The sequence below is a fragment of the Parasteatoda tepidariorum genome, chromosome 4 (assembly GCF_982258835.1).
Source record: "Parasteatoda tepidariorum strain Cologne lab strain chromosome 4, Ptep-v5.0, whole genome shotgun sequence".
NCBI classification, from domain to species: domain Eukaryota; kingdom Metazoa; phylum Arthropoda; class Arachnida; order Araneae; family Theridiidae; genus Parasteatoda; species Parasteatoda tepidariorum.
This window is the reverse complement of record NC_141758.1, coordinates 121,192,807-121,336,985: the sequence shown is the minus strand read 5'-3', so window position 1 is coordinate 121,336,985 and position 144,179 is coordinate 121,192,807. Positions and strand designations below refer to the sequence as shown.

The window sequence follows — 144,179 nt, the reverse complement described above, 5'->3', positions numbered from 1 at the left end:
GGCGAATTTTAGTACTCATGCATGAAGCGGGCTTATTTACTTCAAATTTAAGAAAAGTAACTGAAACATACTATATTATTTCTTACGGACTTGAAATACATGAGTTGAGTACTCATAAAAAAAAGTACCTTTTAAATGGTTTAAAAAGGTAAATGGCTCGCGCAGAAGACTTGAACACGATTTTGCAGTGTTGTTGCAGTACTCATGAATGGATGTCTTTTTTTCTTCTCACCCCGTACCAAAAACGGGTACTCAGCTAGGTACAAATAAATGAGTAAAAAATAAATGGCTATTTTATAACACATGCATTTGTTCATACATTTTTGAAAACTATTATGAGTTAGATGGCAATGTTTTATAAAGATTTATAATGTATGTGTATAGCAAGGCAAGCGAGCGAACATTTCGTTCACTATATCCGGGAGTTCACTATAAACCCTGTTCACTATGGCGGGGTTTGACTGTAGATAATAAGCATGTATATTTTAAAAGGTTGCGCAATAATATCACACGTTTACTTTTTACATTCATAAAGGAACACCACTTTTAATTTTCATTCTTTAATTCTAAATAATAACTAAAATTTGCTGGGAATAAAGTATCGAAGGGAAGATAAGTAAATATTAAATGCCGATATACCTATATTTCTTTGATCTATATGTTCTTCAACTAGAGTTCCACTAAGTGTCCTGTTTTTGTTTTAAGCTTACAAGTCAGCATATGTATAGAAGTAAATAAACAAAAATGAAATGGAATGAATAAATATTTCACACATTTACAACTATTATTCATTTTATGATGATTACAACTAAAAATACCAGCAGATTCTGTGTTTAATATTATTATCCTATCAATGATTTTTCCGTTCAATGGGAATACACAAAACGATAGAACAACAATTACACCTCTTAACGTTTCAACAACTTTCAAATCTAGATTAAGAACAAGATTTTTCATTGAAAGATTTGCACTCATAGAAAAAATATAAATTAAATCATTTAAGAATTGCCGAGCAATATACCGGTTGTTCAAGAGAAAACAATGACTTTAATGCTTTCAATAATTATTTTTCTGATTCAATCGAAATTTAATTCTAATACGATGAAATTTTGCGCGATTCGAATTTCGAGTGTTCTAATAAAATTGTCAGAAAATTACAGGAATTTTCAAAACCAAGTGAAAATACAATGGTTAGCAATACATAACTGCGAGGAAAAAAAATGAAAAATATCTTGGATTTAAGATAAAGTAGGTAGAAATAAAGCAAACTAATAAGTGTCTATTTAAATACGCGATTCGAAACCTGCGAATCGTAACAATATCGTACTTAAAATATCGGGAATTTAAAAAAATCGTGTGGAAATGAGTAACAATGACTGCCGAAAAGTCGCTTGGATGAGATTTACAATGAAATCGGTTTAAATAAATCGTGTTAGAAAGTGATTATTCAAAATTTCACGGATCATAATAAAAAAAAATTGGAATTTTTAAAAAAACAGCCGTAAGAGCTTTTAAAAACCACAGAAATTATGATTGGAACTGCACAAATTGATCAATCAAAAAATTATTTCCTATTTTTGTTCAGTTTTTGCTAATAAATAAACAATAATGATTTAAAAAAGGAAAGAAATGTGTCTTCCATATTTTCTCCTTTTTCGTATAAGATTGTTCACATAAACGACAGAGAAAAAAGTTTTTCGCGAACGTGGGCTAACTTACACAAATATACAATTACAATTTTTGTATCTTTCATTCGAATATTTTGACGGAAACTAGTGGATTATTGGAATAGTCGTAATAATGAATTTATCGTTATATGCTGTTTTTGTTACATCGAGTTTTTACTGTATTAAAAAAAATTATGTCCCGAACACTTATTCCTATCAAATTGTGACTTTTTTAAAAGTGTCATCCCATTTCATTGGAACGGATCATCTGCACACCAATCTTGTGATTAAGAATAAAACAATTCTAACCTGCAGTTCATTTTAACAATAAGCTTATTCATTGTTTAAATTTGTTATTGAAGTGCAGCTTTCTTATTTCTATATCAACAAAAATCTAATTTAATTGTTACAAGATTAATAAAGAAACATTGCTTTGTTTCAGTCATTTCCATTTTGATAGTGGTGCGATTAACTTGTTCTTATTAAGCTCTTTTAAAAAAAAAAAGCGTTTTAAATACCCACTGGCATTATGAAGTGGTTTAGAAGGTTCTGCAAGTTCTTTTCCAAACTCAACTGCTGTCCAATGCACAACGTTGGACAGGATGAACCTTGTTCAGTTGAAATTGGATTTTCTGAGCCAGACAGAATAATTATTCTGTATGGCCCAGAGAGATTGATTTAATCTCTCTGGATGTCCGTGATAAGTAGCATCAGCATGTTCTGAGGGTTACGCTGTGTCCGGACCTTTTCTTGCAGTTGCTTTTTCTGTGATTTTTGGCTTTAAGACAATTAAAAATCAAAATATTGCTTGCATTTTACACGATTTTTGGCCGAAGGACAATTAAAAATCGAATCACTATCTGCTTTTTATACGGTTTTTGGCAGGACAATTAAAAACCGACCCTATCCGATGTGGCACCACCTTGTCGCGGTGGATAGGCTTTAAACAAAGAGTGCCACAACAGCTTCAGTAACTTGAAAATAAGAAGAGAATACTTATATATCACAGTATATTAGACGAAATTGATAAGTTTATATTCTAACTTAATAATACTTTTAATTATAATTTTATATATTAACCACTGTTAAAGCTCATAGATATTGAATGATTTTAAATGGCTTCACTTTAAAAAAAATCTTTTTGTCAATCTTTTATTCATAATTAATATCTTTGATTAAAATGTCTTAGTTCATGAAACTAAATAATTTTAAAAAATTAAATGAAATATAAGGATATAATTTAAAACGAGAAATTTTTGAAAAGCCATGACGTGAAAAATCAAACTATTGTAGTTTCCTATGATGCTTAACTAATCTTCTTAATAAGTACTAAATGAAATGAAAAAAGGAAACTTTTTCCTATGAAGCAAAATTGATACAAGAATGGTTCTAAATCGCTTAGGAAAAACGTTAAAAATCATCCTATTGTACAACTGATGCAATTGATGTTTAATTCATTTTCATGATAATTAATAACTGAAATTAAAATTAAGCTATGCTAAAATAAAATTCAAGGAATAAATGGTACCGTTTAAGATAAGCTCAATTCATTGTAAAACTATTATTGACGCCCATAACGCTTAGCACTTTTGGCAATAAGTTCTAACTAAAATTTAAAAAAAAAAAAGTTATATATTCCAAGAACCCTAAAGGAAAATTGATAAAGAAGTAGCATCCAGGAAAAGTGCAAAAAAAAAAATCCTCGTTTTAACGCTAAAATAACTTTGGTAATGTCTCTATTGTTTGGTGCAGTTTTAATAGATGCCAAGCATTGGTATATTGTATTATATTTTTTTCGATTAAACTTCATCCATACTGAGAAAGCTTTTATGTAGAAAGAGGTTTTTACGCCGCCAAATAAGCATTCCTTATTCGTTAATTTTATATAATTTTTTTTCTACAAAAATAAATAGCTTAAAATCAACTGTATTTCAAATTTAAAAAAAAAAAAAAAAAATAAGTTCCGTTCTTGAAAAGTAAAATGAATGCAGATAAATCGTTTTGGAGAAAAGTAAAAAATTGTCATACAATTGTTGACGAGATGCTTGATTCCTTTTAGTAAAAGATACTAATAAGAATTTTTTTAAAAATAATTAGTTCTACACTAAAGAAGAAAAAAAATGAATGGAGAAATGATATCAATTCATTTAATAGAAGTAAATCGCCCTATGGATGCCTGACTATGATGGGTAAAAGGCACTTATTAGGTTAAAACAATGAGCTAAATATGTACAAAATTTAATAGGAATGAATGGGTTGGGGAGCCACACTATTAGCGAAGGTACTTCATTCATTTTGAAAATAGGCAGTTATGGTATGCAATTTGAAATATAAAAAGGAAGATAAGAAAAAACTATTAAAATTGCATTAATACTGTTTGATATATAGATGGGGGGAAAAGAAGTGTTTTATCGAAAGAGATCGATTGATTGTGTTGGATCATTATGAGTTGGCACGTATCAGGTGATACTATACAGCTTTATTGCTCTTACGAAACCGGTTTGTACTTGTTTACGTTCGTGTATCCATTGGGGGAAATGAGACGATATAGAATATAAATTCGACATGAGACGATATATTATATAAATATGGAATATGTATTATAATAATTAGAACCGATGAGGAGACGAACAATATGAGGACATGTTTTGCACTCAAATACTCTTATTAATTACCCATTCATGCACTAACCTGAACCAGCCGCCTCAAAACAGTAAAGCTGTATAGAGTATCATTGAAGATTTTACGTAGAATCTTAAGAGTGGGTCTCCTCATTTGGCCAGAGACTGTACGCAATACAGTTCCTTATTTTGAAGGGATAACTATTAAAAAGGTGTTTTGCTTCATTTAATAACGTAAAGCCACCGGCAAGAATAAAAAACAATGATAAATAAACATAATTTCTTTAGTGTGTCTCCAAGTTTTGGCACGGTTTAGTAATGTTGTTTTTATTATTATTTATGGATAGTTTTTGTTCACCCCGTTCGAAAAATGGATATTCAGCTATGAAATTTCTTCTGTTATTTATTAAATGCTCCTGTATGGGATCGGATTAATTGTTTCTTCATTTAAATGTGACATGAGGGCGATCTTATCTCGTGGATGATGTCGTATGTTTAAAAAGTCCATTTATTTCAAGAGAGGAGAAAAATAACCGGGGGATGGGGGGGAGAGAGATAATATAAAAGTTTCACACGCCACCGGATTCAGCCATGACGCCGTTCTCTCTTCATGCCATCTGTTGTTCACTCCTTCAAATGTGTTACAACAAAGTCAATATGGAACTTCATAAAAGAATTTTTCAATGGTTACCATTTTGAGGAATGCTTTAAATGTTCTTTTTTTATTATTATTATTATTCTAATAAACAATGGATTTTTCCAATCACTTATAAGACTTGCTTCCGAAAAAAAAAAATCACCCAAAAGTAATATTAATTTTATATTTCATGATCAAAAATCCAAAAATAAATTAAGCTCATGAAACATCGATAAATAAAATGTTAAGTCCCTGGCCAAATGATTAAAGCACTCTAAGATTCTACGTAAAAAGAGAATTTAAGATGAATTTCTTTGACCTTATTGTTAACTTGAAGAAAAGTATTCTATGCAAACATATGCAACGTATTAAGATCACATTTCGTCCTAAGAACATTTGATTTCGTAAAGCGACTGATTTCTTGAAAGGGTCACTTAAAGATGGAATGATTCAAAGCTAAAGGTTACACATATAACTAAAAGTTAGATAGATTATTACATTAAAATTTTTTTCTTCCTTCGAAATTAAATTTAACATTAATCAAACACGAGTTGCAATTTTTAATTTAAGGAAGATTTTTGAAATAATAGCATATTCGCTTGATTGGCAAAATTTGAAGTCAAAGATTCGATAGGGTTTTAAAGTTTGTAAATTCAATTTCCTTAAAGGATCTTTGTTCGTAGTAAGGGGCAGGAGGTTATTGACATGACATCAAAACTTGAGAAAATAGACAAGAACAGACTTTTTAAACGCTCAAGATGGATTGTAATTTATAGAACGTTTATGAAAGGACTGTTTTAGCATATTTTGATACGATAATACAGTTAACTAGACGCACTCTAAGATTTTATGTAAAATCTTAATGATCTGGTGATACTCTATACAGTTGTATTGTTTTTACGCGATTGATTGCACTTGTTCGTGTATCCATGGGTTAACATTGTCATGCAATAGTTAAAAAATAAATACAAATAGGAAGTCTATAAGAAATCTCCCGAATAAAAACCCATTACATGTATGTTTAAATAGAAAAGTATTGCCTATAAACGCGTGCAATACACGTCATTATTAAAAAAAAAAAACTACAGTGCTTCTCATCATTTGATCTAATTATTACACTATCTATATATATATTTCTCTTACACGGCGATAAAAAAAAGCCTCATTACAACTCCCCGAATGGCAACGCTAGAAAATCGACCAATCATTGCGGCTAAGAATGTCACATGGTGAGGTGGCTCAACATATAGCGCTTTTAAAAACGGAAACTGAAATAACCAGAGTGTAAAATATTATGTGCTTATGCGCAACGTATTTTTTGTTAAATAATTTATTTATTATATATCAGTTTATAGATGGTAACGAGAAGAGTTCTGTGGTTGCTATGGTGACTAATTAGAAGGTAAATTGTTTTTTTGAGTGAGTGTGAGATTTGTTTTTTGGAACTGCGATGCTGTAATTTTATTGTTTAGTTAATAAACCTTCCTTTTATATTAAACGTGATAGTAGTTTCCTTAATTATTTGATTCGAATTCCTTGGAGTTTTATTTGAGGTCAGTTTATTTTGTATTTTTTGACAAGAGAGAGCATTCTCACCAAAAGAGATTTCTTCCGAAATTCAATGTTTTGTTTATGCAGGGTTTTTCCATTGCAATTTCTCTTATTTAAATTTATTTAACTTAATTTTACTTAATTATAGCCAAAATTTTAACCTTTTTAAAGAGATATCAGTTTTAGAAATTTTATCTTAAGATTTTATACTATAGCACGTTTCTAATATGTTTAACGAATTGCATGTCATTTATTTGAATTCAAATTTATTTTAATGACTTAGTATTTACTAAAAAGATGTAATTTTTTTTAAAAAAAAAAGTTGTTATATGGATTTGAATGGTTGTTTTGAATTCTTAGAATTTTGTGCATTTGCAATGTACCTATGTTAGTAGCGAGCGAAGCGAGCTTGGTTTGAGAAGCAAACCATATAAGATTGCGTAGCAATTTTCGGGGGTTGGCGAGCGTTACCGAGCAGGGGGCACAGCCCACTAGTACTAATATAATACTTGATATAACAAATATTCTACATTTATATTATACATCGTCTCATTTCACCAAATGATACATCATGTACAGAACAGTCTTGTAAATACAATAAAGTTGTATCACCTGATGATAATTAAGATTTCACATAGAATCTTAAGAGTGGGGCCAGAGATTGTAATTAGAGATTTGATTTTAAAAAAGCGGCTCATTTTAGTATCTAGTCACACTAAAATGGATGGGTGAAAAAAGGTGGCTGATTTGAAATCGCTTCCAAACTAGATATTTATTTATGAGAGGGGAATGAGAATAAAGGAGAGAACTGAAGCTTCCTCTGCTAAAGAGAGTAAATGATCCACCATCAGCTGAATCTTTCATCGTCTCTGAATCGCCTCATCCGAAGAGAGGGGAGAGAAAAATCTCTCTCACAATTTCGTTTTCTAGAGGTAAAAAAGAGAGAAAAAATAAATAAATAAAAAGGGATGAATTCCGAAGAACCTTTTGTTTTTGGGGTCCACTCCATCAATGCCCCGTTTCCAGATTCCCCGGGGTTTCCTTCTCCGTTTATTTGGAAACTACCGGGGGCAATAACTTAATCCCGCACCTGCTACCGGGACAGCCGCCCCCATATGATCAATTACTGTTCGCGCCCTCTAATTGTACCCGGGGCCTCATGAAGAGAGGAGGCAATAAAGTGGATGATTGATGCATTGAGAGGTCTCTCGAGGAATCAAGAGGTATCATCAGACCAATGGAATCCTTAAATGGACATTATTTCATTTTACCTCAATTTTTAACACTCACCTTGGCTTATTCTAATAAACATGGATGAAGGCTCTCCGCCTACAAAAAATAAATGAATTGATCAATGGACGATATACAGTCAAACCCCGCTATAGTGAACTCCCGGATAGAGCGAACGAAATGTTCGCTCCCGTACCTTATACTGAACACCTATAATGTTATTTAGTGCGGATAGAGTGAATCAAAAGAAAAGAGAGGAAGTTGGATAGTACGAACTTTTTTTCTGTCTTCTGCTGATTTATTTTCTTCATTTTTTCGCAATAATTTAGAAATGTCTACTTCAAAATAAATACATACACCGATTTTCAAAATACCATCTACATGTCATGGAATGTAGCCATAAGCATTTTTTCTTGTTTGCGTCATTATTGAATAGCACTATTATATTGGTTCAGCATTCACAGAGGCAGCCATCTGGACAAGTCGATGGATTTTGCTAAGAGATTGGGTGAGACTACTTCTGTGTGCTCCAATGTCTGGTTAGACAGATTTAAAAAGCGGAATAATATAAATTCAGGAAAAAAGTATTTGAGAGTCGGGAAGTACTTCCATATCTGATGATTGTTCATCAACTAAAGATAACCTTTTTTGTACGCAGGACGAAGAACCATAAAAAATAAAAGTGAACACATTTTTTTGCTACTACGTATTATTTGTCAGTCATTTCATGGGTGATTTACTTCAATAATGTATAATAAAAGAGGGGAACTATTAACTAAAAATTGTTTGAGGAATGGTTATAAGAGAAGGTTATAATGAACCGACATTTCGGTCCTTCACTCTAGCAGGGTTTGACTTCTAAACAGCCTAAGGTTTGCAGACTCATTGCAATAAGTCTTGCGGTTGATTAGAAAACTTATCAAGCGAACTTAACTCACAGAGTCTATTCAATAAGTTTCAACATGTCACCCAATTATGATTCTAACGAGAATCGATGAGGTTTATCAAAGTCTTTTTACCAATGACTTTTCCTCTACCATTTTTATAAACTTGGATCAGTTTCGTGAATTCAGTTACTTTCTTCCTTCAGTTAAATTGTGCTGATTTCTCATGATACGTTTTTATACAGTATGACGTGCTTTATTTTTGCTTAATAATCGTATTTTTCTACTGTCAGAATGAAGGACTGTTATCCGCTTGCTTTAATACTAATAGTATTAGTCTCCGACTATCTGAAGGGATAAATAGGAGAGAAATAAACAAAGACTTTTCAAGATAAAACAAAGATTCGTTCTAATGTAGATCGCATCATGCTCGATGGAACCTTCGTTTGTGAAGGCAGTTTGAAATAAGCAATCCAGGCAGAAAGTGATTCATCCGATTATGAAAAAATTTCAAAATAACGATTTTTTTAAAATTTTTACTTTAAAGCAATTCGCGATCGCAACGCTCGAGTACGCCATCTAGCGGGAGACTGAAAATATCGGACATTAGTTCCCACAAAGCCATTGGCAATGACGGACGCCATTTCATTAGCAGAAAATAAGAAGCAAAATTTCCCTAAGGAAAAGGTAGAACTTCTTGAAAAAACTAACCAGAACATGCCAAACATTGAAGCAGAACACGCCAAGCATTTGAAGAACAATTTCTCAATAATTTTTACCTTTCTATTAAACAACATAACTTCCAATTTCATGATCACTTGATGTTACAGATTGTGCGTATTACGGTAAAATAATTTTTTCTGTCTTCAATTCATTGCAAATTAAAGTGAAATCAGCATTGCTTTCGTCATTCCAATGAATAAATAAGAATTCAGAATATGCACTGAACTGCATAATATATAGTTATAGTTCTTCTTTATAGAATAGTATATATTTCTGTATCTATATTATTCGTAAAACAACAATAAAGAATCATCCGAACTACTTGAAATTTTTATAATTGCTCGAAATTTAATCATTTCAGTGTTATTTTGTTCGAAATAAGTTCATATAAAGTGGCAATAATAAATATTCACTCATTGTGAATGGAATAAATTCTCCGACTCTTATGTATTTTGTAACTAAAGATTAATGTTTTCTTCAGCTGATAATAGCAGAGGGTTTGAAGCACTTGGAGGTGTCATTTCCGGGGCTCCTCTCTTATACTTAAGATTAGAATATCCTTAAAGAGACGCGTCATGAAAGTACCGTTATCGTTATCTTTTACAAACTTTTCCATCAGGAAGAGCTTTGCAACTGAGTGTGTCAAAATATTGCCGAAGTGGATTAGAAGATTCCCAGATGTCCTCTAGAAAGCAGCAACCTGTTTTGCCACCAAATGTTCCTCCTTTCTCCCCTTCAAGATGGACAGGGGGATTTTTTTCCTGAAGAATGTTCGGTTAAAAACAGCCCAAGACTCCACATTAAAGACTTGCGTGATAAGATAAACATATGCTGCTCCATACATTTATTAAATAGGAATGTCTCTTGAAGAATTTGCTGGTAATTCGATGATTGAAAAATTTCCACAAATCAAAGAGTGTTGATTGGTAAGCTTATCCGATTTGATTTGTTTTTTGTTGATTCGGCCAGATGGAACTAAATTTTTTTGTACATGCAATTATTCTATCTGTGATTCGATTAAAAAGATTGAAATGTGTTGATTTAATTCAGTTTTTGAGATAAATTAATATATATATATATATATATATATATATATATATATATATATATATATATATATTTATTCAAGAGCACAAATAACGTTAGTATTAACTTTGTACTGTGTAATACGTAGTATGGAAATGTTAAGTTAAGTAATAAACACAATAAAGAGACCAATAAAATTAAAGAATTGTAAGAATAAGAATAAGTTTTGTTGAATACTCGTAAGTCACAGGTACATAGAACCTATCAAATGAGATAAAATGCAAAGAAAACAAGAGAAAAATAGTTTTAAAGAAAAGAAAAAAATTATTAAATAAATTTTTTTTTATAAATTTAAAAAAAAAATTGTCTTAGAAAATTTCATTATTTTCGAAATTATACAATTTTGTTAATTAATATTTACCCCGAGGAATTAGTCTTGTTCCGTAATCGCGACGATAATATTAATTTTAATGTTTTTTTTTTATTCAAGTATTAAAAAAAGAAGAAATTATCGGCATTGTTGACTTATATGATAAAAAGAATGATTTTAAATTAAATAGAAATGAACTAATTACGTGGAATTCTAATGTTTTTAAAAACATTTATTTAAATACTATTTTGAATCAAATAAGCAAATTTAAAAGAATTTGTAGTAGTGTTTATTTATCCAAAAAAAAAAAGGAAATAAGCAGACTCTTCCAAAATTTTATAAATAAAAAACAATGGCTGGCCTATAACCGGGCTATGACGTACGTGTGGCTGAAATCGTATTTTTGGCCATAGGCTGCGCCGTTGAAAAACAAAAAACGCACACAACTTGGTTTCACAAAGTAGGTTTGCTGGTATTGGCAGGTTGCATTAGATGTTTCAAATGATGCATTCTTCTAATAGAGGGGAGGGGGGGTTCCTCAGCAGCAGAAAATTTAATATCAGACCGCTCAAAAGAATATGAAAAGATCCTTTTCCAAAAGAAAAGGGAAATTTTGCGACAGAATTCATTATATTTGCGTTTAAATGAAGAACATTAATTGAACATATTGTAGAAAAGAATGCATAACATAAATTGAAACTTTCGTGATAGAGGGCGTAAATAACAGATAAAAAATAATTGGAAAAAAAATTTAAAATAAATGAATAAGACAATGAAAATATGAAAAAAATTTGATAAATATGACAACCAAAGCTGACTTCTTCAGGAGGTACCGGAAGTCATAAAAGCAAAACCCTTTCTATCCAGAGAGCAAGACAAAAATTGCGCTCTCTCTCTCTGTATTGCCAAAGTCCAGGAAGAGAATATAATACATAATATACAATATAAAATACATGAAGCAAATACAGAAGAATAAAAGCAAGATAAATACATAGGAATAGTACGAACAAAAGCTTACTTGAAATAAAAGTCCAATAACTAGATAACACAACTGATTGCGAGACACGATTAAAATAAAATAAACATAAAAACAACACCCCTAACCTGCGCAGTTAAAAGAAAAAGAGGACAAAAGTTAAGAAAGTAGTGACAGCACTAATAGAAAAGCTTGACCGGGGGAACTTGCTCAAGACTTGGATTTTGCTTGACTAAATGAAAAAACTAATAATTCTCAGTCATTGCAGCATTGTATTGTGACGATGAGCAGTTTATAATTAAAAATAGTTTACAATTAAAGCTCCGAAATAAATAAAAAAATATTTAGCAGTTTTATTCGTAATAGTATAAAGAATCCAATAATATTATTCTTGTATTGGATAGCCAATGGTAACGACAAAAGTGTAAGAGATACGCACTCAAACTGGTTTAGTAGTTGAAGCCTAACGACGTTTTAAACAACAGAATACATTGCTTAACAGGCTGTATTCAATAATCTACTGTTCGCAACCGATTAAAAACACGTGGAAAAAAACTTCGCTTCTAGTCATGCTTCCTACTTTTACGAAGAACAACATGATTATCCTACAAAAATGTCTTTAAAAGCAGTTCATTCAGACTATTATTTCACAAGTGAGCATCTTTTTTGCGTAAGAAAAACTTTTTATTTCTCAGAATAAATGGATGGAAGAAAATTGTGTTTTGTTTGGAATGATCGAGAGAATTCAAATTTTTATCTTTTAATTCAATGAAACAAGTCTTACTAAAACATCCACTTCAAAAATCAAATCAACCGTAACACTTGATAAAGCATCCCTCCTCCTTTTATTGAAAAAAATAATATTTTTTTATTCTAAAATGAAATTTTTTTTTAAAAGGGAAAAATCACTGATCTGATCTTTCAATTTTGCATAATTATCACAACAAATGCAAGATTTATGATTCGCGAAATCGAGTCGTTGGGCTCTCTCTTCTCAATATAAAGGGTATCATTTTCACTGATAAGCTACTGCCGTTCTGTCCGCCCAATCAAATGCCTTCCTTTTCTGAATTCGCCTTCGTTCATCGGTCATAAAATTTCGGAATTGGAACGCGGAACCAGAGTAATCTCTTTATTTCATCTTCTTGCAGCTCTCTTTCGCCATTGTTATTCATGATGTTTACATTCATCGTCCTTTAACTGCGACCGGGGTTCAGAACAAAATGGAAATTTAATGTCTGGAAGAGAAATCGTTTGCGCAGAGGAGACCAGATAAATTCTCTCGTTTGGAACGATGAATAATTTTCGATTACTGATTATGAGAAGTTCATTTCATTGATGATTTAAATAAAGATGCCAAGGACTCTATTCATTGGAAGTTAAATAATATTGAAAATTTTTGTTTAATGACTAAAATTTAAAGAAAGGATCAACTCATTAGGAAGACAATAAACTCTTTAAAAAAAAAAAAATTTTATTGTAAAATTTCTTTTGATTCCGCCCCCCCCCCTCTAACACTTCAGAAAGTCTTTTGATTCCCACATTTCAAACGGGAGTTTATGAACAACGATTTCTAAAAATAGTTCTTCCTTTCTTTCATCCAATATAAAATTACTTTCGCCATCACAATTAATCTTGCTGCCTTCTAAGCATAGCTTATAAGAAAGCTCTTTATAAGCCTATAAGAAACTTATAAAGGATCGAAGCAATAGTGCTCAGTAAAATACGGGCGTTAGAAGTATTTCACGAATTGCCAAATGAAAAATCGATGAATAATTTTTGCAAATTTTTATGATAATGCAGCCAATTAAATGCAATCACATTTCGTCATAGAATTTACAGCAGTTTTGCAACATATCTTGATGATGTATCACAACCTCGTTCATGAGCGACACTTCAAAAATCAGTGAAGAAAAAAACTATTTTCTTTTTATAAAAATTTAAAATTAGTCAATAAATTTCCTATGTTAAAAGAAAGTATTTTGTAAAGTGATTCTATCTATTTTCAAAGAGTTGTTATGACATTTATTTCTGTTCGAATCGCATTTTAGCACATTTCAATTGTAACATAACATGTCGAATGCTTAAATTTCAAAATTCGTTATGACTAGCAGAATACCCGTTTTTCATACGGGGTGGAAAAAAATTTAAACTATCTATAAATCAGTACTAAACAACATTAAGAAATCATGCACAAAACTTATACATTGACACAATGAATATAGCTAAAATAATTTTAAAAAAAATTTCATTATTATTTTCCTCTTGCCGGTGGCTTTACGTTATTAGATTAATAAAAACACGTTTCCCCGCAGTCAAGCTATTTTCTTTCTAGTATCGGGGTAAAATACTTCCACATTATCAATACTGCTCAGTATTAACGCAGTTTTAATAGGTACCTAATATACTAATTTAATTTATATTACTATATTCGGTATTGATTAAAATGGCACCCACTACCATGATACCAAAAGTGCCTATAACCAAAATTAGTTTAGCACCATTCGCGTCAATAATAGCTTGGCGAATTTTTATATTCTCCCTGAACGAATTAATATTATTTCTCCATTCATTTTGTACATATAGCTTATTTTTTTATTTCAGTTACTATCAAAATGAATGACTATCAATTTTTCACGTTTTACCTGTACGAATTAGAACTCAATTATTTTGCTTTTTAGTACGTGGCTTATGGATTTATTCAAATTAGTACCGATTTCCAAAGTTAATTAAACACCATTAGTTTGAAAAATAGTATGACGATTGTTTAGTTTTCTCCTAAACGATTTAGTGCTATTTCTCCCTCAATTTTGTTTTTAGTACAAAAGTTATTTCATTTTTTTCTTTAAAATTTCAAATACCATTGATTTTAAACTATTTAGTTTCATAGAAATACGTTTTAAAGGCATAATCATACATAACAAAAAATAAACACTGTTTACATATTACTTAAAAAATGCTAATTTGGTAATGTAGTCCATCTATGCTATCATGCTCATGCTGATCATTTTATAACCGTCGTTGAACAGCTGACCCAAATATTGAGTTTACGGCAACGAATGTTCATCTTCGTAACCTTGTCATTTTGAACCGATTTAGAAGACAAGGAAACTCCTGGATCAGAACTCCCAGAGTTATTGGTTTGTTACGGTAACTTGGAGGTCTTTGTGACCCGACAGATTTAACGTGCACCAGTCACCGTTTAACACACGGGGATTCTACGGACAGTTGGATTCGAATTCCCGTTCTCTTGAGCACAAGTCCAACACCCTACCAACTAAGTTATCCCGGTCTATGATGATCATTGAATTTATCGGATATAGTGAATTAAAAACAGTTGAATATCTAAGAACGAGCAATAAACTCCTTTTTTGAATAATAAGAGCTATAGGGTCGCGATGGCTCAGGGGATAGAGCGTTCACCTTCCAATGAGGTGAACCAGGTTTGAATCCCATTAATGGCTGGTCGATACGAATCCGACTTGCACAGACCACAATGCTGACGTGAAATATCATCAGCGGTAGAAGGATCATGAGTTCCTTTGCAGTCAGGCTGACCGTGGGAGGTTCTCATGGTTTTCCTCTCCATGTAACGCAAATGCAGGTTAGTTCCATAAAAAAAGTCCTCCACTAAGGCAAATTTCTCCCAATACTTGATTCAGGAGTTCCCTTGTCTTCTGGATTGGGTTCAAAATTACAAGGCTACGGAGTTGAACATTAGCAGTCGTAAATCCAAAAATTGATGACCAAAAGATCTGAGAAATGCAGAATTTGTAGGAATAGAAAGATTATTAAATGACTTAACAAATTTATGTTCATGGAGACAAAAAATATAATATTGTAAACTAGAAAAATAAAAAGAAACTATAATATTGTAAACTATATTGTTTTTACTAACACCGTTAGCAATAAACTTGATTTTAGTTGGAATTTATTGAATTTCAGACTTGAAAAAAGAAAATTAAAATTATTAATATTTTTTAATTTAATTTTAAGTCTTTTATAAATATCTATAATTTAATCAATAATAATATCGCTATATATATATATATATATATATATATATATATATATATATATATATATATATATATATATATATATATATATATATATATATATATATATATATATATATATATATATATATATATATATATATATATATATATATATATATATATATGAAAGTCTTTGTTGTATTGTGTTTACAGAATAGCTTACCTTCAGATTTCTTAATTCGTGGGGGTGTTTGGAGAGGAAACAGACTTTAAGAGAGGATTGAGAGTGAAAGTCAACGTAAATAATCACCTTTCTAAACTATCAACAGAAAAAGCTATTGAAATGTCTCAATTTCACTAGCTGCCCATTGAGGACTGTCCAGCTGTCCGGACGGACATCTGCAATTATCCGCCCTGCGCAACAACACAATTGAGTGGTCACGTAACAGTTCACACCCTGAATTGCTGGACAATACCTCTTTTTATGGTTGCGGATAAGGAAAGTGAAATCAAGGTAGGCGCGTGGGGGTCATGATTTGACCATTCAATGCTTTGTTTGCTTAAAGGGGGCTCTTTTCCCCCCTTTACCTTCAGCCCTGAAAATCAAAATAAAGTGAGATTTTTGTAGAAAATTCAGAATTCCCCCGTGTCACACCTCCAAAATAACAATTTAATTATAAACTGTAATATAATAATCTAAGTAATATATTAAATATAAGCAAAATTCTCCGTGTCAAAGGAGTGTGGCCGTTTAATTTCGATTCAATCTAGATGAGTAAATTCTAAAAGAGATTTTTATTTCATTTATTTGATCCGACTTCAAAAAATATGTTTTTTTACTATTTTTTTCGTATTCAAAAAATACTTATTTTTACTTGAGTCTTCTATGAATAACTGAACATCATTGGAAATGAAGCATTTATGCATTTAACAGCTGACATTATTTAATATTCTGTGCCGATTTGCGAAAGTCTTTTTCACGACGATTCAATTAAATACTTATTTTAAATGAAATACTTTGTGAATGAAACATATGAATTAACAACGAATGTAATTACCGAAATTTTATTCATTGCTAACTGAATACTTTTTTAAAGTGTGAATAAAAAAAAACATAAAATAATCAACAGATAGGTACTGAACAACTCCCACAAAATTGAAAGGAAGATGATCAAACTTAAATTATTTTCAACCCTCCATGCAGTGACTTAACGAAGCAAAATAAGTTTTCAGTAGTTCATCCCATCGGAATGAAGATTTACTGTATTCAATATCACGTGACAGGATGCTATTGATCGAGGCAAATGTAAAATGTATCAGGTATTATTCTCCTCTACTTATTCCATAGAGGAGCTTACTCACACGCTATCTCTATATTAAAACTGCTCTCAATAATGAGTGCAGTTTTAATAATTATCACATATATCTACATAATGCCTATATTAGTATACTTAACTACTTCCCTTACCAGATATTTTGAAGAAAAAAAAGAGCAGAAAATCAGCATATTTTTTTTATTTTATTAATAAATACAGGGAACTAAAACAAAACATAGGGGAGTGTCGGGTACCCCTGCCCACTGTCAATTTCATATGTATAGAATATTTTTTCAAGTCAATGGGCCATCTGACATTAATTGTTATATTAAAAAAAGATTATTTTCAAAGTTTCAATTATTTACGCAGCTGGTAACATGGTAAACAATAGTATTGAAAATATGTTGAATACAGTAGTCATGAAATTAAGAAAAATTGGTTGAATGTTTCGATTAAACTTCATTTTAATACTGAAAAAAACAATTTCTATACATACAGCATTAAAGTATGTAGTCTTAAGTTTAATTTGCACAAAAAAAGAAGTTTATATGTGAAAAATTGTTCGAGTCATTTCAAATTTACAAAAAAATTGGATTTCGACTCACAGGAATGTCGGGTATCACCGCCCAATTTTATTTCGTCGATAAATGTACGGTTGCAAAGATTATTATTTTATTGCTTCAAATTTGAATGTTATATGCATTTTTAACAACAAACTATTAATATACATTAATAATAATAAAAAGCATGACATTTGTTGTTATTAAATGATAGAATTCACTAAAAGTATATAAATATGTAATAAATAAAATAATTTTGTGATAAAAATGATGAATGAGTTTTATCTATTGTCAATACATGGATCATTTTCATTTACACCTGAAAAAACAGTCAAAAAACATAATTTTTGCAACTGGTAACCGACACATTTTGAAAAGAGCTGAAAAACATGTTTTTTAAAATTTCTATTTTTTTAAGTTAAACTATTCTTTTTTTTTGGTTTATTCTTTTTGGATTATTTAACTAGATGATAAAACAATGGAAACGTACAAAAATATTGATTATCACTCAATATTATACAGAAATATAAGCTATAATCCTTAAGTGGGCGGGGCTACCCGGCTCTCCCCTAATGCGTAAGTTTTAAGATGAAATTTGAATTTTTATTTTTTATGTGTAAGAAACATTTAATTCACCATCAGGTTTACTATCCTGTGTTACCTCGGGCAAATGAAAAAAGTTAAATATGAGTCTTTGTTAGACAGTTGTTAAAACAACACAAAATGATACTTTTCAAACGTCAGTGAAGAAATACGCCATTTTTTATTTTTAAGCTCTTATTGCTATATCAATTCATCAACCATTGAATATACAATCAGACAGTGTGCAGTCCATCAGCAAAACTTGCAAATAAAATTTAACAAACTTCCAATTGCAGCAGTTTTTTGTTTCAGACCGAGGGATTATAAATATTTGCAATGTATGCGGTTAACTCGGTATAATCAGGGATTATACCGAGGATTATACTGCAGGGATTATACTGCAATGCAAATTGGAAAGAAAATTGAATATTTTGTATTCTAGGTAAAGATGCGTCGACAAGTCTGAGGTTTTCCTTCAGGCTTTCAAAAGATTTCTCAAACTGACCTTCAATAGGTTGTTTCAAATATTTATAAGCAGCTGTGGAAATTATTATTATTCTTTTTTTTTACATTCTTGTTCTTTAAAATATTAATATTTGCCAGCACTGGAAAAACATATTTGCAAAAACTGCGGAGAATCCGCAGTAGAATTCCTTAATAAAATTATAATAAGTTTGACACAAATCAAATTAGCGTCAATATTATGTAGGGGATAATATTTCTCCTGAACAGCCCATGTTCCATTAGTTTTGCCTTTTCAATACATAACAATTTCTTTTCTTTTAAATTCGTTTCATTTTACAGAAACACGTTTCAAGAAAATAACTACACTATAAAAACTGCTGTCTTTCCGAACATGATGCTGAACAACCCAAAAATATGATATTTAAGGAACACTATGGTTATCACCCAAACAAACATAGACACTATTAAAATTTTCATTGTAAAATTATGGTAAAATAACTGGCAACCGTCTGTCCATCTGATTAACCGTAAAGTTTACGGTAAGGAACTTTTTTTTTTTCCTTTATGGTTTTGAAACCATTTACAAAGAGTATGGTTATTAAACCATGAATGCAAAACTATACGGTTTTTTAACAAATTTACAACTAGCATTTTTCAAAGACGTAGAAAGAAATTAATTATTTAATTAGACATAGGAGCTCGGCTTTTCGTGAGGTAATGGGCATTGGAGAGTACCGGACACTGCAAATTCTTCATCTTCTGAAGGAAACGGAGGAAATAAGTGTGGTGTCAACACCAGTTGTGCCTGTCATGAGATTGACAAAGAAGAACGCTCGGCTATGATATGTTGCAAAGAACTAAGTAGCTTCATTAGGTGGTGCGATAAAATTCTGGTTGTTTAACCGTATTAGGTGAAAGCAGTTAATAAACAGTTTTTCTCAAACTTAACAGTTTGATTACCATTTCTTTTATAGTTATTTGACTGTTTTGATTGATTTTGGTAAAATAACCATTCAATAAATTATAACTTAACCATTTTTTCCGTAAAATTTCCAACAGTGTATGATTTAAAGGATTGAAGTAATAAAGGACAAAATTATTACCAAAAAATGAAGAAAATAAATCAGCAGAAGACAGAAAAAAGTTCATACTATCCAACTTTTCCTCACTCTTTTTTGATTCACTCTATCTACACTAAATAGCATTATACGCGTGTAGTAACGCACGTTAGCGAACATTTCGTTCACTTTAATCAGGGAGTTCACTATAAACCGTGTTCACTATAGCGGGGTTTAACTGTCTATTAAATTAAAATATAAAGCGCGTACAATAATTATTTAGTTATATTTATTTATTTATTTTGTGCCATTAATTTTAATAATTTTTTTAGCAATAAACCAGCAAACATCACTGATGTTATTTTTAAAAAATTTGAAAAAAAAAAAAAAAAGAACCGTCTATATTATAATTTAAAACAATGGCTAAAATATGAGAATATTCCATTTTTCCAACAGCTCTCCCGAATAATCTAATTTCAGGATCGAGGGCTATCATCAGGATCGATCAGGATATTCCTGGACAATAGCGCTTACAAGAGTCTCTTCATTTTATGATTATAGATTACTTTTAGTAATTCTGGATAGTTAAAAATAAATAATAAAATTTTCAAATTTATATTATAACCGCCTTCACAACTTTCGTTTATATCTGTCACCACAGCAATTATCCCATAATTACTCCAATCTCTATTTTTAACATTACTACTGCAATATGACAAAAAAAAATTTAAAAAACTTTTTATAGTGGATCTTCCATTTATAGTGGATTTATTACTGAGTTTGCAGATGGTCCACTGATTCACCGTAAAAGCAGACTCTGAGTGGAACAGAAAGAACTCATGTGTTTCTTTTAGAAATGTCCTCATTTTGTATCTCCGGTATTATGTAGAGCCATCCATCCCCATCTACCGGTTTAACAAAGGGATGCGGAGGTTGCCATGACGACACACTGTGGGCGTGGCCAGTGATAGACCACGCCCTCCTTCCAAGCCTTCTATGGCTATCATTGTTGAAATGATGGGGAGATGCCAACAATGGAAAATTCAAGGTGATGTGGAACTATTTATTTGCTTCAAACACATATTTTTATGACATTTTTCTTTGCTTTTTCGTTAAAAAAACCTGCAATTTTTTAATCTTTAAAAAAACCTTTATTTATTTAATTTTTCCGCACAAATTCTTCCTTCTTATTACAAAAAAAGGACTGAAAATTAGAGGAGAAAAAAAATTCTTGTAAGATTATAATGTTTCTAATGGTGTAATGTCTTATATTTTCGGCTGTAATGCTTAATCATCAGAATCGGTAAAACTTTAATGAATTTTTTAGTGCGAAATTCGGAAAATAGAAAAAAGAAATTATATTTTCCGTGTTTTCTTTTGTTCCGCATCCAACACCCTCATTTTATAGATAAGTTTTTTTAACTCACTTTCTGTTTACAATATAATTTTCTTGTGGTTGGTAAAAAAAATGTCTCACATTTAGTAAAAACGATTTTCAAAATGTGTACGTTTGTTAGTTCTGCTTAAAATTTATAATATAATGCAGGATGCTGACAACTCATCGAATTTAATTTTTTTTGTAAAATTCGTACACGAAAATAATAATTGAAATGAATACTTTAGATACGCTGAAAGTTTTGGAATTTGTTTCAATTAATTGTCAACGATTATAGGAATAAAATTTTATATCAATAGCTGAGCCGTGATAGTTCAGGGCGTTCGCCTTCTAATAAAGTGAACCGGATTTGAATACCAGCGATGGCTGGTTGATACGATTTCCGGCTTGCACCAAACACAGTCGAGCTGCTTTAAAATATTCTCTGTGGCAGACGGATCATGAATTAGACCGTCAGTCTAACCGTGGGGGATTTTTTCGCGGTTTTCCTCTCCATGTAACGTAACATTTCTCCCAATACTTGTTCCAGGATTTCTCTTGTCTTCTGTATTGGGGTAAAAGAAGACAAGGCTACGGAGTTGAACATGAGTTTTCGTAAACCCAAAAAATTGGGTCGTCTGTTTAACGACGGTTATAAAACAAAATATATCAATAACTATAGAAGAAAAAAAAAAGTTGGTGAAGCAAAAATAATGGCAAGGCGTTACTAATTCGTTTGGGAGAAACGTATAAAAATCCCCATACTATTATTGGTATATTATTATACGTAATAAATGCATCGATGCTTCATTAATTTAGGCAACGCATTTTGAAATAAAAGAAGTAACTTCTGTACAAACAAGCAAAATTAATGAAGTAAAGGTTCGTCTGGAAAAATCGTCATGCTATTGACAACATTGGTCTTAAATAATATTGTTAATATGTATTTTATTTTATATTTTATATACATCGTTGAACAGCAGACCCAATTTTCAATTACGACAACTGAAGTTCAACTCTGTAGTCCTGTGATTTTGAACGCATCCAAAAGACGAGGAAAATCCTGGATCAGTACCCCCAGAGGTTTTGATTTGTTTTTGGAACATGGAAGACTTTGCGACTCGACAGATTTAACGTGCATCAGTCACCATTTACTACACGGGGAGTCTTCAGCCGGCGGTTATCGAACCCACGAATTCTTGAACATGGTTGCAGTTGTCAATATGTATTAATATGTATTGTTAATATGTATGGTGCAGTTTCATTAAGAATTTAGTGGTGGGTTTTCGGTAGTTTCAAAAAATACTTTTTTTCAGTGGCAGCAAAGATAGTGTTTTCATATTTTAATGAATTCGAATTCTTTTTACGGCCACTTCTTATAAATATTTTAAACGGTGAAGTAAGTAGAATAGAGAAATGGTCCAAAATCCTTATCAAAGTCAGATAAGAATTGTTTTTCAAATTTCAGTGAAAAATGAATGCCAGTGAAAAATGAATTTTTCAGGAAACTCAAATGCTGTGTGTACCAAATATACTGATATAAAGTGTTATAATAATATATTTGATGATTGTTAAAACTGCTCTACTACTAAGCAGTTTTAATACTGTGGGAATAAATGTCCCTGGATATGTACCGGAGAAATGATTCGATAGTTATGATTATCATGTGTTGGACGAGAGAAATAGCAGTAAATTTTTATTCTGATTAGATGAGCTTGAAAAAAAAAAAAACGAGTTTTACTTCATTTAATAACGTAAAGTCTCCGGAAAAAGCAACAGATAATAATAAATTTTAAAAAAATTGAAATTATTTTAGCTTTATTAATTGAAGGACGTATTGGAAGAACCAGGTAAGTGACATTTTCAGAGAGACTATGTTCAGGATAAGAACTATTTTATTACCAATTTACCGAAAATTAGAGCTAATAATTACTTACCACTGTCTCAAAGCAAAAAGAATTCTGTGTTGCATTGTAACGCAGCTTCTTTACTTTTTTTCATTTATTTTTTTCATTTCGTGAGGGTATTCAGCTGATGGGGTGCTAGAAGACAATGGGAGCACAAAATGATGAGACTGAAAAGAAACAGACAAAACAGAACATTTTAATTCAACAAAGTTAAATGAAAGAAGACTCAAAATGACGACCGCCAACATGAGCGCACGGACGAAGGAGTGAGGAATCTACGGAAATCTATGGGATCATCGTCGGCTCTTCATTTGACCCTAAAAGTAGTGCGTTGTTTTCGGATCGTGGATTGTCCAGTCGCCGCACTTATATACAGTCAAACCCCGCTATAGTGAATTCCCGGATAGAGTGAACGAAATGTTAGCTCTCGTGCCTTGCTACACACATATAATAAAATTTTTTGTGGATATAGTGAAACAAAAGAAGAGAAGAAATTGGAACTTTTTTTCTGTCTTCGACTGATTTTTCATCTTCATTTTTTGGTCATTTTGAAATGTCTACATAAAATACATATTTTTAAAACCATCTGATTGAGTGGAATGTTTTTCTTGTTTGCTTCTTCTATCTCAGTTTCCCATCCCTGTACGCAATATAAAGAGTCATAAAAAATAACACATTTTTTTTGTAACTACATATTGTTTTTTAAATCATTTTTGTATTTCTTTTTATGAGTCATTTATTTAAATAATGTGTCATAAAACGGAGAAAAAGAGTTAAAATGGTTTGCAGTACAGATACAGTGAAAACCCGGTTATAGTGAACAGATATTTCGGTCCCTCGAAGGTTCACTATAGCGGGGTTCGACTGCATATAAAAGCACTATAGCTATTCGTCAGGTTGTCTTAAGTAATAATAGTATTTATTTATGTTTGTAGAATGCGAATTACGGGTATGCCTTTTTTATATACTCGAATTTTATACAATACAGGATGTGAAGGATCTTATCGGAGATGTCTGCCCGACAGATTATTACTAAAATTCAATCTTTTGAAAATATCTCTCTTGAAAATAGTTAAAATTAAAATCATAGTGGCGAGCGAAACAGTGAGAATATATGTCTTAAAACTAATAGAAGTATTAGAATATGTAAATACAGTTGTGTTGTACATTCCGCTTTCATTCCATTAAGGTTTACAGGCAGTCGTTTTGAATGGGGGGGGGGGGTCGTTTGATTTATAAAAATAATGTTTCATTATTCATCAAAAAAACATACTTTTTTTTAATGAATGTTTGAAGGTCTGTTACAAGCAAAATGCTATACGAGAAGTGGAAGTATGTGATGTGGTCGACAGATATCATTAGACAAGTGACCAACGTGTGGCTCAGGGGATTGAGCGTTCGCCTCACACTGAAATGAACCAGATTCGAATCCCAGCCCTGGCTGACCCGAAGCGAATTCTGACACCCGGCTGCTCGCACCCACCACAGTACTGACGTAAAATATCCTCAGAGGTAGACCAGCCTAACCGAGAAAGGTTTTCGTGGTTTTCCTCCCCAGGTAACGCAAATGTGAGTGAGTTCCAACAGAAATTTCCCCCAAGAAGGCAATTTTCTTCCAATACTTGATCTAGGAGTTCCCTTGCCTTCTGAATTAGGTTGAAAATGACGAGGCTACGGAGATGAACATTAGAAGCCGTAAACCCTAAATTGGCTCCACTGTTCAGTGACGGTAATAATAACGAATGACACTACATTCGAAGCAGTAAATGAAGTAAACTTTTTCAGGTAAGGGTTTATAATAGGTAAGAATTCTCATTGTTTAAAAAAAATGGAATTATGGATTTTAAGACTTTCTGAATTTTTTCGCATTAAATATAATATAATATGCATTATTTTATAAGTAATATATTTCAATAAAAAGGTATCGAAAAGCATATTTATTTCCATTTATCTAGTACAGTGTCTCTTTAATGATTCATAATCATTTCAACAATTTCTTTTTATTCATTATAAAAACACTTGTACGGTTTCTAACGCTTAAATTATTTTATTTTCCATGCATTTTTAACAAAAAAATGCCCCCCCCTTTCCCCCCCTTTTAAATCTGCAATTGCAAGTTACGCAGCAATTGAATTTTTGTAAGACATGTTCCTTCTCTCCATAAACTCATTCGTAACTAAAACACCAAATGCAAAAACATCGCCATCTAGATTTCAGATTAAATATTTTTGATTTCTGTTTTCTTGATATATTTTTGATGGTATTGTTTGAAAGCACAACACTTTTCGAAAAAAGAAGGAAAATAAAGAGGTTGCTTTGTGAGAAGAAGCGTGCTCGATCATTTTTAAAACTTCTGCTGATTTTTCCTCGATTTTTGGTTATGCAATAAACATATGCATTTAAAAGAACTAATTTGTTAGCTTTCTAAAATTAAAATGTATTACCGTTAAAACTGATGAAAACCAATTTGGAAGGTCCTAAAAATTATTATGACCTAAGCTGGACAGAGATATTTATATATAAAAAAATTTTTTTTTAAATTTAAAACAGACAAATGTATACTACCTGCTGATTGCTACAACTGCATTGGCCACAAAAAAAAAAAATTTCGCTTCCTATAGCATAATGTGACTAAATATTCACTAAAATTAAATAAAGAGAATGCTTTGACAGTCGTCATCAAAAAACAAGAGCGGAAAAAATAAAAATTGATTTCATGTCAATAATCGTCTGCAGTTTGTTTTTATTCTACTTAAAAGCCTTGCAAACTGGTTTACCCGAATAATAACTGCTCATCAATTAAAAGAGCCGTTGGCACTCTTATTGGTTATTATGGTTTCCCCTGGCTTTATTCGCTTCGCGGGAGGGGTCGATGGAGCCTAGGATTACTCCAGCAGACGCAAAATCTAATAAAATTAACGGATCGGCAACAACAGCTTTACCTGTTAACTCCTTTAAAATGAAAGACGCACACCTCAAAAGATCAATTTGATAAACAAATGCGGAGGAAAACATTTCGGCTGTCGAATATTCGCTGCTGCTGCTCAGATACATAAGCACTGTGATTAAGGAAAACATTTTTATTTCCCTCGAGATGGCATCAAAATGAAAGCAGACGATTAGAAGGCTGCAATCTTAGGATTTAAAGAGTCCAAAAGGAGCTCTATTGTTATGGTAATTGTCGAGTAGAGTTCGAAATCATCAAAAATTATTTGGAATTCCTTTCTATTCATTGGCTTATTCATTGCATGCATTTTTTTTTTTTAATTTTAATATTCATTCCATTAGATTACTCTTTGAACAACAAAGAAGGACTTCCTTTAAATCTTTCTACAAAACTTTTTTTTTTGCTGCATTAATTTTTGCCAGTCTAATTATTCTAAAACTTTAAAATAGCAACATTAATGATAATTCTTAATCGTAGATTATCTTTATATCAGTCTATTTTTCTCATATGACAAAAGAAAAAAAAAACTTATTTTAGAAGTCTCCGTTGTCATTTGCTGTTTTATGACTGACCCCATGAAACAATCTCTTTTAAAGGCGGACGTTGGCAGAAGTGGAAGAAATCGAAAAAGAGAATTAAGTTCTTGAGGCATTATTGCTCTTTGGTAATGCATAGCACATTTTAGATGCTATCCCATAAAAACTCATAAACTTATTCTACTAAAAATCCATCTTTATCCTTTTTTGAAAAGAAACATATTAAATTAAATTGAATCAAGTTGGGAAATTTCTTTCTCAAGGGAAAATTGTTCATTTGCACCGAAGAATTGCAACAGGCTTCATTGAAAGAATGGTTTCTATTAAAAATTATTAATAATACTTTGGCGAGATAGGCTGCTTGCATTAAATTCTGCATTTTTGATAAGTCAATAAGATACGTAATTTAAACATAATTTTAATAGCACTTTAACAACTTAAATAAAAAAAATCTGGGATTATAATCAAGCACATAGAACAAAAAAAATCGACTTAAAGCAAAAGAGAGAAGGAACAAAATTTTACGACATTACATTGAAACAAAATTCAGTCCAGTTGGTTATACTTCAGGAAGAAGATGTCGTTGCAGTTCATTCACGTCACACTAGAACTGCACACTGGGCTATTGGCGACGGTCTGGGAAACATCCTTGAGGATGATCCGAAGACATGCCATCACAATTTTAATCCTCTGCAGAGGGGATGGCACCCCCGCTTCGGTAGCCCGACCACCTGCCCGCGAAGTCCAGCACTTTACGGTAGAACAGTTTAACGAGGATCCATACCCTACGCAGACTGATCCAAGTGGTCAGCCACCAGCACACTGACCGCAGCCAGTGATGCTTGATTTCGGTGATCTGCTGGGAACCGTATCTTAACGAGGGACCGTTATACTTCAGAAAGAAAATTACAAAAATGCATTGATTGAACATCGTCAGGTCACTCATTTTGGTACTTGAACCTAGTACGTTGTTCACACAACAATACTGTTGATTTCATGCAACTAAAAGAGAGAGAGAGAGCGAGTGAATAATAAAAACTGCAATGAATGCGTATTTTAGTGTTTAAATAAAATAAGGACTAAAAAAGAAGAAGCAAACTGTCGCTCATACAGGTTAAAACATGAATGCGGTGCTGAAACGAACATCCTGAATAACTTTTGTTCTATGGATCGAATCTTCAAGTATTTCAATCTTAATCGTTTAAAGGGCTGACTTCAAATAGGCTAATTAATTTGTGCAGACGATATTTCAAGGTACGAAAAGGCAAAAAAAAAAATGTACTTTCTCCTAATAATGCACTTTCCGTTCTCGCGAACACCCGTTCGCGAGAACGGGTGTTCGAATCCAACCGGCCGAAGACTCTCCGCGTAATGGTGTCCGGTGCACCTAAAATCTGTCGGGTCACAGACTCCTCCATGCTCCCATAACAAACTTTACACCTCTGAGGGTACTGAATTGAAGGAGATGAATCATTCTCTGGTTCAGGTCAAAATGAAGATCTGTGGATGAATGAATGGGTCCACCCTATGAACGTATAGGTGTAACAGAATTCGAGTTCTTGACCCTAGATGGCACCACTGAGAACAAGAATAATCGCTCCCCTACGACAACAACAACAGTTTGATCATACGAGCAGTCTCAGACCGCTAAATATGATCATTTCACTTTACGTATCAAATAAATATTTCACTTTACAGATCTCGAGAACTTTTTAAACGAATAGTTATTATTATTAAATTAATAAATATAATTAAATTAATAAATATAATTATAATTAAATTTTATTTTTAAATTTCAATTGTTATTATTTACTTATGTCCTCGACTCATGACATTATTATAATGACATATACTTTCTCTGATGAAAAATATAAAAATAAATAACACAGCTGACTTTTAAGAAAAATGTCGCATGAACCTCTACTTCATGACACCATTTGTGAAAGGAAATATAATTCTTAATTATTATCTAACCTGAGTCAATTAATAAGTATAGTTAAAGCAAAAATATAAAACGGTTTATTTCTTTATACGAAATGTTCGCTTTTAAACTATTATTCATGACCAACTTATTGCTCACTTTGCTCGTTGCCAACACGAGGAAAGAAATTTCAACCGTTACGTGACACTGTTAGCATTAGTGTTTTCTTTATAAAGTCGACCGAATATTTTTAAAATTTCAAGAGGATAAATATATTTCGCAAAAATCGGTCGTCTCTACTAAGAACGACTTTTAAAAATAAATAAAATAAAATAAAAGATGTCGAATTTCTAATTGTTGCTAAAGTGAAGGTTCAACGAAAACGCCATTACTAAATGTAATTAATAATATATCAGTCAAAGTTCATCTCCAACATCGATTCAATATCAATTTAATGCTGAGGATTTTAATAGAAAATATATTTAGTGTTCTGAAATGTAATATTTTGAGATCCTGAAGATATCATTAAATAAGAGTCATTTAAATGTCGGCGAAATCGATAATGAAATAAACGAATCGAAAGATATCATCAAAAGGAATCTAGTTTAATTAGAATAAGATTGTATTGTATTAAAAGCTCATAAATAGTAAAGATTTCATTTAATTTGTCCTATCGGCATTAAATATGCATTATTCACAAAATTGAGGATCGCAAAAATGAAAGTTTGGAATAGTTTTTGGTGTAAAAAAACATTCTTTAGAAATGAATTCAAATGGAAGAATAATAATGAAGAAGAAATGATCCTCTTCGAATAATAAAAGAGAAGAAAATCTTCCCAAATAATGAAAGAGCTCCAATGAAGATAATTTGCTTTTATATTTCCTATTTCTCTTTTAATCCATAATTAAGAGACGTGACTAATTAATTAGTCTCTTAATTAACCATGTCGTTAATGAGCAATTAAGGCGACTTGTTCACCCGAGTTAAGGAATCGAAAACGTTGCCACAGATTTCTAATTTAAACAGTTCCCCCCATTTGAAGACGCAGAACAATGTCTTCAGAAAACTTCCTTTTTTTGTTGTTGCCATTTTTCTTCAGAAAAGAATGCATTAGGTGTGATCTTTTGTTCTAATTTCATTTGCATCCGGGAATTCTTTTTCAATCTAGAACGTAATTGGTTTTTGATTGCTGCCACTCACACATAACGTTTTCCTTTAACAAAAAGTTGTTCTTTAACTCTTCCGCATTAAAATGGATGAATATATATTGCACTCATTTTTCGAGCAAAAAAAAAAAAAAGATCGAATGACGATAAAAAATTTATTTCGTGTCATCTTATGCGACATTAATCTAAAGAAACGAAAATACCTTATTTTACGAATTTCAAGCAAAATGTAAGAACAAAGTATTTGACAGAACTTGCCTTCTGAATGAGATAAAAGCGATTATTTTTATCTTTTTGCGCTAACTTCGCGTATTGCAAATTGAATCGAAATATTAATTTGATTTTTTTTATCTTTAAGAATACTTCCTCTTTTCTCATTTATCTCTTAAAAATAAAGCGGGGAACTAAAAACTAAATTTCAATTCTTCGTGTACCTCTTAATGCCTTGTTTTGATTTATTTGAGCACATTGTATAATGAGAATTAGTTAATTTCAGTGATTCTATTCATTTCTTTTGATTAAACACTATTGACTCTAATATTGTTTTTCTTGTTTTTCCTCATTTCTTTTTTTTTTTTAACTCCTAAAAAATAATCAACATTTTTTTCTTAAACAGAGAAAAGTTTCACGCAGCAATTTTATAACACATTTATGTTCCCTTGTTTCTTAGTGGTTCGATAGTGTTCTTCCATTTTTTGAGACTCATGCCTATGAGTTTAAAAAGAGTTCAAGGGAGGTTCTAAAGCAGTTTATGAAACAAAAAAGAGGGTGTCATCATGTTGAACTATATGTTTTGGAACAGCACTCAGGGTTCTATTTTTAGTAGCCATAGTAGGAAAGCCGCATCATTTTCACCCTGGTCAGATGACGTGGACAGTGCCTGAGCTGGTACCCCTTTCTCCTACCTTTCACACCACAGTAACAAAAACTGCATCGTATGAACATTGTTGTCCGTGTTTAATGGAGTAGAAAAAGAATTATTATGCAACTGAAGTCATGAGAGATTTTACAACAACCGACTATTTCAGTTTCTCATAAGATCTCTTTCAGTTGTCGAAAACTATTGTGAAACATTTGAGACTACAAGAGGCAGTCTACTCATGATCTGAGATAATGCGATCAATATATATTTAAATAGCCACGTATTGATGGAAGAAAAAAGAAAAAATGTCGAATTATTTCTTGTCAGTCTTGTTCTAAGGGTTCCCCTGACTTGTATTCAGTATTCATCCTCATTAAATAGTAATTCACACCCTCCCTTCACTCGATTGATCCCCGGGATTATCCTGGATCTTTCCGGAATCACTTGAAACTCTATTGTTGGGGGGACAGGTTAAATGCCCTTTCATCCCCATTCTGCAATTAGTTTGCATTCTCTTCCCCCCCCCCCCCCGAGTGAGGGAGGAATATCCATCATTTATCACAATGCAGAGGATCAACTGACTTTTCTATTAAATGTCTTTTGGCAACAATGAGCGGGCGGCAACCCTCTCCCCGATATACTAGAGCAAGACGCATTTAAGGGAGGGGGGACACCTGTACAAGAGATTAGAACTCCCTCAAATGAACTCATCTTTAATAAATATCCTTTCATCCAGCGAATATCCTTCCTATATTTCACACCATTTTTGTAAGCAATAAGTTTCGGTGTAAAGTGTTTCTGCCCCCGCAGAGGGGTCACGGAGTTTCACAATTTCCTGACATGTTTAGGAATCGGTTTTACTTTCCCGGATGAACCACTAAGCAAACTGAGCACGCGCATAAGGTATAAGAAGTTAGAGGGGGAGGGGGTATGTAAAGCACCCATAAAAAAAATGCCTTTTTCTCTAGAAATATTTTTTGATTCATTTTAATTCGATTGTAAGTTCTTACACAAGATCTGCTGCTATTGCGTCTCGCGGAATCAGTCCCGTGGAAACGAAAAAGAAAGTCCCATCACAAAATGACCCATGCTCTTTCCCTAACGGACCCTATACATACAGTCCGTGGCCATATTATTGGAGACACTATGAGATTCTATTTAAAATCTTAATGATCAGGTGATACTCTATACAACTTTATTGTTTTTACGAAACCGGTTTGCACTTGCTTACGTTCCTGTATCAATGGGTTAAATGAGACGATGTATAACATAAATTTGACGATAGGATAAATGAGACGATAGATTATATAAATATAGAATATTTATTATATCAAGTATCTTATTAGTAAGGCCCGGATTTTGATGACATTTGCATTTTTGGACATTTTTTGTCCTTTAGAGCATTTTTTGAGATTTATAGGGCATTTTCTTTAATTTTTGGGGCGTATTTTGCATTTTAAAGCATTTTTTAAATTTTTTGTTAATTTTTTGTAATTTTTATAATTTTTTATTATTACACTGGCTTCCAAACAATGAAGAAAATCTCTGGGATATTAACAGGTGAAGCAACATCTTTTCAAATTGAAGAAGAATTATCAGTATGACCGTCCTTTTCAAGTACGCACCAATAACATCAGTAGACGTTGAAAGAAGCTTCTCCTGGTATAAAAATTTGTTTTCAGACAAGAGACGCTCGTTTACACTTCAAAATATTAAAAAAAAAAATTAATAATCCATTGTAATTCTGATATTTAGTAATATTATGAGATGGAAGTTGTTATATTCATTTAAGTTTCTATACAAAATGAAAATGTTTTGGAGTCAATACATTTTCCCTTTTTTTTTTGTTATTTTAGGATATAACATATTTTTCAAACTTTAATGAACGTAGAACAAGTATTGCATTGCTTTATATTTTTTGAAACGACTCATAATAATTTTAAAGAGTAAAACATTGTTTTAGTTCAATATTTTTCTTCTATTTAAGTCATGTCATAAGGCATTTTTAGCGCAATTTTCGCATTTTAAGGGCATTTTTTTGCACTTTTAAGGGCATTTTTTGCACTTTTAAGGGCATTTTTTGCACTTTTAAGGGCATTTTTTGCAGTTTGTAAGGGCATTTTTTGCATTTTTTAAGGGCATTAATTGAGATTTTTTAGGTCATCAAAATCCGGGCTCTACTTATTAGTATATTATAATCATCAGATCAAATGATGATGCAGTGTTTTAATAATGACATGTTTTGCATAGGCAATACTCTTATATTTAATGGGTTTTTAATCGGGAGATTTTTAACGTATTACATTGCAATGTTAACCCATGGATACACAAGTGCAAAACAATAAAGCTATTTAAGATCTTACATAGAATCTTTAGTACGTCTAATAGTTCGGCCTGTACATAGTCTGCGAACCTGAAATATAAAACTAGAGCAGGGAAGGGTTAAAAAAGAAATTGATTTTCTACACTGACTAGACGAAGCCTCTCTGAAACATCCCCACCTGCACTTTTGCCTTTTTTGGGCCAAAAATACTATTTCTCCATATTATGAAAGTGGAAAATTTTAAATTGTTACAGAAAAGGACTAAGGGAGCCATATTTTTTTTTTTTAAACCAATAACATGTTCCGAAGCGACAGCAATTACCAATTTTCAGGGCGAATTAAACATTTAAAACTTGATTCAGAGCTTCATGTTAGAGGATTATAAAAGTAGGCATTCCAAACCCCCGATACTGTAAAGGACATTTCTCAACTCCATGCAAAAGTCATATCAACGCAACAAATAAAATACTTTTTTTAAGCGTTCCAAAAGGATTGATGCAAACGTGATGGGGGAGGGAATAGCATTTTCAAACTGGACCGAATGAAGCGTACGCGGGGTCCTAGGCCATTCAAATTTTTGGGGACCTTAGATTAAATTTTTTTTCTCATATATTTTTTATTTATTCAAATATAAAAGTATTTATATATCTGTTCATTTAAGAAAGCATATTTCAAATAAATAATAATAAATTAAATTTTACTTTATTTTATTAAATTGGAACTAAAAAATAATCATAACATTTTGAAAAATCATTGTTTTTATTAATTTTTTAAAATTTATTTTCAAAAAATCCATTTTAAGGGGGCCCCAGGCCATGGCCTAATGCAATGGGTAATCCGGCCCTGGTTACAGGCACCCTTTTACAGTACTTTGTAATATTTTAATTTTATGATATTGCCTTTGATTAAGCTTCTCAATCATTTATAATCAGAGCCTAAATTGACTCTCATTTTTTATTCTCTAAAATCAAAAGATCTTGTTCTTAGAGAGTAATCGTGTTCTTTTTTTCCTCCATTAAACGATTTGTTCCGTTTTTCCTTCGAAAACACATGCACTTAAGGTTTTTGACTCCATTCAAATGGAAATTTTAGAGTTAAAAAATCATTTGTTTTAATTTTGTGGGAGAGAAGAAAATGTTAATAAAAAAATGAAAAGGGCGTAAAATGATGCGTATCTCTTCTAGTAAAAATTAAATAAAATATTTTAAAAGTGTGTCATAAAAAATACATTTTGTGAGAAAATTATTTCCCTAAAAACTTTTAGTTTTAAATCTTATATTTCCTCTGTTTAGGATCAAACCATTGTGAAAAAAGTTTTCAAATACTTTTATGTATATTATTAGTAAAAATAAACATATATTAATAAAAAAAAAAAAAGATTCATTTACTTCAAGAGTTATTGAAAAAAAGTACAAATTATAAAAATATTTTTTTTGAAAATTTATTTCTTTATATCGTCTAGAGAGCCTGCAGAAATTTTCCCAGGTTGATTCAACCGGAATAAAAAAAAAAAAAAAGGAAACTCCTCAAAATATTTCACAAATCATGCTTCAAATTTCTTTTATATAATTTTTAAAAACAATTTCAATAATTTATTCATAGTCTCTTAACAAGAAAGTTTCGAAATAAAATTTGCAATTTTAATATTATTTAAATTTCAAAAAAGGAAAATTTATTCTTCTGCGTGAATTGCGCATTCACTACACCGAAATCAGAGAGGGTACGATTATGACACTGTTTTTAGATGCTTAACAGAAATAATTATTATTTTTAATTATAATTCTACATTATTTTTTAAAATTTTAACTTCTATTTGCTTCGGTTTTGTTAAACCTACACTGCAGAGCTCAGGGGATAGAGCGTTCGCCTTCCAATGAAGCAAACCTGGTTCGAATCCCACTCAATGCGAATTCCGCATCCGGCTTGCACCGACCACAGTGCTGATGTGAAATATCCTCAGTGGTAGACGGTTGATTAGATTCCCAATGCGGTCAAGCTAACCGTGGGAGTTTCTCGTGGGCTTCCTCTCCATGTAACGCAAATACGGGTTAGTTCCATCAAATAGTCCTCCACCAAGGCAAATTCCCTCCTCCCCTAATACTCGATCCAGGAGTTCCTTTGTCTTCTGGATTGGGTTCAAAATGACAAGGCTACAGAGTTGAACATTAGTAGTCGTACAACCACAAATTGTGTCGGTTGTTCAACGACGGATATGAAAAAAAAACCCTACACTGTAAAAAAATATTTGTGCTGAGGTACACTAGAATTTTTTACAATGCATGCAGTCACATTTTTTCTTCAACTTTTTCCATGTTAATAGTTTTATTTATCAATTTATTCATTTTTTGTTTGTTAGTTAACTGACAACACATAATTTGATGCTCTTTAGAATCATGTTTCGGGCTTCATTGCAAAAACATCGTTTAAAAAACAAGCACATTTTTAATCCTATTTTTACACCCATTCTTTCAAACAATGGATGGTTGTAAAGCTGAGCACAGAGGGCGCTCGAGTCGTCATAAGACTTCCGAGTTCCATTGATTTTTACTCCCGAGCTTGAAAGAGCAAGCCGTCCAATTATACGCGTTCTTTCAAATTCAATGAAACAAATAAATTTGGAAACTCCACAAGCTTGCAAGCCAATAAATAACAAACAGCCAAATGAGGGATAACACTCCAAACAAGGCATACCTGACACTTTTTATATGTTTTGACATTCATTTTCTGAAATTTGTTGAACGCTTGCAACCTGTTACAATTTGTAAATTGCACAAAACTCTTCAGAATGGTAAAACTACGCGTGAACTTATTCACAAACTTCTTAGAATACTAAGCCTGTTCACACATCGCCTCATATAAGCGGAGGGATACATCCGAAGTTTTCTGAATGTCTCGTTATTGTTTACATTCAGTCAAGTATCCAATGCTATGTTGCGCGATAACTATAGACATCAACATCAAAAATGATAGCAACTATACGCATAATATCCGTGTCTTCCGTCATAAAAATAACTACATCAAACGGAATGGTTGCACCTCACATCGAGAACATTCTGGGTTCACCACTCTCGTGTTGCCATCGTTTTTGGTGTTGAGAAAAAAGGAGATTTTTTGTTTTACAGTGAGGTGACAGCTCGATAAAATACATTTCAAAACTAATCTAAAAATGAAATAAATGTCACGAAAATAACTAAATCGCAGTTTTTTATTGCTTTAAGAGTGATTTTTTTTCTTTTCAAAACTCTTCCAACGTATCTTTTCTAACTAGTTATTTACAGTCCCTGGCCAAATGATGAGACGCACTGTAAGATTCTATGTGAAATGTTAATTATCAGGCGATACTATACATGTTTATTGTTTTTACGCTACTGAAACCAGTTTGCACTTGTTTACGTTTGTGCAATGAGTTAAATGAGACGATATATTATATAAATATGGAATATTTATTACATTAGTATTTTATAATAATTAGATCAAATGATGAGACGCAGTGTAGTTTTTTGATAATGACATGTTTTGCTAGAGTTTATAGGCAATACTTTTATATTTAAACAGACATGTAATGGGTGTTTATATATTCGGATTATATACTTCCTATTTGCATTTATTTTTAACGTATTGCATGCCAATGTTAACCAATTAATACAGGAGCACAAACAAGTGCAAACCGCGTCAAAACAGTAAAGCTGTATCAACTGATCATTAAGATTTAACATAGAGTGCGTCTCATAATATGGCCAGGGACAATAAATTAATGTATGCATTTTCTAGAAACATTTCAAAACTTTACTTAAATTAGTTTCTTTTTTTAAATAACTGCGTGAGTTTTTTCTAAACATTAATCTCATTTTTATTGATATTTTTGAAATGTTTCATTTTAATGTTGTAAAAAAAAAAAAAATTATAATTATATTTTTTCGAAAAATTATTTTTTAATAGTATATTAAATATCTGTTTCACAAAGTTATTCAATGCTTTTTAAGAAAACACTTTGTTGAAGAAATGGTAGTCTTAAATAAAACAGTGGCCATTTCATGAAATAAAGAGTTATTTTTTCTTGATTAAATATGCTCAGTGAATATACAATATTTACAACAACGTGTTACAGGGATCATCAGTTCACATCTTATTACAAATGAATATGTATACATAAAATATATAAAATTAGCAACAATAAATGAGGATATTAAAAAACTTCTGAAAGTTGGGATAAAAGTGACTTCATCATTTTCTGAAGTTACCAACAAGAAAAAGAAAAAATATAACCGTGGTACAGAAAACGAAAAATAAATAAAGGTTAAAAAAAAAAAAAACTCGAAAGAACCGCTGTGGTCGAGAGAGGTAAATCAAGACAAAATACATTTCCATGCACTTTGGAAATGATCTCGCGACGTTACCAGGGGACCATTCATATGAATGCAGCAAGATTTCAGGGCATCGAGATGTGACAGAATTTTGGCACTTTTATTACATTTTATATCAATTATTTTTTGACTTCTTGGGACTCAATGTTGGAGATGAAACTGTGTTTGCATGCATCTAACAATACCTGTAACTGCCTTGATTGTGACTAGGTTGGTGTTTAGATAAAAAGCATGTCTTCTAGCGCTCTTAAGCATAACGAGTGTTAAAAATTAAGTATAATAACCCATTTTAACTTTTTCACAGATGGCATGAAAACATTTTGCCTCCTCTTTAATAGGATAAGAATTTATGTGGATCAATACTGTGCTTCATGATGACTCAGTACAAAGCAAAAAAAAAAAAAAAAAAAAAAAAAAAAAAACTGGGACAGTTAGGTTATTAACCTCTTCAGGAACTCTTCAGACACGAGCAGCCACGGACCGAATTTCAAAAGGCATTTCGAGTGCTTCTTTTATTGGATGTATTTTAACATTTGTTAAGACTTTTTGACGCATAATCTCAGTTTTCCTTTTGTTTAAATTGTGATGCGGGAGTAGACTTTTGTAGCATAGGATACAGCTACTATTTTATATAAATCGTCACATGAAATTAGGCTTAACGGCAAAAATCATCCAGTCCCGTTCCGAAACTGTGAATGTATAATGAGTTGCCACCCATTTTGATGTGGAGGTAAATTAAAACTTTTTACCGTGCAATAAGTTACGTTTTCTATTTACCGCTTTTTTTATTTCCATCTATTCTTTTGCTTACTGAGAACTCCTATTTTCGTACGCATTAGAACCCAAAATTACAAAAACACTTCGTTTAAATAACAATTACAGTTTTACTATTTTTTATTTTAAACGATTGTTATTTTGTCAATTTTATATCATTTTCCGCACGATAACTACCATTCTGTACTTAAAAATGTATTTCGTTTACCTCAACATCAAAAAGGGTGTCTAAAGGGCGTGCGTGCACTTCCTTCTACTTTCGTCCTGAACAGGTTAAATAACAAAAATTTGGTTTCATGATGAGTGAAAAAGTTAAAATCTTCTCGTACACTCCAACACTATAAAGTGTGTTTTCGTGTGTGTATGTATATATATATATATACACATACAGGGGTAGATAAAATAATGGAAACACTTCGATACTAATAAATTTTTCATATTCTCAAGAAATACTTAAAGAATCATTTTAGAACTTCTGAAGGCGATTTCTTATACTTCTCAGGGACCGACAATAAATTACATACGGAACAAAGTATTTTTGAACACTGAATGCCAAAAAAAAAAAAAAAGTAGGAATAAATTTGTAACTTGTAACAATTATTGTGGTTATTATATGCGACTATTGCTCGAAATTTTGTAAACCTAGCTTCGATATGTATGGAGATATGACCATTTTAATTAAAACTATTTTTCTTTGTCTTACGTTTTTTTCTTTTTTTGCTAAAAATTTAAAAATATTTAATTATGCTAGACACACTTTTTGATGCAATTTAAAATTAATTACAATATTATTGGTGCATGCGCAGAAAAAATTTTAATTTTTTTTTAATCATAATTTGTACTGAATCGTATTTGGCAACTAAAAAAAAATCTGATTTGATTGTCTTAAAATTTTAAAAAGTTTCAAGCAATTTTCAAAGTAGTTTTCGTACCTTTTAAAAGAAAACTTAAAATGATAAGGGGTTTTCTGAAAAACTATTATTTTGTATCATAAAAAAATAAATAAATAACGTACGATAATTCCTTACAATAAACGTTTATGCACCGAAATATGATTGTACAAGGAAAGAAAACATGCAAAAGAGAAAAGGCTTTTATGGGGGATGCAGCAGTAGTCCTTTTTTAATAAATCTTTAACAGTACAAAATGATATTTGCGTACAAAAACCCTTATTATTTTGAGTTTTCTTTCAAAACGAAACTGCTTTGAAAATTGTTTGAAAATTCTTAAACTCGTAAGATAACAAATCGGACTTTTTTTTTTATAAGTTGCGAAATATTAGTTATTAGTTGCTCTACAAATTTTAGAAAGAAAAAAAAAAGAAATTCAAATTTTTCACGCGCCATCTAAAAGAACTATTTAATGACTCATATCTTGCGCAATTTTAAACAAATTTTTCTGAAATTTTAAAGCATTAATTTTGCAATTCATTTTAAATTGCTCTAAAAATGTTGTTTCATTTTATCGAATATTTTTAAAGTTTTAGCAAAAAAACATAAACAAACAAATTTGCTTTTTTTCTTCTTTTCTTTATGAAAATGTCCATATCTCCGTCAATATCTAAGTTAGGTATGCGAAATTTTGTGCAATTATCGCACATAATAACAAAAACAATTGTTACAAGTTAAAATTAGTTTGCTAATTTTTTTTTTAAACTTTTGGCATAGGGTGTTCAAAAACACTCTTTTCCGTTAGTAATTTACTGTCCCTCAAGCCTCTAAAAGCTTCATTTAGAAATGAGATAAATCGCATGGTTGTCAACAAGTTATAAAATTACTTTTTGAGAAACATGAAAAATACGTCGTTGTCCATTATGTTGTCCAATCCATCACACACACACTATCTTAAGGGTGCTTTCCAATAATCCTGGAATAGACGGTGATATTCCATCCCACACGGGATTCCAGCGAGAGAGTAAAGTGCAAAAGATGACATTTCAGTTTCTTTCGAGATCCGTTTTGTAAGGTTGGAAGAGTTGCGTCGTTCTTGTTGGCGGTGTCGGCAGAGATGTCGGAGTCGGTGAAGAGTCTTGAGGGGCCATGGGAGGAGTGGGAGGACTGCCAGGAACCCTCGTCTGAAATCCAACAAGTTGACACCTGCAGGGATCGACGCAAGGTCCGAATGTGGTGAAGTGTGCTTCCGGGCGAGAGTAGCTGCTCAGAGTTTGAGGGGGTGGTGGCCTCGGGGGAGGAGGTACGTGATAAGGGGTCGGGGGATAGCGTGTGGCAATGGAGGCGTAGTATCCGGCCAGTGGAGGTGGATATCCCGAGTAAGCAGCGTTGATGATGTAGGCAGCAAAATGTGGATCCGTGTAGGGCCAGGTAAGAGCCAGTCTCTGACGTTTGTCTTTCATCCTTCTATTTTGAAACCATACCTGTTAAAAAAAACAAACATTTCTTTTTAACATCACTTCATTTGAAAGATATGTATGACAGCAACCCATATAAAAATTGACACAACTTTATTAAAAATTTATTATTACCCATTGGCATATATATATATATATATATGTAACATAAAAAGCTTCAATTAATCTTTTTATGTTAGTTTCTCTGCTATAAAACTTCTTCCTAATTAATTATTCTATTCCAAATTCTTTCTCACACTTTTAAAAGCCACATCCTGTTCTTAAATCTATTTTTGGCTCAACTATGCATTTAATTAAGAGCAGGACATATCTCCCTATGCTCTGTGTGGGAAAAGCTAGATTTCTTTCATAAACCAATAGTAATCCTTATCACTTCCCTTTTCCCCTCAAATATAACAAAATAGAGGGAAATTCCTTTGCTACTTTCCCTAAGATAAAAACTTAAGCACACAGTTTTTGAGTGCGATTTTGAGCTCCGCCTTTGCTAGAAAATGTCTTAAATATACTATGTGAAGTTAATAAAATATGTTTTGCCTTCCAACTGCTATCTGCGTGGCCTAACATCACTCACCATGACTGCTACCCTTTCAAGCCTAGCAGGATAAATTTTGCAGTTGGTTTGGCACTTTTTTTTTTCACTGGCTCCATTAAAAAAAAAAAAAAATGCTCTTTTCAAATAAGTAAAAAATATATAAATATAAAAGGAAAGAAAATAATCGAATGAAGTTTTAGGAGATGCCGGCGTTGCTCGTGAAACAGATATCCTGACTAAAAGAATGAGAATTTCGGGACTTTCCTTCATAATGGGTCCAGACGTTGCCTCTATCGTCGTACCGGAATCGCCGTTAAAGAATTCATGTCTTCGCTGTTTTGGTTTCGTTTTCGCCTACCGTGTGTTACCATCAACAATTAGCTTCTTGCGGATTTATAACAAGTGCTTGCTGTGTTGCCCTACTTGCTTGCTGCTTGTCGGTCTCATTGAGGATTGATAAAGGTTCAGCATATGATCGAATTGATTTCGTTTTCTGGCGATTTTCTCGAGTGTTCTGTGTTTCCTTGAACGGAAGATGACCAAAAATGTGATCTCAAGTGGTAGCTATGATTCCGCTCGCGTGTGCGCGTGATTCATCAAATATTAGAAGTGATTTATTGGTGATTAATTACAGATGTAATTGGTATTTACTCTCAAAAGTTTAAGTTTTTAAACGTGAATACTTTTGAATCATTTACGCTCATATATTGAAATAGGAACATATAATTTTATGTTTATTGTTCCAAATATTTATTCCGGTAATATTATATTTATCTATTAATATTTATATTTTGATAATAGTTCCATTTATTGATGCTATTATTCAATGGTTTATAATATTATTTGTTTAAATTAAATAATGATATTAAAATTTAGTGCTACCCCTTTTTTTTTTACCACTTTTGATTCAGTATGATTATAATTTTAATTATTTAAGGAATCACTTTTTTTATTGCATTTTATATCACAGTGTATATTATATTAATTGTAGAAGAGAAATTCAAGTTTTTATTTTATTATGGTGTTTAAAAAAACAAAAAATGTGCTATTCATATATTTAAATTTATTTTTCTTCCTTCTAAATGTTGTATTTAATTATTGAAATTTGATTATTTGAATGCCATTTAAATTTTTTTCTCTTCGTAATGCAACTGCAATATATTTCGAAATTCAATTTTAATATATGAATTCAATTACGATGCGGCAAAAATTAAATCAAGAAATGTTAAAACTAATACAAATAGTTTGGAAAAATGAATAAAATACTTGTTAGAATTTAAATTGAAGTACAACCAGACATTAATGCTTTAGTCCAACGTTGATAATTAGTGCATAGCTCTGTTATAGCTCAGTAAATTCCATGAACAAATCGTTTCTTTATTTCTGAACTTTAATTCCAGCATACAGATAGGAAAATGATCAAACACAAATTGAAAAATTTAGTAACCAAATACACTTCAAAAACACGATTTTTTAAAATAGAAATGAAAATATTTGAATTCTCTTACAATTGTGACAAATTAAATTATCTATTAAGATTTCTGCACAAAAATTATTTTAAAAAAATATCCGAACTAAAATTTTTGAAAAAAAAAAGTAAATAAATAAATTATGTCCAAAAAGAAAGGAAAAAAGGTATAAATGAAAAAAATAAATAAATAAAAGGTAATTTGCAAATTAACCTAACTTGCACTTCAGATTAAAAATAAGGAAAATAGCTAGATCAGTCAAAAATTAAAAACTGATTTACCATAATACCATATTAAATTTGAAAGCTTTGTTTTGGATTTCAATTAGCGATAAATTGTGTTAAACAGGTTGTAATGCAAAATCTGAGAAGACTGATCACCTTTTCTGATTGTAAAAGCAATTTGTCTGTACACATATTTCCTGAAATCCGGGTTAATAATTGCAATAAAAATACCAAGAAAGAAAATAAAAGTACCAATAAATAAATATAAAGAAAGTAGAAAGAAAAGAAAAGGAAAAGAAAAAATTTTACAGAAGGCATATTTTGGACATAAAGAAAAAAAAAAAAAAGAAATTTTTTTCGGATAGTTAGCTATTAAAGTGATAAATATGTAAGGTAAATAATAGATAAAGTGAAATAAAGACAATCTTGGTCTTCAGAATAACAACCACTGTGTCATTTTTTTTATTTTGTTTTCAAACAAGGTAAACAATACTCAAATCTAATTTCAGATTGAAATTTTTCCTGTATAACTTTTTTTTGTATTTTGTGTTTTACATTTTAAATTACACATTTTTAACAAATTTTTATAAATTTTTGTCATCATGATTGAAGAGTTAACTTAAATAGTGTTTTTATGAAGAATACTTCTTATAGTGAAATAGCTGTGTTGTGATTTTTAAACAAAAGACTTTTGAAACTGAAAAAACTGTTAAGTCAAAAAAACTGTTGAAAATGAAAATTTTAAAATTGCTGATAATGCTACTACAGGTTTTTGATTGTGTTAAAATTTTTACCATGAAAACATATGAAAATGTTTTATAATTCAAACTACTATTATATATTGTTAAAATTACAAATTTGATTATCTTAAAAGTGCTTCAATCAGAGGGAAGATTTTGCAAATGGAAAATTTTTTAAAATTTTGGATTGTAATTAAACATTATTGGCGAGGGGGGATGTAACATAAAAAGCTTCAATTAATCTTTTTATGTTAGTTTCTCTGCTATAAAACTTCTTCCTAATTAATTATTCTATTCCAAATTCTTTCTCACACTTTTAAAAGCCACATCCTGTTCTTAAATCTATTTTTGGCTCAACTATGCATTTAATTAAGAGCAGGACATATCTCCCTATGCTCTGTGTGGGAAAAGCTAGATTTCTTTCATAAACCAATAGTAATCCTTATCACTTCCCTTTTCCCCTCAAATATAACAAAATAGAGGGAAATTCCTTTGCTACTTTCCCTAAGATAAAAACTTAAGCACACAGTTTTTGAGTGCGATTTTGAGCTCCGCCTTTGCTAGAAAATGTCTTAAATATACTATGTGAAGTTAATAAAATATGTTTTGCCTTCCAACTGCTATCTGCGTGGCCTAACATCACTCACCATGACTGCTACCCTTTCATATATATATATATATATATATATATATATATATATATATATATATATATATATATATATATATATGTGTGTGTGTGTATGTATGTACATTTAGGGAAGGGGTGAGAGAAACGGATATTGGCGAAATTATTTCCGTTTTCTAGCGGATAAACTTTGAATTACACTTCATCAGTCAAGAACAAGGAGCGACCCGATTGGTTCACGGAGATCATGTTGATAAGTATGTTCGATTGTTTTCTTGCTTTTAATCCTTAATTTACTGGTCATTATAGCTATAAAAATTATTAACAAAGAATAAGGACCGATAAGTAGTGTTCGATAACCTGTGCTCCTGAAAAACCGTAAAACCGCGTACCCTCCCCCCCCCTTTGATGTGCATGAAAGGAAGCGAAGGAAGAAGATGGCTCAATGAAGGGATCTCAAGACGAAATTTAGGGCGCGCTTCAAAGCTCAAAAAGACTTATTTCTTAAAGACCTATTGTTCTTTTTTTTAATTCAAATATAAAAATATGAGCCACGATGGCTCAGGGGATAGAGGGTTCGCCTTCCAATGAGGTGAATCGGGTTCGAATCCCAGTCGATACGAATTCCGCATCCGGCTTGCACCGACCACAGTGCCGACGTGAAGTATCCTCAGTGGTGGACGAATCATGAGTGTGAATCTCCTTGCCGTTAGGCTAACCGTGGGAGGTTCTCGTGGTCTTCCTCTCCATGCAACGCAAATGCGGGTTAGTTCCATCAAAAAGTACTCCACCAAGTCAAATTTCCCCAATAATTCATTCAGCAGTTCCCTTGTCTTCTCGATTGGATTCAAAAGGACAAGGTTACGTAGTTGAACATTAGTAGTTGTAAACCCAAAAATTTTGTCAGCTGTTCAACATAATAATAAAATATAAAATTAGAATATGAAAAACTCTTTTGAAGAAACATCCATAAACACAATATTTTTTGATTCAGTCATCCAGCTTAACAAAGACCCCAAAATACTATAGTGGTCTTGAAGTTTTTTTTATTTCGTTTCGACCTCAGACATAGTTTATAACACGCTTTGATTTGATTGAGTAAGGAATGTTTTTTAAATGGGGTGCTGCATAAGAGATTTAAATTTTTGCATCCAACCCAAGCTTGCACTTACGTTGCTACGCATCTTCTTCTTCTTTTTTTTTATTCCTCTTAATTTAATAGTTGCGTCATGCATTTTAGAGAATATCCTCTAAACAAAACAAAAAGCGAATGATTCATCAGTTTCATTATGTGTGCTTCATTTATAGGTTATTCCAATAATATACTGGATTCTCTATAGGTGATACACTTGAAGTATTTACTAAGAAAATCACTTTTAATGGTGTATTACTATTTCCAGGTGCTGCTTCTGTTTGTTAGACAGTAAAGTATTTACGTTACATAATTTTTTTAAAAGACTGTTAAAAAACTAAAACTATGGAATGTAACTCTCTTTTTTTTTCCCCCCGCTTGCATCTTGTATTTTTATAAAAAAATTGAAAAGCCTGATAAACATTTATCACGATATGCACCGAAGATAAAACTATGAATGATTCATTAAGAGTTCAAGAGACTGTTTTGAATGGATTGCGTCACAATGAACTAAAAATGAATTTTTCGAACGATATTTTTAATATGGATCATTTTATAGAACCCAATATTATTGAGATCAACTCTATGGTGCGAACACTAGAAAACAATGAATCGCCGCTTCCACATTTCTTGTATAATGCTGATGAATAATTTGCTTATTATTAACGAACTCACTATAGTAATGAAGATAACAAACAAAAAAATGTATGGGATGAAGAATTGTATTGAAATGAAATACCTTAATGGTGGACTCCGGCAGGTTGAGAGCGGAGGCTAGTTCACACCTCCGCGGCCTCGAGACGTAGTTTTCTCGGCAGAACTCTTTCTCAAGTCTCGCCAGCTGCTCTCGGGTGAAGGCTGTACGATATCTCCGAATGGAACTCAAATCATCTGCAATTACATTTCACATCCTTTTTACTCTCCAAGAAGTTATACACTCTCTATGTAAAATTTTAATTATCAAGTATTGTTTCGATGCATTTCTTTACGGTTCCTCTATCATTGTAATTAACATTGTCATGCTATACGTAAATGCAAATAAGAACTCCTGACCCATTACTCGTATATTTAAATATTGCGTACAAAACATGTCATTATCAAAAAACTACAGTCATCATTTGATCTAATTATTATACTATACTAATATAATGCGTGATGTAATAAATATTCTATATTTATATAATATATCGTCTAATGTCATCAAATTGACATTCCATAGCGTATCATTTAACCCATGGATACATGAACACAAACCGGTTTCTCTCGCATAAAAATAATAAAGCTGTATAGTATTACATGATCATTAAGATTTTACATAGAATCATAGAGTGCTTCTAATCAGAGACTGTTTCATCAAGAATAATGAAAAGAAAATAAAGTATTTTTAAAAACACTTAAATTTTTTTTTATTTATTTACTTAAAATAATAACTAATAAAAAGTCGGAAAACAAGGTAATGAAAAGATATAATCTCTTCATCAGCTCATTATATCGGCACAAAAAGGAAGGGCTCTCTAATAGTGTATCAAATAGAGCATCTAGACAATAGTGTGAGGAGCACATAAAAAAACTGAAGTAACATGAAGTAAAAAATATATACGAAATAAAACATATCGAGCAAAAAACAAAAAATAAAATGTAAAGAAAATACAGAACAAAACTTTCTTACGAAAAAGGTTGCTATAGCACTAATATTTTAAAAGTTTCAGTTCGAAAAGAAAAAAATATGATATGAGCCTCAGAGCATTAAAATTAGAAAACAAAACACAATTTTTTTCAAATAAAAAAAGGGACCATTGCCGTTCTAAAATTCGAAGGAATATTTGCTGAAATACTTATTTTGTAGATAATACTATCAGCTTTTATAATTGAAACTTTCTTTGCCAAAAGATAAAAGGTATTTTTGGCCTCTCGGAAGGAATTTATTTTTTAGGGAACGAGAAAATTGCGTACAGTCGAACAGTTAAAGTAAGAAATTATAAATAATATATATATTTTTAAACTAGATAGGACATAAAATTTCAAGTTGAAAAGGGAGATGACAAATTGAAGTGGCAAAATGACTGACCAAATTATTAGACTCACTCTATAAGATTCTCTGTAAAACCTTAATATTAAGGTGATACTATGCAGCTTTTTAATTGACTGAAACCGGTTTGTACTTGTTTACGTTCGTGTATCAGTGGGTTAAAGTTGACGATACATAATATAAATTTAACGATAGAATATATTACACGATATATTATATAAATATAGAATATTTATTAGTATATTATAATAATTAGATTAAATTATTAGACGCAATAATGACATGATTTGCACGAGTTAATATGCAATATTTTTATATTTAAACATGCATGTAATGGGTTTTTATCAGGGAGATTTTTTATAGACTTCTTATTTGTATTTATTTTTAACGTATTGAATGACAATGTTAACCCATTGATGCACGAAAGTAAGCAAGTGCAAACCGGTTTCAGTGACATAAAAGCAATACAGCTGTATAGTATCACCTAATGATTATAATTTGACAAAAAAAAACTCACAGGGCGTCTCATCATTTGGCCAGGGACTGTATTTCACAGAAAATTCAATCATGTTCACCATGTGGCAAATAGTTATGGAGGCATTCAAGATTTAGATTTAAATAATCATTTGAGAGTTTCACAAATGTTTTTACCTTTCGTTATTCATTTCTTCCACGCTCATTAAATCTTTGTCTCATTTTAAATGCACAGTTACGCACTGAAAATAGAATGTCTTCCACTTTAGCATAACATATGGGTCAAAGATATTTTGTTTTGAGCTTGAAAAAGGGGTTCAGGGACTTCCCCTTCACTGATTTTCCCGAGAAAAGTCGGGTGCAGCAGAATTTGTCAGTACGTTTTGTTTCATTACGTTTACACTGACGGAAAGCAAATAGTATTGCTGATATATCGGAGGCTGATATATTACTGATACATGAATAATATTGGAAGCAAATAATATTACTTAATTTGCATAGTAAAAAGAAAAAAGACACATCATTTCACTGGCGTTTGGAAAAAATCACTTTGTGTTGTCTCCTTTTTTAAAAACTATCCTACAAAGACTACCCAAAAAATGCTTTGCAAGGCCGGGATAGCCTCGTGGGTAGGGCACTGGGCCCATGTCCAAAAGTTCGTGGATTCGATCCCCGCAGGTCGAAGACTCCCCATATAGTTAATGGTGATTGATGCACGTTACTACTTCTGTCGAGTCGCAAAGTCCTCCATGCCCTCTGAGCCTCCATGCCCAAATGAATACCTCTGAGGGTCCAGGAGTTTCCTTGTCTTCTGCATGGGTTTAAAATGGCAAGGCTACAGAGTTGAACGTAGTTTTAGTCGTAAACAAAAAATTGGGTCGACTGTTTAACGACGGATACATAAAAAATAAATAAATAAATAAGGTTTTGCAAGAAATGCCGGAAAAAGAGAATACGATGATAAGTTTTCAATTTTACTGGATGCAAAATTTTGCCCAATTGCTCCCCCCCCCCTTCAGTCTTAAATTATAATTATAGCGGAAACAATCTAAACTTCATTTTTTTTTCTCTTTTTAAAAAAAATATGCATGGCTTATTTTTTATTTAATTTAAAATGAGACATTTTTTGTATAACACAAAGAATGAATCGATTATGAAAACAATTTTAGTATATATGTAAAGATGGGGTAATACCTCAGATGTTAGACCGTTTGACCCAAAGAATTTAATGTTAGATTTAACCAAGAAGTTCATTTGTATAATATACATCATTCTGGAAAAGTTATATAGTTCAGTCTTACTTTTCTTTTATATAAATGGCTTTCTTTTTCTAGATTAAAAAATCAAATGGATGGTAATAACGGGAACACATGTTTTTAACTCTTAGAGAATTTCAGTGACAGATATTTCTATCGACAATTTAAGATAATTATGCACGTCATTTACATGTGAGGTAGTTAAGGCAGTATTCAGGGGAGGGCCTTACAAAGTATGCAGTTTATAAATTATTGTTTCAAAAGAAAATGGAAGTTCTTTCCATCCCTATAAAAACTACAATTTTGTATAAAGGCTGTTCAAAAATTTTACAAAATATACTTTTTGTTGTTTGTGAATAGGTCCCGCCATACATTGTGTTCTAGGGCCCCGTATAACCTTTGCCCAGTGTTGAATGAATCCCTTCCGTTTCACTGCAACTTTCGATAGTCCATCATAGACACACATCATGGGTGGCGGTTATCGAAATGAAACAGAACTGTGAATACATATCGGACTAAATCCTTACACTTCATTAGAGTAAGAATCGCTAGCAAACGTATAATAAACTAGAATAATTTTTATAACTGTAATGTAAGGGGTGCTTTTCAAGAGCATAACGTTAAGCTTAGGTAAATGGAGCTTGAAAACCGTAAATGCACCTGTTTGTTATTCGTAGCCTGCGACCGGCATTCAAAACCGAGGCGTTGTTCTACTCATGGGATGCTGTAGGATACCGATCAGTTATTTTATAAAGTTTATATGTTATTTTCCCCTTAAAAGATGTCAAACCCCGCTATAGTGAACCTTCGAGGGACCGAAATATCGGTTCACTATAACCGGGAATTCACTCTATCCGTGCTGCAAACAATTTTAACTCATTTTTCCGCCCTTTTATGTGACACATCATTTAAATGAATGACCCATAAAAGGAAATACAAAACAGATTGAAAAAACAAATAGATGTAGCAACAAAAAACGTGTTCACTTTTATTTTTTACGACTCTTCATATTGCGTACAAAACATTTAAGGATGGGAAACTGAGATAGAAGAAGCAAACAAAAAAATGCTTATGGCTACATTCCATTCAATAGACGGTTTTAAAAATCGGTATAAGTATTTAATGTAGAAATTTCAAAATAACCAAAGAATGAAGATGAAAAATCAGTCGAGGACAGAAAAAAAGTTCATACTGTCCAATTTCCTCTCTTCTTTTGGTTCTTTGTATCCACAAAAAATAACATTATGCGTGTATAGCAAGACACGAGAGCGAACCTTTTGATCACTCTATCCGGGAGTTCACTATAACGGGGTTTGACTGTAGTATAAAACTGGAAAATTAAAATTCGTGATAAAAAAAAAAAGATGCGGTCTCATGACTATTATTAAAAATTATTACTGAAATGTTTTAGAATTAGAAATTTATAAAATGTGAAGTTGAAATGCCGTTTGGACGAATAAGGATAAGCCTATTTATGTTTGACATAAACCACTCACGACGCAGTGGCGTAGCGAGGGGTGGGCAAAGGGGGGCATCATGCCCCGGGCGCTGCTCACAAAAGGGCGCCAAATGGTCCGCAAAACAAAAAATTGCTGGATATTTTTTTTTTATTATAACTGATTTCTGGAAAATATATTTTAAATTAGTGCCAGTGTAATATAATAAATGCTAATTCATAAATATTATTCATAATATTTAATTCATATTAAATATTATATTAGATTCATATTCATATTAAATATATTTCAATATTTAATTCACGTCCTTGTCATTGCGCTCTGCTTAGAATAAAAATGAAATGTTATTAAATATTAAATGTTATATATAAGTTTAATGTCAGCATAAATTATATTGTATATTTCACTGTGTTACTACCTTTAAAGTTCAAGGCATTCTTAGTAAGTAATAAATCAAATAAGATTACTTACTACATCTACTAGACGATTCTACTATTATTAAGTGAATAAAGTATAAAAAAAACTTGTTGTTCTCATATTCGTCACCACAAATTAAAAATGAATTCATTCATCTTCTGGCATTTCCAGTTCGAAATCAACTAATAAACGATATCAAAAGAAGTAAATATTATGGACTTCTGTTTGATTCAGCTCCTGATATCTCTCATCGAGAACAAATGTCCCAAGTCGCTAGGTATGTAGGTGCTGATTTTATCAATAAAAAAGTTTCCATCAAAGAATCTTTTTTGAGTTTTATTGAAATACATGCTAAAGATGCAGCCTCGATCGAAAATACAATTTTAGAGAAATTAAATTACGATGAAATTTCATTAACAAACTGCAGATCACAATGTTACGATAATGCTGCCGTGATGGCAGGTCACACATCTGAAACGCGATGGAGCGCCAGAATGCAAGCGGTTATCGTTATCATCTATGGGCTAGAGAATATAAAAGAACTAATAGAAAAATTAGCAGAGCACACTACTATATTATTGATACATTTGCTTCATCAAAAGCACGGAAAATTTAGACATAGTCATTAGTTTTATTAATGTATTATAATCATATGATTGTTAAATATATGTATCTCCTTAGAGATAATAAATATTTACTTTTTTATTGTTTTAAAACTGCGTGTTTTTAAAATATTTCTTTATAAATATGTAAAATAAATAATAGGTATCTTTTGAACTAATTCTAGATGATCATATACATTTCAAAATCTAGTCTTGTTCTCTCAACTACATTTTTTGTCTCAAATTTAAAGCCTAGCTTGAGTCTATGACTTTATTTATTTTACTTTATTTATTTATTAATTTGCGAGTATATTTTACATACAATATTATACGGTTTTCGAATGGGGGGGGGCGCTAAAAGGGTATTGTGCCCCGGGAGCGAGTTAAGCTCGCTACGCCACTGTCACGACGAAATAGAATATTACTTCAAATTTCAATAAATTATGTTATCCTTCCTATTTGTTTCAAGCGCTCCTATTTGTTTTACGCTTAAACTATGAGTGTAGCGAACTTTAAAGGCATTTTAATTTTTCTAGTGGTTTCGTCTGCTACTATCGTTTAAAAAATTTTACGAATTGCTGTTTCCACGACAGAGCTCGTTTTTATCTATAACAATGGTTTTCATTCATGAAATTCCGTACTTTCGATGCTCTGTTCCTCACACAAACAACCATATATATATATATACTCAAACCCCGCTATAGTGAACCTTCAAGGGACCGAAATTTCGGTTCATTATAACCGGGATTCCACTATAACCATTCCTCAAACAATTTTAACTCATGGTTCCATACTCCCCCTTTTACGGCACATTATTTAAATAAATGACCTATAAAATAAAGTACAAAAATGACTGACAAATAATACGTAATAACAAAAGTGTATTCACTTTTATTTTTTATAACGCTTCGTACAAAAAAAAAATTAGTAGGGGAGAGTGGGGTCAATTGTAACAGGGTACGATTGTAACAGAGCAAAAATTTCGAGTATCGGGTTCTAGATTTGGTTCCTAGGTGGTGCACAAGGTGTATTTAATAAATCTACATGTACACCCCTGATGGCAACCATTTTTATGTACTTTTGAAAGAGTTACATCACAAAAGGTATTTTCACGTCACGCAAGTACTTTTTTTGGTATTAGAATATTTTATTGTAACAAAGTAATTTTGTTTAAACAAATAAAAATTAGTAACCGAATATGTAAGTGGACACCTTAATTAACATTTCAATAAAAAAAAGATTAGTTTTGCTAATTAACTAGTATTGTTTTTAACAAATGAAGCTGAAATGGCGTCTTGGGGACAATTGTAACAATAAGTAAAGGGACGATTGTAACAGCTGAAAATAAATAATCTTATGTTTACAAACCATTACTTAACTCTTTAAGAACCACCAATAGTTTCCTATATCATTTATATTATGTTGCACGTGCATTATTTTATCTGTCACCTTTCACAGCATAAATTAAAATTTTTAACCCCTTAAAGTTAAAAGTTTAACCCCTTAGGTCTCTGCTCATTATTATTTTTACTCCTAAAATATCACTACTATTTTGATCAATAAAAAAATATATCACAACTATGATAATATCTATAATTAAGTGTGTTTTAGTTGAATTTATGAACTGTTACAATTGACCCCGTAAGTGGGGACAATTGTAACAAGTGCACGACTGTCAAAAATTGTTAATAACTAATATAATAATATTTAAAATCAGGTATTTAATTTTTTTTCTAGTAGAGGATAGTCTACTTTACTCGTCTGTCAATTAATACTAATAATATATTAGATTTTTTGTTAGTTAAAAATAGTTAAGTAAAAAATGTTACAATTGACACCACTCTCCCCTAATCTTTAACTGATGAACAATCCCCAACATCAGGTATAGAAACACTTTCTCAGATAATTTTTCCTGAATTTATGTTATTCGGCTTTTTAATCCTGTTTAACTGAGCACATAAAAGTAGTCTCACCCAATCGCTTAGCAAATGCATCGACTTAGATTTGAAGCATTTGTTCAGATACAGGAAGATGCTTTGAATGCTGTACCCATTCAATGATGCTATTCAATAATGAATCAAGCGAGAAAATTGCTTTTGGCTGCATTCCATGCTATATAGATGGTATTTTAAAAATCGGTATATGTATTTATTTTGAAGTAGAATTTTCAAAATTATTACAAAAAAATGAAGAAAATAAATCAACAGAAGACAGAAAAAAAGTTCAACTTCTTCTCTTTTTTTAGTTCACTATATCCACACTAAATAACATTATGCGTGTGTAGCAAGGTACGAGGGGGAGCATTTCGTTCATTATAACCGGGAGCTCACTATAAAGCGTGTTCACTATATCTGGGCTTAACTGTATATACATAAGAGTGTTTTTGAACACCCTGTAACAAAAAAATGTAGGAATGAATTTGTAACTCGTAACAAATACTTTGGTTATTATATGAAATAATTGCACAAAACTTCGGAAGCCTAATTTGAATATTTATGGAAATATGGACATTTTTATAAAGAGCAAATTTTTTTGCTATTGCTTTAAAAATATTCAATAAAATAAAACTAAATTTCTAGAACAATTCAAAATATCATAAATAATAATAAAGGAATAAGTTATCACTTAAAGGAATAAAATATCACTTCACAATAAAGGAAAAAAAAAATATCACTTTATTCTCATAATTTTGTAGTGAATCGTCAGTGGTAAGTAATGAGAAAAGATGTTGGATTTGAATAGTTTAAAAATTTAAAACATTTCAAGCAATTTCTAAGTAGTCTTTGTGCTTTTTAAAAGAAACTCAAAATATCATAATTCTACAAATATTTTATTTTATAAGACAAAATCAAATAGCAAATGATAACCCCTTACAAAAAACGTTCATACACCGAAGTATGATTTTTTAAGGAAAGAAAAGATGATTTTATGGGGGAATGATTCCCAAAAAAGGTCGTAGTCATTTTTTAATAAATCTTCTTTAATATAGTACAGAATGATATTTGGGAAAAAACCCTTCATAATTTTGTAACTAATTTAAACAATTAAAATAGCAATAATTTAAATAGTTACTAATTTTTAATTGCTCTAAAAATCTTGTTTAATTTTTTTGAATTATTTTAAAGCCATAGCAAAAAAAAAAAAAATAATAATAATAATACAAAAAAATTAGCCTTTTTTTTTATCAAAATGTACATCTCAATAAATATCTAAGCTAGGTTTACGAAAACTTGAGCATTTATTACATATAATAACCAAAATAATTGTTACAAGTTATAAATGCAACGCTGCTTTTTTTCTGGCATAGGCCATTTTCCGTTTGTCATTCATTGTGGGTCTCTCAAAATTTAAAAAACTTTAAACTTAATTAATAAGTATGAGAAATCGTATTTATAAAACGATTCTGTAAGTATCTTTTGAGAGAGATCAATGAATAGAAGTGTTTCCATTCCAATCCCTGTACATAGAGAAAGATATAAATCACTGAATATTCAGAGAAATGTTGATGCCAGAGAATCAAATGGATCGTTAATTATAATGAATAAAATTCAAAGATAAATAGAATATTGCATTCAGTCAATGTTTTTCTAATTTGGGTTGCCAATCACAAACGAAACATAAGTATTTTCTTACAAATGTCACATTATTCATATAATATCATTAGAGAGTCATTACTTAGTCAATAAAAGATTTTTTTTAAAACTAATATTTGAAGAAAAAAAATGTTCTTTTTTTTTTTTTTTGAAGGAAGTTTTTATTAAAAGAAGCCTTTTTCAAAATTATTTAACCAATATCTCATTTCGAAATTTTTTAGTTTAAGTTGGTTTACGTTTATATTGAAAACAATGATGCGTCACCAGTTATTTATACTAAGTAAATCTTTCTAAATAAATTCAATTAGCCTTGATGTGGGAGTAACTTTATCTATTTGGGGGAGGGGGGGTGCTCAAAATTGCATGATTCGAAACCTCAGAGAGGAATCTTCTGTTTCGTATTGATTCTAAGATAAAAGTTTTTCACCGAGTAATGAGATTTAACAACGGTAAATATCATTGAGGTGTAAAATACGTTTTAGATAGTAAACTCAGATATTTAAACATTTTTCATTTATTCTATAATCATTTTGATGAAATATTTTTTAAAGCTACATTATGCTATCGAAAATTTAAGTTGATTCAGTGAAGAATTAGTTTATCTACTCTAATGTCCACTTCAGTTTTACGTTAATATTTCTACATCCGAAAAGTCATCCCAAAAGGAGTCACTTGCATGAGAGTAAACCTGGATTTTGTTTCCAACTCCAATGACTCTTTACTAATCAATACTGATAATTACTGTTGCAGTTACCGAAATAAAAGAACCTTTTATTTGAACTACTAAATAAATAAAAATATTGCGAAACAAAAAACAAATAAAATTTTATTGCTTAATTTAACGAAAAAAAACACACCTTGTGAGAAAAAACTTCAACTGAAGGAAGAAAAGAATGTTCTACTAATTCTTTCAAAAAAAAAATAATAAATAAATAAATAAACGTTAACCACCAATGCAATAGGTCCTTTTTTAATTTTATGCTTTTTGCCAACCTGGTTAAATATGACTCGCCAATCTTCAACAGCAATTTAAATTCTGTTCTTTGAAAATAATCGTCTGCTACTATGTCAATCTTCAACAATTACTCTTTTGTTTTGAATAGGACATTACAGTTAATACAAATTATTTTTAGTCCAGCTTTCACACCCTGTTACCTTTCTCTGCCTCGCGGGGCAAAACCGGTTATACTATCGGCGGCTCTCTCCACGTCTATGTCAACGGAGGAGGGCTGAACAAAGGACAAAATTTATGGTGGGTTTCAAGGCATTATTTTCATATATTCTAGAACACCCCTTAAACAAAATGGCAGTTGTTATATAGATATAAGGAATTACATTAATAAACACTATATTTTCGTAAAGAATTTTGAAACGTTTTAGGTTATATTTTTAATAGAGGGGGGGGGGGGTACAGATCACCACTCTTTTCCTCTTCCCTTCTCTCGCCTCATCCCCCCCCCTTTTAGTACAAACTTAAATACTTAAGAAATAGAAAAAGACACGTTTAAAAGCTAAAACGACAGGGAGCCATTAAGTAACCGCAAACAATCACTCAAGGATATGTTAGAAGACATAAAAAGTGTGAGAATTTGTCTGTAGGCTATCGGACCAGTCATAAAAACTTTGTCAGCAGAACTACCCCTCACTCCCCAAACACTCGAAAGAATCATTTTGGATGGAACTTCATCGATAAATACTGCCCAAAACTCGAAATCGAATTTTAAGTTTATAAAATGTCGCTCTCCAGTCTATTTTTGAACTTAGCTAACCATTCAATTCATTCATTTCGCCTTCTTATAATTTATCGGTGGCTGTTAAGAAATTCTTTTTTTTTATTTCACAAATAAGAATAGTTTTTTGGGTTAGCGAGCGCGAGAGAAATACTTTATTGAGTACGCCACTGGAAGTGAACCAAATGAATCAGTCCCTGTTTTAGTCGATTCATTTAATAGCTATTCAAATGTAATTAGGTATTTCTAAAAAGTTCATTCATATACAAAGTTTAATTTGAAGTTGAATGAAAGGAACATTTAATAATTTATATATTTTCAATACAAATACATAATATAAATCAATGAACTCTTAGCGTTTTCTTTAGACTCATCATGAGAATGAGCAAAAATGTTAAAGCATTTCAATTGAATGCAGCCTTTTAATATACGTTGAAAGAAGGATTATATCACACTGCAATAAGTGAAAACTGCTTAAGAGTTCGTTTTTCTGAAAAGGGGCAAAATTATTTGAAGTCAATTTTAAATGAATCCATTATTCATTTTCTTTAAAAAAAAAAAAAAACATTCGAATAAATACATGGTTCAACTCGAATGGAATCGGTTGTTAAATTCATTTAAAGACTCGTGAGGTGCTTTTTTTTTCGGGCTGTTTCTTTCGGTGCTTTTTTTTGGGGAGGGGGGGGGGAATCTACCCTGAAATTTGTTATCTAAGAATGGAAAACAAACCTGCAAGAAACCTTAAATGTTTTGTTTTTTTAATTTTCCGAATTAGTAAAATGCATATTCGATGAGGGGAAAAAATTACGCCTGCATTGAATAAAAACAAGATTTAAAAAAAAGTACTCTTAAATATATGTCATCCCCCCCCCCCACTTTCGTGATAGTGTAAAGAACCTTTCCTTAATCGTCTCTCTTAAAATCATCTTCTGACACTTTCCACGTTAATTGAATTGTCTGGAAGTGGTGCTCAACTGATAAAAAAAGAGATTATTTTATTCGCTTCGTCATTCACTTCTTTTGATGCGCATCCGAAGCGAATGAATGCCAGATTATACCACTTTCAATAATGTCACCCATCCTTGAAATGTCTGACGCCCGCACGAAACACTCATCATTAGGAAAAGAAAAAAAATATTTCTCCCGTAGTCCAGTGAAAATATTTGTTTTGGTCAGCATCGATCTATGGATCTTTTCTCAATTGAATGACACTCGAAATGACCAGATGAATGGATAGCGAATCTATTTTTATGAATCCTTTCCACGAATCTTTTAAGGTGTGAGTCAAATTTTCCTTCTTGAAAAAAAAAAAAAAAAGGCTAAAAAAAATATTTTTCCTTTGGAATCTAGCAAAAATTTAGATGACGATCATTTTTGCATCCTTTTAAGCGTCTTTTTATTTACTTATTTATTTCTTATGGAAACATTGTGTTTCGAAATTTCTGTGTCATTTTGGATATTTTATACGAAGAGAACATTACGACACTTTTACAAAACTGTCACCCCCTCCTGTTATCTTTTATATCAGGGGTTTCCAACTGACACGTGGCCGGGGACCGCAATCAAAAACACCAGTCAAATGACGGGCCCGCAACTTTATCAAAATTTTATATAGGACTCTTTAAAGTTTGAAGGAACATTAAATATGAATGTCAGATTTTTATCAAGTTGTACAAAACAAAAGTATTGAATTACAAATTAAAATAAGTAGATGTTTAAAAATATTTTATAGCATATTAAAAAATTCTGGCTACAATAACTTTAATGTGCACCTATGAATTAAACAATTCATGTGCAACAGATATCAAATTGTTAAGATATTGATTGGTATGTTAAATTTCACAGAAACGAAGAAATTAGGTTTCTCTAAACGAAAGAAAAGTATTTCAAACCCATATAGATTTTTTACGACAGTTGTCTGAAAAAAAAATGACAACTAATATATTTTAGTTCACAGGAAACAAAAAAGGCTTCGTCAACCGAAATAGAAATGAATCATTTCTGTGATTCATTGGTAATAATAAAAAAGTTGAATAAATGAATAGAAAAATGAATTCAAAATATGAATTTAGATTTTTTTATGTATCTTTTCAATGTGACAATTTATGTGTGTTATAAAGACATTCTGTTTTTAAGTTTCGACCCGTGGAGTGTCATGAAAAAAAAAATGGCCGTCATGGGTGACAAACAGTTCTTAAATTTATTTTGTAAAAGCACTAAAAATACATATTTAACAAATACGCGTTAAGAATTCTTTTTCAATCGACGCTATAAATTGAGACATGTTAAAAAATCATACATATTGACCAGAAATATTCTTCATCAGCAAAAAAGATATTTAAAAAAATAATAATGAAATTTGCTTTCAATCTGTCATGATGAAAGAGTTACATTCATCTAACTCATTTTTGTCATTTCAGCTATTTTTTATTCTAAAATTTTTAATAAAATAATCATAAAAACGCGAGTAGTGATCATCACGAAAAACAGGAATGGGAGTGAGGTACAATTTTGTAAGATTTTCATATATTTTTAAAGCATATTTTACGCAAATATGTATCTAGTCAGCGACTAAAGTGGTTATTACAGAATAAGTATTGAAAATAATAAGGGAATAAAAAATGAAACTTCGAAAGAATAATAATTTTATAACTCAAAATGTGCAAATAAAGGGCATCTGAAGAAAACGATTGAATGATCCAATGAAATAGGGTTTTATTTCATAACGAATCTATCGTTTCTCTTTCCTCACTGCTGCTTCACGTGAATTATTCAAATTATAAAACAAATGAATGGATCACGTGATGCGCCAAACAAGCACGTTTTTTTTAAAAACAAAAAGACACTAAAGGAACACATTCTTCTGTTTTAATACTTTCTTGGAATACATTATTAGGTTATAATTATCAGGTGTTATAATTATTAGGTTATAATTATCAGGTGCACCAAGATTATAATTATCAGGTGATACTATACAGCTGTATTGTTTTTACACGGATGAAACCGGTTTACATTTGTTTACGCTTCTGTATCAATGGGGTAACATTGTAATGCAATACGTCAAAAATAAATACAAATGGGAAGTGTATGAAAAATATCCTGTATAAAAACCCATTACATATGTGTTCAAATATTAAAGTATTGGCTATAAACTCGTGCTGCAAAACATGTCAATGTTACAAAACTATAGTGGGTCTAATAGTTTGATCTAATTATTATAGCATACTAATATAATACCTGATATAAAAAATATTCTATATTTATATAATATATCGTCTTATTTAACCCATCGATACACGAACGTAAACAAGTACAAACCGGTTTCATCCGAGTATAAAACAATAAATCTGATCATTACGATTTCACATAGAATCTTAGAGTGCGTTTCATCATTTGGCCAGGGAGTGTATACATATTTTTTAATATTTTTAATAATATACTTTTTATTGATTAGGAAATCATGATGAAGCTCTCTCATAAAGAAGAATATTAGAAAGACTGAAAAGATCTATAATAAAACTTGTAGAAGCAGTGGAGGGAAACATTGGGTCATTTAAAATGCAAAATGTATGCAGAGATGAATCATTTCCAACTGTGAGAAAACAAAGAAAGAACAAGCATTCCAACAGAGAATCTCTTTGCCGAACGATTTACTTGACAGAGAAAGGAAAGAACTCATCCGTACATTATTTAATATACATTGTATTCATTTTTTTTTTTTTAAAGATTCGTGTCACTTTGAATTAAAGGGAAAGAAAAATGATACATCCATGAAAGGAATGAAAAAAAAAAAGTAAATACCTTTTCTGTTTTTGTCCTCTTTTAGATCTTCCTTGATGGGTGACAATTTCCTCATCTCTTCTGCGGCTGGGTTGTTTCCACCTTGCCTCACTCTGTTCAACCTCAAGTCGAATTTGCTCTTCTCCAAATCATCCTCCAGTAAACACAAATCTGAAGTTCGAAGACCCTGCTGCATCATCAACACAAATAAAAATACTCCGAGAATTCAACTGACGGATTTTCCCTCAGCACTACTCACGAGATGATTATGAAAACTCCCCTCCCACACACGCACACACCAAACTCCGCCCACCTTCTTCATTTTGGCGCGGCATTTGGCGAAAAAATGGCAGATTGGGTGAGACTCCTATTTTTGCTATGAGGTAGCTATAATGAAATGAATCGGTCCTTGAAATGGAATTCTTTAATAAACGAATCTTGATTTTATGAATAGAAATTCCAACCAATGCATGTTAAGTAAAATTGACTTTATTCACTTTGGGAAGAAAAAATATTACATTCAGAAGGAAAAAAAATTGAGGAATGGATTAATTTTTTAATGAACATATTTTAAATGTCAATGTTTTTTAGCTATAAATTATTATTATTTTTTGAAAACTAATCATTAACTGAAATTGTTAAATAAAAATGTTTTTTAGCAGGTAGATTGTGAATCATGATAATCATGATGATAATCATGTGAATCATGATCTCTCTTTTAAATCGTACCATTTATATCGCAGTAGGGAGAAGGTAGGTGAAATTTTATCGGATTTAAATATTATTTTAAAACTTTTTTAATTTCACACTTGGGGAAGAATTTTTTTTCCTTCTTCTAAAGGATTTTTTTCTCAGGCTCTCACCAGAGAGAATCAATTAGAATTTTTAGAACAGTTTTACGATGAACTACTTGAAATCTATAAAAATGTTCTGCATAGTACACAATTTATATAATACATATACACACACCCGTACGGTCGCTGAAAAAGATAATTACAAAGTGGTAGTAAATGAACAAGTAAAGTTGGAAAGATTTTTTATCGATTAAATAAATTAAACATTGAAGAGCTAAGTTTTTTTTTGTAACTTTAACTTGAAGATTTAATACGAGAAACTGCTATAATGTTGTTACTACTACTGATTTCATTTTGAATCCAATCTAAAAGACAAGAACTTTTTGGAGCACTGATGAAACTAATCCACGTCACCATACCCTAGAGCTATTGAATGTAGGGGGTGTAGTGGCACAAAATCCAAAAGAGAACATCCAGTTCAAAACGCAGCACTTTAATTGTCGTACAACTGATAAAATAATATAACAGAATCAGATAAAAGATATCCCAGTGCAATTGGATCTCACTGTGAGGAGAGCAGGGAGTTGAATTTTTATCTACTCCAAAGCACTGGAATTCGAACCTAGGTCACTTCATCGAGTCCTCTATTCCTTGAGGGTCTCAACCCGTGACACTTTTTCTTAATGTGAAAACATTTCTTCATAAATTTACAATTAAATCGTTTTTATATTAACTATATATTATTAATTTATAATTTTAAAGTCTTATTTATTTATTGTCGCGCATTCAGTTTTAAATGATATACACGTGAGAGATTAAAAGTTCAACATGCTTTCAAGATCTGTCTCTTAATTGTTAGATTTTAGCACTGTACTCAATAATTTGCTGCAAACAACTTATTTCTTGTCAATTTTAAAGCACACGGAAATATTTTTACTCCTCCATTTCATCCAGCTAATGAAGATTTTAATTTAAAACTACTCATTACGGTTCTAGTTCAGACTTGGTTTTAACAATGGTTTTAAACAATGATTTTAAACAATGAGTTTTCGTTCGCTCAATCCATGTTATGCAGAAAAGTGTAAGAGAACAAAAAAAAATTTAACCGGTTCACCAATTTTTGAGTCATTATTGAACAATAATATCGATCGATAGATTCTCTTGTTGTAGAGATTGCAAAAACGGCAAATTTTGTGTCCTGATTTCAACCAAAGAGTTAACGATAGACAAGTACTACAGTGAATATAAAAATAAAGGAAACGGCCTGAATAGCCTTACTTCTAATGATCGGATTTTCATCGACTATAACTCAATCTTAATCCTTCGAGTGTTGTTGTTAATTTACATCGCACTAGAGCTGCACAATGGGCTATTGGCGACGGTCTGGGGAACATCCCGGAGGATGATCCGAAGACATGCCATCACATTTTTGATCCTCTGCGGAGGGGATGGCTCCCCCGCTTCGGTAACCCGATGACCTTTACGGTAGCACAGTTTAACGAGGACCAATACCGCACACCCTCGATCCCTGCGCAGACTGATCCAAGTGGTCACCCACCCGCACACTGACCGTGCCCAGTGATGCTTGACTTCGGTGATCTGCTGGGAACCGTGTCTTAATGATCAGTCCACTGCGGGACCTTAATCCTTCGAGGGGTGACCTCAAATATGTAAATTAGTCAGTGCAGATCATGTTTTACGTTAGAAAATAAGACATATAAACACACTTTTTCTGAATAAACATGTTTTTTTTCGACGGATTAGGATTTCTGATCCCCCGCCAGAAAAAAAAAATACTGATATAGGGGGGAGTCACAATCTGGGAAATATAATTATAATAGTTTGGATCCCTTAATCTTTATTTAACTTTTTGTGCATTTCACTATAATATCCCTTAGAACTTTTTAAGCGAACTGATTTTTTTTTTACACAATTATAAAGTTTGTTTATCTAAAAAAAATTAAGAACAAACAATAACTTTTAATAATTGCTCGTCGTATTTTACTATTGCATTTAATAATGAACAAAAGAAAAATGTTCGATTTAAAAAGGTATGAAAATTTTTGCATCCTCTTAGATAATGTAATTTTAACGCCAATTTTATTAATATAATATAATTAAATATAATCTAATTAGATATAATATAATAAAACAAAAAATAATTGAAATAATGCAAAATAAAAAAGTTGAACGACATCAATCGAATAGCTCCAGAGAAATCGATTTTTAAATTTCTCTAAAACACATTATTTTGTACAGAATTATCTTAGGAAAACTGAATTTCATAATTGCGTGCGAAAATGTTTCGATTAGCTTAAAAAGTTCTCGAGTTAATCTGAAATACGCAAAAAGTAAAATTATCATTTAAGAGGTTCAAACTTTGGATCGCACTCCAAACTATTGGGACCCTATTTTTTCCTGATTGCGGCTTGTCTCGGGGATCAGAAATCCAAATTCCTTGAAAAAAATATGCGTTTATAAAGAGAAAGAAGAATATATTTTTCTACTTTTTAGAACAGTTCAGACGCATAGTTCTGAAATTGTTATCTCGAAAACTCGCTATCTCGAAAATTAGAAATTTTCTTAGCGTCTCTTCAACTTAGAGATATTAAGAGTACACCGTATATTGATTTATTTACAATATTTCAGTCTTTATTATATATATATATATATATATATATATATATATATATATATATATATATATATATATATATATATATATATATATATATATATATATATATATATATATATATATATATATATATATATATATATATATATATATATATATAATAACAGAACGAATTCTGAGCGATTACCCATGTGATCAAATTGCTTCACGATCAGCCAGTTAGAAGCATTGTCGAAAAGTTCCATGCATAATTTTGTGTATTTTAAACTACATTCGATAAGGTCCAAAAAATACAAGTATTTCTAACATTTCCGTTAAGTATTAAACATCTCTGTCAGAACTTATTCGTATTCGACAGAAATCCTTATTGAAATGGCGTCTCAAATTCATTTTCGTATAGTATATTTGCTTTATACTATTTTGCTTTATTTTTTTTTATCACTTTATTGAGAATAGTTTTTTCCTTTCACAAATTTAAGTCGACTTGAATTAAAAAGTTGCAATAAGAGTTCATTTGGAATAATAATCAAAACCGATGAAAGTAACTACCTTTATGTTAGGTATATTAAACAGGGTCCGCTCTTCCTATTATTTCTTCTCAGTTAAAGTCATAATAAACAGTTACTCTCAATAATAAACGTTAAAAAGTTTTTGACCTGTGGTGTCTTTACTGCATCTTGCTCGATGTCTCTGCCGGGCGATAAGTTAGCCAAACTGTTGTCATGCCCTTCAATGATTGGCTTGTTAGAGGTGTGCCTCCATTGGACGATGCGTGACTCCGCCTACCGACTCTCTTCTGGCGACCGAATGACTGGAAGATGCCTATTAATGGTCGATGGAAGATAATAACATTCAATTTATCCGGATTGCTTTTAATTTATCTTGGGAGAAGTGAATCAATCATAGGAGACAAAGAATGATCAACTTAATGTACGGTCAGATAATAAGGAAATGATTGGGTCAATGGCGTCTGGGGAAAAAAAAGAGAAACAATACAGCTTATGAATATAGGTGATTCATTATTTAATACTTAGAAGAATTTAAACATTTTAGGATCATTTCATTTTATCCGATTCTTTTAAGAGGAAGACGGGTTGTTAATGGGGGGTGTTTTGGAATTCATGAAGAATGCATAATTTTTTCTTAAAAAATTTCTTTAATGTATCAAAAACTTAACTTCTGAATTTTTAACACATCAGCGGAAATACTATTTAAATTTAAACGCTGTTCGAGCTAAAATAATTAAAGTCTTGATAAGCCATAAAAAATAGGGTTAATGATTTGAATAGGCCAATTCTCAATAGGCAAGTATAATCACTTTATAAATCTATTTCTAAAAACTTTCTTTCTACTTAACTTTCAGCTTCATGCACCAAGTGATGATGAATGCAAAATTTGTATTTAAGATTCTGTTAGGTAAGCAAAACTATTAATTTACAGTCTCACCAAATTTGTTACAAGACTTAAGAAAATGATTCACGTTCACTAATAGGTCTTAATAGCATCATAGAGGAAATATTTGGACGTGGAGTTACTCTTTTTAGTACATATATGTATTAATAGTAGAATAATTTCAGCTGTTGCATGCCAAGGAACAGCAATCATTGGGGTTGGTAAGCGAGCAGGGGGCATTAGTATGGAATTAGAAAAATTAATTTTAAGGAAAGATTTTTTTCCCCACTTTATACTACAGTCGAACTCGTTTATAACGAGCACAAAGGGACCGTAACATGTACTCGTTAAATCCGAGTGCTCGTAATAAACGGGTCCTTAAGACAGGCGTGCAATCAGAAGAGGGATGTCAAAATATCAGGGAGGTCAAATGATTGAGTTTACTTAAAATTTAATTAATACTTACTTACTTTAATTACATTAATTAATTTAATTAAATACTTTTCTTAATTTAATGACAACTAACCCCCTTCCCACGTATTTCTTTATCATTTTGAAAAAAAAAATAAGACAGAAAGACTAGAAAGATGAGAAAGAAGATTGCAAGACAGAAAAATATTGCTCGCTAAAACCGGGTCTTGCTCGTTAAAAGCGACTTCTGTTCCATAGACTTAACATTGATCCAACCAAAAATTCTCATTTCCCTCGGTAAATCCGAGTTCTCGTTAAATCCGAGCTCGTTATAAACGAGTTCGACTGTACAGTCAAACCCCGTTATAGTGAACACCCGGATAGAGTGAACGAAATGTTCGCTCCCGTGCCTTGCTTTACATACATAATATTATTTTTTGTGGACATAGTCAACCAAAAGAAGAGAGGAAATTGGATACTTTTTTTCTGTCTTCGACTGATTTATTTTCTTTATTTGTGGGTCATTTTGAAATTTCTGCATAAAATACATATTTTTAAAACCATGTATTGAATGGAATGTTTTTCTTGTTTGCTTCTTCTATCTCAGTTTCCCCCATCTCTAAATGTTTTGTACGCAAGAGTCATAAAAAGTGAACACATTTTTTTGTGACTACTTATTGTTTTTTAAATCATTTTTGTATTTCTTTTTATGATTCATTTATTTAAATAATGTGTCACATTAAAGGTCGGGAAAATGAGTTAAAATGGTTTGCAGTACGGATATAGAGTTATAGTGAACTGAAATGTCAATCCCTTGAAGGTTCGCTATAGCGGGGTTTGACATCAAAATGATTCCTCATTACACGTTGTATTGTGATAAACGACAACTGACTTGCATTCAATTGAAATACTTTATCATATTTGTTAATACTCATGATATATCAAAAGACCATACATTATTTATAACAATAACATATCATATAATTGCATTAAGTACTAATCGCTCTTCTTAGAAGATTTGTACTGCAGTTCAAAAAAAAAAAAAAAAGTGACCGACTCCATTAATAAAGCTAAAATAATTTCGGTGTCTAATTTATTCGGTGACTTTACGTTATTAAATTCAGTAGCTCATTCCATTAAAAAAAAATTAACTTTATTATTCAGCACAAACTGGCATACTGTTATTGACCCAACTCGGGATATTTATCATCCATTTTCTCCAGTACCTTCGAGGGGCTTTCTACAGTATCTACACTAAAAATGAATAGTATGGGTGCAGTTTTAATCAACGAAAATTTATTCATAAAGCACCTATATCTGGTGCCTATTAAAACTGTACCTATTACCATAAAACCAGTATTGAATATTAATATCATTGGCCTCAATAGTAATATGACAGTTTTTCATGTTTCTCCCAAACAAATGAATACCATTTCTCCAACAATAAGGTTTCTTAATGCGGAACAGCTAACTTTTTTTTATTTTATTTCAATGAGCACGTATTACCCAAAATATGTGAGCCAAAAAAATATCAATTACTTTTCTCTTAAACGAATGAGTACCATTTCTTTTCTTCCTTTTTTTTTAAGTACGTAACTTCTTTTCCTCCTTTTTTTTTTTTTTTAGTACGTAACTTCTTTTCTTCCTTTTTTTTTAGTACGTAACTTTTTTTCTTCCTTTTTTTTCGATTAGAACCTAATACCAAAATGAATGAAGACTGGAGCTGAGGTGACACGTGACTGTGCATGAGTCTTCTTCTTGAGTTGCAAGTAACTCATTAAAATACATAAAGTAATACAAGTTTCGTTCTGCTCACTTCACACTCAATTTTGCATCTTAATGACAACAAAAATATCGATTTAGGATCGAATCATTATTTAATTCCATTCCATTCGTGTTCAAAATCATAAGCACATTTATAGAATTAAGATACTTAGATTTAAAAAAAAAAAAAAAATTCTTTTTAAACACCTTCATCATGAAGCCGATCTTTTTGTGGAAACCTATAAGTGTCCTTTTGCGAATAGTTCCTTTTCCTTCTATGTTTTCAGGAAAATATATTTATTTCCTTTTTTAAGGATAAAGGTACGCTATCTATGGATCATTTACTTTTAAAATCATTTATGAAAACAAACTGTATACATATAAAAGGAATTATAAATCATTTCAATTCATTTTTTTTTCCACTCACTTCACACACACCCATCTCACAAAAAGTTAGACTGAAAAAGACAATTTGAATTGAAAATGCATTAAGAAAAAAGGGAGATGAATGGATGTTTTTTTTCTTTTTTTCTTCTTCTTTCTTTAAAAATTGTTCGTTAAAACAAATTATTTAAAAAAAAAGAAAAAAAAAGACGAATACAACATAATTCCGTCGAATGTTTTAGTAAGTTAAAAAAAATTATATTCGAGTAAAATACTGAAACGCAATACATTATCTCAAGTAATGTGCGAAATGATCACAAAGAAGCAGCTTAAAGAAGTGGCAATAAAAATGTTCTTTTTGTGCCTGGAGGGGCAGAGAGAGGGGGAAGATGATGTGCCGACGACACAGTTTTATGGCATTTCAACACAATGGAAACCACACATTTGTAAAAATTTGCCTCCATTGTTGGAAAGAAAACCACACATCGAAAGAAAAGACAGCGGCTCTACTGGTTTCTCTTTTAATATTTACAGCCACGCACTTCTACGTAAAATTGCAATTAGCAGGTGATACTATACAGCATTGTTGTTTTAACTCCGATGAAACCGGTTTACATTTGTTGACGCTCCTCTATCAATGGGTTAACATAGTATAATGCAATACGTTAAGAATAAATACAAATATGAAGTGTATAAAAAATCTTCCGAATAAAAACCCATTACATGTATGTTTCAATATAAAAGTATTCGTGCAAATCATGTCATCATTAAAAGGGTCTAATGATTGGGTCTAATTATTATAATATACTCATATAATATCTGATATAATAAATATTCCATATTTATCTCATATATCATCTAACTTATCAAATCGTCTCATTTACATTACATATGGTCTCATTTAACCAAATTTAAAGAAAGGTGAAGGGGTTAAACCTGGCATTGTCTTGGCGTAAACCTGTCCTTTCGTTGGTCGTGATATGAAAAGTAGGAGAAAGGGGTAATAGCTCAGGTACTGATATAATAAATATTCTATATTTATATATCATTTACTTTATTTTTTTTATAACCGTTGTTGAACAGCCGAGCCAAATATCGTTTCATTTATTCAAACGACAAATTTATATTATATGTCGTTTAATTTATTCCGTTGACACACGAAGTTTAGCAAGTGCAAACCGGTTTCAGTCGCGTCAAAACAATACAGCCTGTATCACCAGATTTTACGTAGAATTTTATACTGTGCCTCATCATTTGGCCAGGGACTGTCACTTCAATATGAATGATCCTCTGTAAATGTTTTTAGCTCCAAAATAGAATACGCGACATTTTATTTTCATAAATCTCCTGAAATAATATCATAAACATACGTTGTGCTGAATGCAAAGTGTCAACAAAGATATACTAAATGTTACAGGTAAAATAAAAACCTTTAAAACAGGATCCACAAACATTTCTAATAACTGGTCAAGAGTTGTTTTCAAAACAATAGTACTTAATTCATTTGAAGAAAGAGAGTTCGAAACCCATTCTTAAAATCGGAGTCTTATAATGAAATAGGACGTTATTTAAGTTCCAAAAGAACAACTTTTAAGAGAGTTTTTAATGAAATATCAAAACGATTTTCAGTAAATCAGCATTTTTCTATAAATATATTTTTGCCATTTAACGTGAAAATTGTAGCAAATCTGAGTGAAATAAAATTATATTTAACTGCAATGGTCAATGTTTTTTCTTAGTCACAGAAAAAATAACATTCCTCGGTATCAGTTTTATTCAAAATCTTTTTGCATCGATTGAAAGACACAACAAAAATAGATAAAAACAAATGAATGTAGGAAAGCAATAAAAGTATTTTGTAGAAATATAACGCCTCGTTGAGTGGAAAATTTGTAGGGTCGTTAGATTCCTGGAAAAGATAACTTTAGACCACCCCGGTTCGAACCTTTGATTGTTGAGCCATTAGTGGCCGTCTTGGGTAGTCTCTCACCCCCTATAAAGAGAATTTGTCGCTTTCTACAAATCGATTATTTACGGACATTTACAACTTGCTTTTGGGCAACTCTTCTGCAAAGTGATGAATGATCGCGATAATTGGTTGCTCTTTTTCACTGCAGGGGATCGTTTATTTTAAACGAGATATTATTATTAAAAGTATGCATAGACTTTTATTACATGTAACTGAAAGCAGTTCTTTAAAATATTTAATTCCAATCAAAGTAATAAATTGTAAGAACTTGAGGATGACTTAGAAAATTGACTTGCCAAAGAGAAATTTATTTTACTTTTGATCCATTTTAGTTTAAAATATCTGTCATTTTTGTTGTGCGATGATGCACAGAAATAAAAACGGAACACTATGGATAACTATTGATCTAATGACTGGATCCTGGAGTTGGCGTGCAGGCAAGTGAACATTTTAAATACGGATTTTTACATTTTGAAGAATGTAGCTTTGCGTGACAAAATATGGACGAAATCGGTTGAATAGTTCACGAGAAATCGAATTTTAAAAACACGACTTTTTGAAAATGTGAATTTAGCCAATTTCGACTTAATCAGTTTTGTAACAAAATTTATTTTTCCTCAAAACTTTAAAGTGATGCGATGTGTGATTTTGGGCTAGCCTGCACATTTGTCAGTTTTTTTGAATTTTTTAAAATCTAATTTTATGAAGGTTTTAAATGATAAAAAATGATTCGGATGATGTTAAAAAAAAAAAAAATGTCGACATTGATATGCACGAAAACAAAGATATTTATCAAAGACATCCTTTCAAAAACTGCTTATTGCATTTTGTCAGAAAAAGTCGCGCTTTACGAAACACAGTAAACATAACCATGACCGGTCAAATGGCCATTTTTGTATGGAAAATGCGCTTTTTACATATTTGACTTCATGACTGCTTCTAACAATCATTATACAGTTAATATTCTATTATTATTTATTTTGTTTATATTGGTTTGCTTCGAATAATACGTGTCGTATACCCATTTCTACCACCACCGGTCATTTGACAGAGAGAACAATTTATTGCTTCATAAGGATCAGAAATGACGATGTTCAACCTATTGCATTCCATGAGTTTCTGCAAAGATTGTTGCGTAGTGAGTTCAATCAAAATAACTGTGAATTCAAATTTCAAGAAAGTACCTAACATTTCAGATGGGCCGTTTTTTGTGTCAGAAAAAGAGACAAAAACTAAATGTTCTCGTAAGTAGCTTACATTTTATGTCGATAGCTTTACTTTATTTCTAGCTAACTGTTAGTTTTTATCCAGAAAAATGTCGAAACAATCCAGACAGTACACGTTCTTAGAAGAAATACTATTAATTATAAGAATAATTATAGGAATTGTAGAAGTAATAATAATTAGAAGAAATATGCCTGCGGAATATGTAGAATGGAAACATCCTGTATATGTAAAAAAAGAGTTGAGCAATGAATTAAAAATTCTTATTCGTTGTGTTTGCAATACATAAAAATTGCCAATATATAATTTTGTTTGACTGTAATAATTTTTTTTCAGTTTATTTCCTTCCTAACATCCCTATTTCATACATTCAATCAAGAAACATAAAGTCCGATCATTTGTTTAGCTGTGTTAGAAATAGATATATATATTAAGTGTTGTCAGTGGTCGGTTCAAAAAGTTTAGAGTAATTTTTGCCATTTCCTCTGCCTTTTCATTTCCTGGAATGGACAGGGATCCGGGATAAAAGAATATCATAATTATCATTCGTCAGAATATCATAATTATCTACCTGCTTTAGTTCGAACCTTTTTTTTTTTAGGTATATTCAAACAAACTATCATTTAGTTAGTTCTTGAACCCACTATCTTTTTTATTGATATCAGAACCCAGTATTTTTTAACGGTACTCAAACGAGTTATATTTTGATCAGTATAGGTATAATTTGAATTTATATAAATTGTCAATGTTAAAAATATTTGAAAATGCAAAAGCATCACCTGCATTCAGTCTTATAAACTGAGAAATTCAAAGTACTATATTTATAAAAGTTTGCGTGTAATAAAGAAAGTATATTCGTATATAAAATCTGTGCCATCGTTATAAATTTATAAACAAAAATGATAAATATTACATTTAAATGATAAAATCAACAGTTTATTTCCGTATGATAAAGTTTTAAATTCTCAATTATTCAGCTTTAGATGAATGACTCTTTTTAATTTCAATTGTAAATTTAGAAACTTTGAAATAGGTTTTAAAATTTCAGACTATTGAACATCGGAGAAATCAGTTATTACAGTATAGTTTCAGGTTGTATGTACATACTTTTGAAAAAACTTGTCGAAAATGGCTATTTATATAAATTGAGGGCTATATTACTGATCTATAAAGATTGATTATATTGAGGGACTGTTTCAATAATAAATATTTCGTCTTTTTGAATGTTCGACTTTTACACTTCAGACACATTTAAATTATTTTATTTACTCGTTAAATTCAAAATAAATATTAATTAAAGAGATATTTTCGAGATGGTATTTTAGAGTAATGTTGAAATTTCCAAAAAAATCTAACGTCTTTTTTAAAAAACTTTTCAAGTGAAACCAAAATTTTAAATCTTAATTATTATTTATTAAAACATTTTAATTATTTTTAATTTTTGATATCTACCGTCAAATTTTATCTAATAATTTTTTTTTCTTATACGAATTACAAATTTTAACTACAGGGAACTAAAACAAAACATAAGGTACACGTTTTAAGTTGAAATTTGAATTTTTTAATGCGTAAGAAACTTTTAATCTAAAATCAGTTTACTATCCCGAGTTATCTCGGGCAAATGAAAAAAATAAAACATGAGTCTTTGTAGGATAGTTCTTAAAACAACACAAAATGATACTTTTCAAACGTCAGTGAAGGAATCTTGCCATGTCAATTCAGCAACCATCGTATATTCAATCAGTCCAACATCAAAACTTCCAAATAAAGATTGGCAAAACTTGCAATCACGGAAGATGATGTTTTTTGCTTCCGAACGAGTAAAAACGTGATAAAACAGAATGTAGTGACACTAAGCCCGAGTTTTCTCGGGATGATAAATAGTTGCAATATATACATACCCGAGTTAACTCGGGGTAATCAAGGAAGCTGTCTAAAATTTTTTATTAAAAAAAGGACGATTGAAAGAAATATTTCACTTAATTTAATGCTGGTTGAATCCTCAAACATAATTTAAAATCTTTAGTAACACCTTCCGTAATTAGATATTATTTTATCTGATATTCAAAGTAGCATACTTTGCAAATCGCGAAAACAAAAAGCGATAGAAAAAAGTAGGGGAGAGTGGGGTCAATTGTAACATTTTTTACTTAACTATTTTTAACTAACAAAAAACTCAATATATTATTAGTACTAATTGACAGACGAGTAAAGTAGACTATCCTCTACTAGAAAAAATAAATAAATACCTTATTTTAAATGTTATTATATTAGTTATTAACAATTTTTGACAGTCGTGCACTTGTTACAATTGTCCCCACTTACGGGGTCAATTGTAACAGTTCATAAATTCAGCTAAAACATAGTTAATTATACATATTATCATAGTTGTAATATATTATTTTATTGATCAAAATAGTAGTGATATTTTAGGAGTAAAAATAATAATGAGCAGAGACCTAAAGGGTTAAACTTTTAACTTTAAGGGGCTAAAAATTTTAATTTATGCTGTGAAAGGTGACAAATAAAATAATGCACATGCAACATAATATAAATGATATAGGAAACTATTGGTGGATCTTAAAGAGTTAAGTAATGGTTTGTAAACATAAGATAATTTTTTTTCAGCTGTTACAATCGTCCCTTTACTTATTGTTACAATCGTCCCCAAGACGCCATTTCTGCTTCATTTGTTAAAAACAATGCTAGTTAATTAACAAAAGTAATTTTTTTTAAATTGAAATGTTAGTTAAGGTGTCCACTTACATATTCGGTTAATAATTTGTATTTGTTTAAACAAAAATACTTTGTTTCAATATAATATTCTAATGCCAAAAAAAGTACTTGCGTAGCGTGAAAATATCTTTTGTGTTGTAACTCTTTCAAAAGTACATAAAAATGGTTGGCAGCAGGGATGTACATGTAGATTTATTAAATACACCATGTGCGCCACCTAGGAACCAAATCTAGAACCCGACACTCGAAATTTTTGCTTTGTTACAATCGTACCCTGTTACATTTGACCCCACTCTCCCCTACTACAAACGAAGAAAGAGCACCTTATTAGCATTTGTATAAATTTAATCTGATTTAATTCAGACAATTTTACCCGAATTTAAAACGAATTATATTCAATCATAGTTATTTTTTAAAAAAATGAGTCCTTGTACAATATTTTATTTGAAATTTTAAGAGAACTTTTAATACTTTATACATTTTTAATACAATTATATGACATACTATAATAGTATTATTATAAATTATTGCAGTATTGTTATAAATTATGGAATCTTGAACTCATTATTGTCTCTCAGTGACTTCATTTTTTGATAAGTTAAAAATATTAAAACTGATAGAGGTTATCAAATGATTTTTTTTAATAGTTATAAAAAGTATTAATTGTATTTTATTAAATCAAAGTGTCAATAAGTAGAATGAATGAAGTTTTAAACCATTTTAGAACTGCCTGAACATTTTAGAACTAAATATGAAGTTAGGACATTATTATTTTTTTTTATAGGAATATCTTTCAATTATTAAAAATGTAACTCACTCAAAATATTTGTTTTATTTTTTAGAAAAATTTTAGAAAAAAATTATAAATTTTTATTTATTTCAAATACGAGATTATTGTAAATGAACGAGAGCTAAAGATTAAAAAGATTGCAATGATTTTAACGTAAAAAAAAAAGGATTCGTTGCACAAAAGGGAGTGATGACTCAATTATGACATTTTTTTCCTTTTTAGTAAGTGACAATCAAAACGTGCCTGAACTGAAATGCATTTATTTTAATAGCAAAATGAGAAAGAAAAAGGGGGGCTAGACATGTCATTGCTATGGAGTGAAAAATAATAATTTGTCTGGAAAAACTATATATAGAAGTAAATATAAGCGAATAAAAGCAAATGCGTTAAAAAAAAATCGTTCATTTCGTCTGAATTTTTCCTTCGAAATGAAAAGCGATTTTACTGCTTTCTCTATAAGGTGAATTAGAAAAACATTTCAAGGTCCCCCCCCATAAAACAAGTTTGAAACATTTTGTGAAAAAAAGAAATAGGATCTCAAAATAAAAGTTCGTTCGCTATTTGGAAGTTATTTTGCGAAGAAATTTCTAAAATGTTCTTGGTTCCTTGGAATAGAGAAATTCGACTAAATATAATTCTTAATAAACATCTTTATTTTAAAAGGTTGCCCAATAATATCACACGTTTACTTTTTCACAATCACAAAAGAACACCACTTTTAACTTTCATTCTTTAATTCTACATAATAACTAAAATTTGCTGGGAATAATGTATCGAAGGGAAGATAAGTAAATATTAAATGCCGATATATCTATATTTCTTTGATCTATATATTCTTCAACTAGAGTTCTACTAAATGTCCTGTTTTTGTTATGAGCTTACAAGTTCGCACATGTATAGAAGTAAATAAACAAAAATGAAATGGAATGAATAAATATTTCACACATTTACAACTATTATTCATTTTATGATGATTACAACTAAAAATACCAGCAGATTCTGTGTTTAATATTATTATCATATTAATGATTTTTCTGTCCAATGGGAATGCACAAAACGAAAGAACAACAATTACACCTCTTAACGTTTCAACAACTTTCAAATCAAGATTAAGAACAAGATTTTTCATTGAAAGATTTGCACTCAGAAAAAATAGAAAATAAATCATTTAAGAATTGCCGAGCATTATACCGGTTATTCAGGAGAAAACAATCACTTTAAGGCTTCGATATTTATTTTTCTGATACAATCTAAATTTAATTGCGCGATTCGAATTTCGAGTATCCCGAAAGCTTTTTCCTATCAAAGTGTGACTTTTTTAAAAGTGCTTTCACATTTCATTGGAACGGATCATCTGCACACCAATCTTGTGATTAAGAATAAAACAATTCTAACTTACAGTTCATTTTAACAATAAGCTTATTCATTGTTTAAATTTGTTTTTGAAGTACAACTTTCTTATTTCCATAACAACAATACTCTAATTTAATTGTTAAAAGATTAATAACGAAATATTGCTTTGTTTCAGTTCATTCCTGCATTTAATTCTTTAAATTTTGTTCCATTGAACCCAGTCACAAAATTTTAATCAAAATATTTTTGAAAGTTTTTAATTTAAACTTTAAGTAACTTTATTAGTCTAATCTTGAAATACAAAAACTTTTTAAATTTGGAAACTAGGTGTGAAAGATCTTTCAATGAATAAAAAGAATTACATAAAATAACGGAACTTACTACAAATACGCAATTCCTTAACCTTTGACGCAGATGAGACAGTTTCCCTTTTTTATATTTTTGACACCTTAATTGCAAGTAAAAATATTTTTCGGTATAAAAAATCATAAAATCAATCTATTATTTACTAAAAAATCTCAAATAATCTGAAATCTATTATGAAATATATAATCCAGAAAGTAGTTTTAATTTATAGTCAAAAATTTAATAGTTGATTTTGTTAATTAAAGAAACTTCAATGATGAACTACTATTTCTTAGATATAATTAATTTCTAATAAGTGTAAATTTAGAAGTGAGCAGCGTTACAAGAATTTTACCTTTACAGAAAAAAAAAAAAAAAAAAAAAAAAAAAAAAAAAACGTTGTCATTCTCTATTTCATAACCATAAATGATCAAAATGCTAAATATTTTATTTTCATTTGTTTTGACTTTACTTTTTAATGAAAAATAAAAGAGTCACTTCATTAACTTTATTGGAAGTGTGTACACATTAGTCAGTAGAATGCTTATCATAATGGAGAACTTACATAACTAAAATATTACGTTCTAATAATAATGGAAAATTGAAATTGAAATTTAATAAAGGTTTCGACAAGATCTCTTCCCAGCCCTTCAGCATTTGGAAAATTAGAATTCTGTAGAAACTAAGTGAGCCATTTGAACAGTTGATTTCATTTAGTAAATTTTGTTCTATTTAACCTATTCATAAAATTTAAATTTTTTTAAAGTTTTTGAAAATTTTAAACATGCTTTAAAATTTAAGAAACTTTATTAGTCTAATCTTAAAAAACAAAAGCTTTTTAAATTTGATAACTTGGTTCAAAAGAGATGTCGGTTAACAAAAAGAATTGGTAAAAAAACTAAATTCCGTTATTTTATCTAACTAATACACAATGAAAAAAATTCTTTAACCTTTGACGCAGATGGGACATCGGTAACCCTCTTATATATTTTTAAATCTCTCTAATTACAAGTAAAAATATATTTTGTTACTCTTAATTCTATAAACAGTTTAGTAGTTACTAAAAAATCGGTTAGATTATCGGTACTTGATACTAAAATAAAAAATCCAGATAAAAAATTAGTCATATTTCAAAAATTATACATTACATAAATTTAAATGATGAATAACTTTCTTTAGATCTAATTAACTGCAAATGAAAGCAAATTTGTAATTGGAAGTGAGCCGCGGTTTAAAAATTTTACGTTTACAGGAGCAAAAAGTACCGTCTCATTCTGTATTTAATAATTAAAAATTTAAATGCTTAATATATTTTCATTAGTTGTGAACTTAACACAATTAAAAAAGGTATGAAATATATCTATATAACAAATTTTTGGCATAGTTTTCCACTGTTGTCGGAGCACTTATTGGCTGGAAAAAATCACGTGGTAGGATTTAGTTTTTCTATATTGTTATCAGCATAAAATGTCAAAGGTATGTTTTTCTATAAATATGTCTGTATCCCTAATTTAAATGTATTTTCTCTACTGCTGTTATTATGCTTTTAATTCCAATTCAAGAGTTTAAAACTAAGAGAATTATTTTATTTTATTATTATAACGAAATTCTAAACTACATTTTTAAATAAAGTTTATAAAAAAAATTTATTTTTATAAATACAGTTAGAGATTCATTAAATGATTTAAAGCCTAACGATCAGCTTCATGCACAATGTGATTCAAGCAAAAATGGTATTTATTAAACATATCCGCCCGTTGGATAAGCGGAAATATTAAATAATTGTCGTGGACTCAAATTCGTTTGAGCAACAAAATGTTTGAACAATATAAGTGTTAGTTTAAAAACTAATTACATCTGTTCACCAATAGATCTAAATATTTATAATACTAATAGATAATATTTGGACATGGAAATAGAGGCACAAGCGTAAGCAAACGGAATAACTTTTAGTTCGTATACGTAAATGAATAAATTTAAATGAATAAATACAGCTTCCTGTCAATCAATAACAATTATTGCGAAGTAATCGGCAGTGTCTGTTTAATAAAAATTGTGCGTCGAAGAACATAATCTGGATCTCAATTCTCAAGAGTATATCAGATAAAAGCACATATTCTTATTAGTAGGGAGAATTTTACTCTCTATGTTACTTTTCTGAATTCAATTTTTCACTAAGAAAAGTTCTTTAAAAAGTATACATGTTGACAGGCATAAAAATTCTTCTAAATACTTGTCTAGTGTCTCAACATTTAACTAAATTCGGTTCTGATAAAATCTACATTTGCTTTGGAAACTATTCGTAAAGTATTTAGAGACTAGTCCAAGTAACATCATAATATTTCCCTAATGCAAATTTCAAATAAAATCTACAGATATTAATGATATTCACAAATTTATCTTGAAAGTGGTAGTTTAAAACTGAACTTATTAGTCCGAAAAAAGAAATTCTTATATAAACGAAAAATAAAACTAACCAATTTGTCCATCAAATAATTTTATTAAAATATATTAATTACATATATTTCAAACTGCATCTAGGCATTACATCTTTCTACCATTTACAAATTAGGTTTAAAACAATATATTTTACATGGAGCTCTAACAACATTTACAATGTTTTTTTTAGCAACATTTCACATTAAACTTGCGCTTTATTTACACAACATTTCACATTAAACTTGCGCTTTATTTACACAAACGAAATATTAATATGGATTTCTTACAGTATACAATAAGCTATCATATATACCATATATCTTTGATATTTAATTACACAATGCAAGAGTCATGAATATTTATAATCTATAGAAAATTCTCCTTGTAAAAATATGTATCAGAACAAAAACAATTAACCTGTATGCATTAAAATTTAATTCAAATTTTGTCATTTTAAACAGTATCAAAAAAAAAAATCTCCAAAAATTTTTGAAAAGGATTTTAATTTTAAAATTAAAGTCTCTATTGCACCTGAAACTTAATTTCTGAAAAATTTTAAAAATTTAATTTGTCAAATATAACTTAAAACAAATTTATATGAAAGGCAGATTTGCGCATCGAGTTTTTCATTAGATTAGATTTTAGACTGCAATTTTACATAGAATTGGCACTACATTTCACTTTCAGTTAAAGTTATAAGGCTACATAAAATTTAAACTGTTAATTTATAACTTTCAGAAGGCACAGTTAAAAAAGCAAATTTAAAAAAGATTAGCTGAATTTTTCTAACGAATTTTTTCACTTTTAGTCTGGTGTATAGTAAAATCCTGAAGATTTACAGCTACTTAGTGTTTTGAGCAAAAAATAGATAAAGTTTGATTATTGAAAACACGCGTCTGAAGAAATCGGGGAACTCTTGCATTCGAAAAGTCAGTTGTATCCTATTTATTCTGTTTGGAGTCAAAGCTGCACGAGTGCATATCAAAAAAGAATAACTAGCTTCAAGTTCTTAAAGAAAGACTGCCGTTAAAGATTTCTACACAGCACAAGGATACTGATCCACTACAGAAGCGCACATGTTTGAATCGAGAAGTTCCGAAACGGCTGAACGAGTGTGAAACATGACGAGAAAGCAGAACGGCCGACTACCACCTCCACGTCATTATCCACACTAGTCTAGAACATTCCGAAGCTTCCGATTCACACTTGCACACTCATGCAGCAGATCGATATCCCCAAATTGTGTAGATCTGCTATATCATCGACTATAAATGCGGTAGTACTGGCTGCACTTCATTCAGCCGTGTTTCAATCGAAGTCTTAATATTTGCGTACTATTAAGTATAAATTTCGTTCTAGACATTTATAAAATGATACAAATGCAATTTCGATGCAGTGTCTAAAAATTTACCCGAAAGGATCAGATGTTCATGATGGCATCTCTAATGGCATTACCACGTGAATTTGGTTACTATGCTGTTCCTTGTTTGCTTTGAGTTAAGCGGTGCTATATTAACCGTTTGAGTGAGGTGAAGAGCTATCGCACTTCGCTTGTTATGCGCCAAAAATGCGGAGAAGCGCTATTGTACCGAAAATTCTGAGACGCTGCCGTTGGTTAGTAGTTGGTTGGTAGTAGTTAGTACTTTGTTAGTAGTAGTTTGTTAGTAGTGTTGTACGCATTTCATTCCGCACTATTAGCATATATAAGAAAACTCTTCAGCACTCAAACGGTTAAAAGTGGAACCTACATCTAAAAGTAGATCATGAGAATTTCTTAGAAATTATACTTCAGACAATTTAACTTAATATAGGTAAACACTATTAGCGATTCCAAAAGTTGGTTTAACGTTTTGAATTATATGACCCTGATTTCGTATCATTTATGACATCTAATATATATAATTTTCTTACGTGGCTCCAAAATTTTGGCTGTATTTCTTTTCCACCGGTGGCAACGTTTGCTTTGTTTTTTTTAAGTTACTATTTCTCTTACATGGTGAATCAACCAATGATTGCCTCTAAAAATGTCACATGCCAAATCTAGCTGAGGTGGCTAGACATATAGCGCTTTTAAAAACGGAAACTGAAATAACCAGAGAGCATCAGCTGCGCCAATCTCATACTATTAAGCTAGGCAGAAGTGAATAGTCTTTGTCGATGGATCTCTATTTTAGTATTTTGTCGAAAGCGCTTTTTTCACGAATTTATATATTACGAATTTATTTGACGATTTTTTATTTATATCACGAATTATACTATAGCACATTTCTAATAGGTTTAACAAGTTACATGTCATTTATTTGAATTAAAGATTTAAATGGCTTAGTATTTACTAAAAAGATGCAATTTTTTAAAGAAAGTTGTTATATGGATTTGAATTCTTAGAATTTTGTGCATTTGCAATGTAATGTAAATCATGTTTCTCGGAATTTGCAAATCTGCTTTCCATAAAATAGTTTAAAACACACAACACTTAAATAAGCTTATTGATATCTACGTCATTGGTTCTTAAAGTATTCAACGCAATTGCAACTTACAATGAGAATCTGAAAATTATTCAAAATTTTGCTGTTAGATATAAAAATGAACACATTAAGAAAGTTTGTTTATACTTTACCTCATGGATTATTCGGGTATCTTCAAATAGTAGATCCAAACTTCTATCCGAAATTTTTGCCCTCTGACCAAGAACCTATATTTGTAGCACTTTTGCACGAGATCGGTATAGTTAAAAGAAATAGTTCAGTTTAAAAATACGAGTTAGAGAACTTTTGAAACACTCATTTGAGTCGAAATCTATATATTTACTTAGCACCAAACTTACGATTTTTCAAATCTTAAATTGGCAACATTTAATTTATACGTTAATACGTTGAACCTATTATTTTTTTAAAAACGCATAAATACATATTTTATTTTATTTTATTAGAAACATATGAAAGTTTACATTAAACGTATAACGATTTCATATACCCGCTAATCTATTCTGCACTGCTACGCTCTGCCAACGCGTTAAATTCAGATTTTTGCGTAACTTTGTAGAGCTAAAATATTACTTAACCAGGGCCTGACCAGACAATATCGGGAATTTAACATTTGGAGCTGTGCATCCACTATGAGAATGTTATGGTTTGTGATAAGATTAACTCTGCAAAAGAGTTAATCCCGGAAAAATTTCAACCACACTTCATTTTAACATGTTTTATTTTTGATCAAATTTTACAGCCAATTAACATTCTTTCCTGAATTGCGCATATGTGACCATTATTTAACACTTCACTTTTAATAAAATATTGACTAATTCAACATTTAATAAAAAATTATAAAATTTTAAACGTTCATTTATATTTCATTCTTCAGAAATCTTACTGTAAGAAAATAATCCAGAAATGTGTAAGAGGATGGACAATTACAAGACTATTCATTTAAAAAAGATTCACGATCTTAGACTGTTTTAGGGCATTTATTGTTTATGTTGCTCAAGAGATCTTCAAAATTAAAGCTAAAAAGTTTAATTTGTGTTTTGTATTTTATTAATTTTAGCTTTTTGGTATAAGTCATCCAGTCTTAGTACAAATCACCAGTTCTAAAATGTCTTTCGAGTTAAGAATTTGTTTTATTTTCAAAATAAAAATTCAGATTTTGCAAATAGTTATTAAAATAGATGCACGTTTTTAAAACTTTGTTGGTATCTTTAATGCGCCTGTTAAAAAATTTTATTTTATCCGAATTAGAAATTTGGATTCGAACGAAGCTGAATTTCAGTACTTCTAAAATATTTCTAAAAGTTTTTCCATGCAATTTTCACTAAACTTAATAAAAATAACTGAAAATGATCGAAACAGCATAACCCTAATTAAAAAAAAATTACTATCTTATAATTGATAAAAATTTAATTTCAAAATTAAATTTTAAGTATACTCTTAATATTATAACTTTTACCGCGTAATTATGCCCCATTGTTTAAACTTATTTTGCCGCCGAGTCAATGAATTAATGTTAGCTTATGGTTAAAATATATGTTATAGTTAGTATTATGTTAGTATTTAGCCAAAAATAACGTACATGAAATATGAATGCATAACTCAATTCCTTAAACATGAATTGCCTCAAATTTGCTCATCCAGGCATATTTACATTAAAAAGGGAAAATTTTCTAAATTTATTTACTTTTTGAAACTATGGCTAGATAGTGTCAGATTCTTTTAAATTTTTAAGATATCCTTTTATCACGTGCTATGCTCATAGCCAGTTTCGAATAGCTAAACTAGCCGAAGCATCCGTAATAAATATTGTTCAGTGCTGAAATTTTTATTTGAACAGATACTTTTGACACTGAATATGTACCAAAACAGCTAAAAATATTTAAGAGGTGATATGAAGCAAATTGAGGCAAATCCATTTAAAGATTATCGTTATGCAAATAGACTCGGCGGAGAAATAAGATTAAAAACAAGACTAGTTTTGTAGAGACCCATTTATTAATGTATTAAAAATATCTTATTAGAAATATAATTTCAGTCTATCTTAAGAAATCAACTGGTAAGTTGAAATATTTTATTTACCAAAATTCTAACTTATCTAACATTTTCAGTGCATTCGATAATGTGTATAATTAGTTCGATCTACAAATAAAAATTACTGTTACGCCAAATCGTGTTAGCGACCAGTTTTCTTTTGAGTAGCAAAATTAGAACATTTCTTGAGCAAACGTAACGCGTTCCACTACGCTAACTTAATGACTAGACTGTCTGGATTTTTCATAAATTTTTGATTTAATAGTTTCGTTCTCAAACTTTATATAAAGCACATTCTTTTAAATTTGGAATAAATACCTAGAATGGTTATTACCTACACTATATAAATGATCGACAAATTATAAATTTAAATTTGTTTTGTGAAATTTATCTTAATACAATTACGTAAATGAAAATAAGACCTAATGTGTGAAGTGCCAACTTAACTATACAACATTAATTGCTTTCCATCAAAGCTAACTAAGATTAGGACAAAAATAAAATTTGAAAAATGCGATACTATGACGAGACAGCTAGACGTTATTGCATGAATGGTTTTAAATAATTTAAGTGATGGGTGCACAAACCGACAGATCCGGAATAGTAAGATAAAATTGGTATTTCGAACAGTACGGGATAACTTAAATTCGAAAACTGGTATTTAATAAGTATTTTACTGGTGAGGTGGGGATTAATTAGTAACTATCAATTTCATAACGAGTGTTTTATTAAGGTAACACTAAATTTGTGATATTTTATGTACTCGTTTTCCGGTTTCTAAGCATCTCGTTACCTCAAAGAGTTTTAAAATTTTGATTTAATAAATACCGGTTTTTATCTGAACCCTGGAATTTTTTAAATATCAATTTAGATCAATTAAAGATCAATTTATTAATTTTTAAAGATCAATTATTTTAAAGATCAAGACAAATTTAAGAGTTAGTTTATTTTAATAATATCCTACAAAATTTGAGATACGAATTTTGTCTATTAGATACAACTTCCTCAAATCTTTTTTACTTAAGTTTTGCTTAAACTTCAGATTAAATGTATTTTAACAGTAGATTTTTAAATTAACTAACCCCCCCCCCAACCACACATTTACTTCAACAGATTCTAAAATATGAAAGTAACGCGTGATGTATTTGGTGGAAATATATTAAAAAGGAATATTTAAAAATTTGTAGTACCAAAATTAAATCCGATATAAAGTTTCATTCATCTAAATACGTTTCGTCTGAGAATCGAATGGAAATATTGATTTTTAACAATTCTCTGAATTTAATGATTTGAATTTAAACTGGCACACCAAAACAATTCTTTTGAATAATACAATTCAGATAGTGTACCAGACAATAGTTCCGAGGAAATACAATAAATCAAAATTAGTTCTTTTGCGCTAATATTTAATTTTTCTTAAATATTATGTCATAGCTGATAATGAGCAATAGATAACAATAAGCTTGTCTTAATAATTTTAAGACTATTGACAATGCGCATATAGACATTAAAGATAGCCGAGACATTAAAGGTGCATCCCATTCTTAGAGACCAAATTTAATTTAAGATTTAATGGGTAAATATGACTCAAAATAATTTAAGACTAAAAACTTCTAGGTATGATGAAAAGAAATATTTAAGCTAATTAAGATTTAATTATTCTTTACGTTTAAGAAAAATTTCTGAAAAAAACTTTTAAGCAATCTATATTTAAAATTTCATATAATTTATAAATATGTGTTTAGATTTAATTAAAAATATTTATAGAATCTAATTCTTATAAGAGAAAAATTTAAATTTAAATAATCAAAATATTGAAAATGAAATTTTCATATTATTCAAGGAGAATATAAAAATAAACCTCTTTTTCAGTTGAAGAAATACAATCAGCGTTTCTGTTATGTCATGATAACTAGGCAACTGAAGTAGGTCATCTTGGCAAACTGCGATCCTCATGGTAGCTAGGCCAGCAATGGACATCTTGGCAAACTGCGATCCTCATGGTAGCTAGGCCAGCAATGGACATCTTGGCAAACTGCGATCCTCATGGTAGCTAGGTCAGCAATGGACATCTTGGCAAACTGCGATCCTCATGGTAGCTAGGTCAGCAATGGACATCTTGGCAAACTGCGATCCTCATGGTAGCTAGGTCAGCAATGGACATCTTGGCAAACTGCGATCCTCATGGTAGCTAGGTCAGCAATGGACATCTTGGCAAACTGCGATCCTCATGGTAGCTAGGTCAGCAATGGACATCTTGGCAAACTGCGATCCTCATGGTAGCTAGGTCAGCAATGGACATCTTGGCAAACTGCGATCCTCGTGGTAGCTAGGTCAGCAATGGACATCTTGGCAAACTGCGATCCTCGTGGTAGCTAGGTCAGCAATGGACATCTTGGCAAACTGCGATCCTCATGGTAGCTAGGTCAGCAATGGACATCTTGGCAAACTGCGATCCTCATGGTAGCTAGGTCAGCAATGGACATCTTGGCAAACTGCGATCCTCATGGTAGCTAGGTCAGCAATGGACATCTTGGCAAACTGCGATCCTCATGGTAGCTAGGTCAGCAATGGACATCTTGGCAAACTGCGATCCTCATGGTAGCTAGGTCAGCAATGGACATCTTGGCAAACTGCGATCCTCATGGTAGCTAGGTCAGCAATGGACATCTTGGCAAACTGCGATCCTCATGGTAGCTAGGTCAGCAATGGACATCTTGGCAAACTGCGATCCTCATGGTAGCTAGGTCAGCAATGGACATCTTGGCAAACTGCGATCCTCATGGTAGCTAGGTCAGCAATGGACATCTTGGCAAACTGCGATCCTCATGGTAGCTAGGTCAGCAATGGACATCTTGGCAAACTGCGATCCTCATGGTAGCTAGGTCAGCAATGGACATCTTGGCAAACTACGATCCTCATGGTAGCTAGGTCAGCAATGGACATCTTGGCAAACTACGATCCTCATGGTAGATAGGTCAGCAATGGACATCTTGGCAAACTACGATCCTCATGGTAGATAGGTCAGCAATGGACATCTTGGCAAACTACGATCCTCATGGTAGATAGGTCAGCAATGGACATCTTGGCAAACTACGATCCTCATGGTAGATAGGTCAGCAATGGACATCTTGGCAAACTACGATCCTCATGGTGGATAGGTCAGCAACGGACATCTTTAAAAATATGCTCCCCAAGGTGACTTAATGACGATGAAGTAGTCAATGCAAAGCCTAGTTTTAAACATAAAACAAAATGTCTTTATTCTTATGGTCAAATTAACATAGGGTTAGTTAGTAAAAACTTAGTTAGAGGCAGCGTTTGATATTATTGGGTGAAGTTTTATAACTATTAGCTACGCAAATCTCGGTAAACCTCCCGAGTCACTTACAAAAATTTCATCATTTTACAAAATTCTTAAAAACTTGTAACGAGGTTCATATCAGTCCGAACATTTAATTCCTACTCACAGGACCTCTGAGCTATGTGCGTGCTTTTCAAATATCTATCACAGAAATCTATATTAACAAATGCTGACGAAGTTTAAATGAAAACGAAATTTCAATTACCAAAAACTTTAAATAACCACGGAATTAAGAAATTTACAGTCGTAAGAGTTATTTTGGAGGTTTGGTGAAATGACGAAATTTCATTAGCCTCCTGATCATTAGGAGCTCTTATCAGCAGAAATTAACACCCCCCGTACAACCAAGTAACTAAATGAAACACAAATACTTTACACTGCTCAATACTTAAAAAATACTGCTACATTGCTGTAACTTGTTTATATTTAGAGAGAATATTAAAAATAATTTTATACATAATTCATGCTATAACAAGAAAATTTTTAATTTCTTTAAAAAAAAAGTGTCAATTTTTAAGTTTAAATAAGATCTTAAAATTTAAAGAGAAATTTAGTGCAAAGATTTGACAATTTTAACTCCGTATTTCTTTCTAAAATGTAGGGAAAATCTAGACAATTTTCAACAAATTTCCATACTGAGTAGAAAAAGCAAGTTTCGGCGAAAAAACATGAAAATAGTCCCTTTATGATCGTTTTGGAACATTGAAATTCTTATAAAATATGTTGCAGCGAGAAAATTTCAAAATAAGTTGCCACAAGTATTTTTATTGATCTAGAGTGTCAAAAAAGTTTCATGGAATAGTCAAAATTATAGAGCATGGAACTAAATAAATTTTCAGTTCAATGCAAAGTTTTTATTGAGAAAAATTTTTTCCTAATAAAAAGCAAAATAACACTAATATTGTCAAATGTGTCACAAATTCTTGAGATTTTATTATGCTTTTCATATCATTTAATTATAAAATTTTCAAAGTTAGAAAATCGATTTTAGAGAGCTTCACGATTTCGTTAGTAGTCCACTGTAGCCTTAAAAAACCAATTAAGATCCGTGGTGCCACTCCCCCCCCCCGAGCGTAAGCCTTCCAATGATGCTACCTTAGCATAGGCTGATAGATGCTAATTCTGCTCTTCGCTGTAACCGACCACAGTTCTGACGTAAAATATCCTCAGTCCGTTCATGATTTAGAAGCTCGTTACCATCAGACTGATCGTGGAAGGATTTACGCAATTTAAGACTTTTAAAATTAAATTTAATGAACAATAAATTTAATGAATCAACGAATAATGAATTTTGAACTTATTATTAGTTCAAAACTACACATGTTTCATGCCACGCTAACGGCTCTACAGTAAATTCTAATTCCTAAATTTCAAAATACCTAAATTAATGTTATTACCCGAGTTTGACTATTTTATAATTTCAAAAAGAGACTTAACTACACATTAATATTGAATTTTTAATGAAAAATTTAATATTCTTAAAGCTTGATAAAAATAATAAATTCACACTCGCACCCTAGCTCTTAGTTCATCGCCAGCATTATACAAAATCTACATGCAAAGTTTCAATCAAGTCTAAAGTAAACTATTATCATGTGTGATTGCGTAGAAATCTTCTGGACAGAATATTCTGAGAACAAAAGAATTGGTAGCTATTGCGTAGAATATTCTGAGAGCAAAAACTCAAAATTTTCAGAAAATGATATGTCTTTATATAAAGTTTATATAATGTATAATAAATTGAAAATTTAATCTTTTAATTTATTCAGACAAAAAGGTTAAATTTTCAAAGCTTAAAAATATTCAAGTGTCTTTATGAGTCTACTTTCATTTTCATTTGTGAGTGAGAAAAAATTAATATGATTTCAAAAGGTGGATCAAAAATTTAAAAGGTTTTATAAAGCCAATGAATACAACGTTCTAATGATGAAATGTTAAACAGTAGACTCATAGAATAAAAATTCTATCAAACAATACATTGATCAGATCAAAATAAATCTTAACTTCCTTACCCAATCTAAATGGGATAATGATGACCAACATTCTTCTGTAAGGAGTAGATTTTTTTATTCTTCCATAAGCAACTTTGTGTAGTAAAGTATCAAACATCTATTTTAAGGTAGCTACTTGGATCCTGCAAGAAAACAGGAAACCAGTCATTAAAAATATAAAATTTAGTGCGTGCGCAGTGGAGTATGTTTATACACTTTAACGTAATATACTTTAAGTTCGCTGACGAACATTGTATACTTATAACTAATAAATCGATAATATTAGATTAATGCTACGACAATGCTAGAGCTCTAAGCTATATATTCAGATTTCTAGATTTCAGTGCCAGTAAAATAGAATTAGATACCTTGCCTTTCAACTTAAATTGTGAAACAGTGAGGTTGGATTTGCAGCTATAATTTAGTTTCAATGTAACAATCTAAAACAGTTGCTTTTAAATATGCCACAGTTACAAATTACCAAACGCTAGTTTCCCAAATCTAAACTCTCATGCCCAGAAAATCAGTACTATGCTTGCTTCATTTTATATGCGTGAACAAGTGTTTTTAACTAGAAAACCTTTGAAAAAAAAATCACTTCAGAAGTAGATTAACAGATAAGCAATTACCCTCGTACCTTAAAATAAGTACACCTCACTTCGACACTCAATATAAGTAACTTTTAAAAATTAAATCGTAATTTCATTCATCTCAAATATTTTAAAACTTTTATATAGTTTTGTATTTTAGAAGAAGATTTTCCTTAGCCCACTAAGCTTTTCAGATTTGTTGAAAAAAAGCTCATCCCTGCTCTAGGGCTAACAAAATAGACCGAAGAAAAAGATTGACCCCTCTCTCGTCGACCAGAGACAAATCCTGTTCTAAACAACGACCCCACACCTAAACTTGAAATATTTATACCTCGTTACAGTAGTCACCGTCACGGGTCCAGACGAATGGCTAGAGTAGCTCTTACTTTAGACAAACTATAGTTTAACCCCTTAATAGTGACATACTTCAGAAAAATTGACGAAAATGGAAAATTTAACTCTTTAATTTTGTTCTTTATATTATTATAAAAGTTAAAATGGTTTTATTACAAAAATAACATTTTAAATGCAACAACTACTGTATTTATAATTTTTGCATGCACATAAAAGGTAATGAATTGCACACATCTTATTCAATTAAACAAAATTTTGAAGCTAAATATAATTTAACTAGTATAATATAAAAATACAATTTTCAATACATAAATTTAAAAATCTTTTACAGTATGGTATATCCCAAAACCCCCACCCACATTTCCTTCCCTCGACTGAAGTCATTATCGGTGAAAAACTAGAACTCATCTTATCAGGTAAATAGTGAGTTCAGTATTCTAAGGTAGAAATTAACTAAGCTCGGTCTTCACAAAGATTTTGTTAAACAAAATTAAAAGTTTATGCAACCTAAATTTTGAAGAAAAACATTTATAGCACTAAACTACATAATTAAGCTTGAATATACAATATTTTGGAATTGAGTGGGAAGTCTATTAAGTTTGAAACAGTCACAAAACTTTATAATTCAATATCGGAGGGGGAAAATTGCAAAGTTTTAAAAGCAGACTGTTATATATAGTATTTAAAACATGTGTAATGTCTAGTATTCAAAAACTAATAATCACGTTAAATACTGTGAAATAAAATATATATAAAAGATTAAAACTATTGTTTATTAAAACTTTAGTTTGACTGTTCTTCGTCAACAATATATCGCAATTTTATTTTAAGTCGTTTTTACTCAATAATCTAAAGAGAATTTTAACTAAGCGAAATTGATAAATTTAAAAGTAATACTTTAAATAAGTCAATATCCCATAGAAATATTCGAAAAAGAACCATTTTTAAATTTAACAAGAGAACAAAGTTAATAAAAGAGGTATATTAATCATACTTAATACCAATCCCGAATTTTGGACAATTTCAAGCATACCATCAATTATCTCGAAAAACTTTAAGTGTATGTAAAAGCAAATTAGAAAAAGACTTACTGTAAAGTTCTGCAATAATAATACGAGACTTTGAAACAGGCATGATTTCCTTCTTTGTATCTAAAATTGGACGGAATACACTAGTCTACAAACTCGTAAAAAAAAATCCCCACAACAACAAAGCACAGATACGAAGAGCTCGTTTGGTACCAGTCTCGCCCGTATTTTATATTCCTTAATATCGATAACGATTGGCAATTATTGTCAATCAAAGTCGAATTGAGTTGATGATGAAGAGGATCCATGCTACTCGCGTTTTTGGGGCCTTCCTGTGCCGAGCGTCATCACCTGCCAAAAGTTCTGCAGTGTGGAGGAAGCGGGTTCGAATCCCGCCCTACCATGGATGTGTCTTCGTTCTTTCCTTATTTAAATTGTACTATCTGTCTTTCTACTTGGTAAAGGTTCCGCAGTGGACTGATCGTTGAGACATGGTTCCTAGCAGATCACCGAAGTCAACCATCACTGGCTGCGGTCAGTGTGCGGATGGGTGACCACTTGGATCAGTCTGCGTAGGTACCGAGGTTGTGCGGTATGGGTCCTCGTTAAACTGTTCTGCCGTAAAGTGCTCGATTTCGCGTGCAGGTCGTCGGAGTACCGAAGCGGGGGTGCCATCCCCTTTACAGAGGATCAATATTGTGATAGCATGTCTTTGGATCCTCCTCAGGGATGTTTCCCAAACAGTCGCCAATAGCCCATTGTGCAGCTCTATGCAATGTACACGAACTACAACAACAATCACATTGTTGTATTCGACGAGTTCACAATTTATTCAATCACAATCCATTTCGGCGCACCTTCAGTTCATAGCGTATGAAAGCACCAATCATCTGACATGATTGATGAAATACTTGTTGCGCATGTGCGTCTATTGAGCTGGGTTCGGTGACATTATCAAACTCTGCTGTGCAACTCTGCTGCATTTTCCAAGATTTCAGGCTTCATATTTCTCCCTCTGATATCGAACCGAAAAATCTTTTGATCATTTTATAATGGCTAGATAATCTAGAAAAAGAGTTCTTTACCAGAAGCTAGTTATTTTATCATGATCATGTAAAGTCTTTGAAAATTATTTTATTTAATCTTATAATTGTCGTTGAACAGCCGACCCAATTTTAGGTTTGCGACTACTATTGTTCAACTCTGTAGCTTTGTAATTTTGAACCAATCTAGAAGACGAGGAAAATCCTAGATCAGTACCCCCAGAGGTATGATTTGTTATGGGAACATGGAGGACTTTGAGACTCGACAGATTTAAGGTGCATCAGTCACCATTTACTACACGGGGAGTCTTCGGCCGGCGAGGATCGAACCCACGACCTCTTGGGCCCAGTGTCCTACTAACCAGGCTATTCCGGCCCTGAATATTATTTGCATTATTTTAATGTATATAGAGTTTAAAAATGAGTGCTTAAAAGGTGCTTATTTTTTGTTGAATGGTTTGGCTACTTGACCTGTGATAAGTTTGGCTACTTGACCTGTGAAATATATAACATCCATTATATATTTTTCCTACATTTGAAAGATTTTCAGTGTATGAGCGAATAGACGTGGTTAAAGATCAAAATGTTTATCCCCTAATTCCACTGTAAAAAAGCGTTCATTTAGAAATTGTTTCTGTGGCAAAGCTCACAAGTCAATTTCACTTCACGAGAGAAATGAAAAACATGGAGTCTAAAAATGAAAACACCCAATGAAGTCGTAAATAAGTCACTGTCGGGGAGGAGGGAAAATGAATTCGATTCTGCTCAATCTGTGGGGCACACTACAGAATGGTGTCATCAGCCTTTCGTCGCCACAGATCAAAGTCAAAACACTAAGAGTGTTATTTTACCTACTGTGATTGGTGAAATAAGAGAAATAATATTCGCAATAGCAGAAAGCTCGTATTCTAACTGATTCTGGTTCTGAAATATGTGTAATAAGTGTTTAAAGAGATAACAATTGAATAAAAAAAACAATAAGCCAGTCTGTATGCTACATTAATGATGCCTCGTTAATAGCTAGTCGTAGACAGGGTGTATAATTCAGAGGACAAGGGAACTCGATCAAGTATTGGGAGAAATGTTGATTTCGTGGAGGACTTTTTGATAAAACGAACCCGCATGTGTGTTACATAGAGAGGAAAACCATGAAAACTCTCCATGGTTAGATTGACAGCAAGAGGTCTCTGACCTATTATCAGTCCACCACTGAGGATATTTTACATCAACACTGTCCTCTGTGCGAGCCGGGTGCGGAATTCAGATCCGCTAGCTATCGCTGGGATTCGCACCCAGTTCACCTCATTGGAAGGCGAACGCTGCATCCCGTGAACAACCACGGCTCATTGCAGGTTATTTTACTTTATAGCCTTCGTTGAGCAGCAGACCCAAATTCAAATTTGAGTTTATATCTACCATTGTGCAACTCCGTAGCCTTGGAATTTAGAACTCAATCCAGAAAACAAGTGAACTCCTGGATATAGTATTGGGAAAAATTTTGCCTTCGTGGAGAACTTTTTGATGGAACTACCCAACATTTCGTTACATGGCGAGGAAAACCACGAAAACCTCCCATGGTTAGCCTGACGGAAAGAGGACTCTAACCCATGATCCACTGAGGATAAATTACGCAACATTACAGGTTATTAGGGAGAACACAATTATAATTATAAAATCGGGGAGGGGGAATCCTTACTATATACATATTTTTATAGTAGTTTATTGGCGATGTGTCTTACATGAAATAAGCTTTCGAAAAATTTAAAAGTGGTTTGATTTATAGATAAGTTTGCGGAATTTAAAAGCTTAACAGAATGTTTAACTTATGCATGTTTCTAATGTAACATACTTTTTTTTATTTATTGCATTTGAAAAATTTTGTTTATAATTGTCAGAATGATTTTAATAAAAATTCGGCATTATTCTTCTTTCACTCATGAGTATTTTGACAGATAAATTAAAAAGATAAAAGAATTAATTCTCTAAAAGACAAAAGAGTTTCAGTTACCCAAACTACGTTTTGTTCATCAATTAACTCTTCTCTTTAGTTTAACCATCAGTTTAAAATGTAGTAATATTGAGTGAATTTTAAAACTGAGTTAAAATTGATATAATTTCAAGAATACCGCATTATAAATTTAATCTTTAAGTGTTCTTTGTTATTCAAAGTTCATAAATTTAAAATAGCATGTGTGTTGGAATTTCAAATCGGTCTAGCGACTTTTTAAAGAAGAGTTTTTCGCATATATTTATAATTTCAAGACATAACTGTAACAAAATAGGAATAATTCTGGTTTTTAAGAAATAAAAACGCTGCCCATAAGAATTTGAGAATACGCTTAACAAACAAAGATAGCTGCCATTTAAAAATCGTTATTTCTCGCTCAGAATTACTTTCAATACAATATTTGAAAAATTTAATCAGGTGAATTAAAAGCTATAAAGTTTAAATAATTTCATTCTTAGATGATGTTTCACGCTTTGATAATGTTGTAAATAAATTAGATAATGTGGAGAAAAGAAAACTGGCTTTTTCCAGAAAATTTTCCAAACTCAATCCCCTCCCCCCTATAATTCTCCAATGTGTCCTCAATTTTAGAATCTTTGTTAAATAAGACGTAAAAAATTTTAAATTATTTAAGTTAAGATATATCGTTTATAAATGATGTCACACATTTTTTGCGACTAATATTTTTGACCCAAATATTTATTCGGGCTTTCTGCGACAAACTTCCCTATCACTAATATTTTGCTTAAAGGTACTTTTAATCGTAAAAATTACTAATTCAAAGTAACAGAAACGTTATGTTTACAGAAGAAGGAATAAAATAAAAATGTAAAATTAACATTTTTTTAATTGGAAAATTTTAGGCAATATTCTCGCATTTTGTAGGCGGAAAAATTCACTAATTATTTCCTCTTTGTAATTTTGTAAATTATTACACAAATTAAAATTTGTAAATAAATTAAACGATAATGAATTAAAATTCGTACATAAATTAAAAATCTTAAACTCCGTGCAGTAACTCCCAAAATAATGATCACGAATCATGCGAATAAAATTAAAAAAAAAAAATAAGAAGAAATTTAATTCAAATAAGTGTATGTATTTAAACTTTCGCTAATTCAGAATTTTTTATTATTAATTTGAAATTCTAGCTGAAGTCAGTTACTACTTATTTTTTTTAAAAATCTCAAAAGGAGAATGGAAAAAATCTTGATTATTTCTTTCCTCTCTGATGCGCAAAAAAGACATATTTGAAGAAAAAAAATCTGCAGGAAAAAAAATATTTTTTCGAAAAATTATGCAGTTAAGAAAACCAAAATTTTCTCTTCCCAAATGAAATTCTCTAGTTCGTATCACTACGATGGCTGGTCGATACGGATTCCGCACCCGGCTCGCACCAACCACAGTGTTTACGTCAAATATCTTCTGTGGTAAACGTATCATGGATTTGTCTTGTCGCTTAGCTAACCGTTTTGAATTTCCGTATTTTTCCTATCTATGTTACGCAAATGCAGATTAGTTTCATCAAAAAGTTTTCCACGAAGGCAAATTTCTTCTAAAACTTGATCCTCGAGTATTCTGGATTGGGTTCAAAATTACGAGGCTACAGAGATGAACGTTGGGAGTCGTAAACTCAATCTAGTTAATTGTTTAGCAACAGCTATAAAATAATCGACTCTAAAATTAGGTTTAAAACTAATTTTTATATGACACTTTAAACATGAAATGAATACTTGAAATATTTCCTGCGGAGATGACAAAACATTTTTTTTTTAGGATAAATAGTTTAATTTTAATTGATAATCTTTCAAAGAGTACAATGGGTTTTAAATACAGGTTTATTCTAACTACAGTTTGGTTTTGAAAGATGCCAAGTTTTAGTTAGAAGGCAGGGATTAAAAAAAATGGTTTTGTCCATTTATAAATTACTTTGTCTGGGTTATCATTAATGACAAATGCAATAGAATTTTAATTTTTAGTTTGAACGGAAGTTTCAGATCCTTAATTATCTCTGTGGCGAAAGTGTAGGCATAATGGTTTTATAGAATACAATTATGGAAAATTATGCAAATAAATGAATATAAAAATAATTCTTCGTTTCATGATCTGATTAAATGTTTTACGACTAACTGGGGATACGTATTAGGAAAAAGTAATCTCAGATTTAGATTAAAATATTTACTACTTAATAAAGAGGAATTTTAGGAAGGAAACATTTACTAATTATATGTTTATGATTCTTTGCACTCTGATGATTTTAATAACAATACTGAAAGATAATAAATATCTTTAGAAGTATTAAAGTGCCCGCCTTATGGTGATTTAAACAATCCTCGTAACTTTCAAATCTCGTCAAAATTTGATTTTTCTAGTTAACCGTTCGCGAGCCTTATTTGCTCTCCATAATATTATCTTGTAATTTCTGGCAAACAATTGCTTTAGTAAAGGGATTTCATGGAATAGTATTTTATTCGTTTTCTTTCATAGTAAATATATTTGATGTTAAATAATACCGCTTTGCTACATAAAGGAGTAGCGAAGCTAATCCTTAAGACAAGGGATTTCCTGGATCAAGTATTGGGAGAGATTGTGGAGGACTTTTTGATGGAACTAACCTGTATTCGCGTTACATGGTAAAAAAAACCCATGAAAACCTCACACAGTTAGCCCGACGTCAAAGGGACACGTGATCCGTATACAATTCATATTTTTTGTCAGCATTGTGTTTGGTGCGAGCCGGGTGCGGAAGTCTAATCTACCAGCCATTTCTGGGATCTGAGCCCGGTTCACCTCATTGGGAAGCCTCACTCTTTGAGCCACCACGGCTGGCATAACTCTTGATGATTGTAATTTCTTGTGAGGGGCTCTTTTGAGCACTTAACTGCTGTAAATGTCATTGAGTGACAGAAAATAGATAATGTTTGTTACTGTCGAAGGATCTTTGGAGAATAAATGTCTTGTTGAAAGAGAATTCAGCTTGAAAGGTTCGCAAAAAAATTACAAGTGGAATTACAAACGTGCATTGAAATACTGTAAACTAAGCGTAAAATATGTATACTATTCAAGTTATCAAACTTCTAAAGCGCGTCAATGGTTCATCAAACGTCTAAAAATTTATAGGTTTATTCTGATAGGGTTGTACCTTGACGTAAGGTTCTCTATGAAATCTGGGAGAGAATTCCGCGCTTCCACAAACGCTCTCGAAATATTTAAAGAAAACTTTAGTGGTTTTTTTGTTAAGGGAGTCTTGGAGTCGGGAAGAACTTCGATGAAACACTGGGAGGGTTTTTTTCTTTCCCCCAAATAGCACAGTTAAGACGTTAATCACCATTTTACACTGTTTGGGAGGTCTGACCACTTCAGAGAAGAGCAAGCGAGAACTCTTGTCATAAAGAAAAAACAAGATTTTCTCATTTTTCTGATGAATGTGTCATTTTTGGAGTCATAAGCTTTATCTTTTTATAACAATCAAATCAAATTTCGCGAAATCTTATTATTCTAATAAATGCAAAATTATAAATTTCAATTTAAAAAAAAACTATTTAAAAAGATATTTTCTTTGTTTTATTATTCACTCTGTAAATTTTACTCATGTATTCTGTAAATGTCATGCCAAATAAGAACAAAAATTTTTTTAAATTCGATAGATATCAATTACGCATGTTATTGAAATTATTACCGTTACTTTATTCAATAAGTGTTTCATAAATGTAAAAAGGCACGTGGTTCTTCCGTTAATTGGCGGAATTCCGCGAATCTCAAGACAGTTGATTCGTTGATCAATAATCTATTTTCCGACAAAATTTTCTCAGACTTCCGCTCATTTAAATTTTGTTACTTAGGTAAAAATTTCGTTAACGAGACATTAATTTCACCCACTTTTTTTCTAAGTTATCAATCACGCGCCATGACTTTTTTATGCGTTGATTTCTTAGAGAAAAACGCAACTTCCAGAATACGAGACCAAAAAAAAAAAAAAAAATTATAATAATTCGGCTGGAAGTAATAAACTACTAAAGCAAGTGTAAAATTGATAATCTAAACCTTGGCGCACAAAGAGTATCCTTTGGCCAAGATCTAAACAGTTATTCAGAAATGGTAGACATTCCATAAGATCGTTCGCCCAAAATAATAGTTTTTTTTTTTTCCTTCTTTTTTTTTATTAGTTTCAATTTTGATGCAAATTCCGAATTTTAAACAAGGAGTTATTAAGTCTATGTAATATATACGCCCCTTTTTTATTTGGTTAAGATTAGATTGAATTAATTTTTAATATAATTTTAAGATATGGAAATTTCGAATCTCTTATTTCAGTAATCATTTTCCAACGCTATCTATAGCATCGTTAATCCGTGTTTAAATCTTTTTTTTTTACTTTTGAAGTATGCAATTGATTTTCTCAGTTTTTAAAATTCTGATCTTACGACACGCGAAATTTGATTGTGCAATTGAGTAATCACTTTTTAATGCGGCAGCTCGATTTTCGTCGATACCATCTTAGTCTGCAAAAAAAAAAAAAAAAAAAAAAAAAAAAAAAGATATGACCCTGATTAACCTTTGTTCTAATGATCAGATTTTCACGTACTAAGTGCCAATCATAATGGTTTCTGGTGTTGACCTCAAATATGCTAATTGTTTAGTATTAACTATTAATTAAGTTATGAAATCGGACACAGTTGTAGCCTAATATTTACTATCGGTCGTATGATTTGGGATCGGTGGTATCGCCTACCATGAAAGACTTCGAATATAAATTTTTGACATTCTATTTATAATTATTAAAATCTCCTAAAAAATACATTTGTTTGTCCTTGTTATGCGCGAGGACATAAACCAATGGACATATGTTGAGGTTCCTTTTTTTTTAGTCGAAGAACGACTCAGACTAAATTTTTTCTGAAAGTAATATTACATCAGAATCCTTTTTCTATTTGAAAAATAACTCAATCCTAGATGTATCTATTCATTTAAATTTGACAAACAATACTTTTGTCAACCATATGTGCATTGAAAGTTCTTAAGAATTTCAATAATTTAATGTTATTAAATCGAAAACTTTTAGCACAAAATTTAACTTTTTTTTAGCAAGTTTTGAAATGTAAGGTTTATTTAATTGAAATATAGTACGGATTAAAAAATTTTAAGAGTATAATTTGTTTTGTGATATTGCATAAATATTTTTCTAATTTTACAATTTAAATATGTAAGTTCATATCATTGAATTTAAAAAAAAATTGTGCACAATATTTTGAGTGAATTCAATATGGCATATATCTATCGCAAATTGTTATTTTATTTAAAACTTTAAAACTGAAATTTTTAAAATATAATTTTTAATTTAGTGGATTTCAGAGATTCCTACATATGAATAGTTTTTTATTTTAATTTTTTTAAACAAATTTTTATCAAATGTGTCTAAAGGGAATTTATGGTAAACTAGTTTCTGAAAGTAGAAATAATATTACATAAAATGTGAAATTTACCAAATTTAAAATCCTTTTTCTGTGCAAGAAATGAATTTTTATTTTGGCTTCTGATTATTTCAAGTTTTTTCTATTTAAATGAACTTTTACATTTTTATATTATAAAACTTTATAAATTTTATATTACAACTTTTTTAATAAAATTTATGATTATTTTGAGTACTAGTTACTTGTACTCGTTACTTTTTAAAAGTAATTTTCCCATGTATGCTCACCGCAGACAGTGATGCTGAACTTCGGTAATCTACTGGGAGAAGTTTTACGATTACTGTGGGAATACAGTTAGAAAATAGATATCGAAGTATACGTCGATTTTTTTTTAACGTTTTGGTGCGAACCTTCAATCCCTCGGTGGCTGCGAACGTGTTACTTTTTTTTAAATACTTTCTTTTTGACTGAGTATAATTTTTTAAATAAAATAATTAGAATCATAATAGGGCTATTTTTAGACTATCAGTTTAATATTATGAAATACTTAAAGTAGATTTGAGTTGAAATTTCTTTGGATATTTTTTCATTTGGAGTTTAGAAATGAGTTGAAAGTTTATTTGAAAATAAAGCTGTCAGAGGAAAAACCTATCTTCTAAATTTGCATCAGATAAGTTAAAAGAAATACTCAAACAGCTTCTGCTACTTCCCCAATTGTAATATAGTAAGGTGAGTAAATAAGTTGATCTGTACAGCTTGAATGGATTATACACTTAAAAATACTAGAAGCTGTTAAGTTTCGTTTAAACCAGAGTAAATGTAAAAGTTTAGATAATTCGTATCTCTAGTAAATTTAAGGCTTTTAATGGACGAATTTAAATTCACATATTACTCGCAAACTTATAATGAAAACATGATCTTAAAAAAAACTTTGATTTGAATAGGAAAATCGTGAATATTAAATGTTTCATTACTTTGCTTAGCCTTTAGAGTATTCCGTTAGGTTTCAAAACTATTTTCAGATAAACTTTTTATGTTTTCATCGCTGAAATTGTTTTATAAAATTGTAAATGTTTAAATGCATTTCATTTAAATACATGTTGTTAAATCTTATTTTGTTCTGAATAATTCCTAACCCATAACCTCATAACATATCTGTAAAAAAACTAACACTAACTTGATTCAGAGCAAAATAAGATTTCTTAAAAAATGAAGGGCTCTGATTAAATAGTCTCATTTTTTTAGATTATATAATGAACATGAAGAGTAGTTGCAAATTTAAACCGAATATATTTCATAAAAAAAAACTTTGTAAAATTATATAGTGTGAAAATGTTTATTCCTGGAATAAATTTATAAAATTCCTATTAAATTTAAAGTAAAACGTTGGAAGATAAAATTTTAATTAAAATATTTTAGTACGCAGCCAAAATTTAATTTATGCCAAACAATTATTGTAATCGTTATAATATCAATATCTCATATTTTGATTTTCTCTTTAAATATTCTTTCAAAGTTTTTCTAAACTCCAAACAGCATTGCATTGTAAATAGTTCAGTTTCAACTAAATTTTAAATCGGTTTTCTACAAGATTAACGAAACTACTTCGAGGCAAAATTGAATTTCGAAATTATGCGAATTTTTTATCACCTTACTCTTAAACCTTCATGGAAATATTACTTTTAAAAAACTAGTGAAAAACAAAGTTCTGATTTTTGAAAAATAGCAAATAAAAGAATACCAGTAAAATTAACACGTTGAATCCCACGCTAATTTTACATGGCTTGCCCGTCTGGCCAAAATGATTTTCTCCGTCTGCGCTGCATATTTTGATGAAATATTTACAAGAAAACAGTTAATTTTTGTAATTATTCTCATAATCAGAATTTACTCGAATTATGTGTATCTAATAATCTATGGTGGAGCTTCGAACAAACTCAGTGCCGGTCACCGGTGACGTGTTAAGAGTACAAAACAAGGTAACTTTTATTTTAACACAATTCAATATTTAGGCACAATTCGGGTAATCTTGAATTTCTTTAAAAATGCATTAACAAACTTAAAAATTTTTAATTTAAAATTCTTATTAAATTCTTATATATTTTAATAAATTTTCCTTTAAATTTATAATTTTATGAAAATGAACTCTATGAAAATGTTGCATAATTGGTTAGCATTTAGTACTCAAACGAAACAAGATATTAAAATTAAATGTTTGCTTGTAAAAATTTTATCTTAATATTTTTAAATTCCAAATCTTTAGAAATCTTCGCGATTTTTCCAAAGGTTAATTGATTTGTTAAACAAATTCAATATACATTTTTTCTTTTTCGTTAAAAAATAGATAAATAATTAAAATTCTATTAATATCGCAAAAATTCTTTGAAGCCCACCCTATTAAATTTCGCTTTTTAAACGTTACAAAATTATTAATATTTTGAAGGAGTTTTTCAATTTGTGATAGACATACTATATTGAATGCATTCATAATCAAAAACTGAGCACACAAATTTTAAACTTAATTACGTGAGCTAATATTTTTATAGAAAATAATTTAAAGAGTCATAAAAAAATCTCTCAATAAATTTTTTAATGCATATATATTTCAATAAAAAAAGGCTTAATTTTTATACTGAACTTAAATTCTAAATAACTTCAATTTAGTGCCAAAATTTGTTTTTCAGATAACTATTAGACTTTTAGAAAAAAAGAAGTTTCCTATGTACTCCCGTTCTGTAATTGGGTAAGGAAATTCATCCTAAGCTCATTATTTAGTAAAAAAAAGGATATATATATTTTTAAATTTATAAAAAGGAAAACAGATTTTTTTATTAAAAAAAATGGGGTTGAAAGATTTAAAATACATCATCAATAAGATGTCGAAGACCACAGAGTCTGTAGCCTAAACAACTCTTTTTTTTTAAGGGGTAAAATGTCTTTCTTACTAAAAAATACTTGTCCCACTCCCCCATCTGATTTCATAAGAACAAAGAGTTTCCTTCCGACAGCTACCATAGAAAGTCGAAATAGACAGTACAGCTATCTGAGAATAATTATAGCATTCAAGTATTTAAAAATTTAACTACTTTTTCTAAACATAGAATGTATTCTACTTAGTTTACAGAAAGCACGCCTGTTTCTTGAGTGCCCTTTCAGCTTCCCTTTCGAACATCCCCTCTACTTAGAATATTTGCTGGAGTTGTCAACCACTCAATTTTTGCAGTGTTGCCTACCTTTGAGGAAATTATCAAAAGTGTTCCGTAAAATAAGATAGCTGTTTAATATGTATATTAAATTGAAAAAATTCAGAAACTTTCGAAAAATTTCAATTACTTTTAAAACTTACTTCGAAATTTTCGTTGCACAGTCGTAGTTTTTTCCTCAAATTAACGAAAAATCAAAGGAACCAAATTAGAAAAATAAAAGTAAGCATTTTTTTTAACGTTTAATGATACTTTCGTTACAAGAATTTAGTTCAATTCCATTAGTTTAATTTGATTCCCTGTCATTAAGTAACTTAATGGATGGTAAGAGTAATTATGATATTTGAATAACAGTATTCATATTTTAATTGTAATTAATAATATGACCTATTTAAATTATAGAAATTTTGAGATTTTATTGGTGTGCTGCCTATGTATTTAATTAAACTTCATTAAAACTGGAGTTATTAAATGTTCGCATTCAGTTCTAATTTCATTATGTTAATAGTAAGATTTTAAATAACCATATTATCTTAATTATCTACTCAACAAGTATAATCGTTTGAAACTTTAGAAGCTAATGTATATTTTCAAATTTTTACTTAACTGTTTTAAATTTTCATTAAACTATAATATATATTTAAAACATTGTAATTATGCACAGTTAGTATTTCAAAAATGAAATTATAAAGTTAAATGCAAACAATTCATAGAGTGAAGGTAATTCAAAATAATTGGGTAAATTTCACGCTATTTCTTAGATTGAAACTGTTTGTACTACGTTTTTCTTTGAATTCCTCAAGGAAACAAAATGAATTCTGTGATCTGAAACTTGAACATTGTTCAGTCAATCTATTCTCATTTTGGTAACAAGAGTTTTGTTCATTGTAGAGTTTGTGTCCGTTATTGGTAAACGAAACTTCAAAATATACAATTTTTGTCATGTTGCATGTTTTTTCTCTTATATTGTTAATTTTATGATTGGGGGTTAGAATAGTCAGTCACATCAAATGTCCTGTGACAATTTTTTAACTACTGAAGTAAAAACTGCGTGAAAATTAATCATAGTTAATGTTAGAAAGGATCTTCAATAGATGGTCTCATTTTGTAAGTAGCTTATCCCTGTTATATTAATTTAGTGTCAGTAATGCGACAAAGATACGGGGTAATTGTGTATTTAGCTGGTTGTAAATGGTCATATTTTTATCTTCGAAAAAGCATTAGTGCTATCCCTCAATTGGTCGAAAAAGCATACCATTTCTCGTTGTGGTTCCGGAATATTTTTCTAGCATGAATCGGTCAGAAACCGATTACAATCTTAGATGAGAAATTTACTACTTTTTCTAATTTTTTTCTTAGGCATATATTTCAAGTACATTTTCCAATAAAATAATAGACAACAGTAAGTTTCTTCTCGAATTCGTAGAAATAACTTTTACTTTGATTTGTAAAATAAAATTAACATAATAATCGCAAAACGATAATTTAGTAATCGTGATAAGTTTAATTCTGTTTTACAATTTCATAATTATTTTAATTGTAGATGTTGGTACATTTTTATAATCCTGAAATAAATTTGATTTATCGCTTTATAAATGTAAAACATAGAATATCTTGACATTAAATCTAAAGGTAAAATTAGGAGATTGCTTCATAATTTACTTTTAGTTTTGGAGACCTTAATATTGAAATAATAGTCAAAATCAGAAACTTATTAATAGAGGAATATTAAGAACTAATAAATATCGTGAATACAGTTAAGCATAAAAAAATAACAAACTACTTATAAATTTTTTTTTTTATTAATTATCCTGTCCAATAAAACTCGAAAGTAGTTATCTTTAGTTTTTTAAAATTCAAATTTGGTAATGGTCAGTTCTTAGCAAAATATTTTTCATTACTTTTTTCTTGCTGTTCTTAAACTGAGCTCACTGTTCAATGTAATATTTTTAATGTATATTTTGTGTGCTATTTGCAATATATCGCAAAGTTTCGTTTTTGGTTTGGCGTTTAAGACAAAGGAGGGACAAGCTGCTAGGTTGTAACTATGTCAGAGCTGTATTTATGTTTGTCTTCTAGAAAAAAATTATAGCAGATCTGAGCTAAGAATTGGAACAATATAGATCTTGATTACATGCCACCTGATAGTATCTGTCAGACTGATATGAATTATGCTAATGTAAGCAATATCGCTGGTGATAAAAATATTTACCAAGACAACGTAAAAATTCTGGAGAAGAAATATCGAAAACAGCTTAATGAGGTTAGGTTAGCAATAAGGGAATGTAAGTTTTTGAAATATTTTATGCAGCTAAAGAATCGGATCTTTCAATGCATTTAGATAATAAGATTTCAGAAGCAGGAAAATTTAATAAACTATAATAACTGCTACATTAAGACATAAATGCAGACACATTTGACAGATTTTGGGATTAATAAAACATAAATTAGAGATTTCTGGATAAATATTTTTCCAACGTATATTAAATTCATAAAATCCTGTTAAAATTGCTACGTGAATTAAATTTCCAAAATGAAAACGTTCATTCCTAAAACCCTTGGTGAATCAATTTCGCTCAATTCTTGGTCAAGTCAGTCTGTTACAAGTGTCTTAAATGTAATTGATATCTCTTCATAACAAATTTAACTGTATTCCTTAAAATCTGCAAGTAATAGCTATGTATGTTATAGATTACATAATCTCATATGGCAATACACAAATGTGTATCGGATCTAACTAAGTAATTAGACTCCGATGTTTTTCAGTAAGAATTATTGGACATTAAAGTCAATCGCATTACAACAGGAAATTCATGAAGTATATTGGTAGTGAAATATTTATTCTTAAACACTATTTTTGACTGACGAAAAAGAAAAACAATTTGAGCTTGATCTCCCTTTTCATAATATATAATGATACAAACATTGAACAACTGAAATCTACTCGAGTATCATTCATTTTGACAGGCAGCTTTCGTCTGATGCAATTTTAACGTGTCAGGCAACTCGGGACTAGTTTCTAAAACCACTCCACTCTAAACAAAATTATTGTCCATCCTGTTTTTATTTAATGTTGTCATATATAAAATAAAAGTCAAAGAATGCTAAACTAAAACTTAATAGGTGATAGAGTATATGTCTCATATCTAAAGACAGATGTGCCCGTCTATACAGGGTTTTAAAAGGATTTAATATGTGATTCAGTAGTAGGACAATAGCTTCGCAAAAAACTTTTAAAATTACCGTATTAAAGAGGCTAAAAGTCTGTCCCCAAAGAAAGGAATGCCTAGATTTTGAAAATTGATGTACATAACAAAATTGATGACCAGCAGGAAAAAAACAATTTTTTCTGTGCAGTAGAGTTTAAGTATGTTAGATAATTTATAATAAAGTATAATGATATAAAGATAGTTATAATATGAATAATATTTTAAAAAGAATAATAAATAACCGTAAACATACCTGCTTCTGTGGTATAAGATATATAATTTAAAAATAGCATATAATACAAAAAATTAACTTTCTCTTTGCATGAATGTCTGGTAGAGGATTAAATTATTATGATTAAATTTTGTAATATGAAATTCATACTCTTAATAGATTCTGATATCTGGAAATATGTTAAGTAACAAATTCATGTAACGTTTCATTAAACTATTCAAATAAAACAATTCGATATTCACATGTTATTTGAATGTTTTATTTGATATTTAGAGCATAAATAATTTGTAAAATACTAAAATTTTGCTTGGCTCAAAGTTTAATCATTCTCTAATGAAAAGGTTGAGGAATCTTAGTAAAGAAATAAAAGCTTATCAACAACTTAAATCGTGATTCAATTAGTTTTAAGGTAAATAAAAATTTAATGCACCTAAAATTGCGTAAAAATAAATTTTATGAAGATTTCAAAATTGGATAATTTAAGAAAAAACTTTAGACTATATTTGTTTTGTAGTTTAAAAAGCAAGACAGTTAAAAATTTAGCTAACGAATTTAAAATTTCGTAAATAGTTATTTAGAAATAGTAAAATTATGTTTTTTAAAATTCAAATCCCCCAATCTTAATCTCGAATATTTTTAAACACAGTTTAAGTATAAACTTAAGCAGTCACCACCACATATTTGGGACAAAATTTCTTAGCAATTCTGTTTTTTTGTACTCTAAGAAAATCTAGTCTTATGTCTTCCATCTCGTAAGTGGAAATAAAATTTAACTTAAGCTTGTTATTAAACTTATCTTGTGTTAAATATTATTTGTAATCGCTCAAATTTTCCAATATTCTATTTCGACCTAAATTGGAATTTTTAAAATGTCTTCATGTAATGAACAATGTGATATTCTTTTTTTATTCTATACCAATTAAAGTGTCAAATTGATTTGTTAAAAATGCTAGTGTAAATACGCGATTGTGTTAACGTCAAATGTAATTGTAATTTGTAAAATAAAGTGTTAGTCTTGTACATTTTGATTTACATTCTTTAAAATTGTTAAAAAAAAAAATGTAATAAAATACTGTGAGTATTGAAAATTGTTTTCTTTTTCATTGATTTTTAAAAAAAAAATAAAACATGGAAATCTATGACAAAGTCATTCAGTTGAAATCACTATTTTCATATTGGAAAAAGTTATTTAACATTAGATGACAGGCCTTGTACAAGTATCATTGTGATCATTTTTGACTGCAACGCACATAAATATTTTCGTAATTCAAATATTCTAAAAATTTTCAGAAAAGGTCATTTTAAATTCATGCAGAATTTTTTAATCTGTGAAAAATTGTCTATTCAGGAAAAATAACATACTCTAGTAGGGCACGATTTGCAATCAAGGTTACTAACGAAATTTAGCATTTTCCACAAATAACGAAAATTTGTTTTGTCTACGGAAAGAGAACATTGATGACGTTTAGTTTTTGTTTAGAAAATTCACAGAAGGGAGTTTCTTTGTAGAAAAATATAATAATCTTATTTAGTTAAATTAAAAACAAAGGGCGTTCAAGGAAACTTATGAAAAGTTACACACTTTAATCATGACATTTTTTCTAACTTTCTTTAAGGTTGGCAAAACTTAAACTGACCCTATTCTAGAAATTGTTCATGCCGTTTGCAATTGCTTATTTGATGTAACTCAACAAGACTTGAAGAAATTTTCTTTTTCAGGGTAGTTTTTAGGATTGTAAACTGTTTAAGAGTATATAGTTTATAGAAGAGGCGGGGGCATTTCTTTTTAGTTTACATTGACGTATAATAACTTTTTGATCATATACTAGAATATGCAATAGAAAAGGTTATTCTAACTTTGCTTACGAGTAGAATTTTTCGACAATTTATCCATATTGCAACAGCTAATGAATCCATAACGAGTAAACCAGTTTTCAGCTTGTAACATGTTAAAAATGGTCTTGAGTTTCACAGCCAGCCTGAACTTTTATCAAATTTTCAGTCCCTGTAATAAATAAATTTTTAAGACTATTAAGGTGCTGTTTTATTTTAGTTTCCATACTGTGAATTTCTCTGCTAAACTTTTCCCAAATTTATCCTTTCTGGTCAAATTGTTAACTCGTATCTCTAACTGATCTGATCCGAAACAATTACGTCAATTATTATGAGAGCAGCAGCGAGTAGGAGGCATTTTTGTTGAAAAGAACCTTACAGTCTTCCATGGAGGTCATTTTGACAGCAATGGTCTTTTTTTTAAGTCAATCATTTAATACGCTCATTACACATTCTATTAATTTTAATGCTTTTGAAGATCAAGAAAGTCAGGCTGGTATAATTTCAGAACTTAGCTTCTCTCAAAGTTAATTTGCGATCAAAATGACCACTTTAGTGTTTGAAGGTGTTAAGAATGAAGTGATAGATCTATGAAGTGATGATAGTATATCAAATTGGTTTTTACAAATTTAAGGTTTTTTTCCGATGACATATTATGCAGAATATCTTACTGTCATGGGAATCGTGTTTTTATTTTACATATTCTAAGAAATAAACTCTCACTTGAAAAATCTAAAAATTTGATTTTAAACTGTATTGCCCAAATCCATTCTAATTAATGTGCAAGCAACAAATTTTAACGCATTTCATGTGTTATTACCTTATAAATTCAATTTGAATCCTTGATTTAACGCAATACCGCAACAAAGCGTTGGAGGCTGTCAAACCTCTTCTTATTGTACTTCATGAAACTAATCATTTAAATAATAATTTTCAAAGAAACAATACTATCTCAACAGAATAACATAATTGGGGCATTTACAATAATCCTTTAATTAAATTTAATTTTTTTCTTTATTTACAATTGATTTTGTTATGCTGGCGGGAAAGCATACAAATCCTACCCTCAATTCAATGTTGTTTAATAGACATTTTAGAGCAAATATGCATAATGACCAATAAATTTTAAAGAGAAAAAAAAATCTATACACAGAAATCAAAAGGTACCTTCAAACCATGTTATCACCTTGCATTCCACATATAATGCATTCCATAGAACAATCGATAATGAATGTTACTATAAAGGAGTTTCATCTATTGCGTCTTGTATTTTTATGATCAAGTTTGGGTCAATCGTTTTATTACAAGTGATTTTTCAGTACATTTCAAGCATTACTGATTCCAATCACTTGTTTTTATCAGATTTAAATTATAATGAATAATTGTTTCCTAAATTTCAGTTATTTTTGTTTAACACAATCACGAACAGTAAAAAATTAGCAACATATACAATATAATTATACAAAAAAAATATTTATTTCGTTGAAAGAATTCACTAATAAGAAATAATAATTTTTTTTTATCGAAATTAGTTAAAAGAAAAATAGTGATAGGTAAATAAACTTTTTTCTAATTGCAATCTTTTTTTTTGAAGCATTCGATTTGAATCACGTGATTCGCAATTAAGTCATTCACATCAGAGATCTGAATTACTTAGAGTCACTGATCTGAATTCAAATCTGTGTGATTTGAATAATTGATCAGAATCACTTTATTCGAATAGTGATCTGAATCGCATGATTCGAATCGTTGATCCAAATGGCATGATTCAAATCACTGATCTGAACCACGATTTGAATCATCGATCCGAATCACACGATTAGAACAACAATAAATTTAAAAAAGCATTATAATAACATTCATTGAAATGATAGGTATAACCAAAACTGTTATACTCTCTGCATCTTCATATTTATTGATTTTAAAAACAGAGGAAAGAATGAGTTGAAGCAATAAAACAGCTGGGGAAAAAATACAAAAGCAAATAAAAAATTTTTTTCTTTAGCAGAATTATATTCTAAAGATACTTTTCATGTTCATCGGAAAGAAATACTCCTGATTTTTCTGTTCTCATTTCAGAATAAAAAAAATTCGCCAATGACTGGCTTGCTTCAGCTAGAATTTTAAATTGATAAAATAAAAACAAACATTCTGCGATCAAAGAAGTTTAAAACATAATTTCACTCTAGAATTTATGTTTTTCTTTCATTTTTTGAAAGAACATAATTTTTAAAGAGCATGATAAAAACCTTTTATATTTTAAGAAAATATGACTGCGAGTGGGGATTTTGTTACAAATTCAGATATTCTGAACACCATGAAATTGGGGGGGAGGGGTGCATTACATTTAAAATTTCTTTTTAAAAATTAGATTTGTTGACGTCCCAAATTCATCACTTCCATTATTGTATTATAGCATTGAATACCATAATTTTTCAACACCTGTATTTATACACAGAAAATAACTGGAAAGCTCAAATAATCCCTTTTTCCAAAATAAACAGAATTTTATTTGAATAATTAGATAATATATATGTATATATTTTTTTTACAAAATAATTGAAACATTAAAAAATATTCTTTAGTGATAAAAGTATTGTAAAATAAGGATTTATTTCACCAATTACTTTATTTTTATAAAATTTGATGAGCAGAAAAAATTATTTTACTTTGTATGTTCATTTTTAAGATCAAAATTATTCTAAATAATCATTTGTTCAAATGAATTAAAAGTATAAAATTTTTTTTTTGTGTTTTCAAGAATCAGAAGAACAACAAAAATGAATATCAATACATTAAGATAAAAATGTTTTCTTTTTCAAGTCCCCACACCAGACAACAAATATTTCATTTTGGCCAAACGTAAAAATAATTTATAAATGACGAAAACTAGCCTTGTAGTGGTTCAAATCAGGAGAAAATAAAACAAAAGAAGAAAGGGGAAAAAATGATAAAATCAAGCCAATTTCAGTGCATAACATTCTTTAAAAAAATTGAGCAGGAAGAAAAACACATTAAATTATAATTTACAAAACCATTTGAAAAGATATAATTTATAGTCTGCAAAAGGAAACATTTTTATCAAAACTAATAAACTAAAGTTTTATTTCAGAATTATTCTATTTATTAGTTCCCATTCTATTTGAATTTTTGTAGTCACCAAACGTAATTATTTTTTTTTTTGATTATTAAACTTGATAAGACTTAAACAAATAAATAATGTAACTTAATATAGTTTCAACATATTTAACCCCTTTCCTGATTATCCCAGAGTTAAATCGGGTATTGCAACTATTTATTATCCCGAGATGCAGAATGCACGTTTTTACTCGGCCTTCTGCAAAAATAAAATCTGCTGTAATTGGAAGTTTGGTTGGGGAGTTTTATTGTTGGTTTGTGGGACTGAACACTGTGTGATTGTATAGACGATGGTTGATGAATTTCCATAGGAAAAAAACTGGTGTTTGGAAGTGTTGTCTCTTGTTTTAAAAACTATCGGTGCATTCTTTTGAAAATTGCAGCAGAATTTCCAAAAATAGCAGAGAACTAAGACTACAATGGCTGTAAAATAAACATTTTGGATTGCAAAATGAAATGTTCGAATTTTTCTATATTGATACCAGAAATTATATCTCTTGTGAGTGCACACTAAAACATTACAAAAATTGTTGCTAGTCATTTTTGACTTGTTACAAATGTACAGTTTTTGTACATTTAATATATTAGCATTTTGCATAGGATCTCACAATGTCATATTGAGTATTATAATAGTGCTCTACAACAGAAAAAAAAGACAAAATATTTTTTAGTACGAACAGCAAAAAAATGCTGCTCATGGCAAATATTTTTACAACATTAGTTCTTCAAATAATCATATGTCCTGCCATGTTTAGCATGGGACTATTTTATCAATGCTCCAAATTCCAGTACTACCTTAATGCATGCTTTTAAGATGTTCACATATAATATCAGAAACAATAAGAAATTTTTTTGAAGATGTGAAGAAAAAAAATTTATAGGCTGCAAAAACCATCAGAAAAACAGGTTTTTCTTAGGACGGTAAAAACCATGGCAAATATCGGTGAAACCTAACATCGTAAATAGAGTGCCAAACTTGAGTTTAAGTAAATTCAGGTTATAGTTTAACCAGAATAAGTTACAATTAAACACAAAAGACAAAGTAATAGTAATGCATAATAGACTATAGGTAAGTTAAATATGAAGGAAAAATTGTTTTAAAAGAGGTAGTATACATAAAAAAAGGCTTTCAATATGATTAAAAATCAAGAACAAATCCCTTTATTTTGAATAACTAAATAGAATAAATATTTCTAACAACTATTATTAAGAAGTTCACAACAGATACTTCACTGTGTGAAACAAACATAGATATTAAATAAATATTTTCAAGAACTCTTCTTCATTTGGTTCTTAATTTCATCTGTCACATAATTCATTCCTACGTGAAATGCTTCCTTGCTGTTTGCAGGTAAACTAGCCAATGCAGATATAGCAGTTTTGATACCTAGATAAATAAATATGTTTCAATTACATTTCATTCATGCAAAGAATATGGGTCTCTTTGCTTCATATTTATCAACGGACTATTTAAATAAAATTCTCTAAAACATACGAGGCGCATCCAGAAAGTAAGTTTCCCTAATTTATAAGAAAAAAAAAAGAACTCACACTTTCAGGAACATATTTATTGGCAACAAGTACAGCGATGTTTCAGCTATTTTTCAACATAGCCACCACCAGAATTGAGGCACTTGTTGTATCGTGGAATAAACTTTTGTATCCCTCTGTCGTAGAACTCTGCCGTCTGTGAATGGAACCAACGTGTGACAGAGGTATTTAGCTCTTTATCGTTGCTGAAACGCTCTCCGGAGGACAGGATTTCTTGAGGTGCAAGAAAACGAGAAAATCTCTGGGAGCAATATCAGGGCTGTAGGGTGGATGATCAAACAACTCCCAGTCAAATTCTGTCAAAACAGCTGCTGTGCGTCATGCTGTATGTTAACAAACATTGTCATGGAGAAGCGCAACACCTGCAGTAAACATTCCAAGACTCTTGTTCGGAATGGCATGTCATAATTTCCGCAATGTTTCACAGTAACGGTAGACGTCTGTCACGCGATGGTTCCATTCACAGGCGGCAAAGGGATACAAAAGTTGATCCCACGATACGACAAGTGCCTCAATTCTGGTGGTGGCTATGTTGAAAAATAGCTGAAACATTGCTGTACTTAATGCAAATGTGATCCTGAAAGTGAGTTATTTTTTTGTTAAAAAATTCAGGAAACTTACTTTCTGGATGTGCCTCGTATGATTAGATTGAGATACTAACGGTTAAAAAAAAAATGTACGCTAAAGGTATGAATATCATTTCACGCTTAAGCTATTCAACTGGTTTTGACGAATTTTTTTAAAAAGGCTTCACTAAAATTTTTATTTTATTTTTGAAATAATTTCAGCTAAAAAACTAAATATTTTTCGTATCACGTAAAAAACGCTTACTTTTGTCTTCACCTGAAAAGAGGAGTGACTCGATTGATTATTTGTGAACCGACATCACACGTGTCCGTCTGTCGTTCATTTTCAATCCCTGTGCTGTGAAAGTTCTTGCTTTCGTTTTAATTTTTGAAATTAAACTCAACTATTTCAGATAATCAATAACTATCTGTATAATAAATTATGTCCTCATGTAGCTTAACGAAAATGTGGGTTCAATACAGTAAAATCCAGCTACAACACTATTTTTGGTACCCAATAAATATAGTGTTGTCGAGGGATATAGCGAGGGCCTACATACTTAGGGGACACAATAAGACTTTTAGATAGGTTAAATATTAAAAACAATTTAAATAAACTAAGATCGCAAATATACCTAAAAACCATTTTTATTGAAAATAATCCAATATTTTTGTTTGTTTATTCATTCTTCTGACTGTCAAGTCAACCCACAAAGTAAGCATTGAGTTCAAAGTACGAAAACGATTTTCATTTGTGAATGGTGCGCCACCCACCCTCTACTGAAAAAGTTCTCTTTCATGTGTTAATGTGATGCGTGTGGTCATTTGTGACTCATGATCAGCTTTCAACATGAAGGATATGAAATCAGATAGGAATGTTACATCTGTGACTTCTTAAGAGATAAGGGGAGGCCAATTCTAAGAATGAAAACTCTTGGGGTGGTTAACAGTGAGTTTTTTCTTGTCAAAAAAAAATGACAAAAGATAAAAGATTTTTTATATTATTTGAAAATTTTTAATAAATGGTGAAAATAAGGTATAAATTTGGAGAAAAAAAAAATCATTTTACAGGGGTTTATTGCTTAAGAGAATATTTTAATATTGAGAGTAGAATAACATTAATTCATATTAAAGTTTTTTGACAGTAATAGAGGGAGTTATTGTTGTATTGGATATTGCAGTAGCGAGAGTTCACTGTATAACACATTTTTATAATGGTAAAATTCAATGGTACCCACTGAAACATTGTTAATAGTTGTTTCAAGTTCTAAATTATTTAAGATTTTTTTAGTTCAGTAAAAAAGGTGTTGGAATGAGTTGAAAAAATATATATTATAATACTGCATTATAAATACAAAAAAATTTCTTCTTCCATTATTTTTAAAGTATTTTTCATATTCATTTCATAGATTTATTTTCATGTTAAGTGAAAGATATGTTGAATCTATGTTTTTATATAGAATAGTTTTAGACTTTAAAATGTACAAAAGCATAAATTATTGATATTTTTTATTTACTTATTCTGACTTGAATTTAAAAAATTGTGATCCCAACAAAACTTAAAACTCATTCTTTCAAAAAACATTTTTTAATTTTAAAACAAATTTTTTTTTAATATATTCTAGTAGATTTTATTAACTTTATTTTATTGTGTTAACATAAGTTATAAGAGTATTTGAAATCAAGCATATGCATTTATTTAGTTTTACATTCCAGAAACAGGAATTAAATTTTATGAATGCATATCAAAATAATTTTTCACCATAGCAAGGTTCCTATTTACACAAAGAATAAAAATATTGAAAAAAATATCTACATTACTGTTTATTTTTTGTATAAAATTCATTTTGTATAAGTTTATTTTTTTATTATTATTCTTTAGCTTTAAAATGAAACAAAAACTTCCAGCTTAATGATATTCGCTGAAATTATGAGGATAAAGTGAAATTTTAAGTTTCAGTAGATAAAGGACAGATATATTTCAATGGACTGCATTCTTGAAAGTGTTTATTTCTCTCTGGTGATACCCATTAAACCTGAGACTTTTTCAACTATTTTAATTAAATATTAATTCAAATGTAATAAATGTATTAATTTTACTGTTTTAGAATTTGTCATTACAAGCACTGACAAATAAGAAGTCTGCAAAAATAAGAAGAGAAATGAACAATAACCATACTTTGTAAATACTATATTGCTGAAACAGGAATTAAAAATCATAAATAAAAATAATTTCTAACTGTAGCGATATTCTTATTTACTCAAAGGACAATAAATATAAGCGTTAATGTGTATTTAAATATTTAATACACAGTAAAAAAAAATATAAAAACAGCATTAGTAAATATTTATTTAAAGAAAATCCTTTAACTGCAGTAAAATAAATAAATAAAAAAAAGAAGCAAAATTAAATTACATTATTTGAATTCTTGAACATTAGCACAAAGATTGTAATGATTATGGATTCATATTTTTCAATAAACTAGATATATGAAAATACTGATGCAATAACGGACATTAAAATTATCCATCCTATATTGAAATGTATATCTAATCCACAACTGAATTTAATTTAGGCTGTAATGTAGGAGCATGATTTTAACTTAAAAATGAGTAGAATAAAATAACACCACTGATTTCAGCCAAAAAGAAATATTGATTCGCTGTGAAGAGTTGCATAATCATTTCTTCAGATATTTTTAGTGATAAACAAACAGTTTGAAGTTTTAAAATATTTCGTTCATTTTGCACACACTCTCCAAAACTGTACATTTAATTCACAAATTTTCTTCACCAATAATGGGATACAAATGATGTTCATACAATAAAAGTGATATCAAAACTAAAAGAGCGTTGAAATACTCTTAGTGGATGGAGGAGGCACATTTCTATTCAGCACGTGACGTCATAACCAATCGAGGATCGTTTATGATTGCGTCACTTATGGAAGCTTTTTGGGCAATTTAAATGTTTAATCACTAAAAAAACATTTGGTGGAAGAAAAAATCAGATTTTCAATTTCAGAAGGGAATTTCCAGTAAGTAAGGATTGAAAATGAAAAAAAATTAAAAACTAATTTCATCTATAAAATTTATTCAAATAAAAATTTTTTAAAATAATCAACGCATAACAAAAAATATTTTAATTTCTTTTTCAGGAGTTTACTTCCAGTTTCGTCTGTCAGCATAAGAAAAAAACACTATCAGAGATAAAAATAAAAAAATAAATAAAATTTTTTGATTTTATTTATTTGGATTATGATCTTTTAAATTAACAAATGAAGTGGCAATAGTAGCATATTGACAATAACTATGCATATCCCTCATAGATACTTAATATTGACAATAACTATGCAATCTATCTATACATATCCCTCATAGATACTTAACATGTACCTTTTTTTTTTAAACAACAATTCTCTTCATCAGCAGTAAAAGTTGCTATTGACTTAATCAGATGGAATCCTTTCACTTTCATTACACTTAATTTATAAATTTTTTTGCTTAAAACGAAACATACCATAACCGGTCAAATGACTGTTTAGAAGTTTTTGCATTGAAAATGCACTTTTGTCATCTTATCGTTTTTGCACATTTGACTTCATGACTTTTTCTAACAATTATATGCAGTTAATATTCTATTATTATTATATATATATATTTTTTTTGGTTTTTGTTTGTTTCGAATAATATGCGTCGTATACCTATTTCTACCACATCTGGTCATTTGACCTCGAGAACAATTTATTGCCTTATAAGGTTATCGGATCAGAAATGACAATGTAATGCGTGTTCAACGTATTGCATTCGATGAGTTGCACGTTTCTGCAAAGACTGTTGCGTAGTGAGTTCAATCAGAATAACTGTGAATTCAAATTTAGTACCCAAAACTTTAGATTGACATTTTTGTGTCAGAAAAAGTGACAAAAACTAAATGTTTTGGTCAGTAGCTTATTTTGATAGCTTTACTTCATTTCCAATTAACTGTTAGTTTTCACCCAGAAAAATGTCGAAACAAGAGACAGCACAAGTTCTTAGAAGAAATATTAATTATAAGAATTATAATTCATATAATTATAAAAATGATAGAAATAATAATTAGGAGGAATATGTTTGCGGAAAATGTAGAATGGAAACACCCTGTATACGTAAAAAAAACGTCGAGCAATGAAATAAAAATTCTTATTCTTTGTGTTTGTAATACATAAAAATTGGCAATATACAATGTTGTTTAATTATAATAAAGTTTTATTAGTTTATTTCCTTCCCAACATCCATATTTCACACATTCAATCAAGAAAAATAAAGTCCGGTTATTTGACTGGCTTTGGTAGAAACAGGTATACGATAAGTGTTGGTAAATTTAGTGTTAATTACAGTATTCTTATCAAGGTTCATTTTCCAATGTATCATTCAAATTGCCCACATTTCAAAGTTGTTCTTGTTTTTGAGTTTCCTGACCAAATTTATTATGTCAAGTATTTTGCTCTTAATAAAACAGACTAATGTGTCAATATTATTTCACAAGCAATGAATATTGCATCATCAGTACGTTATTATCTGAAATGACAATCATTTTATTAAACTATAATTTTGAAGTGAATGAGACAGTTATTCAGCAGGCCAAAGGCAGTCTTGCAGATCCCTAATTTCGACGATAAGTTGCCTCATACATAATTAGGAATTCTTAAAGAGAATTAACTTTTAAATGATCTGAATTGTAAAATGATTCTTCTTTATGATGAATGTTATTAAAAGATTAAAATTTATGCACTTGAATAAGAAATTATTTAAGTGATCAAATATTTATTGCACAAACATTTGCCAACACTATAGAGTCCCAGTAGTTTAAATTAGGGTAAATTAACACCAATAATTGTTTTAAGTTTACCTTAATCTGAAGTAAGTAATTATTTATGTTAATAATTTGTTCTTAACTATGTGTAATGAAGAGATGAGATATGATTTTTTAAAGCCTTTAACTTTGGGTGCAATGTGGATTTTTCTGATTTTCAAAAGTCCCAACGTGCAAAAAGTTTAAAGAGCTGTTCTGGATATTGTATTCAGATAGACAGATTTCTTTATTCATTTTCATGACTATTAATCACTTTAAAGAAAATGATAAAATTTTTTAATTTATTTCAACAGACTGAAGCAAAATCAAATTAATGACAGGTTGATAATGTATTTAATTTTATTGCATGTTACCGTGTTAATATAGATTTTTGCCAAAAACTATAACAAATAAAAAGATAATTTATAACTTGAATCAAACAAAATACTGTAGCACTTTTGATACTAATATTAAAACTTGGCAAAATATACTTCATAATATTTAATTTTCAAAACATAAAATAGATAAACATCTTTAAATTTAATTGTAAAACACAAAAGTTAGTTCTTAAGAATATAAAATAAACAGTTTAAGAGGAAAGAAGAAAAAAAAAATAGCTAAAAAATAAGAGGCCATTCTTTAAACTAATTATTGAAAATAATGGTCCTTTAAAAATGAACAACCAAAACCTTCTTACACACCAGTGCTGAGAATATTCAAGACAATTCCAAATCTATTAATAATTTAAACGAAGCCTTGACATTAAATATTGAATCCTAAAATTATCACCTTTATAAGTAGAGATAGTTATCTAGAAATATTCTATTGTAATATTTGATTCATACATAGCATACAAATTATATGAAAAAATACATTTACAAATTAACACATTAGAAGACTCAACAAATTATTTATTCTATGAAATGTCTATCAAAACGGGTTACAATACCTGAATTCCAATAATTGATGACATCATTCTTTGTTATTCCAATTTCAACCTATGAATATAGAATAAATTTTGATTAATAACAATCTTATATCAGGAATAAAAATATTAAATCAATCACAGAAAAATGTCACATGAAAAAAGGAAGCTTGGTGATAAAAATAATTTTGGAAAATGACACAATTGAAAAAAGGATGATTTTGTCAGATGGCACTTTCTACACTGTAACTAAAATAGATATATGTGGATATTTATGTCACACTTGTTTTATCTAGTAGCTGCTTTTACTTCCACTGTAGTTAGAAACTTAAGTGTAAAACGACAATAATTGAGAATTTTAATTTTCAATTATAATATTTCATTTGTTTTATATAAGAATGGTGGCAGGGGGTCTATACCTCCTTTAAATTGAAGTATTTCCATGCACTTTAAAAAAAATATCTCAGTATCAAAAATTAATTTTTTATAAATAAGTACCAGTGTCAAGTATACATTTTGCCTAGTGATAAGATATAAATTATTGCATAAAATTTGCTTAACTTTTCTTCAGGGGTGATTGTGAGCCCAAGTCAAAATTCCAGAAAATTTCTTGAGTGAAAAAAAGGAAAGTTTAAATTAAAAAAAAATTTAAACAAGGTCTTCTCCTTTTTCTCAATATTTCTTAGTTTACTTAAAATATATTTAAAATTTTACACCTACCTATACCATTTACACATACTAATTATGACCTGGAGAAGTAATTGAAATTTACAAATATGTCTTTCTTGAATTTATGATTATAATAATTATTTACTGATAAAAAATTAATATTAATCTTGAATATAAGCTTATCTGGCTCTCCCTTACATACAAATAAAATAAACTGTGATTTTAAGTTCCACCTTTGAAAATTTTATTTCCGGAAACCTGTGTGATCAACGATTTTTTTAAACGTCTGAACCTTCGATCTCCGGAAACTTCCCGACCACGGTTAGCGAAAAATCCGGATTTTTTCCGAAGCACAATCAGTCCTGTTTTCTTTTAAAATATATTATTTTTTAATGAAGCTATGATTTCTCAAAAATCACAATTACAAATTCATTAGTACAGGGCCCCTACCATTTCGTTTTTAAAATTTCATTTCAAAATTTTGGATTATTTTTGAAATTTTTATGCATAACAGTTTAAGGGTTAGGCTTTAGCGAGACAAAAAAAAAAAAAAAAGTGGACTCCATAAAAACGGTAAGTAGATTTAAACCAACTGATATTTTTAAGAGAAATCTAAATCATTCATTCAAACATTTTACAAAATTTCGTTCAATGTGATTCTGATTTGCATGATTGTAAACCAAAATTGCTGCCCGTATTAATCAGTTTCAATTAGTAATGTTATTTGGTTTGTATAAAATTACAGCTCTCGTAAAACGACGACATAAAATTCTTTCAAATTATACGAAACACAAATAAAGAACTAAGTTAAATTTTAATGCAAATTTATTTTTTCATTATTTAAAAAGTACTACGGATTTTTTGCAAGAAACTGAACGATAATGAAAATTGCATCTATTGGGAATTTTAAAACACTATCTTTTAAGCCAGATTTTAATTAAAAGCTGCAAATACATTTCTGAATCTTCAAGCAAATACAATTTAAAAAGGAAATCAAATGCATTGCTATGATTTTACAAAATAATAATTCAATCATACTTGCCAACATTGGAGAAATAAAATAATGGAAATTTCATTAGTGACATTTTTCGGCCTGTGTGCAAAGTTTCGATATATCATGTAAGTCAAAATTGGAAATAATATAAGCACTTACATTTAGCGTGAAGTAAAAAATATATATATAAATCTCAATCTAAAGAGGATTTTTGTTAAACCATTATTTATAATTACTTAAAGTTTCAACACACTGCAGTACTAGCAATAGCACCATCTGCTTAGGAATAAGAGAAGTATTTTTGCCCTTAGCAAATATTTTATTGCCAAAATATTTTTAAAGCATTTCTTCAACAAATACGGAGAAATTTGAGAGCATCCGGGTAAACAAGGACTTTTTGTAAAAAAACAGGAGATTCAATTTTATCAATATTTGATTAAAACTTATACTTAGCTCTGAATTTCCTTAAATTTTAAATAGGGATTCAAAATGAATATATAGTCAATATACTATTTAACATCTTTGTACAAAAGTAAATATTTAGTGGGTGATCCAACAATTCACCTCTTCTATAATATGATTGTTGATTCAAATCAGATGAAAGAGATGGACTCTACTCCATTCCTACATGCACTCATGGTTTCTTTTTTATAAAATGGCTCACGAAAAGTATGAAGCTGTTTGCACCATGTATATGATTAGATCCTTAAGTTAGAATGCTTGAATTTTGCATTATAAATTAGTCTTCATCTTAGTATTATTATATACTTGTCTTCATGAAAAATAAGATGTTCTGAGAACTAAAAAAAAAAAAAAAAAAAAAAAAATCAGGAATAGTAAGCAGGCGTCAGGACTAATAGCAAATAATCAAGGCAAAATATTTTTTTACCACGAACACCTACAAACTCTGCTTTTTCAAACCTTAGTAAGATTTTTCTTATAGGATGCAAGTAACCTTATATTGATTGCCATCAAGTGCAACGCTAAATTTTCGCTAAGATTTTACATATATTTTATATTTCTTATTTGGTGATATTGATTCATATGAAAAGTTTCATAGTGCAGGGTCCCTTGAAATATGAAGATTATAGTCTTCAGGTAGTCTAGATTATCGTCTATCAAATTAAAAAAAAAAATCTTAAAAAGTTTCAATATTAAAAAGATTGTCAAAATTTTAATAATTAGTAATGTTAATATAACTGTCATGGTGTTTTTTAGGAATGTGGTGCCCTGTGCAGACAACCTGTTCTTCAAGAATTCATTTTAGCGCTCAACTGATTCAGTTAAGTCAAACAAACCCCTGATGCAAAGTTTCTTTTTGTCTTTCTACCACAAACCTATCATTATTAACATTTTTTTGCAAGATACTTTTAAAAGTAATACATATATATTAATCATTTGTAATAACAGAAATGCTTTGTATTTTTATTTTTAAAAAGTTTACAGCTAAAAAATACAACTCCATATCACTTTCTTCAATTCTAACTGTAAGAATTGTTTTCTCCAATTATGGATGATATTCTCACAATTTTAAAGCGAAAAAAAAACCTATCTTTCTTTCATGACAATTTGCCAGTTGAATTTGTGGCAGTAACTATTGAAAAAAAAAAGATCTACAACAAAATCATGCTCATCAGACTGGTTAAAAAAAGGTTACTCAAATACATGTTTTAAGATTTGAATCTCTAAATAAATCATATGATATTTGGAAATCATTTGCCAAAAATTGATAGAAAAATCACAGAATTAGCATTAAAAAGTAAATAATCTAATGTGCCAATATTTATTTCTGAAAATTACATGATCAATATCAATAATTGCCAAATATCAATAGTAATCACTAACAATAATTGCAAAAAAAAAAAATCGAAACAAGTAACATATTTATGATATTACTTAACATATTACGGCCAAAAATTCAGTTCCGCAAAAACTTTTTTTATAGTTTGTTATTTTGTAAACACATAAATTTTTTTTAATTTCTTTGCACACAGCTAACCTAAAAAAACATATTATTTTCGATTTATTCAAGGCATTTAAATGTCTACTTTATTAAAAATGATAATATTCAATAGCTTAATATTATCCCCCTATACAGAAAACAAATCCAATTTTAACCTATGAGGAATCATATGTGTGGCATAACTACCACTACAAATATTAAATACCTAATCACTAGTTTATAAGACATGTTAACTCGATCCTATCTTGATGAACCTTTTGATAGATGAAGGTTGCCATAGTCGATAACTCCTTTCCCCAAATATGAACACAATTTATTCAACAATTAATTTATTAAAATAGTCTTCGTTTCTCAAAATTGTTTTCAATTATTGATACTTCTTTTAACTCACATAGAAGAAAACTCATATAAATCAAAGTAAGAATTGACTTTGCTAAAGTTATAAACGGAAGGTCATACTTTCTTTGAATAGTCTTCGAGGCCTGGTAAAGTGCCTATAACCTTTTTTGAAGCATCTATTGATTCTTTCTGATTAATACTAAATAAATCTTGGTCAATAGCAAAATATAGAGCTCCACCGCTGATTCCAACTTTTAACAATGAACTAAAAAGATAAAATGAAGTTCTCATGTGTGAAATAAAAAACAGTAAAAGAATTTTTAGTTAAGGGAAAGACAAATAATTTCATGTACTTAATCTTCACTTACGAAAATAGGCGCATTTTGAAATATATACTTTATTATAAACAGCACTTAAAAATTTTTTTTTTTAATGAGACAGATAGACCTAAGACAAATTTATTAAGAACTTTTCAGGTCAAAACATAACTAATAGCTTAAAACAATTTGCTCCACGTCTCTGGCTGCTTATTTCTTCTAAAATAAGTTGCCCCACGTCTCTGGCTGCTTATTTCTTGTTATCCAGAGTCTTGTTATCCTTGTTATTCATGTTATAAGTCAGCAAATTTAGTTGTTGTTGTTGTTGTTCATTTACGTCGCACTTGAGCTGCACAATGGGCTATTGGCGACGTCAGGAAATTTAGAATCAAGCAGAAAAATTGCCTTTTCCGCCTCGCACTGTCTTGAATGCCAGCCGTTTTATTAACGGTTCCCAGCAGATCACCGAAGTCAAGCATTACTGGCTACGGTTAGTGTGCGGGTGGGTGACCACTTGGATCAGTCTGCGTAGGGACCGAGGGTGTGCGGTATGGGTCCTTGTTAAACTGTGCTACCGTAAAGTGCTCGACTTCGCGCGCAGGTCGTCGGGCTACCGAAGTGGGGGTGCCATCCCCTCTGCAGAGGATCAAAATTGTGATGGCATGTCTTCGGATCATCCTCAGGCATGTTTCCCAGACCGTCGCCAATAGCCCATTGTGCAGATCAAGTACAACATAAATGAACAACAACAACAACAACAGCCGTTTTATAACCCTAAACTTTGGCGATCAGCTGAAATGAGTGAGTGCCAAACGAGTTCTATCGCCAAGAGTTTGGATGCCCGATTTTTTGAGTGTGAAAAATGGCGAATACGATTTAGACAAGAGTGAAGAATGAAAAGGTTTTCTAGGATTGTTATAATCTAATATTGTTTCTGTCTGCTAGTTGGAATTTGCCGAACTAAAGTCGCCAATTTGAAATTCGCCAATTAAAAAAGTGTGAACTAAAATGCCACATAGAATTTTTTAACATCTTGAATTTCTTGAAGTGTATTAAAATAAGTTGCGAAATACTTTATCATTTCAAAAAATACTAACATTAATCAGAACTAGATACGACAACGAATTACTTTATTACGCATTTAAATCGTGTAGTTGAAAACGTAATGCATTTTTTTAAAAGAGATGATTTTATGTAGGTCACGATTTTTTTTCGACATTAAGTGTTTTTCCCAATTATTTGTTATTGAATAACCTTGTTATTGAATTAAGTATAACGTGTTCAAATTTCTTTCGAAGTATTTCCTTTAGTTCTAGCTTTTTAATTTACTACCTGCTTCATCAGTATTACAAAAAAACTTTCTCGTTAGTGGAGTTTTTTCATTTTGATATTTCAATGATAGAGGCCGTTATCTAAAGATTGACTTAACTTGAGTATGAAGAAGAGAAGAACCATTTAAATCATATTTCCATTTAAAGGATTTATTACATACGATACACCAGTAATTGGTGGCTCAGGGAATAGAGCGATTGCCTTCTAATGAGTTGAACCGGGTTCGACTCTCAGCGATGGCTGGTGGCCGTCGCAGTGCTGGTGACCGAAGCCGCCGCACACTGACCACAGTGCTGACGTGAAATATCCTCAGTAGTAGACGGATCATGGGATAGAATCTTTTTGCCATCAGGCTAACCATGGGGGATTTTCATATTTTTCCTCTCCATGTGGCGCAAATTAGGGTTAGTTCCACCAAAAAGTTCCTCACTGGGCAAATTTCTTTCCGTAATTGATCCAGGAGTTCCTTTGTCTTCTGACTTGGGTTCAAAATTACAAAGCTATGAAGTTGAACATTATCTGAACAGTAATCTTAAACTGAAATAAATTGCCCCGGCTGTTCAACGACAGTTATGTAATAAAAAATGAAATGCATCGTAGAGGCGTAATTGAGTGCTTGAAATAAAAAAGTTCTTTCTCATTATAAAATACATCAATAAGGAGCCGCACTGGCTCAGCGGATAGAGAGTTCACTTCCCAATGGGGTGGCCCAGGTTCAAATCCCAGCAGCGGCTGGTTGATACGAATTTTTCTAGGAACGATCACAGTTCTGACCTAATCTATCCTCAGTGGTTGACGGAACGTGGGTTATAATCCCCTCGCCGAAGTGCTAACCATATCAGGTTCTCCTGTTCAGGCAACTAAAATGTGGGTTAGTTCCATCAAAACATCCTCCACGAAAGCTAGTTTCTCCCAATGCATGATCCAGGAGTTTCCTTGTCTTCTGGGTTGGGATCAAAATTACAAGGCTACGGAATCAAACATTGATTGCTATTAACTCAGAATTGGGTCAGCTGTTCATCGCCGTTTATAATATACAATTACACATTTTACTTTTTTTCATAACCGTCGTTGAACAGCCGACCCACTTTTTTGGGTTTACAACTACAATGTTCAACTCCGTAGTCTTGTAATTTTGAACTCAATTCGGAAAACAAGGATACACTTGGATCAAGTTTTGGGAGAAATATGCCTTTGTGGAAGACTTTTAGATGGAACTAACACGCGTTTGTGTTACATGGAGAGGAAAAATGCGAAAACCTCCCACGATAAGCCTCACGACAAGGAACTCTATGCCATGAACAGTCTACCATTGAGAATATTTAACGTCAGCACTGTATTTGGAGCAAGCCGAATGCTTAATTCGTATCGACCAGCCATTGCAGGGATTCGAACCCAGTTCACCTCATTGGAAGGCGAACTCTCTATCCCCTGAGCCATCCCGGCTCTCTTAATATACATTAACAAGGTTTTCCTTAGTCTAAACAAGAGAGGGTTTATTAAAACTGTAGTGTATCTACCACTACAAAAATACAATTCCAATTCACTAGTATATTAGACATGTTAACTCGATTCTATGATGGGGTATCTTTTCATAGATGAGGGTTGATATGGTCTGTAACCTCCCTCCCCGCAAAAAAAAAAAAAAAATATTTCAGTGAAAAAGTTTCTTTTTTTTATACACATAACACTCATTTCTACATATTTTATGCACATTTCCTTTTTATATACATTTACGCTGCATGAAGAAAGTTTTTCCAAGTATGAGAAGTTGTTGAGCATTTTATAAAGTACAAAAACCTCTTTTGTGAATGAAAGTACTGTTATTATATATAGAACACCTTATTCACGCTAAATGAACGAAAATATTGAAAAAGAAGTTAAAAAAATAACATAAAATAAAATAAAAATAAATAAATTATCCAGAATTTTTCCTTTTTTTTTACCCTTTATACGCCATTTCCCGCAGGAAAAAAGCATTTTTTATGCATAGGACCCTTTCAAATATCGAAAAACACGTTAAAAATGTAATATAAAATAAAATAAAAACCAAAAAAAAAAAAAAAAAAAAAAAAGAAATTTAAAGGGAGTTACATGGTTTTGACATGACATGACAGTAATTAAAATATCACTTGCTTTGATTGATCCTTTTATGTTTTAAAAAATAAGGGTTCAAATTTTGTTTCTTCTGTACATTTTATTTGCATAAATTATAATATTTTTAATCTTCTTTCATTAGCGCAAAGGCACCAACGACTTCAATCCTTTTAATCAAGAAGGAGACTTAGGAAAAAATATCGCTATAACCAGCGCCGAACTTATTGATCAAAATACTTATTTTGCCGAAATTTCCAGAATTCCAGAAAGTTATAAACAGTTTTTTCACACTTAAAAAGTACTAGTTTCAAGAACAGCTTACAAACAAGGAATGTGTATAGTTTCAAGCTTAGAGAATGAAGAACCTGTGTTTGGGAAAACAATTATTATTTTGTGAATAGGCTCCAAAGTTTTATTTGTGCGTAATTTTTTTACATCTTTTCGATAAATTAAGGATCCTATGAATAAAAAAATTTTTTTTTTGTTAGGAAAATTTCAAATAATACTTAAAAACTTGAAAAATCCCGGAAAATTATTTTATTTATATTATATTATTTTTTTAAATTCGTTTTACAATATTTTCACCATAGTTTAGCATACGAAAGATGCTCTATGTATAATTTCAATTGTCTTTCTTTGTGAAAGAACGCATAATGGAATAAAAATAAAATAAAATGGCGAGAGAAAGTTTCAAATTTCAAGACCGCTTAACTCCCTTTAATATTAAGTAATAATCTTGAAACTCGAACCGAAGGTGGTCCTCTGCATGCTTAAACACGCCTCCAAAGCATATTTTTATAGATCGATTAGAAGGGTCGTCGCTATGGCCCCTTAAATCTTTTGTTTAGCTTGCCGGGAGAGGGTACTTTAAATTATGTAGTAGCACGATCCCCGTATAATCGTGGTCAAACGGCAAAGACCATGAGCTAGTGACTTACGCCTGGAGCGAGGGGGCAAGGGTTCGAAACCCGGCTGTGGTTGATTTTTAATTTTTTTCTTCTTTTTTATCTCTTTTGTTTATTTTAAAATATATTATTCATTTAATGTGTTTTTCGATAAATTAACTGTTCCTATGTATAAAAATTTTTTTTTTATGTTAAGGAAATTTCAAATAATGCTTAAAAACTTGAAAAATCCCGGAAAATTAGTTTATTTATGTTATATTATTTTCTTAAACTAGTTTTACAATATTTTCACAATAGTTTAGCATACGAAAGGTGTGCTATGAATAATTACAGTTGTCTTTCTTTGTGAAAGAACGCATAATGGAATAAAAATAAAAATAAAATAAAATGGCGGGAAAAAGTTTCAAATTTCAAGACCGCTTAACTCCCTTTAATATTAAGTCATAATTTTAAAACTCGAACCGAAGGTGGGCCTCTACATGCCGAAACACCCCTCCAAAGCATATTTTTATAGATCGATTAGAAGGGTCGCTATGGCCCCTTAAATCTTTTGTTTAGCTAGCCGGGAGAGGGCACTTGAAGCTATGTAGTAGCACGATTTCCGTATAAGCGTGGTCAAACGGCAAAGACCATGTGTTGGTGACGCCTTGAGCGAGGGAGCAAGGGTTCGAACCCCGGCTGTGGTCAATTTTTTAATATTTTTCTTTTTTTTTTCTTTTGTTTATTTTTCAATACATTATTTATTTAATGTGTTTTTCGATAAATTAAAGATTCCTATGCATAAAAAAAAATTTTTTTTTGTTAAGGAAATTTCAAATAATGCTTAAAAACTAGAAAAATCCCGGAAAATTAGTTTATTTATGTTATATTATTTTTTAAAACTCGTTTTACGAAATTTTCACGATAGTTTAGCATACGAAAGGTGTTCTATGTATAATTACAATTGTATTTCTTTGAGAAAGAACGCATAATGGAATAAAAATAAAAATAAAATAAAATGGCGGGAGAAAGTTTCAAATTTAAAGACCGGTGAACTCCCTTTAATATTAAGTTATAATTTTGAAACTCGGACCGAAGGTGGTCCTCTGCATGCTAAAACACCCCTCCAAAGCATAATTTTATAGGTCGATTAGAAGGGTCGCTATGGTCCCTTAAATCTTTTGTTTTAGCTAGCCGGGAGAGGGTACTTGAAGCTATGTAGTAGCACGATTTCCGTATAAGCGTGGTCAAACGGCAAAGGCCATGTGCTGGTGACTTACGCCATGAGCGAGGGAGCAAGGGTTCGAACCCCGGCTGTGGTCAATTTTTTAATATTTTTCTTTTTTTTCTCTTTTGATTATTTTTCAATACATTATTTATTTAATGTGTTTTTCGATAAATTAAAGGTTCCTATGCATAAAAAAAAATTTTTTTTGTTAAGGAAATTTCAAATAATGCTTAAAAACTAGAAAAATCCCGGAAAATTAGTTTATTTATGTTATATTATTTTTTAAAACTCGTTTTACAAAATTTTCACGATAGTTTAGCATACGAAAGGTGTTCTATGTATAATTACAATTGTATTTCTTTGAGAAAGAACGCATAATGGAATAAAAATAAAAATAAAATAAAATGGCGGGAGAAAGTTTCAAATTTAAAGACCGGTTAACTCCCTTTAATATTAAGTTATAATTTTGAAACTCGGACCGAAGGTGGTCCTCTGCATGCCGAAACACCCCTCCAAAGCATAATTTTATAGGTCGATTAGAAGGGTCACTATGGCCCCTTAAATCTTTTGTTTAGCTAGCCGGGAGAGGGTACTTGAAGCTATGTAGTAGCACGATTTCCGTATAAGCGTGGTCAAACGGCAAAGGCCATGTGCTGGTGACTTACGCCATGAGCGAGGGAGCAAGGGTTCGAACCCCGGCTGTGGTCAATTTTTTAATATTTTTCTTTTTTTTCTCTTTTGTTTATTTTTCAATACATTATTTATTTAATGTGTTTTTCGATAAATTAAAGGTTCCTATGCATAAAAAAAAATTTTTTTTTGTTAAGGAAATTTCAAATAATGCTTAAAAACTAGAAAAATCCCGGAAAATTAGTTTATTTATGTTATATTATTTTTTAAAACTCGTTTTACAAACTTTCACGATAGTTTAGCATACGAAAGGTGTTCTATGTATAATTACAATTGTATTTCTTTGAGAAAGAACGCATAGTGGAATAAAAATAAAAATAAAATAAAATGGCGGGAGAAAGTTTCAAATTTCAAGACCGGTTAACTCCCTCTAATATTAAGTTATAATTTTGAAACTCGGACCGAAGGTGGTCCTCTGCATGCCGAAACACCCCTCCAAAGCATATTTTTATAGGTCGTTTAGAAGGGTCGCTATGGCCCCTTAAATCTTTTGTTTAGCTAGCCGGTAGAAGGTACTTGAAGCTATGTAGTAGCACGATTTCCGTATGAGCGTGGTCAAACGGCAAAGGCCATGTGCTGGTGATTTACGCCATGAGCGAGGGAGCAAGGGTTCGAACCCCGGCTGTGGTCAATTTTTTAATATTTTTTCTTTTTTTTTCTTTTGTTTATTTTTCAATACATTATTTATTTAACGTGTTTTTCGATAAATTAAAGGTTCCTATGCATAAAAAAAAAATTTTTTTTGCTAAGGAAATTTCAAATAATGCTTAAAAACTAGAAAAATCCCGGAAAATTAGTTTATTTATGTTATATTATTTTTTAAAACTCGTTTTACAAAATTTTCACGATAGTTTAGCATACGAAAGGTGTTCTATGTATAATTACAATTGTATTTCTTTGAGAAAGAACGCATAATGGAATAAAAATAAAAATAAAATAAAATGGCGGGAGAAAGTTTCAAATTTAAAGACCGGTTAACTCCCTTTAATATTAAGTTATAATTTTGAAACTCGGACCGAAGGTGGTCCTCTGCATGCCGAAACACCCCTCCAAAGCATAATTTTATAGGTCGATTAGAAGGGTCACTATGGCCCCTTAAATCTTTTGTTTAGCTAGCCGGGAGAGGGTACTTGAAGCTATGTAGTAGCACGATTTCCGTATAAGCGTGGTAAAACGCAAAGGCCATGTGCTGGTGACTTACGCCATGAGCGAGGGAGCAAGGGTTCGAACCCCGGCTGTGGTCAATTTTTTAATATTTTTCTTTTTTTTTCTTTTGTTTATTTTTCAATACATTATTTATTTAATGTGTTTTTTGATAAATTAAAGGTTCCTCTGCATAAAAAAAAATTTTTTTTTGTTAAGGAAATTTCAAATAATGCTTAAAAACTAGAAAAATCCCGGAAAATTAGTTTATTTATGTTATATTCTTTTTTAAAACTCGTTTTACAAACTTTTACGATAGTTTAGCATACGAAAGGTGTTCTATGTATAATTACAATTGTATTTCTTTGAGAAAGAACGCATAGTGGAATAAAAATAAAAATAAAATAAAATGGCGGGTGAAAGTTTCAAATTTCAAGACTGGATAACTCCCTCTAATATTAAGTTATAATTTTGATACTCGAACCGAAGGTGGTCCTCTGCATGCCGAAACACCCCTCCAAAGCATATTTTTATAGGTCGATTAGAAGGGTCGCTATGGCCCCTTAAATCTTTTGTTTAGCTAGCCGGTAGAAGGTACTTGAAGCTATGTAGTAGCACGATTTCCGTATAAGCGTGGTCAAACGGCAAAGGCCATGTGCTGGTGATTTACGCCATGAGCGAGGGAGCAAGGGTTCGAACCCCGGCTGTGGTCAATTTTTTAATATTTTTTCTTTTTTTTTTCTTTTGTTTATTTTTCAATACATTATTTATTTAATGTGTTTTTCGATAAATTAAAGGTTCCTATGCATAAAAAAAATTTTTTTTGCTAAGGAAATTTCAAATAATGCTTAAAAACTAGAAAAATCCCGGAAAATTAGTTTATTTATGTTATATTATTTTTTAAAACTCGTTTTACAAAATTTTCACGATAGTTTAGCATACGAAAGGTGTTCTATGTATAATTACAATTGTATTTCTTTGAGAAAGAACGCATAATGGAATAAAAATAAAAATAAAATAAAATGGCGGGAGAAAGTTTCAAATTTAAAGACCGGTTAAATCCCTTTAATATTAAGTTATAATTTTGAAACTCGGACCGAAGGTGGTCCTCTGCATGCCGAAACACCCCTCCAAAGCATAATTTTATAGGTCGATTAGAAGGGTCACTATGGCCCCTTAAATCTTTTGTTTAGCTAGCCGGGAGAGGGTACTTGAAGCTATGTAGTAGCACGATTTCCGTATAAGCGTGGTCAAACGGCAAAGGCCATGTGCCGGTGACTTACGCCATGAGCGAGGGAGCAAGGGTTCGAACCCCGGCTGTGGTCAATTTTTTAATATTTTTTCTTTTTTTTTTCTTTTGTTTATTTTTCAATACATTATTTATTTAATGTGTTTTTCGATAAATTAAAGGTTCCTATGCATAAAAAAAAATTTTTTTTGCTAAGGAAATTTCAAATAATGCTTAAAAACTAGAAAAATCCCGGAAAATTAGTTTATTTATGTTATATTATTTTTTAAAACTCGTTTTACAAAATTTTCACGATAGTTTAGCATACGAAAGGTGTTCTATGTATAATTACAATTGTATTTCTTTGAGAAAGAACGCATAATGGAATAAAAATAAAAATAAAATAAAATGGCGGGAGAAAGTTTCAAATTTCAAGACCGGTTAACTCCCTTTAATATTAAGTTATAATTTTGAAACTCGGACCGAAGGTGGGCCTCTACATGCCGAAACACCCCTCCAAAGCTTATTTTTATAGGTCGATTAAAAGGGTCGCTATGGCCCCTTAAATCTTTTGTTTAGCTAGCCGGGAGAGGGTACATGAAGCTATGTAGTAGCACGATTTCCGTATAAGCGTGGTCAAACGGCAAAGGCCATGTGCTGGTGACTTACGCCATGAGCGAGGGAGCAAGGGTTCGATCCCCGGCTGTGGTCAATTTTTTAATATTTTTCTTTTTTTTTTCTTTTGTTTATTTTTCAATACATTATTTATTTAATGTGTTTTTCGATAAATTAAAGATTCCTATGCATAAAAAAAATTTTTTTTTTGTTAAGGAAATTTCAAATAATGCTTAAAAACTAGAAAAATCCCGGAAAATTAGTTTATTTATGTTATATTATTTTTTAAAACTCGTTTTACAAAATTTTCACGATAGTTTAGCATACGAAAGGTGTTCTATGTATAATTACAATTGTATTTCTTTGAGAAAGAACGCATAATGGAATAAAAATAAAATAAAATAAAATGGCGGGAAAAAGTTTCAAATTTCAAGACCGCTTAACTCCCTTTAATATTAAGTCATAATTTTAAAACTCGAACCGAAGGTGGGCCTCTACATGCCGAAACACCCCTCCAAAGCATATTTTTATAGATCGATTAGAAGGGTCGCTATGGCCCCTTAAATCTTTTGTTTAGCTAGCCGGGAGAGGGCACTTGAAGCTATGTAGTAGCACGATTTCCGTATAAGCGTGGTCAAACGGCAAAGACCATGTGTTGGTGACGCCTTGAGCGAGGGAGCAAGGGTTCGAACCCCGGCTGTGGTCAATTTTTTAATATTTTTCTTTTTTTTTTCTTTTGTTTATTTTTCAATACATTATTTATTTAATGTGTTTTTCGATAAATTAAAGATTCCTATGCATAAAAAAAAATTTTTTTTTGTTAAGGAAATTTCAAATAATGCTTAAAAACTAGAAAAATCCCGGAAAATTAGTTTATTTATGTTATATTATTTTTTAAAACTCGTTTTACGAAATTTTCACGATAGTTTAGCATACGAAAGGTGTTCTATGTATAATTACAATTGTATTTCTTTGAGAAAGAACGCATAATGGAATAAAAATAAAAATAAAATAAAATGGCGGGAGAAAGTTTCAAATTTAAAGACCGGTGAACTCCCTTTAATATTAAGTTATAATTTTGAAACTCGGACCGAAGGTGGTCCTCTGCATGCTAAAACACCCCTCCAAAGCATAATTTTATAGGTCGATTAGAAGGGTCGCTATGGTCCCTTAAATCTTTTGTTTTAGCTAGCCGGGAGAGGGTACTTGAAGCTATGTAGTAGCACGATTTCCGTATAAGCGTGGTCAAACGGCAAAGGCCATGTGCTGGTGACTTACGCCATGAGCGAGGGAGCAAGGGTTCGAACCCCGGCTGTGGTCAATTTTTTAATATTTTTCTTTTTTTTCTCTTTTGTTTATTTTTCAATACATTATTTATTTAATGTGTTTTTCGATAAATTAAAGGTTCCTATGCATAAAAAAAAATTTTTTTTTGTTAAGGAAATTTCAAATAATGCTTAAAAACTAGAAAAATCCCGGAAAATTAGTTTATTTATGTTATATTATTTTTTAAAACTCGTTTTACAAACTTTCACGATAGTTTAGCATACGAAAGGTGTTCTATGTATAATTACAATTGTATTTCTTTGAGAAAGAACGCATAGTGGAATAAAAATAAAAATAAAATAAAATGGCGGGAGAAAGTTTCAAATTTCAAGACCGGTTAACTCCCTCTAATATTAAGTTATAATTTTGAAACTCGGACCGAAGGTGGTCCTCTGCATGCCGAAACACCCCTCCAAAGCATATTTTTATAGGTCGTTTAGAAGGGTCGCTATGGCCCCTTAAATCTTTTGTTTAGCTAGCCGGTAGAAGGTACTTGAAGCTATGTAGTAGCACGATTTCCGTATGAGCGTGGTCAAACGGCAAAGGCCATGTGCTGGTGATTTACGCCATGAGCGAGGGAGCAAGGGTTCGAACCCCGGCTGTGGTCAATTTTTTAATATTTTTTCTTTTTTTTTCTTTTGTTTATTTTTCAATACATTATTTATTTAATGTGTTTTTCGATAAATTAAAGGTTCCTATGCATAAAAAAAAATTTTTTTTGCTAAGGAAATTTCAAATAATGCTTAAAAACTAGAAAAATCCCGGAAAATTAGTTTATTTATGTTATATTATTTTTTAAAACTCGTTTTACAAAATTTTCACGATAGTTTAGCATACGAAAGGTGTTCTATGTATAATTACAATTGTATTTCTTTGAGAAAGAACGCATAATGGAATAAAAATAAAAATAAAATAAAATGGCGGGAGAAAGTTTCAAATTTAAAGACCGGTTAACTCCCTTTAATATTAAGTTATAATTTTGAAACTCGGACCGAAGGTGGTCCTCTGCATGCCGAAACACCCCTCCAAAGCATAATTTTATAGGTCGATTAGAAGGGTCACTATGGCCCCTTAAATCTTTTGTTTAGCTAGCCGGGAGAGGGTACTTGAAGCTATGTAGTAGCACGATTTCCGTATAAGCGTGGTCAAACGGCAAAGGCCATGTGCTGGTGACTTACGCCATGAGCGAGGGAGCAAGGGTTCGAACCCCGGCTGTGGTCAATTTTTTAATATTTTTCTTTTTTTTTCTTTTGTTTATTTTTCAATACATTATTTATTTAATGTGTTTTTTGATAAATTAAAGGTTCCTATGCATAAAAAAAAATTTTTTTTTGTTAAGGAAATTTCAAATAATGCTTAAAAACTAGAAAAATCCCGGAAAATTAGTTTATTTATGTTATATTCTTTTTTAAAACTCGTTTTACAAACTTTTACGATAGTTTAGCATACGAAAGGTGTTCTATGTATAATTACAATTGTATTTCTTTGAGAAAGAACGCATAGTGGAATAAAAATAAAAATAAAATAAAATGGCGGGTGAAAGTTTCAAATTTCAAGACCGGTTAACTCCCTCTAATATTAAGTTATAATTTTGATACTCGAACCGAAGGTGGTCCTCTGCATGCCGAAACACCCCTCCAAAGCATATTTTTATAGGTCGATTAGAAGGGTCGCTATGGCCCCTTAAATCTTTTGTTTAGCTAGCCGGTAGAAGGTACTTGAAGCTATGTAGTAGCACGATTTCCGTATAAGCGTGGTCAAACGGCAAAGGCCATGTGCTGGTGATTTACGCCATGAGCGAGGGAGCAAGGGTTCGAACCCCGGCTGTGGTCAATTTTGTAATATGTTTTCTTTTTTTTTTCTTTTGTTTATTTTTCAATACATTATTTATTTAATGTGTTTTTCGATAAATTAAAGGTTCCTATGCATAAAAAAAAATTTTTTTTGCTAAGGAAATTTCAAATAATGCTTAAAAACTAGAAAAATCCCGGAAAATTAGTTTATTTATGTTATATTATTTTTTAAAACTCGTTTTACAAAATTTTCACGATAGTTTAGCATACGAAAGGTGTTCTATGTATAATTACAATTGTATTTCTTTGAGAAAGAACGCATAATGGAATAAAAATAAAAATAAAATAAAATGGCGGGAGAAAGTTTCAAATTTAAAGACCGGTTAAATCCCTTTAATATTAAGTTATAATTTTGAAACTCGGACCGAAGGTGGTCCTCTGCATGCCGAAACACCCCTCCAAAGCATAATTTTATAGGTCGATTAGAAGGGTCACTATGGCCCCTTAAATCTTTTGTTTAGCTAGCCGGGAGAGGGTACTTGAAGCTATGTAGTAGCACGATTTCCGTATAAGCGTGGTCAAACGGCAAAGGCCATGTGCCGGTGACTTACGCCATGAGCGAGGGAGCAAGGGTTCGAACCCCGGCTGTGGTCAATTTTTTAATATTTTTTCTTTTTTTTTCTTTTGTTTATTTTTCAATACATTATTTATTTAATGTGTTTTTCGATAAATTAAAGGTTCCTATGCATAAAAAAAAATTTTTTTTGCTAAGGAAATTTCAAATAATGCTTAAAAACTAGAAAAATCCCGGAAAATTAGTTTATTTATGTTATATTATTTTTTAAAACTCGTTTTACAAAATTTTCACGATAGTTTAGCATACGAAAGGTGTTCTATGTATAATTACAATTGTATTTCTTTGAGAAAGAACGCATAATGGAATAAAAATAAAAATAAAATAAAATGGCGGGAGAAAGTTTCAAATTTCAAGACCGGTTAACTCCCTTTAATATTAAGTTATAATTTTGAAACTCGGACCGAAGGTGGGCCTCTACATGCCGAAACACCCCTCCAAAGCTTATTTTTATAGGTCGATTAGAAGGGTCGCTATGGCCCCTTAAATCTTTTGTTTAGCTAGCCGGGAGAGGGTACATGAAGCTATGTAGTAGCACGATTTCCGTATAAGCGTGGTCAAACGGCAAAGGCCATGTGCTGGTGACTTACGCCATGAGCGAGGGAGCAAGGGTTCGATCCCCGGCTGTGGTCAATTTTTTAATATTTTTCTTTTTTTTTTCTTTTTTTTATTTTTCAATACATTATTTATTTAATGTGTTTTTCGATAAATTAAAGATTCCTATGCATAAAAAAAAATTTTTTTTTGTTAAGGAAATTTCAAATAATGCTTAAAAACTAGAAAAATCCCGGAAAATTAGTTTATTTATGTTATATTATTTTTTAAAACTCGTTTTACAAAATTTTCACGATAATTTAGCATACGAAAGGTGTTCTATGTATAATTACAATTGTATTTCTTTGAGAAAGAACGCATAATGGAATAAAAATAAAATAAAATGGCGGGAGAAAGTTTCAAATTTAAAGACTGGTTAACTCCCTTTAATATTAAGTTATAATTTTGAAACTCGGACCGAAGGTGGTCCTCTGCATGCCGAAACACCCCTCCAAAGCATAATTTTATAGGTCGATTAGAAGGGTCGCTATGGCCCCTTAAATCTTTTGTTTAGCTAGCCGGTAGAGGGTACTTGAAGCTATGTAGTAGCACGATTTCCGTATAAGCGTGGTCAAACGGCAAAGGCCATGTGCTGGTGATTTACGCCATGAGCGAGGGAGCAAGGGTTCGAACCCCGGCTGTGGTCAATTTTTTAATATTTTTTCTTTTTTTCTTCTTTTGTTTATTTTTCAATACATTATTTATTTAATGTGTTTTTCGATAAATTAAAGGTTCCTATGCATAAAAAAAATTTTTTTTTGCTAAGGAAATTTCAAATAATGCTTAAAAACTAGAAAAATCCCGGAAAATTAGTTTATTTATGTTATATTATTTTTTAAAACTCGTTTTACAAAATTTTCAGGATAGTTTAGCATACGAAAGGTGTTCTATGTATAATTACAATTGTATTTCTTTGAGAAAGAACGCATAATGGAATAAAAATAAAAATAAAATAAAATGGCGGGAGAAAGTTTCAAATCTCAAGACCGGTTAACTCCCTTTAATATTAAGTTATAATTTTGAATCTAGGACCGAAGATGGGAATCTACATGCCGAAACACCCCTCCAAAGCTTATTTTTATAGGTCGATTAGAAGGGTTGCTATGGCCCCTTAAATCTTTTGTTTAGCTAGCCGGGAGAGGGTACTTTAAATTATGTAGTAGCACGATCCCCGTATAATCGTGGTCAAACGGCAAAGACCATGAGCTAGTGACTTACGCCTGGAGCGAGGGGGCAAGGGTTCGAAACCCGGCGGTGGTTGATTTTTAATTTTTTTCTTCTTTTTTATCTCTTTTGTTTATTTTAAAATATATTATTTATTTAATGTGTTTTTCGATAAATTAACTGTACCTATGTATAAAAATTTTTTTTTTATGTTAAGGAAATTTCAAATAATGCTTAAAAACTTGAAAAATCCCGGAAAATTAGTTTATTTATGTTATATTATTTTTTAAAACTCGTTTTACAAAATTTTCACGATAGTTTAGCATACGAAAGGTGTTCTATGTATAATTACAATTGTATTTCTTTGAGAAAGAACGCATAATGGAATAAAAATAAAAATAAAATAAAATGGCGGGAGAAAGTTTCAAATTTAAAGACCGGTGAACTCCCTTTAATATTAAGTTATAATTTTGAAACTCGGACCGAAGGTGGTCCTCTGCATGCTGAAACACCCCTCCAAAGCATAATTTTATAGGTCGATTAGAAGGGTCGCTATGGCCCCTTAAATCTTTTGTTTTAGCTAGCCGGGAGAGGGTACTTGAAGCTATGTAGTAGCACGATTTCCGTGTAAGCGTGGTCAAACGGCAAAGGCCATGTGCTGGTGATTTACGCCATGAGCGAGGGAGCAAGGGTTCGAACCCCGGCTGTGGTCAATTTTTTAATATTTTTTCTTTTTTTTTTCTTTTGTTTATTTTTCAATACATTATTTATTTAATGTGTTTTTCGATAAATTAAAGGTTCCTATGCATAAAAAAAAATTTTTTTTGCTAAGGAAATTTCAAATAATGCTTAAAAACTAGAAAAATCTCGGAAAATTAGTTTATTTATGTTATATTATTTTTTAAAACTCGTTTTACAAAATTTTCACGATAGTTTAGCATACGAAAGGTGTTCTATGTATAATTATAATTGTATTTCTTTGAGAAAGAACGCATAATGGAATAAAAATAAAAATAAAATAAAATGGCGGGAGAAAGTTTCAAATTTCAAGACCGATTAACTCCCTATAATATTAAGTTATAATTTTGAAACTCGGACCGAAGGTGGGCCTCTACATGCCGAAACACCCCTCCAAAGCTTATTTTTATAGGTCGATTAGAAGGGTCGCTATGGCCCCTTAAATCTTTTGTTTAGCTAGCCGGGAGAGGGTACATGAAGCTATGTAGTAGCACGATTTCCGTATAAGCGTGATCAAACGGCAAAGGCCATGTGCTGGTGACTTACGCCATGAGCGAGGGAGCAAGGGTTCGAACCCCGGCTGTGGTCAATTTTTTAATATTTTTCTTTTTTTTTCTTTTGTTTATTTTTCAATACATTATTTATTTAATGTGTTTTTCGATAAATTAAAGATTCCTATGCATAAAAAAAATTTTTTTTTTGTTAAGGAAATTTCAAATAATGCTTAAAAACTAGAAAAATCCCGGAAAATTAGTTTATTTATGTTATATTATTTTTTAAAACTCGTTTTACAAAATTTTCACGATAGTTTAGCATACGAAAGGTGTTCTATGTATAATTACAATTGTATTTCTTTGAGAAAGAACGCATAATGGAATAAAAATAAAAATAAAATAAAATGGCGGGAGAAAGTTTCAAATTTAAAGACCGGTTAACTCCCTTTAATATTAAGTTATAATTTTGAAACTCGGACCGAAGGTGGTCCTCTGCATGCCGAAACACCCCTCCAAAGCATAATTTTATAGGTCGATTAGAAGGGTCGCTATGGCCCCTTAAATCTTTTGTTTAGCTAGCCGGGAGAGGGTACTTGAAGCTATGTAGTAGCACGATTTCCGTATAAGCGTGGTCAAACGGCAAAGGCCATGTGCTGGTGACTTACGCCATGAGCGAGGGAGCAAGGGTTCGAACCCCGGCTGTGGTCAATTTTTTAATATTTTTCTTCTTTTTTTCTTTTGTTATTTATTACATTATTTATTTAATGTGTTTTTCGATAAATTAAAGGTTCCTATGCATAAAAAAAAATTTTTTTTTGTTAAGGAAATTTCAAAAAATGCTTAAAAACTAGAAAAATCCCAGAAAATTAGTCTATTTATGTTATATTATTTTTTAAAACTCGTTTTACAAAATTTTCACGATAGTTTAGCATACGAAAGGAGTTCTATGTATAATTACAATTGTATTTCTTTGAGAAAGAACGCATAATGAAATAAAAATAAAAATAAAATAAAATGGCGGGAGAAAGTTTCAAATTTCAAGAACGGTTAACTCGCTTTAATATTAAGTTATAATTTTGAAACTCGGACCGAAGGTGGGCCTCTACATGCCAAAACACCCCTCCAAAACATATTTTTATAGGTCGATTAGAAGGGTCGCTATGGCCCCTTAAATCTTTTGTTTAGCTAGCCGGGAGAGGGTACTTGAAGCTATGTAGTAGCACGATTTCCGTATAAGCGTGGTCAAACGGCAAAGGCCATGTGCTGGTGACTTACGCCATGAGCGAGGGACCAAGGGTTCGAACCCCGGCTGTGGTCAATTTTTTTATATTATTCTTTTTTTTTTCTTTTGTTTATTTTTCAATACATTATTTATTTAATGTGTTTTTCGATAAATTAAAGGTTCCTATGCATAAAAAAAAATTTTTTTTTGTTAAGGAAATTTCAAATAATGCTTAAAAACTAGAAAAATCCCGGAAAATTAATTTATTTATGTTATATTATTTTTTAAAACTCGTTTTACAAACTTTTCACGATAGTTTAGCATACGAAAGGTGTTCTATGTATAATTACAATTGTATTTCTTTGAGAAAGAACGCATAGTGGAATAAAAATAAAAATAAAATAAAATGGCGGGAGAAAGTTTCAAATTTCAAGACCGGTTAACTCCCTTTAATATTAAGTTATAATTTTGAAACTCGGACCGAAGGTGGTCCTCTGCATGCCGAAACACCCCTCCAAAGCATATTTTTATAGGTCGATTAGAAGGGTCGCTATGGCCCCTTAAATCTTTTGTTTAGCTAGCCGGTAGAGGGTACTTGAAGCTATGTAGTAGCACGATTTCCGTATAAGCGTGGTCAAACGGCAAAGGCCATGTGCTGGTGATTTACGCCATGAGCGAGGGAGCAAGGGTTCGAACCCCGGCTGTGGTCAATTTTTTAATATTTTTTCTTTTTTTTACTTTTGTTTATTTTTCAATACATTATTTATTTAATGTGTTTTTCGATAAATTAAAGGTTCCTATGCATAAAAAAAAATTTTATTTGCTAAGGAAATTTCAAATAATGCTTAAAAACTAGAAAAATCCCGGAAAATTAGTTTATTTATGTTATATTATTTTTTAAAACTCGTTTTACAAAATTTTCACGATAGTTTAGCATACGAAAGGTGTTCTATGTATAATTACAATTGTATTTCTTTGAGAAAGAACGCATAATGGAATAAAAATAAAAATAAAATAAAATGGCGGGAGAAAGTTTCAAATTTAAAGACCGGTTAAATCCCTTTAATATTAAGTTATAATTTTGAAACTCGGACCGAAGGTGGTCCTCTGCATGCCGAAACACCCCTCCAAAGCATAATTTTATAGGTCGATTAGAAGGGTCACTATGGCCCCTTAAATCTTTTGTTTAGCTAGCCGGGAGAGGGTACTTGAAGCTATGTAGTAGCACGATTTCCGTATAAGCGTGGTCAAACGGCAAAGGCCATGTGCCGGTGACTCACGCCATGAGCGAGGGAGCAAGGGTTCGAACCCCGGCTGTGGTCAATTTTTTAATATTTTTTCTTTTTTTTTTCTTTTGTTTATTTTTCAATACATTATTTATTTAATGTGTTTTTCGATAAATTAAAGGTTCCTACGCATAAAAAAAATTTTTTTTGCTAAGGAAATTTCAAATAATGCTTAAAAACTAGAAAAATCCCGGAAAATTAGTTTATTTATGTTATATTATTTTTTAAAACTCGTTTTACAAAATTTTCACGATAGTTTAGCATACGAAAGGTGTTCTATGTATAATTACAATTGTATTTCTTTGAGAAAGAACGCATAATGGAATAAAAATAAAAATAAAATAAAATGGCGGGAGAAAGTTTCAAATTTCAAGACCGGTTAACTCCCTTTAATATTAAGTTATAATTTTGAAACTCGGACCGAAGGTGGGCCTCTACATGCCGAAACACCCCTCCAAAGCTTATTTTTATAGGTCGATTAGAAGGGTCGCTATGGCCCCTTAAATCTTTTGTTTAGCTAGCCGGGAGAGGGTACATGAAGCTATGTAGTAGCACGATTTCCGTATAAGCGTGGTCAAACGGCAAAGGCCATGTGCTGGTGACTTACGCCATGAGCGAGGGAGCAAGGGTTCGATCCCCGGCTGTGGTCAATTTTTTAATATTTTTCTTTTTTTCTTCTTTTGTTTATTTTTCAATACATTATTTATTTATGTGTTTTTCGATAAATTAAAGATTCCTATGCATAAAAAAAAATTTTTTTTTGTTAAGGAAATTTCAAATAATGCTTAAAAACTAGAAAAATCCCGGAAAATTAGTTTATTTATGTTATATTATTTTTTAAAACTCGTTTTACAAAATTTTCACGATAGTTTAGCATACGAAAGGTGTTCTATGTATAATTACAATTGTATTTCTTTGAGAAAGAACGCATAATGGAATAAAAATAAAAATAAAATAAAATGGCGGGAGAAAATTTCAAATTTAAAGACCGGTTAACTCCCTTTAATATTAAGTTATAATTTTGAAACTCGGACCGAAGGTGGTCCTCTGCATGCCGAAACACCCCTCCAAAGCATAATTTTATAGGTCGATTAGAAGGGTCGCTATGGCCCCTTAAATCTTTTGTTTAGCTAGCCGGTAGAGGGTACTTGAAGCTATGTAGTAGCACGATTTCCGTATAAGCGTGGTCAAACGGCAAAGGCCATGTGCTGGTGATTTACGCCATGAGCGAGGGAGCAAGGGTTCGAACCCCGGCTGTGGTCAATTTTTTAATATTTTTTCTTTTTTTTTCTTTTGTTTATTTTTCAATACATTATTTATTTAATGTGTTTTTCGATAAATTAAAGGTTCCTATGCATAAAAAAAAATTTTTTTTGCTAAGGAAATTTCAAATAATGCTTAAAAACTAGAAAAATCCCGGAAAATTAGTTTATTTATGTTATATTATTTTTTAAAACTCGTTTTACAAAATTTTCACGATAGTTTAGCATACGAAAGGTGTTCTATGTATAATTACAATTGTATTTCTTTGAGAAAGAACGCATAATGGAATAAAAATAAAAATAAAATAAAATGGCGGGAGAAAGTTTCAAATCTCAAGACCGGTTAACTCCCTTTAATATTAAGTTATAATTTTGAAACTAGGACCGAAGATGGGAATCTACATGCCGAAACACCCCTCCAAAGCTTATTTTTATAGGTCGATTAGAAGGGTCGCTATGGCCCCTTAAATCTTTTGTTTAGCTAGCCGGGAGAGGGTACTTTAAATTATGTAGTAGCACGATCCCCGTATAATCGTGGTCAAACGGCAAAGACCATGAGCTAGTGACTTACGCCTGGAGCGAGGGGGCAAGGGTTCGAAACCCGGCGGTGGTTGATTTTTAATTTTTTTCTTCTTTTTTATCTCTTTTGTTTATTTTAAAATATATTATTTATTTAATGTGTTTTTCGATAAATTAACTGTACCTATGTATAAAATTTTTTTTTTTATGTTAAGGAAATTTCAAATAATGCTTAAAAACTTGAAAAATCCCGGAAAATTAGTTTATTTATGTTATATTATTTTTTAAAACTCGTTTTACAAAATTTTCACGATAGTTTAGCATACGAAAGGTGTTCTATGTATAATTACAATTGTATTTCTTTGAGAAAGAACGCATAATGGAATAAAAATAAAAATAAAATAAAATGGCGGGAGAAAGTTTCAAATTTAAAGACCGGTTAACTCCCTTTAATATTAAGTTATAATTTTGAAACTCGGACCGAAGGTGGTCCTCTGCATGCCGAAACACCCCTCCAAAGCATAATTTTATAGGTCGATTAGAAGGGTCGCTATGGCCCCTTAAATCTTTTGTTTAGCTAGCCGGTAGAGGGTACTTGAAGCTATGTAGTAGCACGATTTCCGTATAAGCGTGGTCAAACGGCAAAGGCCATGTGCTGGTGATTTACGCCATGAGCGAGGGAGCAAGGGTTCGAACCCCGGCTGTGGTCAATTTTTTAATATTTTTTCTTTTTTTTTCTTTTGTTTATTTTTCAATACATTATTTATTTAATGTGTTTTTCGATAAATTAAAGGTTCCTATGCATAAAAAAAAAATTTTTTTTGCTAAGGAAATTTCAAATAATGCTTAAAAACTAGAAAAATCCCGGAAAATTAGTTTATTTATGTTATATTATTTTTTAACACTCGTTTTACAAAATTTTCACGATAGTTTAGCATAGGAAAGGTGTTCTATGTATAATTACAATTGTATTTCTTTGAGAAAGAACGCATAATGGAATAAAAATAAAAATAAAATAAAATGGCGGGAGAAAGTTTCAAATCTCAAGACCGGTTAACTCCCTTTAATATTAAGTTATAATTTTGAAACTAGGACCGAAGATGGGAATCTACATGCCGAAACACCCCTCCAAAGCTTATTTTTATAGGTCGATTAGAAGGGTCGCTATGGCCCCTTAAATCTTTTGTTTAGCTAGCCGGGAGAGGGTACTTTAAATTATGTAGTAGCACGATCCCCGTATAATCGTGGTCAAACGGCAAAGACCATGAGCTAGTGACTTACGCCTGGAGCGAGGGGGCAAGGTTTCGAAACCCGGCGGTGGTTGATTTTTAATTTTTTT

General features: G+C 30.7%; 2 protein-coding genes and 1 long non-coding RNA gene across 3 annotated transcripts; all 3 read right to left on the bottom strand.

Annotated features, from left to right (window-relative positions):
- Positions 1–36,735: 36,735 nt before the first annotated feature.
- Positions 36,736–60,554, bottom strand: LOC107443967 (uncharacterized). The gene is made up of 3 exons (XM_016057996.4): positions 60,296–60,554; positions 45,676–45,827; positions 36,736–40,217 (listed from the first exon to the last, which is right to left on the bottom strand). Exons 1-3 carry the CDS (start codon positions 60,471–60,473, stop codon positions 39,780–39,782), a joined length of 768 nt encoding a protein of 255 aa, XP_015913482.1. The 5' UTR covers positions 60,474–60,554; the 3' UTR covers positions 36,736–39,779.
- Positions 60,555–78,554: 18,000 nt separating this feature from the next.
- Positions 78,555–91,597, bottom strand: LOC147812671 (uncharacterized). Its single transcript, XR_015433366.1, has 3 exons — positions 90,421–91,597; positions 88,407–88,528; positions 78,555–86,263 (listed from the first exon to the last, which is right to left on the bottom strand). It is a non-coding gene; the product is annotated as an uncharacterized LOC147812671 (long non-coding RNA).
- A 19,970-nt stretch (positions 91,598–111,567) lies between these two features.
- LOC107447664 (MICOS complex subunit MIC13) lies at positions 111,568–122,807 on the bottom strand. Its single transcript, XM_016062631.4, has 4 exons — positions 122,643–122,807; positions 122,395–122,539; positions 118,334–118,382; positions 111,568–111,821 (listed from the first exon to the last, which is right to left on the bottom strand). Exons 1-4 carry the CDS (start codon positions 122,654–122,656, stop codon positions 111,703–111,705), a joined length of 327 nt encoding a protein of 108 aa, XP_015918117.3. The 5' UTR covers positions 122,657–122,807; the 3' UTR covers positions 111,568–111,702.
- Between the last annotated feature and the right edge of the window lie 21,372 nt (positions 122,808–144,179).

Bases quoted from the DNA above. Each gene is read 5' to 3' on its own strand.
- LOC107443967 (XM_016057996.4), bottom strand. From the start codon at position 60,473: ATGATGCAGCAGGGTCTTCGAACTTCAGATTTGTGTTTACTGGAGGAT. The intron at 45,828-60,295 runs GTATTTACTTTT...ATGTAATTGCAG, and splicing joins AGAGGACAAAAACAGAAAAG to ATGATTTGAGTTCCATTCGG. The intron at 40,218-45,675 runs GTATTTCATTTC...TTTTTTTAACAG, and splicing joins TGCCGGAGTCCACCATTAAG to GTATGGTTTCAAAATAGAAG.
- LOC107447664 (XM_016062631.4), bottom strand. The intron at 118,383-122,394 runs GTATGACCTTCC...CTATATTCATAG, and splicing joins TCGAAGACTATTCAAAGAAA to GTTGAAATTGGAATAACAAA. The intron at 111,822-118,333 runs GTATTGTAACCC...TTATTTATCTAG, and splicing joins CATCAATTATTGGAATTCAG to GTATCAAAACTGCTATATCT.